The sequence below is a fragment of the Cornus florida genome, unplaced genomic scaffold (genome assembly GCF_030987335.1).
Source record: "Cornus florida cultivar Cherokee Brave unplaced genomic scaffold, ASM3098733v1 CherokeeBrave_3.0.0_Hap2_Chr09, whole genome shotgun sequence".
In the NCBI taxonomy this organism is placed as follows: Eukaryota; Viridiplantae; Streptophyta; class Magnoliopsida; order Cornales; family Cornaceae; genus Cornus; species Cornus florida.
This window is the reverse complement of record NW_026775579.1, coordinates 52047278-52191456: the sequence shown is the minus strand read 5'-3', so window position 1 is coordinate 52191456 and position 144179 is coordinate 52047278. Positions and strand designations below refer to the sequence as shown.

Genomic DNA, 144179 nt, shown 5'->3' with positions numbered 1-144179 from the left:
CATCTACAAAAGATATGTAATATGTATGGTGCACATGGTCCGATTTTGTTTGATTTTGAAGATTTTTAGAATCAAACTGCTTCCTACTGTTCCAGAAAATCTAAAATTGAACTAGACCATTTGGGCCATGGAACCAAACCAGTCCAAACCGTGAAAAAATGTTTTGGTTCGGTTCCACGATTTTAGTTAAATTTTATTTTCCTATTTTTTTCTCTTAAATTGTATATATAACAAAAATATCAATAAAAACATTTATATTCCCGAATACAAGACTAAAATAAAGAGAGAAAAAGAGAGAGAAAAGTGGGTGAAATAGTCCCAAAAGCTAAATCCTATAAATTAAAATAAGGTTGAATGTTGCTAAAACTGAAAAAGGATGACAAATCTGTGGTTGAAAATTAAGAAACTTGATTCGTTGTCATTGTCGGTTGTGCTTGAGGCACAAACACGCCGTGAGACTCAGAGATCTGTAAACTAAAAGTGAGAGAGAAGGGGAGAGAATGTGAGAAAGAGGATATCACCGATGACAGTGATGACCGAACTTCGAAGGTTGCTTGAAAGAGATTGATCAACAACTGCATCCCGCGGTGATGAGAACTAAGAAGTGAATGAGGCGACGTAAGCAAAGAAAAAAAATGAGATAGTGGAGAAATGTTGGCATGCACCAAAAAATTAAAATATTGGGAGAAGCAAAAGCAAATAAAAAGATATCAGATAATGATAAATGTTGGCTTCCGTTTGATCATTGTGCCGAAATCCCTTGCAAAGTTAAGAGTAGTATATAGGTATTGTTAGGATATGTTTGCCCCAGCATAGCAAATTCTTATTTGGATTGTAAAAGTCATGGTTCCTTATCTGAATATTATTATTAAGGGATTATACAATTGGTGAATGAAATGTATTATTTTTTCGATTCATTATGGAATTGATTGTGTCCACTTGATTACAAGATATAATTTATATATGTATGTAATGTCAATTAATACTAAGTTATAAATTAGTAATCATAAATGGTTCAAAGTCGGTAATTATGGATGGACATTTAATTAAGACTTGAACCGAGTTCACGATAAGTTGAGATATATTGCGAGAGCCGTCGTATGCAGTTGCTTTCTATCACAATCATGACTTTTGACTCTCAAGCATGAGAGAAGTATAGACTCTTTTATTAAATAATAATTATTTTGATTTGCTCGGCGGATACTTCGGGATCCTTAGATCGGCACTTTGGGTGGTTATGTAATTAATAGTTAGAGAGTTATATTCTCAATATTTGCATCAGTGATATTTGTATTTATTTTGTATTGATTATGGTTGATCACAAATTAAATTAGTAAGCCTTCGTATGTTTTAGACAAAATATTTTCTATATATTTATTTAGTAAATTATTATTTTTGTTAAACAAATATTTCATTGTGATCAAGTTAGAAATAATCAAAGGTAACAAAATAATTATATTAATTATGTTGTTGGATTGGTAGCTTTATTATCCGATAAATAATTATGCATAGAAGGGTCAAAGTACAACATTGACTTAGAGGTTATTTACTATTTAATTGGAGTGCAATTAATTTCTTTTAGTGGAGTAAAAATTAATTTATGAATTAATTGAATTGAGTCCATGGTTTAATGGACCATACCAATTATTAATTTATAGTAGTCAAGAAAATAGTAAGCCCACAGGATTCTCACCCATAACCCAAGTTGATATTGGAGTCCTATTAGAATTGAGATATTTGAATTAGAGATGGAGAAGGATTTATTTTTTTCTTTTCTTTTCTTTATTTTGCCTATATATACATGGGTCCATGTATATTTTAGGGGTGACTTTTAGAAGAAGAAAAAGAAATATATTTTCTCTCTCTAGTTTTTAGGGTTTGTTATCTCTTCTGAAGGAGGCTACCACAAGCCTTGACTCGAAGGTCATTCAGCGAGGCATATTGGTGATTCCTAAAGGGAAGATTACCATCAAGACGAAGGAGAAATGATCTTGCTAAGGGATCTATAATAAGTAAGAACATTCACTTTAGAGGAAAGATTAAAAAGTTTACTCAAATCTTTGATGTAAGTATTCAATCTCTTAATTGAATAATACATCATATTTTATTTTTGCATAAAACTTGTCTCTATGTGATGAATTAAGATCTATATATGAAAATCTCTCAAAAAGTTTTTAAAACTTGTACGTTTCTGAACAGGTATAGCTATATATATATATATATATATATATATATATATATATATATATATATATATATATATATATATATATAATATAACATATATTTATGTACATATTATAACGGTTCAGTCTGGGCTAGTCTGATCCTGTAGGACCCTAATTCGGGACCGAATTAAAAATTCACGGTTCTATTATTTTGAAACCGTGACCAGACTGAACTGCTATGGAACCGGCTAAGACCACCCGATTCGATCCGGTCCGGTTTGGTTTTTCAGGTTGACGGTTGCACACCCCTACTAATGTGTGTGTGTGTGTGTGTGTGTGTGTGTATATATTATTTTTAAGGATTTGATCGACTTTGCTTTACACAAATTTGAGGTGGGCATCGATTATTACATAAAAGGGTAAATTGCACTAACACCCTCAGGTTTGGATTAAAGACCGTTATGTGCAATTTAAATATTTTTTGGAAAATGACACCCCTCAAGTTTGGTAAAATAAAAAAAAACATCCCTAATCATGATATGTTTTCTTTTTCTTTTTTCTTTATTTTTGTGGAAGAAAAATGTGACATGTTGTGTAAGTAATGTTCTAGTAAACGCTAAGAAATAAAAAGATTAGCTTTTGTATGATTACTTAATATTTAAAATTAAAAATGATCTTTTAATATTTAATATATTAATTACTACATAATAATAAAAAATATATATATTAAAAAATCATATTTCTTACTTTTTAGATGGAAAGTCTCAGTGTTGTATTAGAAATTTGTTTAAGTATTAGATAACATAACTAATCCATCCATTTTAGCTAGGGCGTTAAACATGCACAAATTTTTTTGTCTTGTAATAATTTTATGTTATTTTAAAATTTTAATTTTATATTACTAGTTTGCCCCCTCTCCAATTAAAAATTCCTGGCTCCGCCCTAGTTATATGGTATTGGCGGCCACAGTGGTGGAGTTTTTTTTTTGGCTAAGGGTTATTTTGGTTAAATAAAAGGACTTATAAAGGTTAACATTGTACTTTAATAATTTAAATGGATCAATCTAGAAGTTAAAGGACAATTACGTACTCTTATCATAGATGGGACGTTATTGCTCAAGTTTGCAAACTTGGGGGGTAATTGGATCACACCCTCTCTAAGTTGTATATATTAGTCTTTATAGTAAACTTGAGGAGGTGTGCGTGCAAATTACCCTTCATAAAAATAACTCATAAACATTTATTAGATTGTGTGAAAATACAACATGCCTATCGGGTCCTACCAAATCCCTATTGGGACGAGTTTGTGAATTTCCTAATCGAGTTAGGGACGGGTTTTGAAAGAAAGTTTAAAACACACAAAGTTCTGAACCCACGCTGTTTAATAATTAATAAGAGTTAAGAGTATGTATATTTGTCACCTGTTTCTCCTTTTCATGGGAGTTTGTCTACGTTTTGTCAGAGTGACGTGTTAATGGATGTGTAGTCCATCTGTTTTGAACATTTATCTTTGCTTTGGCTTTCGATCGCTTCGGTCTTTCCTTTTAGTTTTTTTATTTTCTGATATTTCCTTTCTTTTCATCTTCCTTGAGCCATATATTGAATCTTGCTTTGTGCAATTATGCCTGTGGGGTTTCATCAACGGTTGTTGGAGTTTTGTTCAGTCCTCCATAGCAGACCCATCTTCAACTATATCGATGAACCCATATGTTCATGTGGTGGATTATGAAAAATCAAACTCCTTTGCTTCGAGTTCTGGTCGATCTTGCGTAGTGCGACGATTAGAACCTGTTCTTGGCTATGCTGACTTCATCTACGATTATTGTTCGCCAACGCCGAGGACATCTTCGGCGACTCATCTCTTGGCCACAGAGCACAAATTCCAAGATGCATCGAAAGCGTCCAGAATACGCGAGAAGGTTCATCCAAGTTGTGTGGGAAACCAAACCGGTAATTGGGCCTATGCCTCAAACCTAATGGAGAGGTCGTTGGGTAAATCCAATCAGGACCCAGTTTCTTATGAGCAAGAAATTACAGAGTCCATCCACCAACGTTTGGTTCAACCTCCTCAACCAAGTTATTGCCAAGACAGATCTCTGGTCCAAAGTAGCCCTGTTGTATGTAACTTGTGTGACTTAGGGCATCGTTGTGTGGCCTAACCCAATTATTGCTCTGGTATCTCTCCTTCTTCTTCAACGATGAATAATCAGTATGTCCTCCCCCAAATCATGAGGAGGTGCCCAGACAGAATGGATACGAGTCGTCCTACTATGGCCTCTCAGAGTTCCTTTGGCCCATGCTTAAGGATTCCAGTTTGGAACTGTCAAAGTGTGAAGAACTTTCTCACAGTTCGCCAACTGAAGAAGCTTATTTTGCGTCATTCTCTAGTGATGGTGGCCTTGTTAGAAACAAAAAATAGTAATCCTTTTATTGAATCTCTGCAGAATCAAATGGGCTTTACTCATAGTGTTGTGGTGGTCTGATAAGTTATCAGTTTAAATTATTGCTCAATCGGATTTTCATATTTCAAGTATTGTTATAGAAAATAGGATAAAATAGTGGGCTTTCTTGGTTGTTTATGCTAGTTATCAAGGTCGAATTCGGGCAGATCAATGGGCTTATTTAAATAATCTGCTGAAGGAGTGGTTCCTGCCATGGGTACTCGTTGGAGACTTTAATGATGTTTTGTGTAATTCAGAGAAGAAATGGGGTATTAGTAAGCCAATTTGGGTGATACAAAATTTTAGAAAGTTGTTAAATGATTGTAGTATTTGGGATATGGGTTTTGAACCGTATCTTTTCACCTAGAATAATTAACATAGTGGGTAGCCTAATATCCAGGGGCGATTGGATCGTGCTTTAATTTCAGCTGACTGGCGTCTGATGTTCCCTCGAGCTAAACTAATGTACTTGTTGGTTACAGGTTCTGACCATGGGGCTTTGTTGCTTGACCTTTATCCACAAATGCAACAAAAGGCTCGTCAATTTCACTTCAATGCTAGATGGGTAGTTGAGCAAGGGTGTTAAACGATTATATCTAAAGCTTGGAATTCTCGGATTCATGGCTCTAGGTTATTTTATTGGGCCTCCAAATTAAAGGCAAGCAAGTATAGGCTGATAGAGTGGGCTAAAAATCGAAATGGTAATGCTTGGGTAAAAATTACTGTAGTAGAGGAACAATTGAAAGGAGTGAGAGAGCGGTCTCAACCTTATTGTCACGACGCAGTGTTGGCGGCGGAGACTTACCTGAATAATTACTGGAAAGAAAAAGAATTATTTTGGAAACAAAGATCTCGAATTCAGTGGCTGAAGCTTGGGGATAGGAATTCTAAGTTTTTTCATGCTTCAACGTTACGTCACCGAGCACGAATCCATATCTTGGGGGTGGAGGATGAGCACGAAAGGTGGAAGGAAGATGAGGCAGAAATCCAAGTTATTTTTCAGAGTTATTTTCAATATATTTTCAACACAAAATCACCTTTAGGTATTACTCAATTTCTCCATCACATCCCAAAAGAATCTCCGATGATATGAACCAACAACTTCAATTGCCACTAACAGAAGAAGAAGTTCAGGCCCGGATGGTATGACACATTTGTTCTATCAAAAGTACTGGTCGTTGGTTAAAAATGATGTGTTTGCCACTATTTCTAGTTTTATGCATTCTGGCTTCATGCTGTCCAGTTTAAATCATACCGATCTTGTTCTTATTCCAAGAGTGGAATCACCCACGATGGTCTCACAATATTGGCCTATCTCATTATGTAATGTTGCATACAGGATTATTGCAAAGGTGCTTGCAAATCACTTGATATCGGTGCTTGCCTCTATTATTAGTGATTTGCAAAGTGCATTTGTTTATCAGCGCCATTTTATGGACAATATTCTTGTGACACATGAAATTATTCACTATTTGAAAAGTAAAAGGAATTGGCAGAATGCTTTTTTGGCTTTAAAATTAGATATGAGTAAGGCGTATGACCGCATTTGATGGCCATTCCTCCTGAAAATACTTGCTCGATTGGGTTTGAATCTGCACTGGATTCAAATTATCTCAACTTGTATTTCCTCTGTGTCCATCTCTTTTGTTTTAAATGGGCGCCCTGGGGTCTCTTTAAACTAACCCGAGGGTTGAGGCAAGGTGACCCTCTATTTCCTTACTTATTTTTCTTGTGTGTAGAGGGCTTTTCTCAGGCTATTCAAAGGGCAATTCAAGCAAATATCCTAACTGGAGTTTGAATTTGTAGAGGCGCCCCGCCGATCTCACATTTGTTTTTTTGTAGATGATTTAATTGTTTTTTGCAGGGCGACCTGTTCGGAAGTGATGAATCTCAAGAGAATCCTTCAAGTTTATGAGCGTGCTTCGGGCCAAGTTATTAATTTTTCAAAGTTAGCTATTTTGTTCTCCAAGAATGCTGATGCTGATGCTGATGCTGATTGATGAGCGCTGAAAAATGCGTATTTAAACCCCTTAAGCTTAGGTATTCTAGAACATTTATCTATCTTATTTTACTATTTTGTATTAATTTCGTGTTAATTCCATTTTCAGGTACTTATCCCCAAAATAAGCTAACTCAGCCAAATAAGAGCATAATTGAAACAATTCTGGGATGAATGAAAGAAAGGAGCAAAGTCGAGCAAAAGGAAACAAAGGGTGGAATTTCAGCAACTTCGATCGATCTCAAGAAAAGTTCAATCGATCCAACTTTCATCGATCTCAGCATTTCAAGATGGATCTAAGCCATGTTTGTCCCTGTTCAAAGATCTCAAAAGTTCGATCGATCCAACTTCTTTCTCCGATCGATCGAACATTCTTATCCTTATCCAAATGATTGATCTTATCCAGTTGCACCACCTTATCAACCACTTTTGTCATTTTCCCAAAATTATCTTCAAAATATCTCAGATTTGTTTTTATCCAAAAAGGCGCCGCCATTAAAGATCGATCCAGCCTAAGTTTGATAGATCTCAGCTATTTTCGATCGATCCAAGTTCAAGGTTCGAACGATTGAACTTCCTCTAGTGCGAAAAAGTTAAATTTCCAGCTCACAAAAAGTTTGTCCTTTATCTAATCATTGGGGAATATTTGCTGTACGACCCCAGCTCATTTTGGGTGTCATTTGACCAACCTATATAAGGATAAGGATTACTTTTTACATCAGATCATATTGTAATGCATCATATCATATCATACCTTGTAGAACTCTTAGGGAGGAAGAAAAGAAGAGGAGGAGGCTAGAGACACCATTGGAGATTCTTCATCAACCAAGGAGCAGATTTCTTCCATGGAGCTTGCCCTTGCGGGTTGGAGGACATCATCCATGAGTGGCTAGACATCCTCTTGGGGTTAGAGTTAGCCCTAAGCATGCTTTTTACTTCTTGATTTATGTATTTTTGTGGGGATTTGTATTGTGATTCATGTCTTGACACTTTTATATATATATATATCTTATTTATTCAATGATTTATGTGATTTAATGCTTCCAATTGATCATTTCATTCTATCCATATGTATATGTATGCTAGAATAGATGTTCATGTGTTTATCTCTATTTCTTGTGTTATTGATGCATATCTATGTGTATTGATACTATAGATCTAGAGATTGTCAAGACATAGTGCTTAATGTCATGTTCTTGTGGTTTATTTGATGGTTCATACTCATTGCTTGATGCATTGTGTCTCTCCCTTAGTTTAATTAGTTTAATTTCATGCCATTAGCTTAGTGGTAGTGTAGTTGTTAAATGGGAGGACAATCCATGCTTGTTGTTGATGTTTCATACTTATGAAAAGCAAGTAACATGTATCTCTAACCTTGTGGTGTGTTTGAATTGTGAGTTTAAAAAAAAGATTAATGGTTTAATTTGATATGTTGTGCTATTCATCATGTTGTTTAGACAATATATACTTAATTTGTCATCCATACTTGTTGAAACAACCACACACACACACACTTTGTTGCAATATATGCTCTTCCCCTCATTAATCATTCATTAAAGGTGTAGAAAAGATATGCTTGGTGGTGATCTCTAAATCCCAAGATCTCTCTCTCTTTTATTCTCTATATTGCATTATTGCTTACTTTAGTTTAATTTGCATTTAGTTTAATTCAACCAACCAACCACTATTTTGATCACTTGACCTACTAACCCTAATTTTGATTCCTCAACCTAGTACGACAACTCAATCCCTTGGGACAATCCCTACTCACCCTAGCTATATTTTTAGTGAAAGGTAGTAGTGACAATTTCTAAATGTAAAACTTGGCCACATAAGCATAAACTTTTGGAGGGCGATGACCGACACCACTAAGTTTTTGGCGCCGTTGCCGGGGATTGTTTGATTGGCAACGTCGTATTTGTGGAATCAATTAGGAATTAGTACTCTTTTGATCGTGTCTTTACTGTGTTTTTAATTTTTGTTACTTATTGTGTTTGTTCTTGATTGACTAGGAGCATTGAGCTAAGAAGGTAAGCAAAGGAGCATTTAAGCAAAGGAACGAAGTGTGTAAGGAAAAATGTTAAAATCTAAAAAATTGCTAAGCTAAGCTATAAATTTGGAGTTGAAGTGCTAAAGGACTTTTGTGAGCTTTTCTTTACTTATCTCTTAGTTAAATCGTCGGCCCGCGTGGAGGCTAGTATTTCAATTCTTAGATAAATCGAGAGCCCACGTGGAGGCAATTTACTTTTCTTGCATATTATTGTTAAAGCATGGGAGTATGAAAATTGTATGTGGAGGAAGGTTGTTGATTGTTGATTTGTTGTAAAGATGAAGTGTTTGTTGTTATTGCTTGTTGTGTTACATTGTGCATGCATGGTCGTAGATCATTGAGACCCACTCTTGTCCCTTTAAATTTTCATCTTGAATCCATTGTTCGAAACCCTAGGGGAAGAGGTAGTTCTAGTCAATCCATTGTAGCAATGGAAGGACACAATGAGGACCATGTGGAGGACCTTGATCATATAGACCAACAAGGTATCCTCTACCCCAATGTGCATTATGATAACATACAAGTACCATTAGACATGCCAAGGCCATATGTTCATCCACCACAACAACAAGGCTAAGTTCTATTGGGAATGCCAAGGCCAATCTATGCTCCACCACCTCCCATCATTCAAGGCAACCAAGGTGCCCATGTTGCGCCTCTAATTGCTAATCCTCCCCTTACTTTAAGAGATCACTATGTGCCTAATGAATATAATGCACCCACATGCATTCAATTGCCGCTATTTAGAGCACACCACTATGAAATTAAGCCACAAACCATTCAAATGCTTCCTAATTATCATGGACTTCCAAGTGAAGAACCTTACAAGTATTTGGATGAGTTTCTTGAAGTATGTTCCATCGTAAAATATACGGACATGCCGGAAGAAGTCTTAAGACTTAAACTTTTTCCATTCACCCTTAAAAACAAGGCAAAATATTGGTTTAACAATCTTAGGCCTTTTTCAATAACTTTTTGGGCGGAAATGCAACAAGAGTTCTTGAAGAAGTACTATCCGGTTTCTAAGACCAATGCCATGAGAACCTCAATTCGAGAATTTTCACATGGGGATGGAGAAACATTTCATGAGGCATGTGAATGCTTTAATGAATTGTTTAGGAAGTGTCCACATCATGACATGCCCAAATAATAATTAGTTCAATATTTCTTTGAGAGCTTATTGGACAATTACAAAGGCATGGTTGATGCTTCCATGGGTAGCTCTTACATCGATAGGCATGAGGATGAGGTATGGCGTCTTTATGAGAGCATGAGTGAAATTTTTTTGCATCGTACTTTATCTTCGAAGAATGGTAGAAATTCTAGTGGTAGGAAGAGTGTTGGCTTACATTAAGTAGACCACTCCAATGAAATTGCCGCCGAGATGAAATCATTATCTCAAAGGTTTGATCAATTTTTGATCAACCAAAACTCGGCGAAACAAGTATCTTCCTTCCCTAACCATTCTCATCATGCATCTAATGAGACATGTATGACTTGTTCAAGTGTTTTACATTCTACTTCCAATTGTCCCCATGGACATGTGCAAAGTGAGCATCATGAACAAGCAAATGCCATTTTTACTAATCAAGGGAACAATCCTTATGGAAATCATTACAATCCCAATTGGAGAAATCACCCGAATTTCTCTTGGAAAAACCAAGGGGAGGGCTCAAACCCTTCCCAAGGCGGTTTTCAAGGAAAGTATATTCCACCACCAATGCAAAGCCAAGATTTCTAAGGTTTTAGATCATCATATCAATCACAAGGAAACCAATTTTCAAATTCTCATTTTCCCAATCAACCATCACATTCCCAAGGAAATGTTAGAAGTCCCGCTTTTGAAGAGAAAGTTTTGACCGCTTTGGGCACTTCAGAGGCAAACACACAATTACTTCATTCTCATTCTCAATCTATTACAAAGCTAGAAACCCAAGTAGGGCAAATAGCTAGTACTTTGTGTGAAGACCCTGGTTTTTAGGCCAGCGTGTCCTGTGATGAACTGTAAAGATGATCCGATAACGGATCCGAATGCGAAAGCGAAAACAGAAAATAAGACTTTAAGAAGTCAAAGTGACCTTCCATGAGGTCGTGGAACTCAACAAGAACTGATGCGGAAGAAAAGATCAAAAATGTGACAAATAAGCCCCTAGGAGCAAAATAGTCATTTCTGAAAACTGTAGATTCGGGTGCCACCGAGCACACCGCTGGAAGGACTATGAAAAACTAATCAAGATGGACTCAAGAATCGCATGATTTGGAGTCCGGACAAAGGAGAAACGGCATGACGACGAAAAACGAACACTTAAAGCTATAAGGGCAAACTGGTAATTATTCAAAAATATTCGGGTGTAACCGAGTACACCGTTGGATAGACGATGAAAAATTAATCAAATTAAAAAAAAAAATCACTTGAATCGGAGTCCGGACGAAGGAGAAAAGGTCAAAAGAAGAATTGACGTCGCGGCGGCCCGACGAGGGGCCATGGCGCACACGGCGCCCATGCGCGATCCCACTGGCGCCCAAAGACATGGCTGGTGGTAGCCCTTGGCTGCTGCTACATTTTTTTTTTTTATCTGCCCAGAACTGAGGCTTGAAACGGAGGTCAAGACGAGTTTTTCTGGAAAAACACGAAGAAAAACCCCCCCTAAAATCGAGTTTTCTACCCGACAAAGCAGAGAGAATCGAAAAAAACTCACTGTGAAATCCCCAAAATGCCCCGAGATCAGAATTGAACAAGAGGGTCATAAAGCTGCTAAATCAAAACTGGAAGCTGAAACTTCACGAGGGATTTCCGGTACCAAGACGACATTTTCTAGAAAAACACGAAAAAGAAACCCCCCCTAAAATCACGTTTTCTAAGCGACCATATCGAAAGAAGAAAATAAAACTGAGGTGAAAGGTCCATAATGCCCCTAGATCAGAATATGCAAAAAAAAATACAAAATGAATTCACAAGAGGCTCAAAACACAAACGATGAGGTTTTGCCCGCAAAAGACTATGCACGCAAACGTAACTTACCTATTTAGACGCGCTACAATGGTCCATGGCTTAAAAATATAGCCGATACAAAATCCGACCCCCCAATGGGCAAAAAGGCAAAAATGGACTTGGAATGGAAAACATGGAATCCAAAAATGCAAAACGGGATCAAATGACCGTTTGGCCCTTGGCCACACTTCATACAAGATTAATAAGACCCTATAAAAGAATGAAAATGGAATTCCCACACCTGATGCAACCGTGGTGAAGCAATGACTTGCGATTTTTCAAGTTTTTCATAACATTTCATGAAGTTAAAAAGGTGCATAGAATACAATATACAAGTCATTGGCCTCCGGCCTCATCTCATACATATCAAATACATTAAAAGAAGTGTACTTAAGTACACATTACATACATGGAATCAAACATACATATTTTGACATATAAGTCTACAAAATGACATTTCATGCGAACATTTGCATGAAATGGAAACTTGAAAGCTACTCGACATCCAAGGAATGCTAGGCTTCACGAACCAAGTCTTCGTACCTGAAATATGCCCCAGTATCGTAGGGGTGAGTAACATAAAGATACTCGTAGGAGATGAGCATGCATCGACCTAGCATTTTACAAATTTATCACCTTAAGGTGAAATATGTTAAAGGGGTTCATGCCACCTAACGTCTATATCGAAATGAGACTCAAGGAGCATCCTAAACTACCTTAGAGTGTTTCTAGCATAAATCACATCATCCATGCATTTCAACAACATAGAAACATGTTATACAAAGCAACAAGAATCATGATATAAATACATGAATGAAACAAATCAAAGTTGGAGTAATCCGATTAATACAACGAGTTTATAGTTACCACGGATCACATTATCAATGTAATTGAACAAAGTCTAGAGGAATCCATACAACATGACAAAAGCATATTTGAATACAAGTTAACAAGAATTACATTATCAATGCAATTCAACAACAAAAGAGCATGTTAGACAATGCAACAAGGTATAAGTTCTCAAAACCATCAACTTAGAATCTGAGCACAAAATAACACTAGTGGGCCATGCCACCTAACATCTAAGTTCTAAATGAATCAATAGGATCATTCCTAAGCTATGTTAGAACGTCAAAACACAATTTTCAATATCGATGCAATTTAACCAACATTGGAACTTCCAATACAACGCATAAAGCATAATTTCGCAAAGTTAGCATCCTGTAATTTAAAATGGAACGACAAATAAGAAACAACATGTTACAACATCATCTAGTTATCAACTTGAAAATAAAATGCGAAATCAAACAAAGTGGATACTCGGACGTCACGCCGGATCAGATCGACAACATAGTTACTTTAGGGTTGCTAGCCCATGGGTAAACTCCCTATGTGCGCACTAGACCATATAGAGGGACTATCCCCCGTACTAGAACCACGTCCTAGCTATAGTTAAACAACGACATCCCCAAGTTTCCAAAATTAACAAGTTGTGCAACAACGCATATATCAACAGGAATATGCAAGATAATCAACTATCTACTAAGCACAACCAAATTTGGAAACCTATACAATACATGCTCTAAATCCACAACTAATATGATATGATGAATGTCAAATCTTCAGTGTGCGATTCGTTACACGCTATGCATAAAAGATGTTAAACACGAAGTGTGCAAATCATTACACAAGGTAGCAATATATTCAATAAGGAAAACAAATTATCACGAATACAAACATAGCAACTATGTTATCCAATATTCAAAACATAACCAAATGAATATTCAACAAGTCTAAGTCCATGATTTGAATATAGAAACCACTTCTAAAACACAACTAGATCATGGAGCAAATTGAAAGAATTTAAATAGATAAACACAATTAAATTCTCTAGATTCCGATTCAATTCCAAATAACCTCAATTTAATACATGTTAAAGGACATGGCATGGTCATCACCTATATCCATTCTAAAACTCAATTAGGTTGTTGGAACAACAAAGTAGAACTTTAATTAAATCATGCTAATTTAATTACCAAGGTTCTAAAACAACTTCTAATAGTCCCAAATTAATATATACTAGTAAACAAGTCATGACCAACACAAATATCAAGTTAAAACCTTAATTAAGCTAATGGGACCACAAAATAGATTTTAATTAATTCTTTTAATTAAAATCTCTTGATTTTCAAACTTAACCAAATGCTCTCAAATTAACCTATGTTGGAAAATATGCCAAGGACTAATGTAATATCACATTACAAGTTTATTTCATTCAATTTACGACCATGTGAATTAAACCTTCACTAAAGTTAAATATAAAACAAAAGTTGTAATTCTCATGCAATAAATCCTAATTTAATACATGTGAACAACTATACCAAAACTTAATTTTCTAGCATGCCACAATACAATTCCAAGTTGTATATCACCATGAGGATTAAATCTTAAACATGAAAATTAATTAAATAAAAGGTTTCAAAACCTAATCGAATATTCTAAATCAAATATATGTAAAACTATATGGCATGTAAATCAAGAATATCAAGTTGGAATTTAAATAGAGTGAATAGTGCACTCGGGGTAAATTAATTAATCAAATTAATTCATAATTACTAATTTTCAAAACACCTCCAATTACTTTAAAATTTAACTATGTTGGAGAGCATGCAAAGGCCTAATTTAATATGTTAACACATATTGATTTTAAGCTAGTTAAGGCCATGTGAATTAATCTTTCACCTAAGATAAATATTAAATAAAATCTTTAATACTTATTTAAATGTTCCAATTTTAAAACACGACAATGATATATCAAGGGGCAATATAAAATCATGCTACATGTTTAAACCAAGTCATGAGCAACCGGAAAAATTAGATCCCGTACAAGAAAAATAAATAATAAATTCTCTAGATTTTATATTTAATCATGCAAACAGGTATTATAAGCATCACAAGCATGCTATATAATAAGAATTTAAACCTAGAACATCCCCTACCTCAATTTGAGATGAAAATCTCAAGTGCCATCAAAATGGAACGGCTCCGAATCCGACGAAACTGCTAGGTTTTATCGGGGACAACGCTGTGAACATAACCCCCATGAAATCCCCATCAAAATCATAACTTGACCTCAAAACCAAACTCAAGAAATGGTCAAAACTGAATTCTAATATGGGGGAAAGGTAGAGCACGGCGAGGGGAACAATAAACGTTAAGGCCGAAGACTTTCCATCTAGGAAAAGTGAACTAAAAGAGGAGAGAGAAGATGGCAGTGCCCCTTGGGCTGCCATGTGAGCTCCAGGTCGTGCATGAAGAGGGGAGAAGATGAAAAATGAAATATCTCACCCCCTTTTTATAGAAATCTCAAAAAGTGCCCCGAACGGGCCCCGCTGGGTCTTAAAAAGTAAAATTTGAGCAGACGCGCTCAAATGGCAAAACTTTATGAACAAAAAAGATTCAAAATGATAAAATATGAACAACAGAAGAAACAGCGTCAGAAATCAAGTCCCGAGCAGAAAGTTATGCCCAAAACAAGTTTGGCTAAAATTGGGGCCAGAAATCCTGAAACTGGAAAACATCGACCAGGAGGAAATTCCAAGAGTACACAACTCGACAAAATGTGAAAATGAATCCCGTACGATGATCCAGGCTCAAAACAAGATATTTTGCAATAACTTTCATTAATTGCACAATGGCCCCTCCAAAAAGTGAAAACTGCACTTATGGCACAGAATGAAAATATCTTCCAAAAATATTTTCTTAAAAACCCCTAAATAAAATATCTTCAAAAGATATTTATGAAAAACACCCCAAGAAAAGAAAATAATTTCAAAGAACTTTGCATCCATGCCCCTATGGACACCGGGAGCAACCAGAGTACTTTCTTGCAAAAGTAAAGATACGTATTTCGTGGAAACCACTCAAGATGAAGGCACGTGAAGTCAAAAACCAACTCCGAGCATGAGAAGTGAGGTTGTGCCAACAATGTGACAAATGGGGAAAAGACAGAATAGGAAAAAAGACGAAACAGGGAAAAGGACGAAAGACGCATAGTGTCCGAAAAGTGAAAATGCAGAAATGACTCGGTTCTCAAAGGAAGTTGTCAATTCACATGAAAGAGTCTCAGAAACCAATTCTGAGCACTCGAGATGACACTAAGCGACACGAAACAGAGCCCAGAAAAGAAAATTAAACGAAAAAAATTCATTCGTAAAATTTCAAGAAAAAGGAAAGGGAGGCAAATGACCGGGTCGTTACAACCTACCCTCCTTAAAGGAATTTCGTCCCCGAAATTAGGAACATACCAGACAGAACAGAATAATGACCAAACAAAAGGTCAAATCAAAGGACAGCTCACAACGCACTGAAGGACAAATCCTGAAGTCTAAAGATCAACTGAAAGAATGCAAAACCATGAACTGAGACAACACCTCATACGAACTGGCACATTAACTCAACGTCAACCACCGAGAGAATCCCAAGAAAACATGTAATACCCCTAATTTTAAAAGGACAGTCTTGGAATTTAATTTAATTATTTATTGTATTTTTATTAAATTAATTGATTATTTGTTTGTTTTGATTAATAATTGATTATTTGTTTGTTTTGATTAATTAATTATTTGCTTATTTGATTTATTTTATTTTTAATTTAGTTAATTGTGTTTTTCTTTCATTAATCGTTTTAAATTGTGTTTTCTTTAATCAATTGCTTAAATTGTATTTTGGTTTTTTTCATTAATTTAAATGTATTTCTTAAGTTTAATTAATTACGTGCTTATGTGAATTCACTGTTTTGGTAATTAGGGTTTGATGTTTTACATCGTGTCTAGGATTGGAGCCGACATATAATTGGTTTAGGCTTTACTTTAGGGTTTGGTTTAGGATTTAAATTAGGGTTTCAATTAAAACCTATAAATACATATGTATGGGTTGCCAAGGGTTTTGTTAACCCTATTCACGTAAAAAAAGAATTGTGAGAGACAAAGAAACAGAGAGTGAGTCTGACTAATATACAGAGAGGCTCAAGGAGGAAGGAGTGGAGTGCTTTTGGGTTGAACCAAGAGCACCGGAGGTGGTGAACAGCAGCCTAGGACGTTGACGGGAAATCCAGAGACGTTGGTTTACAGTTTCAAAATCTGAAACTGCAGGCAAGTTCTGTTCTTCTCTTTCCTCTGTAATTTGTGTTCTGTGCATGCCTAGGTAGTCTCCAGGGATTTAATAAGGTTTAAAATGGATTAAATAGATGTTGTAACACGTCTTTTATGCATGAGTATTCAATATTTAATTTCATTGTAATAATTGGGTTTGAGTTTGCTTAAAGTTACTAGTCGAATTTCTGCTGCCGTTATATTTAAAAGATTCTGTTAAATCCATGTTGTGGATGTATAACCATGGTTTAGGATTTTGTCTGGGTCTAAGATTTAATCCTAGAACCAGTATTAAAACAGGGTTGGAGTTTACAGAATTAATCTGTTTTGAAATTGGTTAAATTTTCTAATTGAAAATTCTGTTGTCGTAGTTTTCAAACGGTGTGTTCAATTCATGTCGTGGTTGTATACCATGGAAATAGGGTTAATCTAGAACATTTAATGGAACCCTAGAACATGTATTAAATTATTTACAGAGGCTTGGGTATCGCCGGATGCGAGGAAGATGAAGTGGAAAAACGCAGAACGCGCCGGAAAGAGAGAGAGCAGGCTCTCAAATGATAGAGCCAGCTCCCTCACACAAAGAGCCGGCTCCAAGGAGCATGGAGCCGGCTCCATACTGAAAAGAGCAGGCTCCCTAAGTTAGGGAGCCGGCTCCGACATTTAAAAGAGCAGGCTCAAATTTTATGGAGCCTGCTCTCACCCAAATGCATACAAATTGGACTTTGGGCACTGTATAGACTGTTCAGATGATTACCACTTCGTATAAATTGTTTAATTGATGTCTTAGGACTATAATAGGCTTAATATATTATGGGAAACATTAATCCTTGATTAAGCATAAGAATGGAGCAAAATAAATCTAAGGAAAGCGGTAGATTGCAAACTGATTTTCTATTGTCGTTGGTTTCAAATATTGTGTTCAATACATGTTATGGTTGGATGTTAGAGGTTTATGATGTATCTAGGATTAAGATTAAACCTAGAACAAGGATTAAAAACATCACAGAGGGTGTAGGAAAACACCGGAGTTGAAGAAGATGAAGCCGGAACGGATAACGGCATGCAAGGGAGCAAGAGCAGGCTCCAAAAATGGAAAGAGCCAGCTCTAATATTCTTAGAGCAGGCTCTTGGCTGTTTAGAGCAGGCTCTTAGATCCATAGAGCCAGCTCAATCCATAAAAGAGCAGGCTCAATTTTTCTAGAGCCTGCTCTTGCCCAGAAATCTCAAACAGTATGATTTTTATGCGTTAATTGGATTGTACAGTGCATTAGGACTTCGTCTAACTTATTTTAAGTGTTGTATGGGCTGTTATAAACCTATAATAATATGGGAAAATAATAACTCAAAAATGGATTAAAGGATGGACTATATAAGTAAATAAGACTTAGGGGTTGCACACGATTGGACAAGTTTTATTGGCACTGAAACTTAACAAGGATTGTGTATATAATTTAATTATAAAAATATATCATATTTCCATAGTATTATAAGTATAGTGAATTAACTAAAAATTCCCTATGCTTACCTTGGGTTTAATTGATACTCAAATTTCTATTAACAGTATCAATTCGTGAACTATATTGGAAGATTTGCTAGGTTTATATACCTGAGCTTAGCAAGGTTGTTGTGTATGATTTAAATATACATATAAATCATAATTCTATAGTATTTGAAGTATAGGGAATTAACTGAATTTTCCTATGCTTACCTTGGGTGTAGTGGATACTTAAATTTCTATTAACTGTATCAATTCTTGGACTATGATGAAGAATGTGAATGCTTAAATTTATTGTAGCACTTTACATAATTGGAATTGGATTTTAGGCTGTACTGAATGCCTATTATTTATGTCTATGCATTAAGTTTATCTTGTGCATATTGTGGAATGTGATTGATGACTATTTAATAATGGTATGGTCAACTGTGTTAACTGGAGGATTGTATGTACCGGAATGGGACGGTGACATACTAGGTATGATTAGTTAAAACACTAATCCTACCTAATTTGGAATGAGTTGGATTAACCATAAAAAAAGTTAAGTCCTACTTATATGGATATATATATATATATATGAACCGGTATGGGACGGTATTATATTAGGGATGGCTTAGTTTAAAATACTAAGACCTACCTATATTGGGAATGGATTAGTTCAAAATATTAAGTCCTACCCAAATTGGATTAAGGTATGGATTAACCATAAAGGTTAAGTCCATCACCTACATGTGTCATATCAATTGTGAATTGAAAGACTTACTACGGTTTCAGGATGGAGTGTTTACATATATCAGACCACTACATAGATGACTGATATTTTGTATAGGGAGTACGGACTTTATATATTTATTTTATGTGCCATGGTATGAGCCTGAGTCTCAGGACCATGGTTAGGGTGCGTATATCGCCTAGGATGGATAACTGGACATAGGTGTTGTTCCCTGGTTGGTCTAGGTACTCATGCCCACCTTAGGGTGCGTATTTGCATGTTGCCTTCTATTCAGGCTGAGACAGACCTACTGGACTAGCGAGCGTCCTATAGTGTGTACTATGTACATATATGGATTTCTCTAGATATTGTTGAGTTTTCCTAGGATGTATCTGCGTTTCGGATTACTGTTTGGGTTGTAGTAGATCAGGACTTGCATGTGGGCTTGATCCACTCCTTTTTTTTTCCAGGTGTTCGTCAGTTCCAGGGTTAGAGCTTGGACGTGCAGAGTAGATACAAATATTCATTCCTCCGACTACATAGGAATCTTCTCTATATTAGCTTTGGACTTTATTTCAGTCATTTCAGTTTTGAATTGAGAATATTAATAAGGGGTCCACTGGATGGATTCTCGAGTTGTAAACTTATGGAGTTTTGGATTATCAGATTTGAATAATTTTATTTCAAGGTTTATTAATTTAGTTTCTTCCAGCTATTTAATTTTATTTCTTATTTCACTTTGTATTCCGTGTTCGATTTAAAATACTTAAATTGTTTGATATCCCTTGGGTTTGGACTCGGACCTGATCAACCCACGTCTCGGATCCGAGGGGTATCACAAAACAAAACATCAAACACAGTGAAAGAAGAGAGTGACAAGGCAGTACGAACAGTGACCAGAAACCGCCCACACTTACTCATAGCAAAGGTAGCATGACGGTATAAGGCACTAGTTCATAACATGCCCCAGAAGGGAACTTTTCGATACCAATGACATCAATGTCGAAAATGGTCATTACCAAAGGTACTACGGAAACCAGGCATCTGCGAGAGTTGGGGTAGCTAATCCCAAAACTCTGACAACAATGACACTGGCACCATTATGCTTAAGGCCTTAGATATAGAAGGCACGAAGAAAAAGGAAATGAAATGGTGTCTCCCTGGCCCACGTCTCAATCCACCAGACAAGGAAAAAAAAGTGAATCGCAGTCCTCTACGCTCGCATGAGCCTTACTCACATCAATCGACAGAACAGACAAGAAGGTTCCCAACATAGGTCCTTACAGAATGAATTTCTCCTATCTAAGGAAGAAACTCGTGAAACAAGAATGCATCCAAGGGATACGACAGATCCTAAGAGGCAATGCCAAAAACAGACATAAAAGGGGACAGCTAGCATGCATCATAACAATGGACTATCTACTTAAGGTGCCACATAAGCAAACAGACATGTTATCAAATCAAAACATGTTATCAAGATCATATATACACATAAAGTATACTTAACAAATAATAGATGTCTCAAAGCACCTAAGCATGTGAACATGTTATCATACAAGACATGTTATCAAGATATAAATGACACATCAAAGCAAAACAACGTGAGCATGATATGCACCCAAAACCCGTCGTCCAAGGTATTCGAACCCGGACGCTCTGATACCACCTGTGACGACCCTGGTTTTTAGGCCAGCGTGTCTTGTGATGAACCGTAAAGATGATCCGATAACGGATCCGAATGCGGAAGCGAAAACAGAAAACAAGACTCTAAGAAGTCAAAGTGACCTTCCATGAGGTCGTGGAACTCAACAAGAATTGATGCGGAAGCAAAAGATCAAAAATGTGACAAATAAGCCCCTAGGGGCAAAATAGTTATTTCTAAAAACTGTAGATTCGGGTGCCACCGAGCACACCACTGGAAGGATTATGAAAAATTAATCAAGATGGACTCAAGAATCGCAAGATTTGGAGTCCGAACAAAGGAGAAACGGCATGACGACGAAAAACGGACACTTAAAGCTATAAGGGCAAACTGGTAATTATTCAAAAATATTCGGGTATAACCGAGCACACCGTTGGATAGACGACAAAAAATTAATCAAGTTCAAAAAAAAAATCACTTGAATCGGAGTCTGGATGAAGGAGAAAAGCCCAAAAGAAGAATTGACGTCGCGGCGGCCCGACGAGGGGCCATGGCGCACACAGCGCCCATGCGCGATCCCACTGGCGCCCAAAGACATGGCTGGTGGCAGCCCTTGGCTGCTGCTACATTTTTTTTTGATTTACCCAGAACTGAGGCTTGAAACGGAGGTCAAGACGAGTTTTTCTGGAAAAACACAAAGAAGAAACCCCCCCTAAAATCGATTTTTCTACCCGATAAAAAGAACGGAATCGAAAAAAACTCACTGTAAAATCCCCAAAATGCCCCTAGATCAGAACTGAACAAGAGGGTCATAAAGCTGTTAAATCAAAACTGGAAGCTGAAAATTCACGAGGGATTTCCGGTACCAAGACGACATTTTCTGAAAAAACACGAAAAAGAAACCTCCCCTAAAATCACGTTTTCTAAGCGACCATATCGAAAGAAGAAAATAAAACTGAGGTGAAAGGTCCATAATGCCCCTAGATCAGAATATGCAAAAAAAAATGCGAAATGAATTCACAAGAGGCTCAAAACACAAACGATGAGGTTTTGCCCGCAAACGACTATGCACGCAAACGTAACTTACCTATTTAGACGCGCTACAATGGTCCATGGCTTAAAAATATAGCCGATACAAAATCCGACTCCCCAATGGGCAAAAAGGCAAAAATGGACTTGGAATGGAAAACATGGAATCCAAAAATGCAAAACGGGATCAAATGACCGTTTGGCCCTTGGCCACACTTCATACAAGATTAATAAGACCCTATAAAAGAATGAAAATGGAATTCCCACTTCTGATGCAACCGTGGTGAAGCAATGACTTGCGATTTTTCAAGTTTTTCATAACATTTCATGAAGTTAAAAAGTTGCATAGAATACAATATACATGTCATTGGCCTCCGGCCTCATCTCATACATATCAAATACATTGAAAGGAGTGTACTTAAGTACACATTACATACATGGAATCAAACATACATATTTTGACATATAAGTCTACAAAATGACATTTCATGCTAACATTTGCATGAAATGGAAACTTGAAAGCTACTCGACATCCAAGGAATGCTAGGCTTCACGAACCAAGTCTTCGTACCTGAAATATGCCCCAGTATCGTAGGGGTGAGTAACATAAAGATACTCATAGGAGATGAGCATGCATCAACCTAGCATTTTACAAATTTATCACCTTAAGGTGAAACATGTTAAAGGGGTTCATGCCACCTAACGCCTATATCGAAATGAGATTCAAGGAGCATCCTAAGCTACCTTAGAGTGTTTCTAGCATAAATCACATCATCCATGCATTTCAACAACATAGAAACATGTTATACAAAGCAACAAGAATCATGATATAAATACATGAATGAAACAAATCAAAGTTGGAGTAATCCGATTAATACAACGAGTTTATAGTTACCACGGATCACATTATCAATGTAATTGAACAAAGTCTAGAGGAATCCATACAACATGACAAAAGCATATTTGAATACAAGTTAACAAGAATTACATTATCAATGCAATTCAACAACAAAAGAGCATGTTATACAATGCAACAAGGTATAAGTTCTCAAAACCATCAACTTAGAATCTGAAGCACAAAATAACAGTAGTGGGTCATGCCACCTAACATCTAAGTTCTAAATGAATCAATAGGATCATTCCTAAGCTATATTAGAACGTCAAAACACAATTTTCAATATCGATGCAATTTAACCAATATTGGAACTTCCAATACAACGCATAAAGCATAATTTCGCAAAGTTAACATCCTGTAACTTAAAATGGAATAACAAATAAGAAACAACAAGTTACAACATCATCTAGTTATCAACTCGAAAATGAAATGCGAAATCAAACAAAGTGGATACTCGGACGTCACGCTGGATCAGACCGACAACATAGTTATTTTAGGGTTACTAGCCCATGGGTAACCTCCCTATGTGCGTACTAGACCATATAGAGGGACTATCCCCTGTACTAGAACCACGTCCTAGCCATAGTCAAACAACGACATCCCCAAGTTTCCAAAATCAACAAGTTGTGCAACAACGCATATATCAACAGGAATATGCAAGATAATCAACTATCTACTAAGCATAACCAAATTTGGAAACCTATACAATACATGCTCTAAATCCAAAACTAATACGATATGATGAATGTCGAATCTTCAGTGTGCGATTCGTTACACGTTATGCATGAAAGATGTTAAACACGAAGTGTGCAAATCATTACACAAGGCAACAATATATTCAAAAAGGAAAACATATTATCACGAATACAAACATAGCAACTATGTTATCCAATGTTCAAAACATAACCAAATGAATATACAACAAATCTAAGTCCATGATTTGAATATAAAAACCACTTCTAAAACACAACTACATCATGGAGCAAATTGAAAGAATTTAAATAGATAAACACAATTAAATTCTCTAGATTCCGATTCAATTCCAAATAACCTCAATTTAATACATGTTAAAGGATATGGCATGGTTATCACCTATATCCATTCTAAAACTCAATTAGGTTGTTGGAACAACAAAGTAGAACTTTAATTAAATCATGCTAATTTAATTACCAAGGTTCTAAAACAACTTCTAATAGTCCCAAATTAATATATACTAGTAAACAAGTCATGGCCAACACAAATATCAAGTTAAAACCTTAATTAAGCTAATGGGACCACAAAATAGATTTTAATTAATTCTTTTAATTAAAATCTCTTGATTTTCAAACTTAACCAAATGCTCTCAAATTAACCTATGTTGGAAAACATGCCAAGGACTAATGTAATATCACATTACAAGTTTATTTCATTCAATTTACGACCATGCGAATTAAACCTTCACTAAAGTTAAATATAAAACAAAAGTTGCAATTCTCATGCAATAAATCCTAATTTAATACATGTGAACAAACATACCAAAACTTAATTTTCTAGCATGCAACAATACAATTCCAAGTTGTATATCACCATAAGGATTAAATCTTAAATATGAAATTTAATTAAATAAAAGGTTTCAAAACCTAACCGAATATTCTAAATCAAATATATGTGAAACTATATGATATGTGAAACTATATGGCATGTAAATCAAGAATATGAAGTCAAAATTTAAATAGAGTGAATAGTGCACTCGGGGTAAATTAATTAATCAAATTAATTCATAATTACAAATTTTCAAAACACCTCCAATTACTTTAAAATTTAACTATGTTGGAGAGTATGCAAAGGCCTATTTTAATATGCTAACACATATTGATTTTAAGCTAGTTAAGACCGTGTGAATTAATCTTTCACCTAAGATAAATATTAAATAAAATCTTTAATACTTATTCAAATGTTCCAATTTTAATACACGACAATGAGCATATCAATGGGCAATATAAAATCATGCTACATGTTTAAACCAAGTCATGAGCAACCGGGAAAATTAGATCCCGTACAAGAAAAATAAATAATAAATTTTCCAGATTTTATATTTAATCATGCTAACAAGTATTATAAGCATCACAAGCATGCTATATAATAAGAATTTAAACCTAGAATATCCCCTACCTCAATTTGAGATGAAAATCTCAAATGCCATCAAAATGGAACGGCTCCGAATCCGAAGAAACTACTAGGTTTTGTCGGGGACAACGCCGTGAACATAACCCCCATAAAAGCCCCATCAAAATCATAACCTGACCTCAAAACCAAACTCAAGAAATGGTCAAAACTGAATTCTAATAAGGGGAAAAGGTAGAGCACGGCGAGGGGAACAACAAACGTTAAGGCCGAAGACTTTCCATCAAGGAAAAGTGAACCAAAAGAGGAGAGAGAAGATGGCAGCACCCCTTGGGCTGCCATGGGAGTTCCAGGTCGTGCATGAAGTGGGGAGAAGATGAAAAATGAAATATCTCACCCCCCTTTTTATAGAAATCTCAAAAAGTGCCCCGAACGGGCCCCGCTGATCCGAAAAAGTAAAATTTGAGCAGACGCGCTCAAATGGCAAAACTTTGTGAACAAAAAAGATTTAAAATGATAAAATATGAACAACGGAAGAAACGGCATCAAAAACTGAGTCCCGAACAGAAAGTTATGCCCAAAACAAGTTTGGCAAAAACCGGGACCAAAAACCCTGAAACTGGAAAACATCGACCAGGAGGAAATTCCAAGAGTACACAACTCGATGAAATGTGAAAATGAATCTCGTACGAGGATCCAGGCTCAAAACAACACATTTTGCAATAACTTTCATTAATTGCACAATGGCCCCTCCAAAAAGTGAAAATTGCACTTATGGCCCAGAATGAAAATATCTTCCAAAAATATTTTCTTAAAAACCCCTAAAATAAAATATCTTCAAAAGATATTTACGAAAAACACCCCAAGAAAAGAAAATAATTTCAAAGAACTTTGCATCCATGCCCCTATGGACACCGGGAGCAACCAGAGTACTTTCTTGCAAAAGTAAAGATACGTATTTTGTGGAAACCACTCAAGATGAAGGCACGTGAAGTCAAAAACCAACTCCGAGCATGAGAAGTGAGGTTGTGCCAACAATGTGACAAATGGGGAAAAGACAGAATAGGGAAAAAGACGAAACAGGGAAAAGGACGAAAGACGCATAGTGTCCGAAAAGTGAAAATGCAGAAATGACTCGGTTCTCAAAAGATGTTGTCAATTCACGTGAAAGAGTCTCAGAAACCAATTCTGAGCACTCGAGATGACACTAAGCGACACGAAATAGAGCTCAGAAAAGAAAATTAAACGAAAAAAATTCATTCGTAAAATTTCAAGAAAAAGGAAAGGGAGGCAAATGACCGGGTCGTTACACTTTGAATGCAAGAGAGAAAGGAAAAATGCCTTTGAATGCCCCACAAAAGCAACAATGTGTTGTAAAGACTCATTCCTAATCGGAAGGTCACACATTAGAGCATGTCAATGCGATGACTACCTTGCGAAGTGGAAGGATTGTGGACAACCAAGTGGGTGTGTCCAATGAAGAGAGTGAACCGGTACAACCACAAGTTGACACCCGTCCCGTTTCATATCAAATTTCTCCTTCATTGCATGTGCATGACCATATAAATGAGAATGTGTTGAAAAGTGAATTGCAAAGTGATTTTGAAAAGAAAGATTTACAAAATGATTTGAAAACTTCTTGTGTTGAAGAGATTTCAAAGAAAAATTCTGAAAAGGTTTTTGAACCAAAAGCTCCATTTCCGGATGCCTTAAAAAGATCCATTTCAAATGACAAACAAAAGGCCAAAATCAATGAAATCATGGACGTGTTTAGGCAAGTGAAAGTCAATCTTCCACTTTTAGATGCGATCAAGCAAATTTCGGCTTATGTTAAATTCTTGAAAGACTTGTGCACCCAAAAGAGGAAGAACAAAAGCCAAGCACCTAGAAAAGTGGTCTTAACCGGGCAAGTGAGTTCAATTTTGCAGCATAACACTTTCCCAAAGTTTAAGGACCCCGGTTCACCTACTACTTCATGCATCATTGGTGATCATATCATTAATCGGGCTCTTCTTGACCTATGGGCTAGTGTTAACCTTCTTCCATACTCGGTTTATGTCAAATTTGGCTTAGGAGACTTAAAACCAACATCGGTAGTTTTACAACTTGCCGACCAATCAATAAAAAAGCCTAGGGGTATCATTGAGGACGTATTGATTAAAATTGATAAATTCTTCTTTCCCGTTGATTTCGTTGTCATTGACACGGAACTGGTCCCAAATCCTAAGAGCCAAATTCCCGTTATCCTTAGCTGTCCTTTCTTGGCAACCGCGAATGCCAACATCAATTGTAGGATGGGGATAATGAAGATCTCATTTGGCCACATAAAGGTAAAGTTGAATATTTTCAATCCAACCCCCAATTCATTTGACAAGCATGAAAAGATTAATGTTGTAGAAAAATGTCATGACCTTAAAATTGAAAGAATTGAGTTTTTGTGTGAGACCAAGGTTTCTAAAAGTCCATCTTCAACCTTGAAACCAAAGAAAGTTGTTTCAAAATCCTGTTTTGAAAGGGCGTGGATGCCCAAATATTGCATTGACCAAGGACCGAAAACGTCTTTTAAGCTTAATCCAACAAGTTCCTTAAAGAACCATTTGTTGGATGGAGTTCAAAACACTTATCACCCCATTGAGGAGGGGATGCACTACAAGATGTTTGATCCGGGCTAAAAGAGCCCAACGTCTTGCTAGAGACGTTAAAGACAAGCAAGACATTTCGTAGGGTGTCAAAACCCTATTCCTCCCTCATTTCTATCTTTAATTTCATTTCTTGCGAAGTCTAAATACTTATTTTTGGTTCTTATGCATTGCTAGGAACTGTGACTAGGATTGTATGCACTTTTATGTTGAAATTGAGCATTTTGCATAAGTTCGATAGATCTCAAATGAGAGTTCGATCGATCGAACTTCAACCTACATCCAACACTTAGAAAATTTTCGACCTGCATCCACCTACATCCAAATCACCACTCTGTCCCATCATTCGAACTTGCTCTTAGATCGATCATAAGTCCCTAGATCGATTCAAACTTCAAGTTCGATCGATCTTAAGTTCCAACACTTAGAAAAATTTCTGAACCCAAAAACCTGCACATTTTCAGCTTTCTGTCAGATCGATCGAACATTTTGTTCAGATCGATCTCTGTTTCTCATCTCATTGCTTTGACTTTGTTTGACTTTTTAATTTTGAAATTCCAAAAATATATTTTTATTTTATTTTGTTTTATTTTATTTTATTTTCCAAAAAAAAAAAAAAAAAAGAAGAAAAATCTCAAAAAGATTTTATTTTATTTTAATTTTTCAAAAATCCAAAAAAATTTTATTTTTAATTTTTAATTTTTAGTTTTAATTTTTAATTTTTAATTTTTAATTTAAATTTAATCTAATTTTTTTAAAAAAATATTCAAAAATTTAAAAAAGTTTTCAAAGAGAGATCATTTCAGTTCGATCGATCGAACTGGTTCGGGGAAGTTTTTAAAAATGAAACCGAGGGTTTGAAGATCGATCTAACCCTCTCTTAAACCCTATCCCTTGTCGCCGCTGCACCCAATCTTCTCCATCTCCAGCGAGCTTCATCTCATCCCGAATCTCTCTCTCTCTCCTCTTGGATTTCGTATCTCACTCCTTCGAGTTTCCACTTCTCTCTCTCGGTTTTTAGGTGAGATCCGAATCCATCCTTTTGATTCAAGCATCCATTTGCTTCATACATGCTTTAAATGTTAGATCCATGCTCTTTTAATGTTGAAAATCTCCAGATGAAGTTTGAAGCTTTTTGTTTATATATGTATATATGTGTATATATGATTGTATATATGGTTGATTTTTTATTTGATTTTGGGAGTATGGGCCTTCTTAGGTGATTAGGATTGATGATTTGTGTGTTGATGGGCCCACGACCTTGTTCGTGAAGGCCCCGTGTCATCCACGTCACAGATTTGTGACTGTCCACGTTCTTCGCAGAGTTCGATCGATCGAACATATTTCTCAGATCGATCTGCTGAGATTGATTGAACTTAGTTTCTTAATTTCTCAGATCGATCATGAAAGATCGATCTCACATTTTTTTGTAAATGATCAAACTTCACAGATTTATATACACATTCCATGCATCTTATCTTGTGTCCATGCTATCTTATTCATGCCTAATGCTTGTGATTCTCCACATTAGATGCATTTTACACTTATACTGCTTAGCATATTCACATCTTGTCACTTCCATAGATTCATATCATTTATCTGTTTTGTCTATCTTACTTGACATACATGATTCTATTTTGTACTTTAAATTCTTTATTCTTGCACTAACTTCCCTTGTAAGTTTTTAATTATTTTATAGGCCATGGCTAAAGTCAAGACTGTAGCCTGCGAACACTATTACCGCCAAGACAGGCTGCGTTTCAATTACTAGGCCGGTCCATCTCATGCCCAGGACCCTATACAGGAGGAGCTGGATGAGCCCACACAGTCTCCCCATTCTAACAGCAGATTACATTCTGATGCTAGCGCATCTCCTTCACACGGTGATGTTGAGGCTGAGCATATACCATCCCCACCACAGCCAGCCCGAGAATTAGACCAGCCATTACGCAGATACTCACGCTTTCCAGTGGCGCATGAGTCAGTCTTTGATACAGATTTCTTTTCCCAGTCGGTGCTTACCCGATCCGCTTATGATGATATACTACGGAAGGGCCTTGCAGCCATTCTTGCCCCTGTCACATACCCGGTGTTAGGGCTGATCACGGATCGGATTGGTTCAGTTTTGGGTAAAATTGAAACCAATCCGGTCCTCACGGATTGGCTAAATCTAAAATCGAACCGATCCGTGGAGACTATCAATCCGAACCAAACCGAACCGTGAAATAACGATTGGTTTGGTTCGGTTCCCACGGATTGAGCTTTTGCAAATAGCCCAATATAATTATATTGTAGTTATGCCCAACCCAATATATGATTATATTTTACTATTTTAGTTATGACTCAACCAAACAATAAATCTGTCAAAACAGTGTGTTGTAACACATTTAATTTTTAAAAAAAATAGTAATAAAGTGAGTGATGGAGATTTGCAAGAATTTTTCAGATGTTATGGTAATAAATTAATAATATAGTTTCTTCTGAAGATGAGGGACGAAGAGAGAGTCGATAGGCTTATGTAGGGCTAAAATTTATAAGCAAATAATGAATAAAAATAAATAAATAGAAATAATATATTACACAATATATATATATATATATATATATATAAAATATAATTCACAGATCGGATCGGTTAACGGATTGGTTCGGTTTTTTCAACATTCAATCCGTTAACTGAACCGCTCATTGTGGATTGCTAATTTTTAAAACCATCACCAAACCATTAAATCAAAAAATCGAACTGAACCACACGGATCGGATTGGTTCGGATCGGTTTGATGGATTAGCGGATTATTTGAACACCCCTACCCGGTATACCCGAGGCTAGTACGGATGTTCTTCCAGAACCTCCAGCCTGCCCCGCGTAATATGGCGGAGCTGAGGACCTCCATTGATGGCCATCTGATTTCTATCACTGTGGACACCTTAGCCAGATCGTGCCATTATCCACATGACTGCCCTTCAGAGCTATAGGAGACATATCCCAGGCTATACAGGCCTTCATATGCAGATATGGCCGTTCTTCTCACAGGTCATTATGCCGATGGCAAGACTTTTGCCACCCGCACCTATTTGCCAGATGACTTGTGGTTCTTTGACTTAGTCTTGTTCCGCAACGTTTTCATGGCCCGCCATAAGATTCAACGGAGAGATGACTACCTGACAGTTCTGTACGCTCTCTATACAAGGCATTGGTTGTCTATCCCTATGCTCATTTGGAGCGTGATGAGGAAGCTCTATGATGAACACATTAGCAAGGAGAGGCCCAAAAGGGCTAAGTCTCTCCCATTTGGCCACCTCATCACCTAGATCTTGCTAGACCAGCGCTATACTTTCCATCCTCGAGAGCACCCTGAGAGAGGATCCTGTCACTTCCTGAAGAAGGATTGTGATAAGAGCTACAATGCTATTATCAAGAGATTACAGGAGGACGCAGCAGAGGCGGTAGAGGAGCTAAAGGCTGAGGATATAGGCATTGATTTAGAGCAGCCTGCCGAGGACGCAGAGCAGCACTCTCCAGTTGGGTCACCCATTTATGATGAGGAGCAGGCTCAAGATCATTATTCTTCCGATCCAGCACCTGAGGCTTCAGATCATATACCCAGTTTTAGAGAGCGTCTTCAGACTCTGCAGGACACAATGGTATTTATCCGTGCAGAGACTGTCACCCTCAGAGCTGACATTGCTACCCTCTGCACGGATGTCATGGCCGCATTTCGTGATCTATCCCGAGACATTCGCGGAGCACGCCCTGCCCGTCCTGCCTCATCCACCTGAGATTCCCAGTCCCTCTTCCTTATTATCTTTGATATTTGTCACTGTATACTATTTTTGCAGCCGGTCTGTCGGCTTTGATTTTATGATGTACCATGCACTTTATCCTGCTTTATATATATGCTTTCTTTATGGATGTCATATTCTTATATTCTTATATCTGTCTGTTTGACTCCATCAGGTGTATCTCAGTGATTTCAGTGAGAGAGAGTGCTGCCCAAAATTTTCAGGACCACCCTTATACCTCTCTCTATTTTCAGTTGCTATCCTATTTACACTTGTATGACCACTGTGCACTGTTATTATCCCTTTTGTTATCTGATGAGTTTATCCGAGTGCCAAATTTTAGGACCACAGTTAATCCCAAGTTTGGGGGGGGGGCTATGCCACCCACTTTGGATACTTCTGTCCCAGCCATTATTTACTATAATTGCACTGGTATACTCTTTCCTTTTGTTCTCTTTGCACATTGAGGACACTGTGCCATTTAAGTTTGGGGGTAATGGTGCTTTGCAGTGTTTGTTTTTAAATTCAAATTTTGAGTATGTCTTGTGTATTTGAGAGATTTTCTACGATTGGTCCATGACTAGCTATGATTTTGATCTTTTGAGGACTATATTGCTTAAAATTTAAAAATTGCTTGACTTGAGAGTCCAATACTTCTTGTATGCCTTGTAGATGCCATTTAGGAGTAAATTTTTTGAAAAATTGATATCTTGCTTACACTTGTGGTCCACATCATTTTAATTTTGTGATTGTTTTGAGATTCACTCTAGTATTCTACACTAGCACATGCGCACACTAGCATTCATATGTGGGGTACATGCTTTGCTGACTATTGAATTAGTTATATCCCAATTGAGCTAATAGTGCATTGAAAACTTTCATTCTTGATAAATGTGGATAACAACCCCTTTTCACTAAGTAGCCGGGATTCTAGCCTCATCAAGTACTGAACTTCTTGCGTCGAAAGATGGAGGGCCCAAACTCTAGGTTAATAATTAAATTCTGGAAAAAAAAAGAAAAAAAAAAAGTGAGGACTTCTCCCAAAAGGTGAGAAGTGGGAAATGATTAGATGGATGTTGTCTTAATTTGTAGCCTAGTTGATTTGAGCTTGTAAGTCCGTAAGGGTGTTTGAACACCTAGTGCCCTAAAGCCGTTTGGTTTGGGAGTCATTGACCTAACGCTCTACCTCATGGATCGTTAGAAAGCTTAATAGATCAACACATTGCACCATGCTTCCATCTTTGATCCTAAATTTTTAAAAAAAAAAAAAAAAAAAAAAATCGAGTGGAAAGAATAAGCGCACCTAGAACAATAAAACTTTAATAAAAGGGTCCACTTTTTGTCTTGATGATCGGTACTAGATTTGTGTGCTAGTTTGAGGGTAAGGATGTGATTAATTCTTTAGTTGGCTAAAATAGCAACATATTTGATGCCGATCCACTCAAAAAGGATTCTAGAGTTGTTTTGATTTGCATGATCATTGTCTTGATGTGTGGAAGATCATACTTGCTTGCTTGATGTTGAAATTTTGGGAGATTGTTTAGAAATGTTTGAAACATTGCATACTTGAGGTAGTTTTCTCCCAATACTTGCTCGTAATATTGGTACCTCTTTTGAAAGAATGAGCTTAATGTTTGTGGGTATCATTTTTGGAAACCCTCACGAGACTTCACTCGTCCACTAGGGGTAACCTAGGGGTTTAAAAGGCTTGTTGCATGTGCTAAATGTAATCGTGTTCCCTACGAAAGTGGCGTTATCCATTTATTGCTTTTTAGTTCATAGTTGTATAGTTGTTCATTTCATTCCTTTACTTTCTAGTTCATTGCTAGTAATATTTAAGTTTGGAGGTGTGATAAGCGCTGAAAAGTGCGTATTTAAACCCCTTAAGCTTAGGTATTCTAGAACCTTTACCAAACTTATTTTACCATTTTGTATTGATTTCGTGTTAATTCCATTTTCAGGTACTTATCCCCAAAATAAGCTAACTCAGCCAAATAAGAGCACAATTGAAGCAATTTTAGGATGAATCAAAGAAAGGAGCAAAGTATAGCAAAAGGAAACAAAGGGTGGAATTTCAGCAACTTCGATCGATCTTAAGAAAAGTTTGATCGATCCAACTTTTATCGATCTCAGCACTTCAAGATGGATCTGAGCCATGTTTGTCCCTGTTCAAAGATCTCAATCGATCCAGCCTAAGTTTGATAGATCTCAGCCATTTTCGATCGATCTAAGTTCAAGGTTCGAACGATCGAACTTCCTCCAGTGCGAAAAAGTTAAATTTTCAGCTCACAAAAATTTTGTCCTTTATCCAATCATTGGGGAATATTTACTGTACAACCCCAGCTCATTTTGGGTGTCATTTGACCTACCTATATAAGGATAAGGATTACTTTTTACATCAGATCATATTGTAATACATTATATCATATCATACCTTGTCGAACTTTAGGGAGGAAGAAAAGAAGAGGAGGAGGCTAGACATACCATTAAAGACTCTTCATCAACCAAGGAACAGATTTCTTCCATGGAGCTTGCCCTTGAGGGTTGGAGGACATCATCCATGAGTGGCTAGACATCCTCTTGGGGCTAGAGTTAGCCCTAAGCATGCTTTCTACTTCTTGATTTATGTATTTTTTAGGGGATTTGTATTGTAATTCATGTCTTGATACTTATATATATATATATCTTGTTTATTCAATGATTTATGTGGTTTAATACTTCCAATTGATCATTTCATTCTATCCATATGTCTATGTATGCTAGAATAGATGTTCATGTGTTTGTCTCTATTTCTTGTGTTATTGATGCATGTCTATGTGTATTGATGCTATAGATCTAGAGATTGTCTAGACATAGTGCTTAATGTCATGTTCTTGTGGTTTATTTGATAGTTCATACTCATTGCTTGATGGATTGTGCCTCTCCCTTAGTTTAATTAGTTTAATTTCATGTCATTAGCTTAGTTGTAGTGTAGTTATTAAATAGGAGGACAATCCATGCTTGTTGTTGATGTTCCATACTTATGAAAAGCAAGTAACATGTATCTCTAACCTTGTGATGTGTTTGGATTGTGAGCTTAAATAAAGGATTAATGGCTTAATTTGATATGTTGTGCTATTCACCATGTTGTTTAGATAATATATGCTTAATTTTTCATCCATGCTTGTTGAAACAACCACACACACACACACTTTGTTGCAATACATGCTTTTCCCCTCATTAATCATTCATTAAAGGTGTAGAAAAGCTATGCTTGGTGGTGATCTCTAAATCTCAAGATCTCTCTCTCTTTTATTCTCTCTATTGCATTATTGCTTACTTTAGTTTAATTTGCATTTAGTTTAATTCAACCAACCAACCACTATTTTGATCACTCGACCTACTAACCCTAATTTTGATTCCTCAACCTAGTACGACAACTCAATCCCTTGGGACGATCCCTACTCACCCTAGCTATATTTTTAGTGAAAGGTAGTAGTGGCAATTTCTAAATGTAAAACTTGGCCACATAAGCATAAACTTTTAGAGTGCGACGTCCGACACCACCACTGATGCTGATGCTGATGTGGCAGCAACTTTGTCAAATATTGGGAATTTCTGAGGAAGGGTTGCAAGCACCCTATTTGGGTTTGCCAGCTATTATAGGACAATCCAAGATGGATGTTTTCTAGTTTTTCTTACAAAAAGTTCAAGACAAGCTAGCTTTATGGAAAGTTAAAATTTTATCAAAATGAGAGAAAGAAGTTTTCCTCAAGGCGGTGTTTAGCGCGCTTCCGATATATGTGATGGCATGTTTTCGCATACCAAAAAATTTGTGTGAGGAGCTTATGAAAAGTTTTCGCATGTTTTAGTGGCGAAAGAAGCAGGAACATAGGGCAGTGCATTGGTCCAGATGGGATTGTCTTTGCAGGAGTAAACAAGAGGGAGGTTGGGTTTTTGAGATATGGAGGCGTATAACATGGCTTTGCTCTCCAAGCAAGCATGGAATTTTTAGGTGACAAAACGAGGGCTGGCGTTTCAATTATATAAAGCAAAATATTTTCTTGATGCCTCATTGGGAAATAATCCCTCATGCGGTTAGCGTAGCATTTGTTCTGCACAACCCATTATTAAAAAGGGTGTGATATGGCTGGTGGGCAATGGAAAAATGATTAATATATGGAAAGATGTTTGGATGCCAGAAACTTGCTCTCATTTGGCCCTTCAGGTTGAAAATCCATCTTTAAATTTGGTTGCGGATTTAATTAATGAGGCGAGTCATTCATGGAAAGTCTCCGTCCTTGCTCAATATTTGTCGTCAAATATTGTGGAGACTATTTTGTGAATTCCAATTAGTTTATGTGGGCGTGAAGAAGTCCAATATTGGCCATCAACAACATCCGGAGATTATTCTGTTAAAACAACATATCATATTGCTTTTAAGATGCTCTCACAGCTCTCTAGTCATGATAATGGTGTTTTGCAGTCGAATATTGATGCCCATTACTAGCAGTCACTTTGGGGATGTAATATTCCTTCAAACCTGAAGCATTTTTTGTGGTAATGTTAACGGGGAGTGTTGCCAACCAACGAGACACTTAGCAGGAGAGGTCTTTCCTTGGATCCAGTTTATCTATGTTGTTGTGGAGAAAATGTATCAGTTGAGCATCTCATGTTCCGTTGTCCTTTCGCTCTTCAAGTATGGAAGTTGTTACCTTTTCGATTTTATTTTGAATCCTTATCCGTTTCATCGTTTGCGACATGGTAGAGTTCTTTGGGGCATGGCACTGTAGGTGAGCCTGCTATATTGGACCTAAGAAGCTTGTTTGTTGTTTGTGCATGGGCCATCTGGAAGGCGAGAAATCGAGTGATTTTTTAATGGAAAATGCTCAAGCCCGCAATATGTGGTTCAGAAGGCAATGGCTGAATATTGGGAGTATATGGATGCTAATGTTAATAATCCAGAGATTATTGATGTAGCATTGATGAATGGGGTGGTTTTGGAAAATGATGTATGGATTCATCCTCCAACAAACATGGTAAAATGTAATGTTGACGCCTCTTTTTTGGCTTCCAAAGGTTTGGCAGGAGGTGGAGTCATTTTTAGAGACAACGATGGATCAATTTAAAAGTTGGTGATTCTTAAGCAGTTCCCCGCGGCAACACCGCTTATGGCGAAGGCTTGGGTGTTGTGGGCTGCAGTGGAGTGGGCTCAACGATTGAACTTTCACCGATTATGGTTTGAAAGTGATTCCCGTGTTGTGTGTGATGTGGTTAATGGTAGGCAGACTTGTCCTTTTGATATTTCATCCATTGTTTTTTATATTAAGTCTGTCTTCCAATGCTTTCCGAAAATGAAATTATCATTCGTTAGAAGGGAAGGGAATCGTTTGGCTCATGAAGCAGCTAAGCTTTCAATGTCTTTTCTCCCAGTGGATCAAGTTATTCAAGAGCTTCTGGTGCATTTGTTGCAGTTGGTAGGTATGGATTGCCCTCAGTTTTCTCTGTAGTTTGTTGTGTTGCATTGTTTTCTTGCCTTGTAAAAAAAAAAATAATACTAAAATAAAATAAAAAATATATATAAAAAATATTCTTTTATTATCTATAATTCTTCATTTTTCTCAATTTCTTATGCTAATTTTTAATTTTAAGAACTTTTTTGTTATTATGATAGTTAAAAAATTGATTCCTTTAAATATCTTTTATAAAATTTATCTTAAATTTGTTCAAGTTTGAATTTTTTTTTTATTATTTTTTTTTATTATTTTTTTTATAAAAAAAATATTTATTTTGGGCATCTTGAACTCGTCCCGGTTGACATCCCTAGGAATTGAGTGCAATTGGGAATTGGGTCTGTTTGGATACAAACGATGAAAATACTTAAAATTATTTAATGGTGTTAACAGTCACCCATATGCAAGATTATCTCCGCTCTACATAAAACAACCAAGACACAAAGTTGATTTGGGCTACAACAATCGCAGACCCAGAAGCTTACATTCACATTACATTCCCAATTAATTTGAATCTAGGATAAGAATCCATGAAATTAAGCTGATTCGGCAACCACAGATAAGATATACTCCTATATATATATATATATATTATTTATTTTTTCTAGTGAAGCTGACGTTTTTTTAAGAAAATAAAATGAATGCTGACGTGGCAAAATTATATATGCTAGGCTGTTGAAGGACATTTGTTATCGCAGGTCCCCGTTTCTTCCTCAAAGTTCTCTGTGTCTTCATTTCTCATCGTCTGTATGCTTTTTTTTTTTTTTGTTTTTCTCTGTCCTCTTTATATCCATTAGAAATTTTAAAGTAAGAAGCAGGTAAAAGATGGGTGGTAATACTCTTGTTTCTCTTGAAGATGATGATCATATTCACCATGAAAATAACATTTCAGGGTTTTTTGGGGAAGAAGATTTTCTTGATCATCACCATCATCATCATCACTCCTCCGATGCATCATCCATCTATTTTGATGATATTGAATCTGATGATAGCCCCGAATCATCCCATGATCCAGAGGAAAGGACCCAATACTGGGACTCACAAGAATCACTGCTCCAGGTACACACACACACACACATATATATATATATAAATTTCTGTATGTGTTTGTTTTTATTTATATATCCATATATCAGCTAGCTTCATCATTTGTATTAATTACAGAAACCTTTTCAAGTTTGTGAAAAAGGAAAAATACAACAAAGAGACTGCCATTTTTAAAAAAAAAAAAAAAATAAAAAATAGTAAAAAAAATTGGAACCCTTTTTGCAGTTTTAATTGATTACTTGAATTTCTGGGTAATATAACCAGAATTTTTTTTTTTTTTTTTCCCTCAAAAGAAAAGGCTATCCATCTCTACACACACGTGTGTGTTTTGGATTGTTTGGGTTGCAAAACATGGATTTGGTTTTTGATTGTGGGTTGTTTTTGACAATAAATATGAAATTGTTTTTGTTTGATGTTGAATTTGCTAAGAAGACAGAGTAGTACATACTCTTCAGATATAGTAAATGTAAGCGTAAGTTATGGTCTCTAGTCATTGTCTCTGTGCTAAATATCTCACAAACACACACACATATATGTTGTTCTTATTACCATAATTTACAGCATCAACATATATTTTGGTTCACAAGTACTAGTCCACATATCTGCTAAATTTTAGTTGTCCAACTAATTGTCTAACTCATTTTTAGTGTCATATATATATATATAGTGAGAGAGAGAAAGAGGGGTGATCTCAAAATGTTTATTATAATATAACCTACTTACTAATAATAGATTAAATTGTGTGACATTATGTTCTAAGTGTGCATTCAAAACATGGTGATAGATAGTGGATTTTTCTACATAGAAATAAATCCTAAATTATTTTCTCACGCAGTCACCTGAGCAAGAGATCATTTTTATATATATATTTGAAATGGAAAGGAACTATCCACCAAAATATTTTGAACAAAGTTAAGAGATAATCATTTGTAGTAGGTATTCATCCTTTTCATTCTTCTAGCTTAATTCTTAGTTCTATTATTTAGTCTTATAAAATGTCATTAATTTTTTTTTTTGTCCCTTAAAAATTGGCGCACTTCAAAACAAATTTGTTTATGTTTGGTCACTAAATTTTTTTTTTTTTTTTCTTTTAATAAATTGTAAAGCATTTAACAGGTGAATGAAGTACCTTTGCTTAATTATATAAATATATATGTATGTGTCTTTGTATATTTGTGAGTGTATATATAGAGAGGGAAGAGAGCTATATATTAAAATCATTAAATGTTCTACAGATGAAGGTTAGAGAATAATTAATTTCTCTATGGTAAGACATTTTTAAATGGTAGAGAGATTAAGGATCGATTTCCATATATAGATTTCAGTAGGAGGGGAAAAGTTTGGATTTGAAAAAAAAAAAAAATAATAATAATAATATATTAATATATATTCTTTTGTAAGTTTTCATAAACTTGATAAAATGCATAGCAAATATATACTCTTTTGTAAGTATCCTTGTGACTTATATTTGGCCAAATTTGTAGCAATGTGATTAGGTAGTGTCATGACTTCTAAAACAAGAGGAGTTAGGTAACACGTAATGTAGTTTAAATGATTTCTTTAATCATTTATTATTGGATGTATTGTAGTGGGACTTGGAATGATGATTCGGCTCACCTCAACAAATACGGCGAGCCTATCACGCTAATATTTAAATGTATAAATTTAGTTTTGTTTTTATTTTTATTTGGAGAAGTAAGTTAATTATTTCTGTACCTTCTATGGTAAATTTCTTCTTCATTTTTATTTAATTAAAAAATCTGATATTATTTGTGAATCAAATGAGTGGCACTCTCATTTTCCTCCTCTAAGTATCTGGCACTGTCATTTTCATCCTTTTGAGACGTTGTTTTTGAAAGTAATGTTGGTGCCCACAAAAATTGTGGACTCTAGGTGCTCTATAAATGCGTGGTTGTAATGCCTCACTCCATACTTTGATTTTTTTTCCAGCTTCAATGAATCTACTTTTTACAACCCTAATCTTTTAGTATATTTCAAAAGTTGGTTCCTTAAAGATTAATTAATTATAAATTCTTTTAAAATAAGGAAAAATTATATATTTTTTCAATTTATCTTTTTCTTTAGTTATTAATGAATTGTCAAAGCACATCTAGGATGAAATTTCATGATATATATATATATATATATATATATATATATTTTGTTTGTTGATGATATATTGTTTTAACGGTTGAAACTATAGAAAGAGTAAATGCTAAATTGGAAATTTGGAGTAAGCTCTAATTATTATTATTATTTTTTTAAAAAGAATAGAAATGATAACCAGTAACAAAATTGAATATATGTAGTGAAGTTTTAGTTAATCTAAAAATAAAAATAGGGCTGCAGTGAAAGTTGATGACCAAAATTAAACGTTTTCATTGTTTAGGCTCAATTATTCCTAATGAAGAAAAAAAATGAAAATGACTTTAATTGTAGAATCAAGATATGATGGGTTTGAACAGACGAGCTTTGATTTATTATTTTTTATTTTGGCGCTAAAGTCGGGGTTCATTTATTTTCAGGAAATCCTGGAGCATTATAGCTCAACTGGTTCAAAGTTGAGGCAAGAGCTTATCAGAATCATAGAGATGGTAAGAGAGATTGATTTCTGTGAATGTCCCAAGCTACACTCCCATGGTTGTGCTAAGTGTCTGCGCCGAAGAGTTGTTCATCTGCTGTGCAACAAAAGATTCAATGCCACTCTTTTTACTTCCAAATGGAAGCACTCTCAAAAACTTCCTGGAGGTAAAATTTCCCTATTGTGTGTGTCTGTGATACTATATATAAGATCATTTTTGCAAGTTAAAATCTTATATATCAGTACTGAAGACAAGTTAAAAAAGAAAAGAAAACTAAATTGAACATTACCTACTTTTGTCTCTGTAAATGATCAATTGAGTGGTATGGGAGGATGGGAGGGTTGAACTGTGTATAAATCTAATTTTTGTATAATTTTCATACATTTCTTTCATAGTTAAAACTAAAATGTGCCGAGGGAGTTAAAAAAAGATGTGATATCATGTTACTTAGAATAATGATAGACATTGCGACACCTGACTAGTCGAATGTCTCACATAGTAGTGGATCTCTGACCAGCTAGATGTGGTCCTCTCTACTATCTCTGTGAGACACCTGACAGTCAGGTATCGCAATGTTTTTTTTTTTTTTTTTTAAACCTAATTTATGCATTATTTTCATGCATAACATCTTTCATATCCAAAACTAACATGTGCCAAGAGAGTTAAAAGTAACAACTATCGAGAAAAAAATAATAATACGTTTAGAGTAATAATAAACATTGCGACACTAAACTAGTCGAGTGTCTCACATAGTGGTGGATCTCTTATCAGGTGGGGCCCTTCACCACCTTTGTGAGACACACCTAACAATAAGGAGTCACAACGTTTTAAAATTTTCTATACAATATGATTTAAGATTTATATAGTGACAATTGTATATGCCGAATAGTTAGAAAAAGACTTTGTTGAGTTGACTGCTATCACGAGCATCCAAACTTTTACCACTGCATCAAGTAATGACCCTAAATTCCTAATGCTATTTCAACCATCCTGCAGATCATTCACGGCCAAAACCTCCATTAACAGAACTAAATTTTAAGAAAATTTTGCAGTAATTGGACTCGTTGCTATTATAATTATTTTTCTTGCTGATATCTAAAATTGTATAGACTTCATCTTTCCAGGGACACATGAGTATATTGAAGTGATTGCAAGCACACAAGGGAGAAAAAAACAAGGTCCTATGTTGATTGAATTGGAATTCAAAGATCAATTCAAGATGGCAATAGCATGTGATGAGTACCACAGATTAATCGACCAGTTGCCGGAGATATTCATTGGCAAACCCGAGCACCTGGACGCCATTGTTCGCGTAGTCTGCGATGCAGCCAAGAGATCAGCAGCAGAGAAGGACATTCACATGGGTCCATGGAGAAAGAGGAGCTTCATGCAGATGAAATGGTCAGCTTCTAACAAGAGATTATTGTCTCATGAACAGTCTTCGAATGAACTTCCAATGACCTCCTCAGCAAGGCAAGTTCATGTACCTACTACTGTCAGATCCTTCTTTCAGTTTTCTACTGCCGTTGAAGTCGCCTAAAATAGTCATGAAAATGCTACAAATCTTGGTACAAAATTTTGCTACTCTCCTTTTGGGCTAATGTACCTATATAGTACTACCAATGTTTGAGCGAGTACCCTAATATTGCTTGTGGGAGTGTCATTAAATGACGATGGCAGAGGCAGGAACGATAGGTCGACCCTATAGTACTGCAGAGCTTTATTTTTATTTTTAGGATAATGAAGTACCAATTCACTCGTTAATCACTTTAAACTCTCGGATAGATGCAACTGCCCATTTTCGTTAGAATGTTGGTGTTGGCTTGTGGCTGATAACAATTATTGGAGCTATAATAGGAGACCTTTGAATGGTGGTAGAGTATGCATAATGCTCATGGAGTGCGTTTTGTATTTTTATATGAAGGTGTAGAGTACGAACTTATTATTATAATCTTCACAATTCTCAATTTAGAATTATTATAATTGTCAAATTAAAAAACCAATTAATTGACGAGCCAGTGACTTTGCGGTATCATACTCTTATTTTTTAAAAAGAGATAAAAGGTTCGAATTTCGGTGGAAGCATGTGTGTGTGAATACTAATTAAAAAAAAATTTGCACATATACAATAGAGACTTATAAATAAATTCGAGCATGGGGCTCAAAACAATGTGGAATGAAATTAAGTACTAAAATTTACTTTTGAATTTTTCTCCATTTCCTTTTGTTATTCTTTCCCATATTCACACAACATATATAGAGTATTACGTTCATATTTTCAAATCATTTCTTCTACCCTATATCATAATAATTAAATACTGAAATTTACTTTACATGATATTACTTTTAATTTCTACCAATATCTCAGTAGAAATATGAGAAGAGATGAAGTGGAATTATCATATTATCTATATGACATAACAATCTCAATATAATATTTATTTTTTTTACTATCTATATAGCTTGAAACTGGATAGAGTTTTACATATGAAGCATATGTGATATTTGTAAAGAAAAATTTGTATAGAAGTTGGTTCATATTCATAAAATATGAAAGGGCACTAATAAATTATGCATGAGTCATAAAATTATTATGCATGAACCATAAAAAAATGTTATTTTTGCATGACAATTTTTATTCTTGAGTGTTGCCATTTAGTTTTAAAAAATATATATTTAATATTTCAATAAAAACATGAGTATGTTACGAAAAATGAGCTACATTCTACATATGAATATAAATAATTGTTATTGAAAATACAAAATAAAAAGCATTTGGTAACTAAAATCTCCTCCTTAGTTTGTTTTAATTTAAATATGAATACAAATAATAATAATAATTATTAATAATCCATCATTTTACTATTTATTTGCTTAAAATTGATATAAATAATTGGCTATAAAGAGGATTTATCTAACACAACATTAATTTATTTTTTAATATTTGAAATTATGAGGGTAATTTTGGTAAGTAAATTATTATTATTATTATTATTGTTATTTTCTTTTCCTGCTATCCAAATTAAATTTTCATGAATTTTTTTCCACCAAACCAAATACATGCAGAAAACTATGAAAAAAAAAAAAAAAAAAAAAAAAAAAAATTGCATGCAGAAAACTTAATATTCTCTCCTTTCATTTCACTTTTAATTCAATCATAAAATTTCATATATTGGTAAGGCAGATTTACATTGCATGCCTTAATTGAGAAAAGCTGCTTCCAATCACTTTCCTATTACTTCTGTTCCCAACCACAAAACCATCTCTTCATCGACCCACAAATTTTGTGGACGTCGTACAAAGTTTCCTAAAGTGATTTCAGGGTTCAAATGTCTATATATATTGAAATGACTAACTTGCCCCTCTGTTTCGTGTGGTGGTGGTATTGGACATACACCACAATAATGTTGTTCATAGATCGTATTATTTCATGAAATGAATTTCATAGACCGCATTATATCGTGGATTGAATTGCATTTGATTGTCTTAGGAGTTAGGCCTCTATTGCTTGTGCTTTATAGTAATGTTCACACGAAAATATAGTATACATCTCAACCTGGAAATATAGAAATACTATGAATTGATTAAAATCTAAATTTGCAACTGAATTAAAAACTCGGACCCGATCCAACAAAAAGTTGACCTCATATTTGTTTTTAAATAAACGAGCAAATAAACAAGCCAAACTCAAACACTGTTTTTAAGTGACTATTCAAACCAGCATGGTCTGTTATTCAAAGCCAAGCTCAAACACTGTTTTTAAGTGACCATTCAAACCAGCATGGTCTGTTATTCAAAACAACTCACGACTCCACGTGTTAACTTGCAAACACGTCCTTGAACAAGTTTTGTAAACAGAGTCTTTAAAATTTGTGAGCATAATAGTAGTTAATTATAACTAGTTTATATTCATAACCAATTTCTTTTTATCAATCTTGATCTCAACTTTGTATTAAGCTTGAAATTGATTGGCGAAACAAGCCAAGCGACCATGGCAAGCAGCGTCTAAGTAAGATCAAGCACCACTGGATCAAGCACCACTGATGTCTCGTCTGTTTGAATAACGGAGGTAAGGTAAAACAGACAAATGCTTGGCTCTCTTTGAACGTGGCCTAAGTTGGTACAACGTCCAACTCCCCGAAAGAGTGTGCCCAAAAAGATTATAAAAAAAAAAACACTGTGAAAAGCCATCTCATTGCAAAAAACTTGAGCCCAGTTACAACAATGGGGAGTTTATTTATTTTTTTTTTGTCGGTAATTAACAATGGGAAGTTGAAATTTATATTCCAAGAGAATTCAAAGTGGCGTCTCAATGAGAATTTTTGTGTGTCTCTTCAAGGCTGTGCAATATTTATACGTAAAATTGAACTACAAAACAAGAGAACAGTAAAATATTTCCACGATTTGTTACAGTAGCTCCTGTTTCGTGATCTGTATGTTCCCTACACCAGCAATGTCCATCCAGCACTTACATTGAATATCTAATCTGTCCAACATTTCCAAACTTGTAACTCACCACGGTAGAAAATACCGGCTAGGAGATTAACTATCCAATATGTCTGAATCCCCGTACCTTTAAATTGCTTCCCAAACCGAGCAACAAAAGTAATTGTGGGGAACAAATGAGAAAATGGGTGGAAATGATACTCACACATAGTGATACAAACAAATGTGAAGAACCTTCTGATAATTTCGAGAGAAGAGCCAAAACTGATATGAAGAACCACCTTCTGATAACTCTCTAAGCTGAACGACCATGAAAAAAGTTTCCACTTCTAGAATCCTTGGAAGGAGAAGGAAAGAATCTTGAAGAGGCCATCTGGGTTATCAGCATGTACCTATCAAGAGATTGTGATAGACACGAGCAGTATCAAACGATGTATGGAAATGAAATTGTTTAATCCTTACTAGAATGTGGAACAAGCATGGCGGTTTCTCTAATTCCTAATATTAGGGTAAAAAAAAAAAAAAAAAAAAAAAGGAAGAGAAAGAGAGAGAGAAGTTAAAAAGGAGCCAGACTAAAGACAAAACATGCAGGGCCAAACTACTTAATACCGGTTATTAACGGGGAAATTGTAAAATTCATGACTATGAGTCACCCAAAGAGACCACTAATTTGAGCAAGATGCAAGAAACAGAAAGTAATCAGGAGTGTTGTGTGCTTATTGAATAGATGAAGAGAAAATTTAAAAATACAACTGAAAATGTCAAGTATTGTTGACCAGACAAAATTTTGAGACAATCGAGAAACATGTGCAAACAAGAGTATAATAAGAATGAAACTATTAATATGGATATGGTAAATGTAAGAAAATATGAGAAAATCCAATAAGAAATGACTGTAGTAATGTAGCCTTTCTTATCCAAAAATAAATAAATGACGCGTCTGCAATGGTTCTTAAATTAATAGACGCCGTGTTTTTAAGTCTCATTATGTATTCATACTCTTGATATCTGGACCAGAAAGAATTTCAAGTTGGTTGCAACTCTCTGTTGCAAGCTACAATACCGGAACTTATTCAAGCTATAAAGTGTCGTACTATTAAGGTTTATATAAAGCAGCATTGTGAATGCTGCATGCAACGGCTGAGATTACTTCTATATAAGGGCTAGGAATCTCATGAGCCCTTTAGCCTATGAAAATGGATTTAAGCACAACTAATTTGTTGAGGTATTTATTTAACATAGCATGTTTCCCAAGGGGTAGTTAGGGGACACATTAACCGCAGCTGTCTTAACAAGATAACCCATGCTTCAAGCTAAGCAAATAATACAAAAGTATCATGTATTGCAGCAATATAATCTTCCTAACACGGAGCAGGGCAGTAGAGGAAAACACAGCAACATACCCAATGGCCAGCATCTTCAAGGACATGCATATCAACTCCACCTCCCTCTTCAGAAGCTAGCTCCTCGGCAGCATGAATCCTCTGGAGATCTTCGAGGGCCCACCTGTGCAAGCTCCTTTCTGCTTTCAAAAAGTTCACATGAACTCCTCGAGGCACATCATCCACAATTTTCCTGCATGTAATCAGGAAGCACTAAATAAGGTCATTGGAGTTACTTAAGCAAAGTTAGTCTAGGTATTACCTCTTGCTATCCCCATAGGGTTGGGCAGGGATCAAGCCCTGCAAGCAACATGGGGATAAAGGGAGGCTTGGCCTAGCGAAAAAGTATTATGCCTTTTATTACTCTAAGGCTCCGTTTGTTTCAATGCAAAAATGTAAAACGTTTTCATGTAAAACTTGGCAAATTCCGACTCACAACTTGTGTTGCAACGTGTCAAAGTATCTTGTTTGAGTAAATCTATTGAAGACAATACACAACAGTTCGAAACACGGCGTAAAATCCGCATCCACAATCACATATCCAAGGCATAGATAAATTGACCTACGAGAGTCCTAAATTGACCTTTGGGAAGACTCAAATTTTGTTTTAATTGTGTTTTGAAAAATGGCTTTATCAAAATTAATGTTTTAACACATTTTTCAAAAATCACACTTTTTAAAATTGAATTTTGAACTAAACAACAGTGCGATGATCGATCGAACATCTTCCAGTAGCCATCAATCTAATGCTCAATTGATCGAGATTTTGCAAGTTGCTTTTAAAAACCAGTATGCCTCAATCAATGGGTCGATCGATCGAGGTTATAGTCCAATATTTATAACCTGACAGACATGTATTTTGGTAACTCTCTCAAAACACAATTTTAAATGAGTTCTACTTACTAAAACGTATGAGCTACCAATTTTACATGAGAAGGAGAATTCTAGAGTTTACTCAATCTAGGGTTTTCTTAGAAAAGATAACAAGTGATTTCAGTGTTGATCAAGCAGAAATTCAGCAATCCAATCCAATTCAACTGATCAATTATCATAGCAGTAAGGGCAAGCAATCACTAGAGAAATGAATTCCAAAGGATCGAAGTTTGTTGACTAGAGTAACAAACAGCGTAGAGTCTTTCTGAGAAAAGTTTGGCACCACCGTATATTTATCAAGAGGTAACTAGAGGTTTCGGGTGTGGGAACTGTTAACCTGGTTATAATATCTTTCTCATTTAGTGAATTTCAACTGCCTGGGCTAAGCCCAGTGGTTTTTCAGGTTTGGATTTTCCACTGTCTCTGCTATTCTCTAATTTACTTTCTATTGATGCTGATTGTGAGTATGATTGATGAGGAATTGAAAATTGACTGGTAGAAACTATAATTCAAATATCAATCATCACAACTAAATAAAAGAATTTCAAATAAGGATCAACGAGAATTTAAAAAGTTATTTAGGTGAAATATGATATCTATAAGACCTCTTCACTCCCCTGTAGGTCTATATCTAGTGAAGGCAATGGTGCGGGTTTGGGGTGGGTTCTCCCAAACTTTTTTTTTTAATTTTTTAATTTAATTTAATTTTTTTTATTATTATTTTTGTAAGTAAGAATATATTATAACTCGTTCAAAAGGGGAATGCATCCCAGAAGCTATACATGGGCTGAAGCCAAAGAAGAGGTCATAAGGACCCAAGGAGCCCCAAAAATCAACAATCTCCCCTATAGATTTACAATTTCTCCCCATCACCCAACTAAAAAGAGAACTAATAATAAGAAATTTAAAAGCCCCAATGGAAGATTCCTCCCCATCAAAAGATCTTCTATTCCGCTCTTTCCAAATGCACTACCAAACACAACAGGGGGCCGCCCTCCAAAAATCGCGAGCATGGCCTCCCACTAAGGCTTGAAGACTGAGGCATGACCCAATGGATTCCGAACAAACCAAAAATAAGAGTCCAACAATTGTGAGACATAGGGCAAAGCAGAGGAGGTGATCCACCCCATCCCTCTTACACATGCAACGCCGACTGACTATAACCTGTCTTCTCCTTCTCAGATTATCTACCCTCAAAATCTTGCCCCAAATTGCACTCCAGACAAATAAGGCTACTCTAAGAGGAGCCTTCGAGTGCCAAACCATCTTCTAAGGGAAATTAGAACCAGAGAAGCCGGAAAGATAGTAGAACAAGAAACAAACCTCAAACCTCCCTTGAGAAGAAAGCACCCAAAAGATGGAGTCAGGACCTCTGCCATCCATCTCCTGTCTATGCAATAGATCCAAAAGTCCACAAACATCATCCAATTCCCAATCTTGGAACTGTCGCCAAAATCAAACATCCCACGTAACCCTACCACTATCAAGCCAATAACAGTCAACAACCAAGGCAAGTCTATCAACGGCAATCCTGAAAGGCCTGGGAAAAGAACTGGATAGCGGACGATCACCACACCATAAGTCCTCCCAGAACCAGAACCGAATGTCCCTGCCATCCCCAGCTCTGAAACTGATGTGTTTAAAAAATTCATCCCAACCTTTTCGAATGAACTTCCAAACACCCACATCCCCAACCGATCTGATCGCACAAGAGGACCACCTGCCTCTCTCCTCCCCAAAACGGCACGAAACAACCCGTCTCCATAGCCGATGTCGATCACCATCGAATCTTCACAACCACTGACCTAGGATAGCCACATTGAAAGGGATCAACCTCCTAATGCCCAAACCACCCAAATGAATAGACCTACATATTTGCTCCAAACAAACAAGATGATACTTGAACTCCTCTCCCCATATGCCCCAAAGGAAGTTCCGTTGAATTCTTTCAATCCTTCCAGCAACAGAGGAAGGGATTTGAAATAGAGAGAGAAAGTATGTAGGAAGGCTCGATAACGTACTCTTAGAAAGATAGAACCAGATAAGGGTGATTTTCTCACCCTTAGAAAGATATTGCTTCTTCAATCTAACCAGTCTTCTCTCAAACCGCTCGATAATAGGGTCCCAATTGCCCACCCTCCTCGATGAAGCACCCAAAGGCAGAACCATATAAGAAATAGGAAAAGAACAAACCCCACACCCAAGGACCACAACAGGAGATGCAATATCCTGGACCTCCCCTACAAGGACAAGCGCACTCTTGCCTACATTAACTTTCAGACTAGACTGTTTGCTAGGAAGCACGGACACTCCAAAATGGGCGAAGAATCCGTGTCCGACACGTGTCGGACACGGACACGGACACGCCTCGGACACGCCCCGACACGTGTCGGACAAGCCAAAAAACGTGTCTGGAATTTTTTTTAATTTTCGGACACGGCTCAAACAGCTCGGACACGGCTCGGACACACTTTTCTGGATTTTTTTTTTAAAAAATTTTTAATGCTGATATGTTCTATTTTTTGTTTTGTACTACCCTAAAGATGCTGATATATATATATATATACTAACCTAAAGATGCCACAATTCGCCGTGTCCGTGTCCTAAAGATGCTGATATATATATATATATACTAACATATCAGTGTTATATATATATATATTCCAACCTAAACATATTAGTGTTTTTTTTTTTAAATTATTAATTGAAGATGCAAGAGTTCGTTTCTTCTTTCTCTCTCTCTCTCTAGAATTCTTCCAAAACATTCTCCCCTTCTTATCCACCTTACAATTATTATTATTAACGGATTACATTGGGCCTATATTCAAAAGTTTTCTTCCTTCTGGGCCTGATCTTTCAATGGGCTTGATCTTCCTCGGTAGATTCTCCAGGTTCGGCCCATTCCGGGGTACTTTGGCATGGGCCCTACTTCAATTGTTCGACCCGATCCCGTTCCAGCGAACTATATCCGGCCTATGCCACTTGCTGCATCCTCAACTGCCTCCATAATTACCCCTTATTGATTAGGAGGTAATTATTAGAGGCTGCTAATGATAACCTGACGGCTCGAGAAGATCGAGTGGGAGAATGGACGGTTAGATTTAGGGGTCGGCGTTTCGAGATTCAAAAAAACTCATCGCTTTCCTGACTCCTCCGCCCTTGGGCTCACCTTGTCTTTATAAGCTTCATAGATGTTCCATCGATCCTCTTTACCGTCTCCATCTCACTTTCTGTTATTCGAATCCTCTCCGGCGATCTCTTGCAAAAGATCCTCCTTCCAGTGGCCTTGCAGTACTTTTTGCCGTTCTCACTCTCTGAGGTTGGTTTCATTTGCATTTTTCTTTTGGAAGACTTCTTTCTCCTCCTCGAAATCTTCATTCATTCTCACCATGACAGTAGATCTAGACGTTCTTCGCATGAAACTTCACCTCCCTGACGATGTAGAAATTAGAAATTGCCCCCGAGAGGTGAATATTAGAACCGGTGCTGGCTTTCTTCCCGGCGAGGTCCTGTTTTCACTCCTCCATCTTAATCTCCTTAGGTTTCCTTTGCATCCCTTCTTTTGCTATGTTTTCAACAAGCTAAATCTTTCCCCTTTGCAAGTAAACCCAAATTTCCTTAGGATCTTGTCTGTTATGCTACTCCTGATTCGTGACAGAGGTCTGGATCTGGACCTCGTAGATCTTCTCCTCTGTTACAAGGTTAGCAAGATCAGAACTGATGAACCATTTTACCACTTTTTCCCCATTGAGAAGAGGTCCATCTGCACGGATAAAATCAAATCCGAGAAGGGTTGGAGGAAAAATATAATTGGGGTTAAGGGAGCCTGGTTCTCTCCAGCTGCGGAGGATTTCCCTATCCCGAGCACTTTTGGAGAGTGCTCTGTCTCTTTTTACAAGAAATATAAAAACCATAAGAGTGACTGTCCTTGCGAGATTTGCATTCCTCGTTTTTGTACTTTCTTGTGCCATTCCTTAGGCATTCCTTGTGATGATTTGAGCTACGGTGTGTGCAGGGATAAGGATAACTACCTGAAGCAGTACGTTCTGACCAACGTTCCCTCCTGCTCGGACCTCCTCACCTCAGACAATCTCCTCGATATCTCAGTCCTCGGCAAGACAATAAGCCAACTCCATATCCCTTCCTTCGGCAGGAAGAAAACTGCCCCCAGACTTGCTATCACCCCTGCATCAAATTCTTCACCAGCTTCAGCATCTTCCTCTGCTACCCTTTCTGATACCACTCCTTCCACCGATCCATCCGTGACGGCTGCTGACCCGGTCACTAACACAGCTACCGCCAGTCCGAACGTTACCCCTTCTGTCAGCAATCCTCCTGGTTCTACTACTGCTTCCGCACGGGAAAAGGCAAGAGGAAAAAGGCACCAACTTGATAGTGCCCTCAGCATCGATGATGTTCCTTTGTCTCAGAGGGTTAGGCCCTCTGGGCCGAATGTGATATCCCTAGCGAGACCTCCTCAGACTAGGCCCCCTACCCCTTCTGGGCATGCCTCCGCTTCAGGAACGGCGCCATGGAACCCTCGCTTCATTTGAACAGACGGATCGTCTGTTAAACCGACCGAGACCATGTTCAAAGATGGTCATATCGCAATGGCTTACTACAGGAGCATGTGGACTCCCAAGGACATTGAGGTAGCCAAAGGTCTGTCTCAGAGGGAAGTGTTCAGCCGATTTCCCTTATCCGCCATGGAGGTAACTTATGTCCCTTAGTCAATAAGTCTTTACACAGTCTTTACACTTATTTTCTTCTAACCATCTGCTCGGCTTAACCAGTTGTCCTGTATATCTCTACAGACCCTGTACGGGATGATGGCTATGCAGAAACAAGTTGAGCATGTGAATGCCAAGGTCCGTGCGCTTTCTGACAGCCTTAATGCAGCGAACAAGGAGAATGATGATTTGGCTGCTCAGAAGACCGGGTTGATGGTTCAGCTTGGTAAGATTGAAAAGGAGAGGGATTCGCTGAGGAAGGAGACTGACTCTCTTCAGGATGAGAGGAATGCATTGCAGCTCGAAAAGAGTGTCTGGCATACCGAGCGGGAATCCCTTAAGGCTGAAAAGGAAGAACTGCTACGCCTTCTGAGTGATGAGCAATCCGCTCGGATGGCCTTTGAGAAAAGGGCCTTGGACGAGCGCAACGCTTTACTCGATACCATCAGTAGGGTAAACGGTGGTATGCTAGCTCTGCATGCTCGGTTTTCTAGAGTTGGAGCCCTCAGATATGCTCAGGGGTTCCAAGAGGGTTATGCCGATCGTGTTCCGGATGAGGGTCAGACCGAATCTACCCCTGATAATGTTGACAAGGAACTGGATATTGACCCTCCTGGTGTTTATGCCGATCCAGACTCCACCGCTGCTGAGGGCATATTTGATGAATGCCAAGAGATTGCCTCTTCTCGGATCACTCCTACTCCTTCTGCTGCTCTGACTTTGGACATTCTTCCTCTGTCCACCTTGACTCCATCTGTTATTACTGCTGAAGATAACCCTCAGCAGAATGATTCTTCCAACGCTATTGAGGGTAGGACTCAACAGAACGATTCTGTCATTCACCTCGACTCTCCACCTCGTGAGGATGGTGATACCAACAATAATGAGGAGACAGCCCAGCATCATCAAGAGGCTGACGAGGCAAACGCCTCTTAGTTAGAACTCTTTTTTTTTTTTTTAATGTACTGACTTTTGTATATTCGCCATCTTTACACCTCATCTTTTTTGTAACTCTGTGAACTTTATTAATGAGATGGCCGACTTCTGATTAAGCTCTTTATGTAAACTCTTTTTTTTTTTTTTTTTTTTAGCAAGTGTTTGGCGTTCGGCTCATAGTGCCAGCTGCCACTTACTTTGCTCAGGCGCCTGGCGTTCGGCTAGAATGCCACTTGCCACTTGGCCCTCTTTTTTTTTTCTTAGCAAGTGTTTGGCGTTTGGCTTATAGTGCCAGCTGCCACTTACTTTGCTCAGGCGCCTGGCGCTCGGCTAAAATGCCACTTGCCACTTGGCCCTCTTTTTTTTTCTTAGCAAGTGTTTGGCGTTCAGCTCATAGTGCCAGCTGCCACTTACTTTGCTCAGGCGCCTGGCGCTCGGCTAGAATGTCACTTGCCACTTGGCCCTCTTTTTTTTTCTTAGCAAGTGTTTGGCGTTCGGCTCATAGTGCCAGCTGCCACTTACTTTGCTCAGGCGCCTGGCGCTCGGCTAGAATGCCACTTGGCCCTCTCTTTTTTTCTTAGCAAGTATTTGGCGTTCGGCTCATAGTGCCAGCTGCCACTTACTTTGCTCAGGCGCCTGGCGCCTGGCGCTCGGCTAGAATGCCACTTGCCACTTGGCCCTCTCTTCTTTCTTTTCTCAGCAAGTGTTTGGCGTTCGGCTCATAGTGCCAGCTGCCACTTACTTTGCTTAGGCGCCTGGCGCTCGGCTAGAATGCCACTTGCCACTTGGACCTCTCTTCTTTCTTTTCTTAGCAAGTGTTTGGCGTTCAGCTCATAGTGCCAGCTGCCACTTACTTTGCTCAACCTTTTAAAGAGGAGTATAATCTTTATAAATCTCAGAAACTTGTACATTCGACTGTGTTCAATTGAAAATGAACAAAATTCAGTATTAAATCTCAACTTTTTATTGATAATACCTCTTCAGAGAAGTAGCATTCCAAGGTAACCAGCCTTCCGGCCATGGTTTCTAAGGTATATGCCCCATTTCTTATGGCTTCTGCAATTCTGTATGGGCCTTCCCATGGTGGCATCATCTTTTTGACTATCCCCACCTTCTTTTTCATAACCAGATCACCTGGTCTAAAGTCTCCGTGCTTTACTTTCTTGTTATGGCTGTTCGCAAGCGTCTGCTGGTAAGATGCGAGCCTTACCGCTGCTGCATCTTTTTTTTCTTCCAGCAAATCAAGGTTAAACCTTAACATACTGTCATTATGCTCACGGTTCCATGCCAAGCTTCGAACAGTCGGAACTAAGTGCTCGACTGGTATAACTGCCTCGGTACCATACGCCATGGTGAATGGACTTTCTCCGGTCGGTCGTCTTGGGGTCGTTCTGTAGGCCCATAGGACGTTCGGCAGTTCATCTAACCACCTTCCTTTCTTTTCTTCTAGCTTCTTCTTGATACAAGTAAAGATTGTTCTATTTGTAATTTCCGCCTGTCCATTGGCCTGTGGGTAACTTACTGCCGCCAGCTTTTGATTAATTCCATATTCCTCCAACAGCTCTCTTACTTGCTTACTGTCAAGGTTGGTCCCATTATCCATGACGATTGACCTCGGAACACCAAACCGGCAAATAATATTACTCCAAATGAATCGTCTCACATGAGTTTGAGTAACGCTCGGATATGGCTCTGCTTCCACCCACTTAGTAAAGTAATCTGTAGCTAGCAGCACATACTTGTTCTGAGCTCTGGCAGTTGGTAAAGAACCAACTACATCCATCCCCCACTGTGCAAAAGGCCATGGTGTGGCCATACGTGCAAGTCTTCAGGTGGTTGGTGAATCAGTGGTCCGAACCTTTGACACTTATCGCACCTTCTGGACAATTCTTCCGAGTCTCGCGACATGTTTGGCCAGAAGTACCCTTGCGCCATTGCTTTGTGCGCTAAAGATCTCCCCCCCGAGTGGTTTCCACATACACCTTCATGAATAGCTCGTAGTATTTGCCGAGCCTCTATGGGGGTAACACACTTTAAGTACGGTCCGAAAAAAGATCTTCTGTACAACTGGTTATGCACTACGGCGTACTTCGCAGCATTCGCTTTGATTTTCCTAGCCTCATCTCTTTGCTCAGGCAGAGTACCATCTCGGATGTAAGTTATGATCGGATCAATCCAACTTGGCTCATATGGAATAACATTCACTTGCCAAGGATCTGAGCCTGAAGGTTCTTCGAAAATGGATGGCTGGTTTAATATTCCCACTGGAATCACCCTTGCCAATGTTTCTCCAGAACCCGAGGCACTACATGCTAGCCGGTCGGCATCTTCGTTATACTCTCTTGGAATTTGAATGAATTCAATTTTTTCAAAGTTCTTGGCCTCCCGCATAACAGTAGAACGATATGCTTCCATCGTTTCATCCTTGGTTTCATACTCACCCCTCACCTGCCGAACAATTAACTGTGAGTCACTAAAAACATTCAAATTCCTGACCTTAAGCTCCTTGGCAAGCTTAATTCCTGCCAGCAGCGCTTCATACTCTGCCTCATTGTTCGTGGCTCCGAATTCAAGCCGAAGCGCTTGGCTTAAGGCTGTACCTTCTGGCGTCTGCAGTTTGATCCCAATGACTGCACCCATCTGATTTGAGGATCCATCAACGAAGAGTTTCCATAAGCAACCACGAAGATCCTCCTCCACGTCCTCTGAATCACATTCTAGTAAAAAAATCTGCCACCGCTGGCCCTTTGACTGCTGTTCTAGGTTCGTATGTGATATCAAATGAGCTTAACTCTATGGCCCACTTCGTCATTCTTCCTGAGAGATCTGGTTTGTGCAGGATTATTCTGATAGGGAAAGTGGTTAGAACGATGATAGGATGGGATTCAAAATAATGCCTGAGCTTTCTTTTCGCATGCACTAGCGAGAGTATCACCCGCTCTGCCTTTGAATAACGTCTTTCGGCCTCAGTCATTGTCTTGCTAACATAGAACAATGGATATTGCTTCCCTTCTGCGTAGCGGATAAGAACGCCACTTGTCGCGATGCTGGATACTCCGAGATATAAAAACAGCTTTTCGCCCGATTCTGGAGCTGACAGTACCGGAAGGTTCTGCATATACTTTTTCAGAGCAGTTAACGCTAGGCGCTGTTCATCCCCCCAAACCTGCCTGCCGTGGCTTCGTATTGTGTCAAAAAATGGTTTGCATCGATCTGACAATTTAGAAATGAACCGGCTCAGTGCAGCAATCCGTCCCGTAAGTGTTTGCACTTCTTTGACTGTCGTCGGCTCGGCATTCTTAGTCAGAGCATCTGCTTGGGCAGGGCTTGCCTCGATGCCTCTGAGATTAACCACGTGCCCCAGGAATTAGCCTGAACTTACACCGAATGAGCACTTGGTTGGATTGAGCTTCATTCCATATCGCCTCAACACATCAAACACGTCTCGCAGATGCTTCACATGATCAGCTTTCTTCTTACTTTTTACCACCATGTCATCAATGTAAGCTTCCACTGTCTTCCCTATTTGTTCCTTAAAAATTTTGCTAATAAGTCTTCGGTAAGTTGTTCCGGCGTTCTTCAGTTCGAATGGCATAACTTTGTAGCAATACGTCCCGCGTTCGGTAACGAAAGAAGTTTGTTCTTCATCAGCGGGGTCCATGGGGATCTGATTATAACCTGAATAAGCATCCAAAAAGGTCAAGCATTCATATCCAGTAGTTGCATCCACCATCTGATCAATCTTTGGCAGCGGGAAGCTATCCTTCGAACAGGCTTTGTTTAAATTGGCAAAATCAATGCATACGCGCCATTTCCCATTTTTCTTCTGCACAACGACCACATTCGATAACCAGTCAGGGTAGTACACTTCTCTTACAAACCCCGCATCAAGCAGCTTGTCAACCTCCTCGGCAATAATTCGGTTGCGCTCAGGGGCAAACCATCGCTGCTTCTGCTTTACAGGTTTTGCATTGGGGTTAACGTTCAATAAGTGACAAGATACAGAAAGATCGATCCCTGGCATGTCTAGGTGACTCCATGCAAACACATCTGTGTTTTGAGACAAAAAATCAACTAATTCCTGCTTTTCTTCCTCAACGAGTCGTTCCCCCACTCTGGTTGTCCGTTCCGGTCAGAACTTATCGATCTGCACATCAAACAGGGGTTCTTCAGTCAAGCCTACTGGCTCCTTCTCCCCACTTTGCTTGGAGGGAGGCTCCTGTAATTGCTATCTCAGACTTGCTGAACGAATGGGAGCTTTCCCCTTTCCGGCATGTTTCAGTGTTACAGAATAACATTCTTTAGCTGCAACCTGGTCTCCATGAAAGTCAATCACTTTGGTTCCGTCTGGCCCCAGGCATCTCATTACCTGATGCAGAGTGGAAGGAACACCTTGAACTCTGTGGATCCACCCTCTGCCCATCAGAAGATTGTAAGAGGGATGAATTTCAACAACCACAAAGGTTTCCATCAAAACCCTCTCGGCAGCATGTACCGCTACCTCCACCGTACCGACGGGCTCCACTCGCTTTCCATCAAACCCTAGTAGTGGATTCCCGGTGGATTTTAGCCGATCTTGTTTGATCTCGAGCCGATCGAATGTATCTCTTGGCATGATGTTCGCACTACTTCCAGGGTCAATTAGAACTCTGCGCACCAAGCATTTGGCCACTGTCAAACTTACGACCAGCGGGTCCTCATGAGGGATCTGAACACGCAACAAGTCTGTTACGTCAAACTTTATCTGCGTTGATGCGCTCTGTTGGTGCAGAGTGTTTACACTGCCTATCCTTCTCTTCATCCGTGCCTGGCGAAGGCGTGTTCGAAGCAGTTCATCTGACTCCTCGGCAGGTTCTGGCCGACCGTGAATTGCATTGATTACTCGAACTGGTTGCGTGTTGTGAGAATTCGACTTCTGATTCTTCTTCACGTGCTCCATTGGTCGGTTCTGTTCCACCGCTGGTCCTTGAATATAACTTGCGAACTCCCCTCTGGCTATCAGCATCTCTACCTGTCTCCTTAGGTTCCTGCATTCGTTAGTCTGGTGGCCAAAATCAGAATGAAATGCACAGTGCTTAGACTGATCCCTCTGTTCGAGAGGTTGTCTGATTGGTAAAGGAGGTCGGAACTTATCTTTATTTTTTTGGTACAGCCTTGCTAGGGTAACTTTCAATGGAGTAACCAGCTCTTCCTCTCTGGGCCTCTTCTCAGATTTCCACGAGGAACGTTGCGGCTGAACCTGTTTTTGCCTGATCTTTGCTTTGGTCTTTTCTTCCGTGGATATGACGGATGTCTTCCGAGCGTTTGCCGCCTCTTCTTCTTCCAAGCGCACAAATCCATCGGCTCTTTCGTTAAGTTCATCCATAGTCTTCGGCGTGTTCACCACCAAGCTTGTGTGGAATGGGGTGCCACGGTTCATGGCCAGTATGAATACTTGAACTGCCGTTGAAGGGTGACATTCAATAACCATGCTCTTGGTAAGGTTAAACCTGGTTAGGAAAGCCTGAAGACGCTCATCAGCATGTTGCTTCATTGTGAATAGGCTCGAAATATCTTTCGTTGGACGCTTGTTTCCATAGTATTGGCTTATGAACCGATCACATAAGCTTCGGAAACTATCCATTGAACCCCTCGGCAGGTTCTTGAACCAATTCAGAGTTGGTCCGGCCAGACTCGTAGGAAAGCACTTACACATCAAAGAGTCATTCTCAGTGTTTAGAGCCATTTTCAACTGGATGTGATACACGTGATCGATCGGATCAGTCGTTCCGTCGAACAGAATGAAAACGGGCATGGAAAATTTCCTCGGACTCGGAGTATTCAGAATCTCATCGGTGACGGTGAATCAACCGTTCGAGCTGCTGAACGGAGTGCTTCATTTTCCCTCTGGAACCCCGCGGTTGCTCTCTGGTCTACTGATCTCCTCTCTGAGCTATGATAGTCGAACGTCGTCATGGAAGGCCGATAGGTCGGATCGAATGACCTGTCCTTAACAAAGTCTTTGGGCCATGGAGGCATAGCTTTGTGACGATTCAACTCTGTTGCTTCACCTCGGCTGAGCGTTTCTTGATGTGGATCAAAAGTCATTGCTTCGTTTCGCCTGATCTGCTCACGCCGTGGATCCATGTGAGTTGATCCTTCACGATCATCAATATGACGAAGATTTGGCGGCAAACCGTCTCGCCGGATTTCCTCGCGGTGAGGATCTACTAGATTGTTTCCAACCTCCTCACCGTGATGTGCTGCATCGGTACGTGCACCTTCTTCTCCTATCGGGAGTGGTCATGGAATTACTGGAGCTTCTAGACGCTGCATTTCAGTCCTTAGATCCGCATTTTCTCTCCGGAGAGCTTCGATCATGTTCATCAACTCATCAAGTTTCACTTGCTGGACGTTCTCAACCGTATTGGAGTTGTCACCCCTATCATGATTCCGGATCGAAGCAAAGGCATGAATTACGAACTCCGAAACAGATCTAAGCGTCACCGATGCAAACTCCGTTAGATCTGGGCTTAACTTCACCGAATCGTGATCACTGTTTGCTAGATCTGAACTTTTCTAGCTTTGAACTCACCGGATCTGACTGCAATTGAGCAAATCACAATTGCGTTATTCCGAAGCAAATACCTCAGAATCCACAATAAGCAAGAATTCTCTCTGAACAAACTACAATCTCACTGATCTAGATTCAACTTCCAGAAATCACACTGTGTACTCACAAACTCGATTGAACTAATATGGTACTGATCGGGCTTGAATTGATCTTCTTCCTCGTTTCCCACAGACGGCGCCAATTGAAGATACAAGAGTTCGTTTCTTCTTTCTCTCTCTCTCTAGAATTCTTCCAAAAAATTCCCCCCTTCTTATCCACCTGTAATGGTCTATTTATAGACCATTACAATTATTATTGTTAACTGATTACATTGGGCCTATATTCAAAAGTTTTCTTCCTTCTGGGCCTGATCTTCCAATAGGCTTGATCTTCCTCGGTGGATCCTCCAAGTTCGGCCCATTCCGGAGTGCTTTGGCATGGACCCTACGTCAATTGTTCGACTCGATCCCGTTCCAGCGAACTATATCCGGCCCATGCCACTTGCTGCATCCTCATTAATGCTGATATATATATATATATATATATATATATATATACACACACACTATTCGCCGTATCCGTGTCCTAATTTTTTTGGATTTGCCGTGTCGCCGTATCCGTGTCGTGTCGTATCCGTGTCCCGTATCCGTGTCCATGCTTCTTAGACTGTTTGAAAAAAAAAACTAGAACGCGTCTCAAATATTCTTGCCTACTACGCACCATTTAGCAAATCTTAGTCCCAACCCGAGCCGGGTTGCAAATCTCATTCCCATCCTTGCAGCGTGAAATCATGAATGACACTCACGCCCTGTTGCCGCCCTTTCCTGCCGTCAACCAAGATTAAGCGTGAAAAGTATGGAACAAGAGAAAGATCTATCTATATAGATGATACGTACACACGTAGGATATAAAACAAAAGACATTGTGTGTGTGTGTGTGTGTGTGTGTGTGTGTGTGTGTATATGAGTGAGAGAGAGAGAGAGAGAGAGAGAGACGAAGTTTGGTCTATCTTCGCCGAAAGCTTGCCAGAAAATATGAGGCACCAATGTAGCCGAGTGCGAACTAGAGAGACGACATCACTAGCCGAGAGAGAGAAGACAGAGAGATTCTTAGAGAAAGAATGGATGACAGAGAGAGAAAGGAGGAGGCAGCCGTCATCCTAATCTAACATGTGATGACATGTTAAAAACCCTATGGCAACACGAAAAAAAAAGCATATATATTAAAAGGGTATTTCTGGAAAATTAAAGATAAATAAGGGTGTCTACTTTTTACTTATCAAAAAAAAAAAAGAAAGATAAATAAGGGTGTCAGTGTCATTTTTTAAAATAACCAGGGCGGAATCGAGTTTTTTTTTAAAAAAGGCCAACACTTTTTGAGTTTATTCTAATAAGCCCAACTAACGTAGCGGAAACGATAAAGAACAGGGTTAAACCCTTGAACTCACAAAGAACACACCACAAGAGAGAAACTGAAATTATATTGATAATGATGATGTCTGTAGACTTTACATCTCTTGCCTTTATATAGGCAAGTCAAGAATAAAATAAAAAAAGAAAGCATGCGTGAAATAATATTAAAGGGGAAATATGAGATTTGATGAAGTAAAATCCTCCTTAAATCTTGCAATAGAGAATAATATCTTCTATTGCTGACAACTACACCAAATCTCTTTTTGACTTTTCCTTATTTATTTATTTATTTCCTTCTATTCTCCTTACCCTTTCAGTCTCCCTGATTTGCGATGATTCTTTTGACTTTTCCTTATTTATTTATTTCCTTCTATTCTCCTTACATTTTCAGCCTCCTTGATTTGCGATGATCCTGTATGCTCAGATAATCGTGAGCGAGCCGTTCTACATCAGTCTCCCCTGCGTAAAAAGAACTCGTCCCCGAGTTACCCGAATTTGGCGGATAATATTCATGTATGTCAGCCACATTGAAGGTAGAAGAAATGGCCATGTCAGTCGGTAAATCAATCACATAGGCGTTGTCGTTGATTTTCTTTAGAATCTGGTACAGACCATATTTCTTGGCCTACAGCTTGTTGTATATTCCCACTGGAAACCTCTCTTTTCTTAGATACACCATAATCAGGTCCCCTTCTTCAAATACTCTTTTCCTTCGTCTCTTGTCAACTGCCGCCTTGTATTTGGCGTAAGTTTCCTCTAGATGTTTCTTAACACTCTCTTGAATGGTCTTAATGTGCTCAGCCATTTTCTCTACAGCAACACTCTTTCCGGCAACTTCGGTAAGGATACCAAATCCAAAGCAACTTTTGGAGGACAACAATACACAACCGCAAACGGGGATTTGCCAGTGGACCTGTTAACCATGCAATTGTAAGCAAATTCTGCCTGGGCAAGAGCAAGATCCCACTGTTTTGGTTTCTCTCCTAAAAAATAGCGAATTAAATTTCTAAGGGTCCTATTCACTACCTCTATTTGGCCATCAGTCTAGGGGTGACTGGTGCTATTGAAATTAAGAGAGGTATCGAATCTCTTCCATAAAGTTTGCCAAAAGTGAGATAAAAACTTGGTGTCACGATCTGAGGTAATGGACTGTGGCACCCCATGTAAACCACCTCTTTAAAGCACAGATTGGCCATTTGGACTGCATCGTTCGTCTTCTTGCATGCAATAAAATGGGACATCTTGGAAAATCGATCGACTACCACAAAAACAGAGTTTGCTCTTCGCTGCGTCCTCGACAACCCTAGAACAAAATCCATGGATAAATCATCCCATGTAGCATTTGGAATAGGCAACGGTGTGTAAAGACCAGTATTATGAGATTGGCCTTTATTAGTTTGGTAGATTGAGCATCGTTCTCCACGCCATGCTTGAGTTGTGGCCAATAATACCGTTCTTCTACCAGCTCTCGCGTCTTATCACGCCCCAAATGTCTTCCTAATCCTCCTCCATGCAATTCACAAACCACTTGCTCCCGCAAAGAGCTCCGTGGAATACACAACTGATTGCCATTAAAGAGAAATCCTTCCTGCAGTGCAACCCTTTAAAGGATTGGCTCGTTTTACATGCTGCCCAAGCTTGGCCAAAATCTTCGTCGGCCTCATATAACTCCTTCAGGCATTCAAACCCTGTGATTTCAGCCCTCATAGTTACTAAGAAAGTTGCTCTCCGACTCAGTGCATCTGCAACTTTGTTCTGTTGGCCTAACTTGTGTTTTAGCGAGAAGGTGAAACGCGGGATATTTGTTAATGGATTTCAGTGCCTGGTGATCTGTAAACAGCACGAACTCTCGCTGGATAAGATAATGCTCCCATGTATGCAAAGCTTGCACCACCGCATAGAATTCCAACTCATAGGTAGTCCACTTCTTGCGTGCTTCACTCAGCTTCTCACTATAAAACACTACTGGCGTTCCTTCTTGTGATAGAACTGCTCCGATTCCCACTATTGAGGCATCACAATCTACCTGAAATAGCTTCTCAAAATCTGGAAGGACTAAGATTGGGGTTGTTGACAATTTTTCCTTAATTAAGGCAAAACTTATCTCAGCTTCCTCTCCCCATTGGAATTTTCCTTTCTTCATGCATTCTGTGATGGGAGCCATAATAATACTGAAGTTCTTGATGAACCTTCGATAGAATGTGGCTAAGCCATGGAAACTACGTACTTCTCCCACATTCTTCGGCGTAGGCCACTCCCGAATAGCCCTCACCTTCTCCTCATCTACCCGAATGCCATCACTACAAACCACATAGCCGAGGAATACTAGGTTTGGGGTCACAAAGCTACACTTCTTCAGATTTTGGGGTCACAAGGCTACACTTCTTCAGATTAATGAGCAGTTTATTCTTCTGCAAAGTTGTTAATACCTCTCTCAAGTGCAAAAGGTGTTCTGCCTCTGTTTGACTATAAATCAGAATATCGTCGAAATAAACAACTACAAATCGACCAATAAATGGTTTGAGTACCTGATTCATCACTCGCATGAAAGTCCTTGACGCGTTGGATAATCCAAATGGCATGACTTACCACTCATACAGTCCTTCTTTTGTCTTGAACGCCGTTTTCCACTCATCCCCAAGGCGGATTCTGATCTGATGGTATCCACTATTAAGGTCCACTTTGGTGAAGGCTTTCGATCCTGCCAACATATCCAATATATCATCCAACCGTGGAATGGGAAATCTGTACTTGACAGTGATTCTGTTAATTACGTGACTATTAACACACATTCTCCAACTGCCATCTTTCTTCGGTACTAACAAGGCCGGAACAGCACATGGGCTCATGCTTTCCTGAATCAACCCTTTCCGTAGTAACTCTTCCACTTGCTCTTGTAAGATCTGACTCTCTTGGGACTCATTCGGTAATGTGGTAGATTTGGCAGGCTCGCCTCGGGCACCAAGCAATGTGGTGGTGAATGTCCCTCATGGGAGAGAGATTATCAGGTAAGTCTTCCGGCACCAACTCACTAAACTCCTGCAGTAATAGCTGCACTATTGCTGGTACTGTAAAAGGAGGTTGTTTAACTACTTCCCCCTTGCACATAACAACAAAGATTTCAGGGTAGTTGTTACTTCGCCCATAAATTCCTCACTGTTGATCAATATAACTGAATTTCCTTTGGGAAATTCGGCTTCTTTCATCGGACCCAAAACAATCTTCTGACCATTGTATAGAATATACACATTGTCTCTACCAGAGTGAGTGGCATCGACATCAAATTGCCATGGTTTGCCCAATATCATATGGCATGCATCCATGTCGACTACATCACAATGCACCTCCTCTGCATATGCTTTCCTAATTGAGAATGGAACGATGCAGGTTTCAATTACTCGCGTTTCTTAGCCTTTCTTGATCCATCCAATTTTGTATGGATAGAGATGTTTCTCTGTTTTAAGCCCCAATTTTCAAACCATTGTTAAGGAAACAATGTTCTTACTACTGCCGCTATCAACAATAACGTCACATACCTTATGGTTGACAGTGCAACTTGTACAGAACACATTATGACGCTGCGGGTGCTCCTCCTTTGGCGTGAACATTAACCTCCTCACGACTAAAGAGTGGGACAACAACTCGCCATTGTCTCCTTCAGTCACCTCTTCTTCTTCAAAGGTAAGGAACTCACCTTCCTTACCCTCGCCTTCCTCATGCTCGACCAGATTTACTGTCCGTCGCTTGGGCCAATTGTTGGATTTATGGCCAGGTTCTTCACATCGAAAACACTTGCCCACACTTGGGTGTGCACAAGGATTTTCTCTCACAGTTGGGGTTCCCCTCCCAGCAGGGCCTATGGGTGCTGCAAGTTTGGCCTTTGTTGGACCATCTCCAATGCCTCACCATGTCATTGGAACAAGGGCTACCGCGGTCTGTTTACCCATGTTATGTGTAGGACGTGGGGTATTATACGAACCACGAGACCGATTCTTTGACTTCTCCAGTAACGATTCTGCTCTCTCTGCCGCCGTGACAATCTCAGACAGTTTGAATAACGGTTGTAGCGCCACTTTCTCTTCAATATCCCATAGTAACCCGCCTTTGAAACAGGTCACCATGCTAAATTCGGGTTCCACCAGGTTGTTACGGGATGACAACTGATAAAATTCTTCTGCATATTCAGCAATCGTTCTACTTCCCTTCGTGCAGGACTGATATTTCTGATAAAGAACCTGTTCGTAATCAAGGGGTAAAAATCGAGCTTTCATTAACTTCTTCATTTTAACCCATGTAAGTACCGGATCCTTACCCTCACGTGCACGGGTAGTTTACAATTGATCCCACTATGCTGATGCGCCGCCTTTCAACTTATAGGCCACGAGTTTGACTTGCTTCTCCTCCTGGATTTTCATATAGTCAGAGAAACGTTCAACTTCACTAATCTAGTCCAAGAATTCTTCAATACGAAGATGACCTTGAAAGGTGGGTATGTCAATCTTCATACGAAAATCCCTAGAATCATCAATTTCCCATCAACCTCGATTATCTCCAAATACCTGTACGGCTCGGTGGTTACCAACACCAACATTTTCCTCATAGGCTGGTTGCCTATTCGGTGGGTTTGGGTTGCGATTACCAGCAGGACATCCATGATTACCGTCGTTGGGCAGCCTGTTGTTCTCGCGGTTAAGTTCTACCGTTGTTAATCTCACCAATACTTGACGCATAGTTTCATGCATATCAAGCAAGGTCCGATTAACGTTGGTCTGGAGGCATTGCTTCCATCTCGTGAACCGGCCATCGAAAACAAAGGCGAATCTTGGATTCGGAATCCTGCTCTGATACCAACTAACGTAGCAGAAACGATAAAGAACAGGGTTAAACTCTTGAACTCACAAAGAACACACCACAAGAGAGAAACTGAAATTATATTGATAATGATGATATCTGTAGACTTACATCTCTTGCCTTTATATAAGCAAGGCAAAAATAAAATAAAAAAAGAAAGCATGCATGAAATAATATTAAAGGGGAAATCTGAGATTTGATGGAGTAGAATCCTCCTTAAATCTTGCAATGGAGAATAATATCTTCTATTGCTCGCAACTACACCAAATCTCCTTTTGACTTTTCCTTATTTATTTATTTATTTCCTTCTATTCTCCTTACCCTTTCAATCTCCTTGATTTGCAATGATTCTTTTGACTTTTCCTTATTTATTTATTTTCTTCTATTCTCCTTACCTTTTCAGCCTCCCTGATTTGCGATGATCATGTATGCTTAGATAATCGTGAGCGAGCTGTTCTACATCACCAACCCTCCCATATTCCAGTTTAATAACTTCCATACGCGTTCCATTGGGAGTGGGGTAGGGCGGGAGCCCACTGGGGTGGGCTAAACTGCCACCCCTTATCTATACAACCACTGCTTGCACTTAAACAAATTAGAGCAAGGGAAGCACCCATCAAAAAGATGTTTCAAAAAACATTTTTCCATGTTTGGCTTAGATCCTAAAAACATTTTTGGGAAAAAGATTTTCACTTCTGCATTTCATTACAACTCTAAAATATTTTCTTTCTTTTTTCTCAATTTCTTACCAGACCAACACCTTTTATATATAGAGAGGGGGGGGGTTTGACCTAATTGCAAACAAACCCGAGGTTTGCCATTTTTTTGCTAAGACCCCCTTTGTCAGATTTGGTTGTGATTTTACTCATATACCCCTATTATTATATTATTAAAAAAAATAAAAATATCTGACAATGTTAAATTACAAGTTTACCCATCTATGAAAACAATTTTTTTCTCCTCTTCTCTCTGGCGTCTCCACCAATTCTTTTACCCAGGCCACTCCTTCTACCACCGATCACCACCCTGAATATGTATGCACTGATTGGAGCTTGTTTGCACCGATGAAAGTACCAGAGAGATGGGAAAGAAGGCAGTGCTGATAGGTTGCAACTACCAGGGGATGAAGGCAGAGCTGAATGGATGCATCAACACGTGAAGAGGATGTACACATCTTGTGGACCAGTACGGCTTCTCAGAGAACGACATCACTGTCCTCATCGACACTGACGACTCCTACACACAGCCCACTGGTAGCAACATTCGCCATGCTCTCTCTGCTCTCATCCGATCGGCGGAGCCCGGGGAAATCTTATTCGTCCACTATAGCGACCACGGCACCCACCTCCCTGTTGAGACCGGGGAGGATGACTACACCGGCTATGACGAGTGCATCGTCCTAATCGACATGAACCTCTATCACAGGTTAGGTCATCTTCTTCTATTTTTATATAATTCACCTTTGAATTTTTTTCAATTATACATACACGCACATTATACGAATTGATGAAGCTTTTGAGTCTGCCACTGTCATCACTAAATTTCTTTGAATCGTCCTAGATCTGTCGCCCCTTCACTTTTTGATTTCGATTATAGGAGATCATTCATTTATATGCAATACTAAACCCTCAATTTTTTTTCTCTTTCTTGTATTCAGTCCAAGCTCTGATATATTAATGGAGCTTACTGGTATTTAGATGAAGCTCTGCTCATGTAGCCGTTTGAAGAGAAATCCACAGCCACCCAATTCTTATCCAACAAGAACCCATCTCAGCCATTAAATTCAAAGCAAATGGTGACCAAATACCTTGCAGCCATTAGATCAAGAGTGGTTTGTAAGCTACAAATTTTATCCTTTGGATCTATGAAGCTCACTGATGCGTCTTTGGTAACCATATGTGAATTAGATGTGTATATTGCTTTGGTATGTGATTTCCTCTCAACGGCAGTTGCAATGCTTGTGTGTGTAAAATCAATGAGCTATATATAATTTACATATATATGTATATATAAATTTCTTGAATGTATATATATATATATATATATGGGCAATAGAGGGAGAGGAAGAGAGAGAAGGGCATTTTTGTCCTTTAGAATAACTGTTTTAGTAATTTGATGACACTAAAAGGGTAATAGTCTTTTTTACTTAATTAATGGGCATTTTGGTCACTTTAACCATTTTTTCTGACAAAAATTACTGATTTTTGTACAGAGGGGGAGGTATTTGCAAAATGGAGCAAACCTCAGGGGCACACGTTGCAAAAAAATGGAAAACCTCAGGGGAGGTCATTGTAGTTTACCCCATACATAATACATATATATATATATATATATATATATATATACACAGAGAGAGAGAGAGAGAGAGAGAGAGAGAGCTGCCATCACATATACATGTATATACATAGAGAGTGACGATTAAATTCATCAATGATCCACAACAAGCTCAATCAACTCGCATGTTTTGTGGGGATATTGTTAGGATTTTAAATGAAAAAATTGTGTTTATTGAAAATCAGTGCTAGCTAAAGCATTGTCTCTAGTTGATTGTGGGATTTGAAGTTTTCATTACGCTGTTTTGACTATTGTTCTCTCTTTGCTAAACAGTGTAGGGTTCGTAAGAGAACAAATATGATTAGTCATATATACATTTATAGAGAGAGAGAGAGAGAGAGAGAGAGAGAGAGAGAAAAGCAATCAACATTTATGGAGAGGTGAAGAGAGGAGAGAGGAGAGAGTATAAATGTTGTTTTGATATATGTGTGTGTGTGTGTGTGTATATATATATATATATATATCTATAGGGAGAGAGAGAGAGAGAGACTAAAATTTCAGATTATGCTTCAATGTGTTTTAAAGATATAAAGTAAGATGGACATATAGAGAGAGATTCAAAAGTTTCATCAAATTGTATTATGAGAGATGTAGAGAAAGGGAGAGAACACGGTTGATTTGCTGATCCTTATCTTCGATTTTGAAAGAAAGGATTCATGACGAATTAGATAGAAATAGAGTAAAATGACTTATGGATTTCCGTACGCCGTTTTTCACTTTTTTGTAAGAAATCTTGTAGAATATTTTATTAGTAAAACATTTTCCCAATTTTTTGTGTAACCAACAACCAAAGCCTTTTCCCAACTACTTGGGGTCGGCTACATGAATCCTATTTTTCCATTTAGCTCTATCCAAGGCCATAGCCTTTCTTGTAACCAAACACTGCAACATTATAAAAAAATCTTTTCAAAAATTATTTCCATCGAAATAAAACGAATTGCGAATGTAAATATTATTAGAGTCATTCAACTGCAAATAAGCCAGTCTAGTTTCAGAAAAAAATTATTCCTATGGCTGATCTCGATTCGTAGAATACTTGAAGTCCATATGAGTACCTTCAATATCAGACAATTAAATGCAACTGCCATATGGTATGAAGTTATCCAATGAGAAGCAGACAAGAAACTACACAAACAGTTTCAAACCAAAAACTCATTGGATTTAACATCAATCAATGATAATAAGAAAGGGGCACATACCATAGATTTGTTTCTTCATAGGATTGATACATTTCAGCAATTCCCTTGAGGTCAAATGCCCATGAAAAGCTTGGTGATGATGCACCAGGGCTGGTCTGTCGAAGGTTAGTTACCACCCACTAGCACAAAAATAAACTAGAAATTTAAGACAAAGGGCAAGGAGAATAAGATTACGAGGCTAAAAAATAATAGTAGTTAATAATAATAATAATAGTAAATCTTGACTAAAGAAAAAAAAAAAAAGAGAGAAGGAAAAATTCAAAATTTAGATAAGTGAAAGTAAAAGAAAGTATAACAGCTATTACATATGGAACGCTGATACCGTGACAGTAAAACTCGAGGAGAAAGATTCCAAGAACCTCAAACTTACAGATTGCATTGACCAATGAAAGCAGAGTTCCTATGGTAAGATTTTTTTATTGTTGCATGGTTCTTAAGTCGTTGCCATTGAGAAATACTATTTGTTCCTTCATTGATTTTATAGTATTTCAATAACCATACATGTTACTAAATATTGAGAGACTGTAAAAATTGAAAAATGCCAATGTAACATATTCACAAGTCAAATTCCATAATAAATATTTACAAGACAGTGATATACGTATTTTACAATTATATTACATACTATATGATATAGCTGTACTCAATTAATTAAATACTCCATGCCAATGTAACAAATCATCATTGAGATAGATGAACTAATAGATGCAAACTTAGCTCTCGCCAATAACATTACTATCTTAAAATCTAGTTTAGAAATAATGAATTATACTACAATTGAGCAAAGAACGTGGAAAGAGTTAAGAGTTAAAATAAGTCTCCTAGCAGGAATCTTTTCAACTATAAGTCAATTGAATGTTTCGACTACAGAGTTGAGCACAATAACTAAGTTTAATATTAATTAGGTATATTAAAGTATGAAATGTATTTATGGTGTGTTCGGTTGCATGGAATTGGAGCCTTGGAATTGGAATTTTTGGAATTTGAGAAATGCTTTTCTCAAATTCCACAAATTCCAATTCCATGCAGGCGAACACACCCTTATAGAACAACTAGAAAGGGAAAAAACTAAAAGAATGGTGAAGTCCAGCATGAGATAGGAATGTCCTAAATTCAATTCCTGACTGCAAGCTGTCGCAGGATGTAGTGGCCATAACGTAGTGATAGACAGCCATTACAACAGCTGCATGTGTACTGGCTCCCACCAAGATGGAGGATAGTAACACGCATCAGAGATATATATATATATATATATATATATGTATATATATATATATATTTACTTAGCTAACAGGCCTCAGATTCTCCAATACATTACACCATTAACTCTGTAATACGTTCCACGAGTTAAAAGCCCTAACCCCTCTCCACATTTTTTTCTTCACTTGGCTTTCTCAATGCCAAAGGAGGACACAAAATTGCTTTATTTTGTGACCTTCTCAAACCAGCTGATATAGGAATGAGCTCTCTTTGTCAGACAAGCTGATATGGGAATGAGCTGTCTGTCTTTCTATCTATCATGAGAGAGGAGTAACCACCAAACTCACTTTGTACCCATCACTATCAGTTTACCTGCTTGCTGAAACCTCTCACCAACGCAAATTGAATGGTTTGATAGCCACTCAGCAGTTCACTATGCTTCCTATACCCCACTCTTGTCACTCTCTCAACCAATTCAGTGTTATTAAAGGCCCAAGGCGCTAGAGGTCCTTTGGAGCCTAGGTGCGATGCGCACGGTGAGGCGTGCACCTGAGTGATGTGAGGTGCACAATTGAAAATTTAAAATAAACATTCATATCTCACAAGTCATATCAATATTCTAAAAATTAATATCAAATATAAAAAAGTAAATACATCAACTAAACAAGCATCCAACAACCTTAAAACAGAGCGCAACTTTGTTTTCTTGAAAGGCAAAGCATAATTTGTTTTTTTGACTGGCAAAACAGAGCACAAAAAGAAATAAATCTGTTAACAACAAAAAAAAAAATTGCTAACAAGAAAAGAAAAAAAGATGCAGAGACGGAAGAAGTAGATGAAGGGAGATAAGTAGACGAGAAGAGAGAGAGAGTGTTGAAGAAAAAAAGGAGAAAAAACCGAGCCCCACCAAAAAAAAAAGACTAAGAGAGAAGAGAACTAGACAAAGATAGAGATGTAAACAAAGATACAAAGAGAGGAGTAGAGGAGAAGAGAGGAGAGAGAAGTAGAGGAGAAGAGAGAGAAGAAGAAAGAACTGACGTGGCTTCGTCATTCATCTTTGCAACTAGGGCTTCGTCGTTCGTCTCACGTCTCACTCTTTTTCTGTTCGGTTGACGCTTTGACTCTTGGGCTTTCTTATTTGTTTATTCGTTTGAATAAAAGTTTCTTCTCTCGAATGCTTCGGCTTTCTTATTTATTAAGTTGCCACAAGTACCATTTTTTGCTTAAGAAATAGAATAATCATAGCTTTTTTAAAAAAATCAGCGAGGCGCAGCCAAGGCGCGTGCCTAGTAAATATCAATGAGCTTGGGATGACAACAGACGCTAGACCTGAGCCTCGAGCCTAGGCGCGAGCCTAGGCACGCCTTTAACAACACTTACCCATTCACACAGAATATATTGGGCCGAAATGCATACATTCCCAGCTCGTCTATAATCGCTCTCTCTCTCTCTCTCTCTCTCTCTGGACACATTCTTTATTTCATCCATATTTAGTTATTTTTTAGATGTGGTTTTGTTCATTATTTTTTAAACTAGAATTAAATAGAGAAAAGAAATGGCAGAGTATATATATACAATTTAAATAGAAAGATAGTATATTTTTAGTTCACATACACAACCCAAACAAACTGAGAACTAACATAAGCTCAGAAAGTTATGAGAAAACTGAATTCAAGTTGAAGGTTGAGTAAGCTTGCGCTTTTGGCAAAGGCTATGGCTCCGTAGGTTGAACTTGACTTGCATCCAATTCAATCCAGCCAATCTGAGTTGCAGGCTCGGCAATGTATACAAAGTAGAAGCCAGATTGATCCAGAACTTATAGATTTTCCTTCGATCATAGAAGTATACAACAAAATGGAAAGAAATCGAGTTTTAGATGATTTATGTTGCAATGACGAAACTAGTTTCCCCATTATTAACAGCCACATATATTTGGAAAAAGATCAGTTTTATAAAGATGAAGCCCAAAATTTTAATTAAAAACTTATTTAGAGAGAATAATGCCATTATCTCACAGTGTACTGACAATAAGCCCCCAAAGCACCAGTTCTGTTGAATAGTCTGTATGACCATGTACTCTATTTGTAGCATCACTAGAGAACTAATATGCTGTAGCCAACCACTAATACCTCATACAAAAGTTCAATAAAGAGTGAAAGCAAGCAGGGCAAGCTACTGATATGGTGTCAAAGAGACTTAATTATTGTTCAACAGTTTTAGCATCAGTATTTAAAACTAAACCACTCAGATGAAAGATGAAAATGCCAATAGGTGTTTGAATTTGAGATATTACCTCTGCCACGTCATTCGAGAACCCTTGTTGAACAAGAGCATTCACGACATCCCGCTTAGAGGAGACCTTCCTTCAAGAAAGATTATAATTTTTTAAAATTTATTGAATAGTAAAAAAATAAATAAATAAATACCAAACTTGGAAATGAAAAGAAAAATAGAGGTATTTATAATAATGCAATTCACATGATGAGATCTAAAGAGACTATAATGGGGAGAGAGAGGAGGGGGGATTGATATTCACCGATGTTAAACATTTAGTTTTATGACCTATCAGTTGTACGGTACCAAAGTCCAATTCACCGATGTTAAACATCTAGTTTTATGACCTATCAGTTTTATGGTACCAAAGTCCATCTTCACTAAATGAGTAACACCCAGTTGATTTTCATGTTATGCTCTGAGTCCATAACACATTTTGCCACTGTCTGAAGCATTTTACTGAAATAAAATAGTTGGTATATCTCTCAGTATGGCTTAATCAATGGTAGACTCCGAAGAGAGAGAAAGCAGAGAAAAGGGACACCGGTCCTGCCTAACCTTAGCCTTATACTCCGAGAGTCTTTCTCTCTCTCTCTCTCTCTCCTCCTCTATTTTTTTATTTTTTTATTTTTTATAAGTAAATATGTATTAGAAAGCGTTCAAACAGGGAAAGCAGCCCACAAAGCTACACAAGGCCAAAAAGGGCCAAACTCACCCTCTCTATTTAAAATGATAGCTCAACATATCTTGTTTTCCAATAAACGCTGGCAGTTTTTTTCTGTTTTCTTTTAGGTAATAAGAAGCATCACCTATGAATTTTAACTTTACTAGCCACATTTTCTCTCTCTAAATTATGCTCTCTCTCTATATATATATAGACATATATCTTACTCTAATTGCTTCTAATACAAAATATTATTTTTACTGGTTTGTTTTATTTCGACCCCTTCAGTGCTTCACTGGCAATGACCACCTCTGGCTGTTAAGAGAGATGCCTTCCCAATATGCAACTGTTACATGTAAAAATGTAGAAGTATTTTTTTCTCTCTAAATTAATAAAGGTAATATATATAGAGATATACATATATATTATTTTTTTATCTTTTCCTTAAATAAAAATATTTGTGAATCTAAAAAGATTTTACTAACGGTAAATTAAATTTTCCACACTCGATAATTTTACAAATTTAAATTTTTTTATTTTTATTAGAATGCCAGCAGGTTTTAAATTTTTATTATGTGCGCTAGCGGGTAGGCTAATAAACACTAGCAGGTTTTAAAGGTTCAAGCCAAGTAATAATTTGTTCATACGCTTTCGGTTCTTGAATGTTCGGTTGAACATTGAGTCATTGTATACACAAATTTTTTTATTTATTTTTTATCCTGGCAATGGTTAGTAGTTAGTTGGGGGAGGGGGAATCGAACCTAGGATCAATAGGGGGGGGGGGCACTTTAGGCCTGGCCCTTTTACCACTGGGGCAACATTGCCACACCTCATGGCATACACAAATTAACCTACCTATGCATTGTTAGAAATTTTGTCACAATGGAAATTATTATAATAAAAATACATGCCTTTTCTTGTATTTAATACAATACTTAAAGTGTAGTTAGGTTCTTCTAAATCAGGTCAAATTATCTAGCCGGATCTGAATTCAAATTATCAAGACCGATATTGTGAATAGGTTTAATTGTCCAACACCCATCTCGACGGTATTTTTAAAAATGTGTGTGTGGGTTGACCCGCCCATCTAACACTAGACCCGGTTACGACCCGCTATTGGCAAGCTGATAATGGGACACTGACGGCTGACCCACCCATTCATGACCCGACCCAAACTCGCCCAATTGCCACCCCTACAAGTGTGTTAGTGTGAGTAAATTTACCTATCCAAAAATAAATAAAGAAATCTTATATTAGTAAATGCTTTATTCTAGCTACTTTAAGAACTTTAACTGTATCTTTCGATTCCCAAGACCTTGTGATATGCAATTTAGAAGAAATGGATATTAATTCATGAAAGGAATACCAATTAGACAACTATGGAAATGATAATTGAACTTCTTTCAAAACCTATGCTTCAAACAACGAATAGAGGTCCACTCAAAGTTAAATTAGAAAACAATAGTTCCCAGAGCACATACTACAATTAAAAATTTACAAAAGGAAATGAAGATGCCAGTAATTAAAATAAATATAAGAGTTGTAATTCTTGATTCAGTTTACTGATTCACCAAATTGCTACGTAACCAACCTCAATACAATCTCACATATACGTACAAATGCTAACTGTAACAGGTAGCAAATTAAGCTCAATACAATTTGAATCTAACCCAATGTCTGACACAAGGTTAATGTAATTTAAACTAACATAACCCAGGTGAGATGACCTATTGCCAAAGAAACCAGCCCACCAACTAAACCAATTACTAGGTCAGGTGCAAATACGTTAGAGCAACACAAGCGAACAAAATTGACCCACCTAAATTATTCATCTTCCAACATAGAGATAACGATTCCAAAGGACACTGAAGCTCAAACGGAACACAACCTCTAGAATCTTTTCTTAGGATCGATTAAGTAGCCCAATTCTAATATATATATATTTATTGATGATCCAAGACCATACATATTGATAGATAGAATTTGCTGAATAGATAGATCGATCAAAATAATCACGATATAACACTAGCAAAAGCCCACATGAATAAAAGATGTGGAGAAAAGGAGACAAACATAGGCTACACATTTACCTCCTTCGGTAACGAATTTAAAGAAGAGATCAGTTCTGCAGGATGATCATCTCCATCTCCACCAGCTCGAACTTTTCCAGGAGTAGAATCTAGAACCCAGACCTTCAGAAAGAAATACTGAGAGAACTAATAATATAGGAAATAAAGGAAAGCGAAATGAGAAAGACCACAATTTCAATGTAAATATCTGTCACTTGAAAATCAAGGTCTCTAATATTTTAGATCATAACCATTTTGCATGAATTGGTACCACTGTATAAGCAAACACAGATTAGCTTGAAGTCAATCCTCAAATATTTATTGTGCACTTTTCTATAAAATATGTACTTATAAAAAAGACATATATAATCATTAGTTTATCCTCATAATGTAGTCATTAACTTCCTTAAACTTCCCCAGTTTAGAGGCATTTGGTAATAGAACTCTCTCTCTCTCCCTCCCCCTCCCTCCCTTAGATCACAACATTTCACAGTTACGGCAGTTCTTACTTCATTACTATAATACTTCCACTAGCATTCGATAGCATTTATTATATGCTCGCTATGTTCTATGATGAAAGTCTTGTGTATGTGAATTAAACAGTCCCCTACCGGCTGACTATCTGGAAGTGACTTCTTAGTCTTATATCTGGAGTAGGTAGGGGAGCTTAGACTAACTCCTCAAGTTAAAAAGTACTTGTAGTTGTTATAATCTACGTTACACGGACTTGGGTATGTGTGTTTGGGTGAGGGTATATATCCACATGTCAGATGTGTCAATTTCCCACACACAAAGACACATGGACACTATAAAATATTTATATTATTTAATATTTTACTTATTTATAGGTAAAATAATGTATTTGTGTAACATAGTGCGCAATATTGGCATTTCACTCATCTTGAAGAAATAATATAATAAAATTGAATTATTGGACATGGTTTTTGGTGCATGTCAAACCAGAATTGTTGAGCATATATCCTTTACAAAAGTAAGTATTGGGTATCCCAAGGTACCTGGAAAAATAGTACCCCAGCCACATTTTGTAGTTCTATTATCAAGGGAAAGGGAAACAATATCATTAGTTGGGGGTACCATGTTAGAAGTTATCATGGGGTATTAAAAAAATCTCCCCTATACACCGAGCAATGTATGTCGGACACAGGTAATTCACCCATAGAGCATATATAGACTGAAGATATTGGGGGTAGGGTGTGGGGGAAATAGAGAAATATGCAAATCAAGAGGAACATGGCAGATAGAAAATCTTTTTGACACCTTCCAAAAAAGGGAAGATTGATGACGAACTTAAAATCATAAATACGTAGAAATTGCACAAGAAGATGTTGAAGATGAAGATGATGACATCATGTCAATTACACAAGAAGTCATCCAAAAATAGCCATTACAAAAGCCCCTTGCTTCCCTCATAACTTTAAACCGCATCGAAGATTAGGAATAGCTCAGTGATTTATAGAAATGTGCGAACTTACTCTGACAGGTCGTGCTAGTGGCTTTGAAGCCTGTTCCACCATGCTCAAGGCAACTGCATGATAAGTAGAGAGCAGATAAAAATGTTGGTCATTGTGGTAACAAGAAAACCATTTCGTATCTCCTGTAATCTGGAGGTAGGTAAATTACATGTGAATAACAGCTAAACATACCTTTTCCTCCAAAGCTATGACCGATTATAACTCGAGGTGTTAGTTTAAGCTGCCCAAACTACTCCAGACAAAGATGAAGAACAGAACTCGTCAAATAGATACACAGAGGGGAAAAAAATCACTTGTCAAATAGATGATTGTACTGAAATTATAAGAATACAAGAAATCACTACCATGCAGTCAGCTGGTGGTGGACTGTTCATTTGCACATAGGGGTGGCAAAATTTGACATGACCCATTGGCATGACTCAAACATAACAAGAAATTGGTAGGTTTGAGTTGACGTTAGTCGTGTTCGTGTCAAACCGAGTAACTCGTTTGAATGAACGGGTCATATTAGGGTTAAACTCAATTCATTTAGCCATGTTTGACCTATTTAATTAAATGTGTGCGTTCAATCAGATATTACCGGTGACTTGTTTCAACCCATATAATAAGTGATATGTTAAATAAATTTGGGCCTTGTATCAATTCTCTGGTACTATAATGAAACCCTATTAAGTTATTTATTGTGTGGTTTATTTAGACGAAATAAAAGATTTAGTCATTCAATAAATTTTCTTTCAGTATTATAATTTTAAAAAATATATATTAAACAAATTATTAAAAGGGCTTGGTGGAGTAGTAAATGGGTCTGGTTGAGTTACAGGTTACACAACCCATTTATTAAACAAGTTACACATGTTATATTGTAAGTACATGTTTAATAGACAAGTCATGTTTGTGTCAAAAGTTCTTTTTCTTTTCTTTCTTTCTTCTTTTTCTTTTTCTTTTTTTTTTTTTTTTTTTTTTTTTTTTTTGATAAGTGTGTTTATGTAAAGAGTTCTTGACACGAAAATAAAAGGATTGTGCTCAAGTTGACACAGTAGCATAAAACTCTCGTCTCGACATGACACAAGCGCAACCCGTTCATAAGAATTGTCACCCCTAGTTGTACATATAGAATACTTCCATTCTAGAAGGATCTAACCATATAATAAATGCTATATATGTAGTATTAAAATGTTGAAGTAACCAAGTAATAAGTACAATAACGAGCGTGCTAATATTTCATCATTTCAAGAAAAACGTATTAACTTTATAAATTAATATTACTGTGCAGACTACTATTATAATCCTCATCAAATCCCAGTAGTTAACATGTTTAGAATCATATTGCAAAAGCCAAATTCCACTTAGTTGCAATCAAAGGCTCATTAAGTATGTAGGATTTTAAACATGACCATAGCTTTATACCAAGCTCAGAAAAAGGTATTCTTAGTAGTCCTGAAGAATCGGCACATTTCATTAGTATTATTCATATAGAATTGACCGTGACCAAGCCCAAGGCTCAAGTACCAATAGCCTGTGAGATTTTTAACAGATACGATATGTTATATGGTACGTGAATTAGGTGTGGGTGAGCGTCTAGATGTTAGACCTCCCTCAATCCCAAATTTATACATGGACCTGGATTAAAATGTGTCTAAAATTTGGATAGGTAAACACATCTTGCACATTTAAGTACATAAAATGCAATATAATAGTATAATTTATGATGCTATTATTCTTTAAAAATATAATCAATCATGGTTTAACTTACAATAGAATATGGTGAAAATAAGGTGGATTGGAAACCTTTCTTTGCTATAAAATTTTTGAGCTTTTCTTTTTCTTCCATCACCACATGTAGAGAATCCAGATTTTCGATTTCAGTACGTGTGTTAGTCACATATCCCATACCCATATCCATGTTCTATCGTATCGACACAGAGAAGTTAAGCAGAATAGGATAGTCCATTTTACAGAGCTGATATGATCACTAGGAAGAACAACCAAATTAAAAGATTAAGAAGCTCTAATTTAGGTTTAAGTACACAGGTTCAACTGAGATGTTGAAACACTTCCATATAACTTTTTATATATGGAAGCAAGGCAAAAATTTCCAAGGATCAGAATGGGAAGCGTAGTAGTCAGGGCAGATTAATACGAAACCAACCTGAGACACTATTTTGGCCCAAATACAAGTTAAAAAAAAAAAAAAACTGAAAATCTGATGATTTAGATTTAGATGAGATGGGAAGAGTTTTATCTCCTCATCTGGTCGTTTTGAATTTCCTTATCTCTTTGTTTTGGAAATGGAGTCTTTCTTCTCCATTGTTGTAATATGAGGGTATGCCCTCAGTTTCTATTTGTACTTTACTCTTCTTCTTTCAATCAAAAATCCCATTCAGAAAAAAAAAAAAAAAAAAAAAAAAATGAAAGGAAGAAAAGAGTTTTATCTCCAGAAAAGAAGCTTGAAAGAAGAACAAACAGTTAAGGTCATGTTTCATTTAACTTTCAGCTCATTCAAAATCATTGAAGAAAGACACCCGGGTATATAAAGATAGCCAAAGCTCAAGAACCACTCACTAGTTTTAACACATCAAAAGCAGTTGTGGCAACAGTATGAGGTCCCCTCTTTTTTAGTGATGCTGAATCACCGTGGCACCGTAGGTCTACCAAGAGAAACTGTATCAACCAAGATAGAAGGTACAAGTAAGGTTCTGATTGTTGTAACAAATTACAATGCTTTATTCACTCCAATTCAAGTCATATAAAGTAGAAAGGAAACACAAACAGAACTGATTAAAAATAAGAGAAGAATACACAGAAGCTTTATAGAAAAAGAGAATCCAAACCCAATAACATGCTCCGGGCTATGTTACATGGACTCGGGTACGTCATACGTGTGTCGGACACGGGTATGTATCCATGTGTCGGACATGTCAAATTTCCAATCAGGACACACTAAATATGCATTTTATTAATTATTTTATTTTATTTTCTAGAGTAAAGTAATGTTTTTATCTAATAAAATGTTCAATACAGGCATTTAACTCATTTTAAAGTAATAATATAATATAATCTGAATGACTGGATGTGTGTTTTTTATGTACATGTCCAACCAAAAGTGTTGGACACGTATCCCATACCCATGTCCGAGCAATAGGTGTCCGACACGGGTACTTCACTACTTTTGAAGACTCCATGTAACATAGGCTCCGGGAACTTGATAAAATAGAATTAAGGCTACATTTGGTATGCTGGAATGAAATGGAATGCAAGTGGGAAAGGAATAGAATGGCCATTATCATTCTGTTTGGTTTCAAACATGAAATGATGCAGGAATAGAATGATTATTACCATTCCAGTGTTTGGTTAGACTATTTAAAACCTAAAATTGAATTAATTTTCTCCAAAAGACCCCTCTCAGTAACACCCACTTTTCAGAAAATTAGCCCAAAATGAAAGAGAGAGAGAGAGAGAGATAATTGCTTTGACTTGCTGATTGGAAAAAAAAAAAAAAAATTTGTTGCCCCAAGAGAGAGAGTGAAATACATATATAGAGCGAGAGAGGCGGTGGATAATGTTAATCAGGAATATGTACAGTTACTTGCGCCTTAACATATTATAGGTTGCTTTCTCAATCACCAACCTCATAGCAGTCTCCGCTTTATCAGAAAGAGAAAGACAGAATTAAAAAAACAAAAACCAATCAATCTTATCTCAAATAAAACCAATCAAAAGCCATAAATAATCAGTTCAGACCTCCAACAAATGAGAGATTTCAAGCTCAAGTAATAAAAAACTGAAACTTAGAAGAAATGGATTAACACATTTTCGTTCAATCAGATCCAAACCAATTGGTACAGGAGAAAAGAATGAGCACAGACTATCCTTTGATTTGGCTCTGCAAAGGCTCTAAACTTTCCAAAGCATTTCGATGATACATGTCAGCTATACATGTACAAAAGAGCGTGTGTGCTGAGAGTATATATGTAGCGAGTGTTCTCAAATCTCAGTGTGTTGAGGAGACAATGGAAAACAGAGATTAGACAGAGAAGACAGAGTCAAGCCTGAATGTCGAAGAGAAGATCTGGTTTTGGACAGTGCTTCGTCGCCAACCACCGTCAATGGCTGATTTGGGATGCAACAGTAGTGGGTTGAGTTCTGAGAGAGGGAAGTGTCGGGGACCATAATGTTGAAGAAGATGGTTTTTTTTTTTTTTTCATGGTTGGGAATGGAATGCCCATTCAACCTTTTGAGAAGTGGAATGGTTTTGTGGGAGTGACCAACTGTTGGAATGGTCGGAACGGTCAAGAATGTTCATACAAACTTTAAAATTCCTTACCAAACAAAAGAAAGGGAATAAAAACGTAGAATGGGCATTCCATTCCATTCTCAAGTACCAAACAATGTGCACACCGTTTTGAACTTGCCTGTGTGTTCTCATAGCATAACTCAGCAAACATAATAAAACATCATTCTTCAGTAAATTATGTATTTGATATAGGGGCTTGATGGATATAAATGGCAGCTTTAATTAAATATTAAGGAGTTGAAAGGATGCACCCTGTCCCAACCTTAATTGGCAGATGTTGGACGACAAGGGAGCCACTATGCAGCTTGCATAATTAAGTTATCAATTTGATTCTATATCATGTTTCTATCAGGAACATGTTCTGTTGGATCAGTTTTATATATGATTTATATGTATTGAAGTTAAGGATGTTTTTGGGAAATTTCAGATTTTTTGAACATGGTTTATACTGTACTGTAGTGATGGTTCAAGGATGAGCTCCTGTTAGTGATGCGTTATAAGTGATCTTTAAGAGCTTTGATACTGATTGCACTAGTCTAAGCTTCCAGAATGGATGTTTCATAAAGTTGGAGTCCCATATTACTAGAGTTAGGATTGAGTACCTTGAAGTCGGACCTAATATCTATACATAGGTATGTAACTCTTCCAATTTAATAGAAAACAATCTTTTGAGACACTTCTCAATAATTAGTCTTATGCAATTCCCCATATGGAACATAAACCAAAAAGAGATTCTACCCACTTCAATAATTATAGTCTTATGCAATTCCCCATATGGAACATAAACCAAAAAGAGATTCTACCCATGTCAGGATGCCTAATAAATTCCATGAGTGGTTACTAGCATCTTCTTCTACTCCTTTTGTTCCCATTAATTTCTGATATAATCCAAAGCCAAAACCAAACTTCGTTAAATCCCTTTCTACTCTTCAAAAAGTACGCCAAACCCCTCCCTCGTCCAACCATTCAACCCTAGGACAAAAAGGAAAAAGTACAAAATAATATTGTTACCGTTAACCCCGCGGGGTTGGCCTAGCGGGTGAGAACTCAGATCCTGGTGCCTCGTGAAGCATCAAGTCTTAGGTTCGAACCTTTGGGTAAACAATTTCCATGGGGGTACCCACGCGGGTTAAGTTGTAGGGACTTACCTGGTCTTGCTTGTGCACGTGGCTTGTGGGGTGTTGCGTGTGCCCTGAGGTGGACTAGTCTAACCCGTAAAGGTGTGGGGATACCACCTCTATGAAGAAAAAAAAATCTTGTTACCGTTACTTAAGCTTCGTGTTCATGGCTAAGAACTTCATCTTCCCTTGCCAAATTAAAGTCCCAAAGAATTTACCCCTTTCTCCCATATCTTCCCAAACCTTTAGCCACAAGACAAGTATAATAACTAAACTTAAAGACCCTCTTCGCATTATACTACATTTTGGCATCACAGATAGTAGAAGAATGTCTTTACTTGTCTTACATAGGGCCATTTCACGAAATTGAAATTTTGGCTGTATCTGTGCACAGAAGACTTTAAGTTGCTGAAAAATCTTCTACACAAATTTCAGTTCACATTGAATCAACAAAGTAACATTCTAAGCCAAGTTTCCTGGGTTAAAACTTAAAATGTTTTGAAGTGAATTATTTTTCAAGTGGAGACTTGCTGGGTAAGACTAAATGCTCTTAATTGAAACCACATTTAAGTTTCAATTTTCAATCAAACAGCACCTTATTTATTTATCTTTTCTGAACCATAACATGAAATGGAGATCTGATTACTTCTAGATCGTGCAGGTCTAGAGTTGGGACCAATTTGTCCATTAATATGGTCCAGTTATTGTGTCTTTTTTCTTCTTGGCAACATAAATAGTTAAAAATAAGCTCTGAAGTTGACAAGGGGAAACAAAATCATTGGACATCTCTACCGGTGAAGTCAAGTGTCAGAATACAAAGATTAGGAGAACATGCACACAAACCAAAGGACTAATGAAAGACTTCTAAAACTTAAAATCTTAAAATAAATTTTTTTGATAAATAAAATCTTAAAATAAATTAAATAAAAGAAAAAAGTAAAATTGGCACGAGGCATGGTCTCAATGCTAAAGTTGCTTGACACCAAGACCTCAGTGCGTTGTGCACAACGAGACAAACAACTCGATACTATAGTCTAATTTATATAATATATCTGAACATGCTTTATGAACTAATCAACCATAGCATAACACTAATTAGTTCTTAATTTTCTTTCTTTTACTTTTCTTAATTAACTGTGCATGGACATGTAAACACTATGGCGCATTACTGACTCCATAAACATTGCTTCTTTACAATATCCCAAAAAGACAAAATTCTAAAGGTTGACAGTCAGCGATTTTCATGAGAAATTGTGAAATCTTTGAATAAAACAATAATAAATGAGAATAAATACAGAGTTATCACACACAATAAAATGGGACCCAAAAAGAGAAGTGGAAAACCAGACAAACTCAAGTAAATTGGGGGATGGTGGTAGTGTATTCAGTACACCATGACAGAAACCCTTAACTCGTCGTATTAAAACCATTGGTCCAAAAATGTCTCGAGAAGCATTACCAAGCAGTTCGAAGGGTCATGCCCTGCAAGACGGCCCAGACCTTACCTATTTCTGTGGGGCAGTGATTTGTTTCTTGCCAACCACTTCATTTAATGATAGTAATTGGGCTAATGCCTTTGGTAGCGGTTGGGTCAAAATTCATTTTTCGAGATTCCTGTCAAGGGCATTTAATGACCTATCCCACGAGTCAGATCAAACACTCAAGTACTTGTGTGAGTTCTAATTCTCAGCTTCCAAACCAAATACCTTCTAAGTAGGGCTTAAATTGTAGAGGATCTGGAACGAATTGATGTGAATCGGATCTATATTTCAATATTAGGATCCTTGTCCTGATTCGGATCCAAATCGGATCCCAAACACACGATTCATATCCAGCCCATATAATTAATAGAGGATTCAAATAGAGTAAAATATACTTGATCCGGGTCTGATCATGGATAAAATCCAATTCATTTCAGAATTACCCAGATTCATATCCAGCCTGAATCCATGATGGAACTCTCAACGAACAACAATATTCGGCCCATATTTTAATTCAAATTCGAAATCAAGATCCAACTCCATTAAATGGACTTTGGATTGGATTGGATCTCGGGTCAAACCCTACTTCTAAGTGTCCCATAGATGGGTAACTAGTCCCTGCCTTAACGTGATACCCTTCGTCGCCTTCGTCACTCTTAATAGGACTTGAGATTACCAATGGGAAAGAACTCTTCGAGTTTGTATAAGTTGACTAGAGGTTTATTTGTGGGGATGAATATAAGACACGATTCATTCAAATAGAGGACTCACTGTAGTTCTGCAAGTGAATTAGCACTTTCGTTCAAATCTTGCCATGCTTTCAAATTCTTAAATTCACAAAAGTCAGTTTACAGATAACGGATTCATTTAATTTCATGGTTCTCTCCGTGTTTTGGACCTCTTCCACTCCACATTCATGCAACATAAGATTTTTTTTTTTTTTTTTCCTATTCGTAAACAGTCCACTGCAGCTTTTTGGTCTGCCCTCCATCTGCATTTGCTCTGTGCAATTATCTTTTCGCAATGCCAAAAGATTCAACCCATGGGAATCGAACCTACACCCTAGGTGGAAGATGGAACAGCCTCTAACCCTTCATTTGATTGCATTGATATTTGAAAATTAGATAAAATATATCAGTTGAATAACTCCTTAAGGTTTATTTGTGGGGAAAAGCTTCTCGAGACTTGTAGGAGTTGAAGTCGTGGGAAAGAGCTCGTCAAGGTTCGATATCTTTTGTCTTGATGACGTAGATTGTGCCACATGGATCATGTTTGATGTTAACCATTTGACTTCATGTGGTTCGTGTCGTGACATGGCATTTGCCACATGGGATTGAACCGGAAACAACAAAAAGATTGAGAAAATAGCATGCAAACCTTTATATAAAGGGAACACAACTTTTGAAACGGCCTCAATCCCATGAAAAGACTCGAAGTGATGCTTTGGTTTCCACAAAAACAGCTTGAATCTGTACCTATTGAAATTCAAGAATTGTTTGAAACTGACATTTCCCTTATTTACATTAATGGTGTGCAGAATACATAAAGGCATCAGTTATCCACAATGCCCCTATTCAAGTCCCATGCATAAGTGTGATTATTATTCATGCGGCATCCCAGGTGGCACATAACATGTCATGACGAAAACCAACATGAAGTCAAATGGTCAACATCTGAAAATGATCCGCATGGCACGAGCCACATCATGTGGAAAAAACCTAGTTGGAGCTCTTTCTTCCCCACAAATAAACTTCAAGTCAACTCATACAAACCTCGAAGTGCTCTTCCCACAAATAAACCTCAAGGAGTTCTTCCCTACAGATAAAGCTTTAGTTAACTTATACATACCTCAAGGAATCTTCTGCACAGATTAACCTCAAGTCAACTGACTCAACTCCTTCAAATCTTGAGTAGTTCTTCCTTGAAAAAATAAACCTCGAGTAAACACATACAAACTTTGAGAAGTTCTTTCGCACAGCTAAACCAAGAGTCAACTCAAATAAACCTCGAGGAGTTCTTTCCCCAAATAAACCTCAAAACCTACCAAGAGCCACGAAAGATAAGAGTAATTATCCTTCCTAGTTACATATGGGGCACCTAGAAGGTATTTGGTTTGGAAGCTGAGAATTAGAGCTTGTACAAGGACTTGAGTGTTTAACTTGACTCGAGGGTTGGGTGGTCACCACATACCATGACAAGAACCACGAAAAATGAACTTTGGCCTAACCACTACCAAAGGTTAAATGCTCAAACACTTGCACGCCAAACCACTATCCATTAAATGAAGTGGTTGGCGAGAAAACCACTGTCATATGGAGATGATAGGTAAGGTCTGGCAGGGAATTACCTTTCAAAGCGCTAGGTAATGCCCCCTCGAAATATTGACTAATGGTCAATAACCAACTCCCAGACAATATAAATAGGGTTGTCCTAGAGGCATTGAAGACAACTTAACCACCATTATTGAGCTTATTCGATGAGCTAAGGGTTTCTATCATGGTGTATTGTATACATTGTCATCCCCTTGAAATTCCTTGAGTTTGTATCCTTCACCTCGCCAGCTCATCTTTCCGGGTTCCATTTTATTTATTTATTTATTTTTGATAAGTAAAAGTTTATTAGAAATGCGCTCAAAAGGGGAACGCGTCCCTACTACACAAAACGAAGAATGAACCTAGGGACCAATAGAGTCCAAAAGATCTAAAAAGTTATCAGTCGAGGAGCAAACGCTTTCTCTTACATAACAGAAAAGAGAACGGAGAATATGGATTTTTAAATTAGCCAAAGACGATTCCTTGCCTTCAAAATTTCTGTTATTTCTCTCTCTCCATATACACCACCAAACACAATATGGAACAATCCTCCAATAGTCACGAACATGACCTTTAACTGGGTATCTTCTCAATGCATTAATTAGTTGTATGGAGGACTGGGGCATTACCCACTGAACGCCAAAAATACTGAAGATGAAATTCCAACAATCGTATGCCACAGGACAATGCATAAGAATGTGATCCACCGACTCACCATCAATTTTACAAAGACAACACCAATTAACAATAGTGTTACCTCTCTTTCTCAGATTATCCAACGTCAAAATCTTTCCCCATGTAGCTGTCCAAACAAAGAATGCGACTCTAAGTGGAGCCTTAGAGCGCTAAATAGTCTTCCATAGGAAGTCGTGACCAACGAAATTGGATTAACACAAGAACATGGATCTGACACCATATCTACCATGGGTGGAAAGGACCCACAAAATGTCGTCACAACCTCTGCCAACATCTTTCTGTTGATACAACAGTTCTAAAAAAGCGCAAGCTTCTTCCATTTCCCAATCTTGAAAAGAACGCCTAAAACGCACATCCCACATAACCCCACTGCTATCAAGCCGATAACAGTCAACTACGCAAGCGTGCTTATTTTCGGCAATACTGTAAAGTCTGGGAAAGGAATGAGACAACAACTGATTTCTACACCATAAATCTTCCCAAAATCGTACACACCTACCATCCCGAACCTTGAATCTAATGTGTGAAGAACAAACATCCCAACCCTTCCGAATGAATTTCCAAACGCCAACGCCTCTCGTGACAGTAATTGGACAAGAGGACCAGCCACCACTCTCTTCCCCAAAGCGACACGAGACAACCCTTCTCCACTGGCGATGCCTTTCCCTACCGAATCTCCATAACCACTTTCCCAATAAAGCTCTATTAAAAGGGACCAACTTTCGAATACCTAAACCGCCTAACTTCAGAGATTTGCAAACTTGCTCCCAATTAATGAGATGGTACTTGAACTCCTCTCCTCTTCCACCCCATAGAAAGTCCCTTTGAATTTTTTTAATCCTTTCAGCAACAGAGCATGGGATTTGAAACAAGGATAACAAATAAGTGGGAAGGGACGAGCGAGTACTCTTTATAAGAGTAACCTTTCCCCCTTTCGAAAGTTACTGTTTTTTCTATCCTACCAATCTCTTCTCATACCTATTAATCACCGGGTCCCAACTCCCCACCCTCCTAGAGGAAACTCCCAAAGGCAGTCCCAGATACGGAAGTGGAAAAGTACCCACTCCACACCCAAGAATTGTAGCTAAAGAGGAAATATCTAGAACATCCCCTATTTTATTGTGTATGTCTTTGTATTTATTGTTATTTATTACTATTCTATTCGACGAACATACAAAAATAAACTTGAATTTGAAACCCCTTCACCAAATTTATGATGTTATCATATGTGGTTACTGTTAACGAGAACTATGACCGTAATCTCGAACATTGAAAAGAAAGAACAAGCTCTCCCGATTCACCAAGAGCCTAGGAAAAGTGAACAGCAGGTGGTCCCATCCTAAACAGATGAGGTGGTATTCAGGCAATACTTGGCTAAACTAAAACAAAATACACAAATTGGTAACTACTTTATTGTAAATGAAGTTTCAGAACCTTTTACCTCAGCTTACCTTTCAGATGTCATGCCGACAATTTTACAACGATGAAGTCATAAAACGTAGATTCTCCAACAATGTAAAATGCAAGAAAAATATGAAGAGCTAAATGCTTGCAATCTACAGCCTGTGAACTATAACATTTTACATCTCAGTTATTGTATGAGGATATATTGGTTTTTCCCACCTTGATTAGAAAGGGAGAAAAACCAAAAGAAGAATAGGGGAAGAAAGAGAGAGAACTAAAAGAAGAGTATTCTGCCCCTATGGCCCCATTTGATTAGAAAGAGATAAAATTCAAAAGAAAAAGAACAGTTTTCTGCCCCTACTTTCTCAATTTTACGTTCTCTTACGTCTGAAAAGTTTTCACACTTCTAATTCACCTCTCAAAGCCAACAAGAAGAAGAAAAATTGCCACTACTAATATCAGTGCTTGGCAGGAAATTTTATTCTGAGAGGTTGATGTCTAATATGTCATCCACCACATATGGGCCGGATGAATTATATTGATGATCTTTAGTCATCTTATTATGACCTGGCTTGTTCTACTTATTGGAGAACTTACAACTCAACTCTCATCAAGTTGGGGGTTGGGATGTACTTAGAGAACTACTTAGTTTGGTGAGGAATGCACTGGAATTGTGTCTGACTGTTCTGGGGAGGGATGGGTAAGTAGGTTGGGTTATGTTGGCTTAGGGAAGGGGGGCATCAATCCTGGAAAGATCAATAAGAGTCAAATTCATCAGCTTCCCATTAAAACTACAATAAGATAAGAAATGATGTTTCAAAAAAGGGCAAAAGGGGGGGGGGAATTACAATCAGATTCCATATGCTTAATCTGCAGCATGTATTCATGAAATAACATCAAATGAAGAATAAATTTCAGAGGTTTACCTGCCATGTTGGAAATTCTTTTGCCAATCTTCGAGCAAAGGTTCCTGTTATGTTCAAGTGCTTGAAATTAAAATTTATGGGGGGTAAAAAATGCTTAAAAATTATTGAATGATATTGATGGAGAAAAACAGTATTCGCTCAAAATGTATAAAAGGCATGACAAGGATGCCTCCAAGGCCCACGTTATGGCTTGGCATCTGTTAGATGATGCTGCACACACCTGAGACACAGTGTAATTAAGCTTCATCATGTTGAGTCACATTTTATGCTTTCTTTATGCTTATATGCTGTTGATCCAGCCTTTTCATGCATCTGTTAGATGATGATGCACACACCTGAGACATTGTGTAATTAAGCTTCATCATGTTGAGTCACATTTTATGTTTTCTTTATGCTTATATGCTGTTGATCCAGTTTTTTATGTTTTTCTTGCTATGTTGAAGGTTTCAAGAGTATTTTCATAATTCTGTAATTTTTATGCATGGTCGCGTTGGTGGTCCATGAATATTATTTCAGGTCAATTTATGTTATTTCAGTTTCTGCAATTTTACGTTTGAAACCAGACCTTGTCAACTACTTTTTTTTAACCCTAAACACCCTATTCTGTAAAGACAGTGATTCCTTTAATCAAACAACTAGAGTTACTACTCCTGGTTTCTCATTTTCTTTTTAGTAGGCAACTATTCTGAAGTTTTACAAATCACAATGGAAGGACACCAAACAGGCCCCGGAACCCTTTTCTTTAGAATCCAAAAACCTAACCGAACCATTTCCCAACCAACACTAAACCTTTTTCCATCAAACCTTAAAATTAATAGCTATATTTGTACCAATAAGCTCTGAAGATCCCTGTTGAAGGATTTAATTATTAAGTTACACTCTCTCAAACAGCTTAAGCTTTTAGAGTAGATGGTTGTTGACATGGCATCAGGGCAGGTAACGTCTTGTGTTCAAACCTCACCATCACCCTGATACTTAAAATTGAAACAAGTGTTGGACCAAAAGAAGGCCACACGTGAGGAGGAGTGTTGAAAGATTCACTTATTAAAGTTACACCCTCTCTAACAGCTTCAGCTTTTAGAGTAGATGGTTGTTAATATGGTATCAGAGAAGGCAACATCTTGTTAACAATCCTAAATCAGACATTCTTAAGAAACAATTACTGTTCTGAATATATAATGCCAATATATTATTTCTCAAAAGTTAACCAATGATTAAATTATTGAAAGGAGAATCAAGAGAAATATCACAGCAGGGCAACAATGACAAGTTTCTCCAGCAAAATCATCCCCCCGCCCCCCCCCCCCCCCCCCCCCCCCCAAAAAAAAAAAAAAAAATTCCCTCTCCCACAAATAAAACCCATCCCGGTCAGAATTCATTGCATGCCTTATGCTACAGAAGGCAAGTGAAAGACTTGGGAAGCAGACACCCGAATAAATCTCACCTATAAAATTATAAAGCAACAACTAAAAAGTTGAAGAAACTAAATTCATAATGGATCCCAACGACAGGGAAAATCACCATTTTCTAAAATCAAAGTATTTTTGAAGTCATGTGAGAATGTGTGCAGTCAATGAATTAAGGTCACACAATAAAATTGAAAACTGCTATTTGCCAGGAATAGTTCAGAACAAAACTACCATTTTAATCAATTGATTTTTACAACATCCTGGGTTGAGAGTGGGGAGTGGGGAAGAAAGGCACACAATAATAGCATCACACAACTACATATCATGCAGCCTAGGTTTTTAACCAATTATAGTGGAGGAACGAAATTGCGATTCCGTTCAAATATTTAACAAAAGGGGAAAAAAATGAAACAGTGCCTACCCCAGTTCTTCCTGCTCCCTAGGATGCCATGTAAAAGAACAGCGGTTGGTGGTTCAGGTACTGACTTGTCCATAATATAACTCCATCTTACCTGTACACAAATTTTTTTAGATAACTGTGCCCAAGAAGAAACCAACAAGAAATAAAAAATGTGTTCAGCAGAAAATCATCTTTACACATCATCATGTCTTTTGCAAATTAACTAGAAACTTCCACAGATGACACTTTGCAGCGGGAACAAGACAATCAGATTTCACCTCAAGAATGTTTAAAAGCTTTGCTAGCTTCTTATAAATGCAAAACTTCCCCCTTTAAACATTGCTAAAAACTTAAGAACATGGACTAAACCCAAAATTTAGAATTTGAGTCATAGACTGATTTAATCATATATATATATATATATATATATATATAATATGTAACACAGACTAAACCCAAAGTTTTAGGATTTCAGTCAAAAGATTGACTCAATCACACACACACACATAACAATAAGCACTGCACTGAACCTGTGTATGTTCACATATAAACTCGCATAGTAACAGGCTAGGACCCTTCAATCAGATACACTTTTTTTAGTAGGCTTCAGGCTCAAAAAAGGCGCGCCTTGTATTTTTCAATCATTTATTCATATAAAAAACAAAAAAATTAAAAATTAAATAAAAAATATTATGTAATGACTACTAAATTAAAAGGTTCTATATCATATATTATATTGAAAAAATTATGAAATATTTGTTTAAACTTATGAAATATTTGAAAAAATTCATAAAATTATGGTTCACTACTTTAAGTTAGTGCTTGATTCTGAATATATATTAAAATATATGTTTAAATATGTATTATTATTACACACGTGCCTTATTTCGATCAAGCTCACGCCTTATACTGTGCCTTGCGCTCAAAAGGCCTTTGGCGCCTTGAGCCTTTAACAACTATGAATATAGCTAAAATTTAATATGTCTATAACTACATGAATTAGCTTTGCACGCTATCATTAGGTAGCATTCTACAATTACATAAAAGTTAGATGTAGCAACAATAACAACCAGCAAAGCCTTTTCCCAACTACTTGGGGTTGGCTACACAAATCCTATTTTTCTATTTTGCACTATCTGAAACCATGGCCTCGGTCAAGCCATATGTTTTCATATCTTTCTTTACTAACTCTACCCACGTTAACTTTGCTCTTCCTCTTCCCCTAACCCTCAATGTGCACTATGCCGCTCTCCCTAATTGGGGCACTTAAAGACATTCTGTGCACATGTCCAAACCACCATAACCAATTTTCTCTCATTTTATATCCAATTGGTGCTACTCGGACCATCTCACGAATGTGATCATTTCTAATTCCATCATTTCTACTCCTATCCCACATCCATATCAACATTCAGATTTCCGCTACGCACACTTAATTACATACATAAAAGTTAGATATGCAATATTATTGTAAATTTCTAGTCTGAGGTATCACAAGATTGGTTTTGAAAAATAATAAAGCAATATGTCATCATAATATTTTATTCAATTGTGTAAATGGTGAGAAAAGCACGGTCTTACCTGAACATAAAGCAACTCAGTTGCAGAGAACTTTGCTATATTTACCCAACATTTTCTTCAAACAAACACAATTTCACTATCTCATGTGTCTTAATTTACATTTATGGTTATGAGAAGATTGAGCTATTAGGGTCTGAACAAGTTCCACTAATTTTTACCCAAGTTCCAATGAAAACTGTACTAGAATCAATATTTACTCATTTTTTTGGTTTTTATTTATGACAACATGACATCATCTCACAACGTATATCCCATTCTTAAGTGATATATAAATCCCAGAAAATCAGCATGCAAAAGCCTGCCATACTTGTCGAATATGAAGAAATGGACTTTAACCACCACAGTAGTTTCTACAGTAACCAACCTTGTTCTATCACCTTGCCTGCTTGCCATGATATACGTTATATTTTATTGTATTTTTGGCAAAAAATGAAGACAACAAAAAAGAGACAAGAAACTATCAACCTACAGATTAAGATGTATAAAGTAGTAGGTAAGCTAAGGGAGAGTTGGTAATTTGATTCTAAAAGAATGTTTATGTAGAAAAAAATGTCCATCATTATTATGTAATTTAGGATGTGTTGGATTTCATCAATATGCTATAATATGAAAAGAGAAGTATATTAGGCACTATGTATCACATTATGTCATGTCAGAGATGGTAACTGTTAATATTAGGTTGTTTGAGTGACATCTCAAAATACTTAAATAGTTCCTACGAGTTAAGCTGGACCAGACAAAAAACCAAAATGTTTTAGAGAACCCTCCCAGATAATGAAACGACAATGATTTAATAAACTTAAAAACAATTAGTAGTTTGCTGCTAATATAATGTTTGTGCATGCAGATGATTCAATCCTAGGTAGTATTTACCTCTTTATGGAAGTAGTTATTAATATGAGGTCGTCTGAATGCCTTGTGAATATAAAGTTTCTATAAAGATGGTTAGGTTTGAATTTGATTTGACAAAGAACTCCAACAAGTTGTATAAGACCCTCCCAACAAATTTAATGTGAATAATGGTAACTTTTTACCTGTAGATCTATATGACAAGGAGATAACATAAATCCTACATCCAATAAAACTTGTATATTCGGAGACAAAATATTGGCATGGTACAGCAGAAGAAATTAACTTAAGAAGAACGTTTAGATCTGTAAGCAAGCACTAGATTACTTTAAAAAGTATGTCAAAAGAGCTAAGTCAATAGTTAGATTATAAGTGCAAACATTTAACGCTGTTTCAATATAGACTGACCATTATTACACCATAAGATGGCAAGTTCATGTCAATTATGATACAATGGTGCATTTGGATAAACGAACGGATTTAAAATCAAGAGCTTTGAGTTCAAAAAAGAGATTGGCTTATTAAACTGGGATTTAAAAACTTAAGGAAATACCAGATAAGAAGCACGGAATATATATTTTACTACAATACTTCTACAACCAAAATCCTTGCAGCATTGATTTCAAATAACTCTTTCAACTTGTTATTTGTAATCTACGCTCTCAAAATCGATCTTGCATATATTTAGAACGTAAATCTAAATTAATAAATTTAAATTTAAGTAATAATCCTTAAACAATTGAACCTGAATCCATTTATTTCAAATCCTTCAATCAAAATGGAACCAAAACTAACAACAAGCGAGAAAACCAACAGAAAAATATATATATATAGAATTGCTCTATCCCCAATACAATACCACATAGGAGCAGTTAACTTTAAGAAACTTAGGCACGTTAAACCTAGACAAACTACAGTCCCCATAATAAGAAAAATGAGGAATACAGAATACTTACAAGTGCTCCTTGAACAAGATCATAAGCCTGCATAACCACAAAGACATAAATCAACAGACCTAAACACCATTCAAATAAAATAAAGCTACATATGCCTTGCACCTTCACACTTTTTTCTTGTCAATTAAACTAATATTCAGTGGGCATATGTGTGAAAAAAAGCAGATCCATTACCAAGATATCGGAAGGCTTGATCACATCCTTCCCTCGTGCAAGCCTTTCATTTACTAACGTCATGAAGATACTTGGAGCTTTAGCTTCCCTCCTCGAATGACCAAGAGCTAACCGAGAGCTGCGGATTTTGCTATCCTACAAATATATATATACATAGGCAATAGAAAACATGGCAAGTTTCAAGTAAATAAAAGTTCTGATATATATATTTTTTTATAAGTAAGACTACATTAAAGGCGCTAAAAAAGGGAGCGCGCCCATAAAACAAACCATAGAAAAGAAGGAAGCTATACTCTCAAACTTTCTACAAAATCCATAAGATTCCCACAAATTTACAATTTCACCCACTTACCCAAAAGAATAAAGAACTCGGTATGGTATATTTGAGAGACCCAATAGGAGTTTCCTCCCCATCAAAAGACCAGATATTTCTCTCACACCACAATCCTCACCATAAACAAAGAGGTGTGGCCCTCCAAGGATCTCGGGCTTGGCTACCACTATACAACCTCTCCAAGCCTCAATTGTTTCCACCATGGAACCAGGAAGAACCCAATGAACACCAAAAATAGTAAGAAACATGGCCCAGACTTAATGCACCACACAGCAGTGCAAGAGGAGGTGGATCACCGACTCCTCATCCTTGTTGAACACCAACAGCAATTCACAATGACCTGCCGCCTTCTCCTTAAGTTATCCATCATCAATATCCTCCCAAGCGCTCTTGTCCAGAGACGCGCGCGCGCGCACACACACAAAAACCCTTAAAAGGGGCTTTCAATAGTTTGTTATTAGTTTGTTTAGTTTTATTATTATTGTTTAATGTTTTAAATAGTTTCTTTATTATTAGTTTGTTTTAATGTTTTAATATTGGTTTATTGTTTGTTGTGCTTTCTTATGTTAAGTAGTGGTCTAACGTGCTATAATCCTTATTGAAGATTTGGTGTTACTTGAGGAATCAATGGAGAAAAATCCTCCTTGTTTCCTATTTTCTAATTCTTTCCATTCTCATAATTTCTTCTCCTACATAATGGAGCCTCCACCATTGTATTGTATATGAATTGAGAAAGTATTATAAAAGTGAAGTAGCCCTCTGGACTCTTTGTGCCGTGGATGTAGGCCCTAGTGATTGAACCACATAATATCTGTGTGTTTTACTTGTTTTATTTATCTCTTCGCTTCCGTTTTATGCTTTACAACAATCCTACTCCGAGCCTCCCAGTTGTGCTAAAAGAAAGCCATAATAAATCCATCTAGGGTTTTCGGTTTCTGTTGCGTGGATTTGCTAATGAAAGTGCTGGAGAGTCAGAAGCAGTCTTATTTGGAGGTTGCTCGTTTACCTCGTCTGGACCTAAAAGGAGAGGTGGAACGGATTCCTTCCTCGAGGGATCATGTGTTCAGAGTGGACACTCGCAGTTCTTCCTCTCGAGAACGTGTTCTTAGGGCCTGTCTGGTTGGGAGATTCGATAGAGAGGTGGGGTCTTTGGAGGACATTGAAGATTGGGCTACGAAGATTTGGTTGATTTCGGGAGGAGTTAGGGTGAATTCTTTGCCGGACGGACTTCTGTTGTTCCGGTTCCCGTCGGTGTTGGAGGCCCATAAGGTGCTGGATTGGGGCAAGAAATCTTGGGGTGAGGCTCAACTCCTTATTGACCCCTGGTACTTTAGGGTTGGGTGTTCTGGTTTGAGATTGAGGCTCAATTTCCGGCGAGTCATTCTGTATGGTCTGCCGCTGCACCTTTGGTGTCAGAAGCTCTTCGTTGCCATTGGTGACGCATGTGGCGGGTTTAGAGATGTGGAGGCCTTCGAAATGAGTGATACGGAAAGAATTGTGATCACTGTGGCTGGGGGTGGTGTGATTCCGGCGAGTGTGGTTGTGGAGGATGGAAGATGGGCGTTCAGAATCTCGCTTTCTGAAGAGATCGATCCGATAATGGTCCCGCTGACTGGGACATGTTCCGGAGAAGGTAATTCGGGATCACCGGAGGCGTTGGCTTGCATCTCTCGTTCGGTTTACAGTCATGGAGGTGGGGATGGAGCTAAGCCGGTTTTCCATCAGAGGGAGATGCAGAGTAACCAGATCCAAGGTCAGGGACGTGTGAACAGCCACGCGCCCAAGGCACGTGGAATTGGGAAGGCTTCGTCTAGGACACGTGGTTGGAGGAGAAAGGATAACCGTTTTGAGTGGATGACAGCTACCCTCCCTCGTGACGAGTCACGTGCTACTCTTGATATTTTAAATTCATCTTCTTTTGGGCCGGGTGGTGTTGGGCCTAGATTTCGTGGGACTCATGCAGCGGGTTCAAAAGCCACTGGGAAGGATTCTTATGCGTGGGGTGGGCCTAGGTCATCCATTGGGCCGAGGCGGGTCATTAAGTCCGTTAAACGGGATGGACGATCTAAGCAATCTGGGCCTCTTTTTTCCTCTGGACCGGTTCAGGTGAAGACAAGAGTGGATAAAGGAAGGTTGGTTAAATGGGGCCCAAACAACCATCTCTCAATTTCCTTCCACAGTGGGCAGCCCATTGCATCCTTAGAAGCAGGTCAAAGTCATGGCATTCCAGAACTTGACTTGGTTTCGTCACAGAGAGTTTCGACCTCACGTGTTTGGTCGAGAAAGGAGAAGGCGAATTGGGTGAAGGTGAGTTCGAAGGTGTCAAAAGGGGCTAGGGCTAGCTCAAAGAATTTCCGGCATGGGTCGTGCTGTCAGAATCGACTATTGGGTAACAGATTTGAAATTCTTCAATCTGGTTTTTTGGGAGATGACGAGAAAGGCGAATGTGTCTCTATTAAGAAGGATGTTCCATCTCGGAGTTTGCCGATTATTCCCAGTAAGAAATGGACTAGGAAGGACAAACAGAAATGGGTGGCCCGTAAGGTGTCTCATTCGTGCCCAGGTATGTCGAGTTCCTTTCATGCCCGGAAACCTGCATCTTCTTCTATTTCTGCTTCTACTCCCTCTTGCGAGTTGAATAGTAAAGGGGGTAAGATTGTTGCTGGGAGGCATCATTTGCTTTCACCTGTTGTTGAGGCTGAATTGGTGGAAGGGATGATCTCTACGGTTGGCTCGGAGTTTGGGACTGTTGGGCCGTCAGAAAGGGATGGGACGGTTTGCTTGTCTGGTGACAGGGAGGTGGATAGACACTCTGTAGTGATCGCCGAGACTTGTTCGGAATTTTCCTCAGCCTCTAGGTTTGATTCTTCAGGGGAGGAGATGGGTAGGGAGGCTAAGCTCCGTTTGGGTGGATCGGAAGGGGTGTGTTCTTCTTTTAAGGGTGATACAGTGGCTTGTCTGAAGGATCCTGTGCCTGATGTGGTGACTGTTTGCGTGGGTAAAGATATCCGCATCTCCCTCAACGAGGAATCAGCTTCTCTTTTGGTGAAGGAGCTGCAGAAGCACAGATTCTCGATCGATGACCATTCTGTTGACTGTAACTCGGTCCCGGTCACACAGAGTGATGTGTTGGATTTTAGAGAGGACTGGTTATCATCTGTTGATGAAGCTGTGGAGGCCAAGGGAGGTATGGCTGATGGGAGCAGAATAGATCAGGGGAGTTCTCTGGATATGATTTTGTGGGAGGAGGAGGGTTTTGCTAATTTAGGGGTGGTGGACCCTTTGGCTGTAGTTCATCCAGAGGAGATGGGCAGCAAGGTGTGTAGGCAGGAAGGTGAGGACACTGGATTGGATTGGGTTAAGGCTAACATTGGGGCTACTTGTGATCTACTGGGGGTCTCATGTAAAGGAAAGCGTGATCAAGCCTTAGCAATCCTTCAGGCCACGGCAGAGGGGAAAGAAGGGGAGATGATTCAATTTTCCAGAAGGAGGAGTAGGAAGAAGAAGAACCTGACTCCGGGAAAAGGGGAAAGGGAGCTTAGAAATTTGTGCTGTGATGTGAATTATGATAGGGTGAGTGGGGGGGAGAAGGAGAGGGGTAATGCTAAGGGAGGAGGGAGGGGTAGGGGGGTGAAGGGGATGATTGTTTCCTCATGAAGTTTCGAATTTTATCTTGGAATGTCCGCGGTCTGAACGATCCGGGCAAGCGCAGGGTGGTGAAGATGCAGTGAGGAAATGGGGGGTGCACTTGGTGTGTCTTCAAGAAACAAAGATTGATTCTTTGTCTGATCGGGTGGTGAAAAGTCTGTGGGGCAACCGCTTTGTTGAATGGGAGACATTGGATGCTGCTGGGACTTCAGGAGGTGTTCTTATTATGTGGGATAGGAGATGGCTGACTAAAGTTGATGTTTGCAGAGGGAGATGTTCCTTATCTTGTGCTTTTGTGATGGAGGAGGATGGCTTCACTTGGGGTTTTTCTGGGGTGTATGGACCGGTTGATGATGTTGAGAAGGATGGTTTGTGGGAGGAGTTGAGTGGGGTGAAGGGGAGGTGGTCTCTTCCTTGGTGTATGGCAGGTGACTTTAATGTGGTTAGATCTCCGGTGGAGAGGTCTACAGTTGGCCCATGGACCCAGGCTATGATGCACTTTTCTGATCTTATTGATGGCCACCAGCTTATTGATCTCCCCCTTGAGGGAGCTTCCTTTACTTGGTCCAGCGGAAGGGAAGTTCCAACTCTCTCTTGCATTGATAGATTCTTGATTTCAGGTGAATGGGAGGAGAAATTCCCGGATGTTGTTCAGGCAGTTTTGGCTAGGGTGACGTCGGATCACATTCCTTTGGTTTTGGATTGTAGAGGTTTGAGACCTCGCAGTACTCCTTTCAGATTTGAGAACATGTGGCTTCGTGCGGTTAACTTCCAGGAACTTGTCCATTCTTGGTGGGAGGAGAATCTGGTGGTGGGTACTTCGAGCCATGTTCTTGCCGGAAAGCTTCGAATCTTGAAAACAAATCTTAAAAGGTGGAATAAGGAGGTATTTGGGAGCTTGGTGTGGAGGAAGAATAGGGCTTTGGCTGATATTGCGGAGATTGACCGATTGGAAGGGGAGGGTGCTATTCTGGAATCTCAACGCAGTAGAAGAGCAGCTTGCCAGGCAGAATGTGTGGAGATTGCTCTTTTGGAGGAAATCTCGTGGCGTCAGAAATCTCGGGCATTATGGCTCAAAGAGGGGGATCGTAATACGAAGTTTTTTCACAGAACTGCTAATGCTTATAGGAGGAGTAATCATATTGGGCGGATGTGTGTGGATGGTGCAGTTCTGTCTTCGGAGGAGGAGGTGCGAAGTGCTATTGTCTCTTTCTATCAAGGACTTTATTCTGAGCCTCTTCGTTGGAGACCTCGTCTAGATGATCTTCACTTCGATTCTATTTCTGCCTTGGAGAGAGATGGGCTGGAAAATCCTTTTTCGGAGGAGGAAGTGCTAAAGGCTTTAAAGAGTTGCAATGGTGATAAGGCTCCAGGTCCAGATGGTTTCATGATGAGATTTTTGCTGGAAAGCTGGGAGGTGGTCCGATATGAGGTTATGGGCACTTTTCATGAGTTTCATTCCACGGGGCGATTTGAGAAATCGCTTAATGCATCTTTTATTGCCCTTATTCCTAAAAAGGGTGGTGCTTCTAATATCAAGGATTTTAGACCCATTAGTCTGATCGGGTGCATTTACAAGATCATTGCTAAAGTCCTTGCCTTTAGATTGAGGGAGGTCCTGGATGGAGTTATCTCTGAGTCTCAGAATGCTTTCGTTGGGGGTAGACAGATTCTGGATTCTGCTCTTATTGCTAGCGAATGTGTGGATTCTAGACTTCGTAGTGGGACTCCTGGTGTTCTGTGCAAGCTGGATATTGAGAAAGCCTATGATCATGTTTGCTGGAATTTCCTGTTCTATCTGTTGGAGATGATGGGTTTTGGTAAGAGATGGAGGAAGTGGATTGTTTCTTGTGTTTCCACTGTCAGGTTTTCGGTGTTGGTGAATGGCTCTCCTTCGGGATTCTTTGGCAGTTCTCGTGGGTTGAGACAGGGGGACCCTCTCTCCCCTTTTCTTTTTATTATTGTTATGGAGGCCCTTAGCAGGCTGACGAGAAGGGCAGTGGATTTGGGTTTTCTTAGGGGTTTCAAGATTGGCCCTGAATCAGTTCAGCAGTTGGAGATCTCTCATTTACTTTTTGCGGATGACACTATTGTTTTTTGTGAGGCTGATATTTCCCAGTTGAGGTATCTGCGATGTGTCTTGGTTTGCTTCCAGGCTGTTTCTGGTTTGAAAGTTAACGTGGGAAAGAGTGTGATTGTTCCTGTGGGGGAAGTTCAGGAGGTGGACACTCTGGCTGCTGTTCTAGGATGTGGGACGCAACGCTTTCCCATCTCGTACTTGGGTTTGCCGCTGGGGGACTCGGCTAGGAGGGTGGGAAGTTGGAACCCGGTGATTGAGCGGGTCGAGAGAAGATTAGCGGGTTGGAAAAAACAATATCTGTCAAAGGGCGGTAAAGTTACGTTAGTGAAGGGCACTTTGTCAAGCCTTCCAACGTACTTTCTTTCGCTTTTTCGTATTCCAGCCTCTATTGTTGGAAGACTAGAAATGCTCCAACGTAATTTCCTTTGGGGGGGTCGCGGTGAAGAGTTCAAGTATCATCTTGTCAAATGGGAACAGGTTTGCAGGCCTATTCGGTTGGGAGGGCTTGGAATTAGGAGATTGGCCACTTTCAATTGTGCTTTTCTTGGTAAGTGGCTTTGGAGATTTGGTAAGGAAAGACATAGATTATGGAGAAAGGTTATCTCATGTCGCTTTGGGGAGGAGAGAGGAGGGTGGTCAGCTAGATCAGTCAGGTCTGTTGGCGGAGTGGGGGTGTGGAGGGCCATTGGTAAGGGGTGGGATGCCTTTTCCAAACATATTAGATTCAGAGTTCGGGATGGAAGAACTGTCCGGTTTTGGGAGGATCCATGGTGTGATGATAAGCCTTTGGCCCTTTTGTTTCCCAGGCTTTTTAGGATTGCTGTTGACAAACATGCAATGGTTGCTGACTATTATCGCCTTGATAGTGGAAGGTTGTCTTGGGATGTGCGTTTCCGGCGAGCTTTTCAGGATTGGGAGTTGGATGATGTCACTGGGTTTTTGGCTCTTCTTTACGGACAGGAGGTGGAGGGGTCTGGGGCAGATTCTTTGATTTGGGTGCCTTCTTCTCAGGGGATGTTCCAGGTCCGGTCCTTTTTTGTGTGCCTTTCTGGTTTTCATGGTACCTCATTCCCATGGAAGACGGTGTGGAGGTCTAAGGCGCCTCTTAGGGTGGCCTTTTTTGTGTGGACTGCTGCTTGGAGTAAGATTTTGACGTTGGACAACTTGAGGAAGAGAAGACATATCATTGTTAATAGGTGTTGTCTTTGCAAGATTAATGGGGAGTCGGTGGATCATCTTTTGTTGCACTGTCCTGTGGCTCATGATTGTTGGAGTTTGATGTTTGGCCTGTTTGGTATTCATTGGGTCATGCCTCGGACATCTTGGGAGTTGTTAGATATGTGGAGGGGCCAATGGTTGGGGGCTCAGGTCAGAGTTTTTTGGAGGGTGATCCCTTTTTGTATTTGGTGGAGCCTTTGGAGAGAGCGTAATGGAAGATCTTTTGAAGGAAAGGAATCCTCCATTGGGGTGTTAAAATTTTCTATCATTTGTAATTTGTTTTGTTGGGGTCAGGGGAGAGACTACTCCTCTCTTGAGGAGATTGTTGACTTTATGAGTTCTTTGAATTCATAGGCTCCGTTTTGTCTTTGTATAGTTTGGGTCGCGTTCCCCTTTTTGAACGCTTTTAATACAATTTACTTATCAAAAAAAAAAATAAGTCCATCTAGACCCGAAGCTTCATCACTATCACAACTCTTCAAGGCCATCTCTACCCCTTCCTTGCCAGACTCTCTAACCAATCCCTATCCTCTTCAAAGATTCTCTCAAACTCCAACCCATTGAGCAAGGGTCTCCAACAAGAGGATTACATATACAGTTGTTGATAGAATGAGACAATCCCACTCTTGATATCCTCTTATTTGCTTAACAAGTATCCATCAATGCAAAATCTGCCCATATGGTTCCCCAACCTGTGAGAATTCACGAATCGATGAAATAAACTTCGTATACCAATCCCCTTCCTTCAACCACAAGGCTCGAGACTTCTGATGCCAAAATATCTCCTCCAACAATGCAATCTCCCCATGCTCAACTTTGCACTCTTCTTTTTTGCAAACCTCCACATCATCTAATGCCTCCACTCCTTTTTGGGGATCCAACTCAGAGATCTCCATCAACAGCCTATTCTTTTGCCATTCCAAATTCTCAAACACCGCCTTCTTCCACTTTCTAATATCCCCCTTTCAACAGCTGGAGTGTACTAGCCAGTACGAAGCTTGGGCTTCCCCTTACTTCATAGCTTGCCCACCAATTCTGAACCCTCTCCTTGAAGTCCTCCACTCGAAGCCACATGTTCTCGAACCTGAAAAGGACTCATCTCCTCAAACCCCTGCAATCCAAGGAAACTAGAATGTGATCGAAAGCCGTTCTGGCCAAAGCCACTTGCGCTGCATCCAAAAACTTCTCCTCCAACCCCCACCCCCCCCCCCCCCCCCCCCCCCCACCCCCCTTCTTTTCTCTCCTCTCCGGGGGCGAAATCAAGAATATATCAAGTCGAGACAGAGTATTGATATCTCTGTCACTGGACCAAGTGAAGCAAGCTCCCTCCAATGGCAAATCAACCAACTGTTGTGCGTTAATGAACTTAGAGAATCTTTCATAGCTAATGGCCACCTTCCCATTTCAACCATAATTCTCACCACATTGAAGTCCCCACCCATGCACCATGAGACACTCCACCTCTTATTAGGTGAAGCAAATTCCCCCCACAATTATCTCCTCTTCATATCTGTAATAGGGTCGTACACCCCAGAGAATGTCGAACGAGTGTCATCCTCCTCCAAAGATAATAACACAGAGACGTCGACCTTCAAAACCCATCTCCTATCCCAAAGCATCAAAATCCCGCCCGACCTTCCAACCACATTGATCGCCTCCCATTCAACGAACCTCCCACACCAAAGGCTCCACACAACCCCATCCGAAATGCAAGCCAACTAAGATTCTTCGTAGACATACTACTTGAGCATCCCACTTACAAATACATACCTTCACCACCCTTTCACTTACCCAAGTCATTCATAACCTGAACATTCCGCAACACTATTCAAAGCTTCATAGGCGCACAATTTCTCTCCCTCCCCCAACCCCGCCCCCCCCCCCCCCCCCCCCCCCCCCTCTCTCTCTCCCAACTCCTTTCGTCATAGTTGACATATGAGATTAAATTTCAGAGCTCTATTTCCCTTCTCCTAATGAATTTTTTTTTCTTTTCATCATTTTCAAATCAATTCTCTACTGATTCTCAAATAGAGTGAAATAGATCTTTAGCCATCCCCTCCTCTCCTTCATAAGTAAGCCCGAGAGTTTTACTCAAATTGCCTATATTTTCCATCCATCCATCCATCCCCAACCACAACCCCAACAACTCATCATGGCACAGAGACAGATACGAGATATAGATACGCCACAATACAGATATAGCAATAGGACAAATTCATAAAATATATGATACGAATACAGCAAGGGCACGACAATATATATTATATTATTGTTGATAGGTATGTAAATTAATATATATATATCTACTTATAAATTTAAAATAATATACAATTCTTTATCAAGTCATATATATTGTTATTAACATTTCTTTAAAAAAATTATGACAGAAAAGTTGAGTTTAAAGTATATTTCATGCATCAATTTTTGGACTAAATTTGTCATGAAAATGTTCTCATTAAATCTCAATAATTCTTTTTTAAGAAATGCTAAGCTTTTCTTAACAATTATACCGTGATATTATACTTTAAAAAAATACACTTAAAGGTTACAGAATTGTTAAATATGTTTCTCAAAGTATTAAGGTAAACATTGGATATCTGAGAAGTATAGGATACGTGTTCAAAATAAAAACATTTATTTTCAAATTATGAATACATTTAGGAAGTATCTGACACTATCTGCGAATATCATGCCTCGACCCGGAAACGATACAGATACGTCCCCTTTATAGAATTTTGTGTTTTATAGGTAGGAACAATCACGTGGTCTTAAAACCATGGATGGGCCAAAATCATATTACTACATTCTTCAAAAATACATGTTTTAAACGGATGTGCTCTCAATGAATGCATTCCCAATCATTTTGCATCACTATATAAGAACTGAAATTTTATAAAACCAGAAGCATGCAAATGATCTATGGATAGACTGATCAATCTCCAAGTATATGCATCAGTGTTACCGTATCACATAACATGATCAAAAGAAGCGGTCGGACACTTTGAAACATGGGGAAAAGTTCATTTTTTTTATAACCCCATTAAAATGAGATAAGCCAAGTCTGGATGCTGCTATTATAGTGGTCTTTTACATTATATAACCATAATTAGTCGAACCCATATGACAATGCCAAAATTGCAAAACATCAACATTCTGGCCAAACCAAATAATTATAACATAACAGTGAACAAAATGAAAGATTCATGAATGTTAAGTTCATCAATTGTGATATAATACCTCAAATCGTCTCGCCGTTGTCTTGGTCAACCTCCGATTAAGCCGATCAGGGTGCCAAAACCTTGAGCTATTCCCGGCAATCGCAGCCGACACTTCTCCGTGCCGGCGCGCCGTAAAATTCGAAATCACGGACATTTCCATGGATCATGAAACACAAGTTTCTGCTTCCTAATTCTCGCAATCTAGAGACAATTCAAATCAACTAGGGATTGATAGGAATCAAGGAAAAGAATCTTTCGGTGATAGAATTTCAAGATTTGAGAGTGAGAAAGAAGTGTTGAAAGAGAGAATCTGAGAATGGGAGGCGGAGACACCGAAGCTATGTGCGTTTTAGACAGAGAGTAAGGAAAGGGGAGGCGAAGACACCGAAGCTTGGGCGTCGGCGCATGCCTTCTCTCTCCTCGCAGGACAGTTGCAGAAAAAGGTGTTTTGCGGTCGTAAATATTGAAATGGAAGTAAATGGTGACAAGAGAAGAATGGGCCCATGGGCTCCGATTGTGGTGGTTGCTTATTGGTGTTCGGCGGAGATTACACAGCTCTGCTCTAACTAAACAGCCAACACGACACGTGAGTTTGAACTGTTAAGTTGTTATGAGTTCTTTTTGAATCATACATTTTGAAAAGAAAAATACAAATTACTATCAAATAAGCAAATATTAAAATGGTGTAATTGTAAAACAACCAATTCAAAATAAAATAAATTTATATATGTTATACAATAATTTGTTTCTAACCCTTCCCTTCAAAAGATAAAAAATATATATTTATACTTAATCTAGGTTTATTTTATTATTATATTATTTTTGACCTTATGTGCAGGCTCTGTTAAGTCCAGTCCAAATAACCAAAATTTTAACTCATGGGTATAATCAATTGTCACATTTTTCAAAGTTATCTTACAAGATCTACTAAAATATGATATGATTTCTAATATTGATGAGACATAAAGGTTAAATTATTATTTTTCAAATGCTTGGTTGCATATAGAGTATTATTGCATTTGCTGAGAAAATTTTTTCAAAGTTGAAGTTGATCAAAACTTACCTATGATCGACGATGTCATAAGAGATATTGAATGTTGGAGAAACTTGATTGGAATACTTTAATTGATAATTTTACAGCTCAGAAGATAAGACAATCGCATTTACTTTGATATGAAGTTGAATTTTGATTTTTATTACTAAATTGTGTTGAATATTTATTGTAGTTTTTTTTTTTTTTTTTAATATTTATATACATTGGATGTGCTCTTTATAAAGCATCAAGAACAGATTTTGCTTTATGTGTTTTCAACATTAATATATTTTGTGTTTATCGTCTCATTCTAATGAAAATTTCGTACTCTGAATAGTTTTTTGGGCGTGTAAAACCTTATAAAGAATCTCGCATTTTAAAGTTAACCTAGGTTTCTCAAAATTTTGGGAATCTCAGGGCTAACCCTGAGAGAGGAGAGAAAGAGAGAGGCAGAGTAGCAAATAAAAAGAAATGTTATTTTACACTCCCTTTAAGTACCTATAAAGCTTACAAATCTTATTATTGGAATTTCATGCCATATATTCTCATTATAAATTTTAAAGTAGTTGTGGTGAAGTTGCATTGCACAAGGAAAAAAATGATGATGATTGTAGGTGCAAAATTTCTCTCTATTAAAATAAATAAAAAGAAAAATACAACTCACTCAGAACAAGCAATTATAATACTCAGAGATAAGCGTATTGTGACGGCCCAAGTTTTTCAACCTGGTGTGTTTGTGATGACCTAAAAGTTGACCCGATATCAGATCCGAAATGAGGAAGCAAAAGATAAAACCATAGTCCTTTGAGATATAAATCATCTCTAAGGCACCAATGTGACATTCCATGATGTCACGAAACTTAAGGAGAGCTAAAGAGGAAACTAGAGTCAAAACGGGATAAATCCGTCAATTAAGGGCAAAATAGTCAATTCACAAATAAAAGGAGAGAATTGACTCTAAACAAGTCAGACAAGGTGAATACAATCTAATCTAATCATTTCGTAACACTCCAAGAGGTTCTAAGAACTTTGGACAAGAATCCCACAAAATGTCATTTCCCGGTTTAAGCAAAAACTAATACTACCTCACTAAAATATGAATAACTCCCACTGTGATTGGAATCTAAGAATAGTATAGGTACCATTGGAAAGCTGACTCAAAATTCTTGAGTTTAGGCTCAAGAATCACCCCATTTGGATTAGAAATAAAGGAGTTATGACCTTTTGAAGTTGGAACTTCAGTGCTGGAACAAATCCTGGAAGGTAGGTGCATGAGGGCTATTTCGGTCGATCAAATAGAGTTTCAGTTGGCCGAAACTCACAGAAACTTTGCTGAAATTTTGTTTTTAAGGTGAGGTTGGTTCGGTAGACCGAATTGGGCCATCGATCGACCGAAATAGGCCATTGGTCGATCGAAATGGTCCTGAACAGTGAAAAAACCTACTGGAATTGAAGATTTACTGTGCATTGAAGCTTCCAAAAGCCATCGGTCGACCGAAATAATTACAATAACCTATGGCCTACTGTGAGACCATAGGTTTAACCTACTGTAAGACCTACTATATGCCCAATGTGTTAAGGTTTAACCCATGCTTCAAATCCCCTCATGAATTGGTTCAAAAATGAAGTTTAAAACTGATTTTTCAATAAGATTTAAGTATGTGAGCATGTCAACAACCTTGAAATGAATAAATGAATTAATTACAACAACCTATGGCCTTATACATGTTAATTATAAGGATTTCACATGCCAAACCTCCAAAGTTGGTTTAAATACATTTTTTTTTTTTGTAGTAAAAGTTGGTACCAAATGAACACAAGTGCTAAAGTAAACATACTTGACCCTTGGCCTCATTACATACATGCTTATAATGTCAAAAGTAAGTACTTATGTATCATTACATATCAAGGTACCTACATTAGCTTTTATAATACCATACACCCATGGTATACAAAATATGACGCCAAAAGTAAAGCATGCTAAACACTTGCATGTTAATATACAAAAATACTTTAAATTGCTCATAAGCTTCTAAGAATGATGAGCATCCAAGAACATAGTCTCCTTACCTGTAAAACAACCTAAACCACTAGGGTGAATAATCAAGTTACTCGTAGAAAGAAGCATATGCGTATATCCTAAAGTTTCAATATCATTGCAAGATCAATATAGACGAATACAAGGGAGCATTCCACTTAACGTCTATGTTCAAGGTGTTCTAAGGGATCATCTTAAGCTAACTTAAATGATTCTTTAATAACACATATCAACATCAATGTACTTAACAACATCAATTCGTCAATAACAAAAATTACAAGTTACAATTAAGCATTGATTGTCAACTTGGAATTGAATGCGAAATCAACTAGTTGAAGACTTGGGCATCACGTCTCGGGGTAAACCAAGATCAAAACGGTTATTCCGGGCATTAACCCGTTGGGAAGACCACCCTAGTGCACACTAACTCAGTTGGAGAGAACTCATACCTCCCGCACTAGAGCAAAACTCTAGCCATATCACTTGTAACAATATCCCAAGAGAATCCAAAATCATAATCAAGTTCAAAACTCATACACTATAATTAAAGCATATAAACTACCTTCCATACACAAGTATTTTGAAACCACACAAATCATATCTTAGGGTTCTAAGTCTAAAATGGCATACCAAATGACAAGTCCTTATCATGATATTATGCACAATACCATACCACTAACTTATCATTTTAAATCATACCTCAACAATAAGCTTTATACACTAGATTACAACATTATAGTAACAAGCTTCTAAAGTAATTACAATTACCAATATTAATCAACTAGAATGTAAGATTAACATCACAATAGTATAATAATTCAAATCAATAAGAGTTCTATACAACATTAATAATCATACTCAAGATACATACACAACATACATGCTTAAAATCAATAAACCCTAAGTCAATCATAAGGATTTCCTATAATATGCAAGACTATTATATTAAAAGCATGTACACAATATATATTAAACCCCAAAGGATTATAAAACACTTAGAATATAAACATACTACACCCCTACCTCAATAGAGAATTGAATCTCTATAATCCAAGTAACCAAACTTAAAAATGGAAAACAATTTTGGGGTTAATTAAGAGGAGAGTGAGAGGAAACTTTTGTCTCCCAAGGTTTTTGGTCTAGGGTGAGTAGAAGGAGGCCAAAATGAAGAAGAAAGCTATTAACCAAGCTTTTCTCCAATGTTGGCTAGGTTTAGGTTTATGAAGAACAAATGAAATGAAAATGATAGTGTAAAATGGTGAGTAGAAGGTCTAGAAATCCTCCACTCACTATGTGTTCTTTCACTACCTCTCACACACACACAATGCAAGACTAAATGGTAAGCCTACACTTGTCACAAATCAATGGCTCCTTCATAGGCTTAATCTTAAGCCTACACTTGTCAACCATCTAAGCCAACAAGTGCTCCAATCCTAGGCCAACAAGTGGGTAAATCTCCACCCTCCAAACGTCAATAGGTTATCATCCCAAGTCATCCCACCCCATTGCCAACAAGTGGCACATGAGAAAGTGACACTTGTCACATTTTTCAAAAATTGCAAAAAGGTTCTTTTTCAAAATATCTTCCAAATTAAATTGCAAAAAGGTCCCTAAGACGAAAAATAATTATTTTACATAATTACACTAAAACTCCAAAAATCAAGAATAATTACAATAAAGTATGCATCCATGCCCTTTACGAAAAAGTAAGCAACTACAATGTATTTTCTACAAAAGTAAAAATACAAATATCATGGAATTTAAATATCATGAATGCATGTAAAACCGGAATCAAATCCGAGTACAAAAAGTGAGGTTATGCAAGGAAAAATGATAAATGGGAAAAAGACGAAATAAGGAAAAGACAAAATAGGAAAAAGACGAAGAAAAAAAAATCACCAAAAAAGGAAAAAGGGAGGAAAATGACCAGGTCATTACACGTATAATGCTCGATGATTTTATTGGAGGTCCAGGCCTCTATTTATAAGAAACAAGGTGGTGGAATTATGATAGGATTCGCCTGGCTTGTCCTCCAATCTATTCTATACATGATATTATTTACAATTATAATTCTTTTCTTTTTACAATTCTTTCCATGCAAAACTTTCCTTGCACATAATTTGCTTTCTTTATTGAATCTTTTACCTAACAGGACTGGTCTACCTTTAATTGAGGTTAGGCTACATGTGGGTTGATCCAAATGACTTGGTAAATAGGCTTGGAGTTCAACCTTAGCGCCCTGGGCTGTTGACGTTTTCACTAGGCCTGAATGAGATTGTACGCATCTGGGCTTAGTAAATGGGCCGAATGGCCTCAGTCAACGATCTATATGGAAGAAAGACTTTGCCTGGGCTTGTTCCGGATTGGGCTCTCCCAACTTGGGCTTGATACCGTTCGGGCCTTGTTGTATATAATATAAATTTGTAGTGTGATGATGTGGACGATTCTTATTGGAGGGGGGATTTTTTCCCTCCACACTTTGCCTCCAATTCTCTCTTTAATTGGACGACGGCTCCTAATTAATAGGGAATTGAAGTTATACGGTTGCCAATTCTACAACAGGCAGTTCAAGATATGTCCATTGCCATTTTGACTAAAAGGCCTCTTCATGCTCGTTCCTAACTCTGCGACGTTTACTGTGCTAATTGCTTCAGTGTGATCTCAGGTTAGTTCCTTATTCATTTGTCTAATTTCTTTCACATAATGAGTTACTTATCCACTTACGAATGTATAGACCTTGTAGATTTGGATTCCACACCTTCTTTTTCTCCCAATCTCATTAGGATCCCTCCCATAGGGTTTCTGACCTCATTAAATTCACGAACGATTCAGCTGTTCAAATGGACGTCTCCCTTTCACAAGTTGAAGTATCCACTTCCGGGTTAGATTGTGTGTTTACTAAAGAGGAGAGAAAGTTGATTTTGTCTAATCGGCATATCAAGTTCTCTATTGAGTCAGTAATAGAGGATTTTGAGATTCTTGATGGGGTAGACGTTGTCGGATACGCAAAAGGGGCTGACTTCAGTTCCGGCGAAGGCGTAGGGGACAATGAATTGCTTCTATCAGTTGGGCACCTTAATGCTCTTCGGTTCCGTCTTCACCCCTTCTATCATTTAGTCTTCAATAAGTTAGGACTTGCCCCTCTCCAAGTAAACCCTAACTTTCTTCGAGTAGTCTCAGCACTTTTAGTAAGCCGAAGGTTGGAGAGTCTTGACTTAACTCTTGCTGACTTACTCATTACCTATACCATCACCAGGCAGGGGACTGAGCCAGGCCGTTTTTACTTCACTTCCCCTCTTCAGCAGAGGATATGTACGGACCTCCCTTCCTCCGAGAAGAAGTGGAAAAAGAGGATGATAGTTGTGAAGAGGAACTGGTTTGTGGATAAATAGAATACCCTCCCAATTCCTCGCAAATTTGGGAAGCTAGGTGTAGAATATCTTCCCTCATTCCATGAAAAGTGCTCTGGTTGTTTCGCATGTCAAGTTTTATTATTTCGTCATACTTATGAATTTCTTGGTCTTCTTTCAGCAACATTCCCCTCCTCCGCAGCTAAGAAGAGACTTGTTTTTCTCGAAGCACAAGTTTAGAGTGAGCCCCCTTCTGTTGAGGAATTACTCACTTCATCCGACCTTCAATAAATTATTTCCAGTGCCACAGCTGCAGACCTTATGGATTTGGCACTTCCATCTTTTGACAGCTTTCCCTTGATTGAGGAAGAAAAAAGCTGAAGCTCTGAAGAAGAAAGCTGCTGAAGAGCAACCTTTGCTAGTCATCAGACCGACTGAGCAGGAGAAGGAGGTAGATGAACCTTCTTTTAAGAAGATAAGGCCGAACCCTCCTTCCAGCAGCAAGGGCAAGAACATCCCCAAAAGTAAAAGGTAGAAGGCTTGGGAAACTGACCCGGATGAGGAAGTCCGAGCTTATGTTTAAGCTGAATCTGGAGAACCCTAGAGACCTGTCTTCTCAAGGGCTGACAAGTCAATTCTTCATTTTGAGGATTCAATAATCTCTGATCCCTTTGCTGCCTTGGCGGTTGCTCGAGGGATGTAGCTACCCAAGGATGAAGAAATCATTGGGCATCTGGGGTTGGATCAGCTACTACCATCTGCCTCAGTTGATGTTGTGAAGGTTTATTCTTTTCCCTTCACTTGTTTAATTCTTCAGATTTTTTTTCATTGCATATTTACTGATATTGTTATTGTTGATTATGTAGAGTCTGTACCAGACTATGGCACTGTGTACCACCGCTGAAGCTCAGTCTCTTTCCATTAAGAAATTGGAAAGAGACTTGGGCAATGCTGAGAAGAAGGCTTCGCATTTTGCGATAAATGCAAAGATTGCATATGATGCCAAGGATGTCTACAAGAATCGCTTGGCAACTTCTGAGGCTAAGGTAGAGGCTCTGGAAGCTGAGGTCCAGCGCTTGAATGATGTAATAGGCACCTGCATTACTGCTGGGAGACAAATGTAAGGACGCTACTCCACTCTTATGCATTTATCTAGTGCAAAGGCTTTTAGGTTCGGCTTCAACCAGGGCTCTGGTGACAAAGCAAAGGATCCAGAAGCCTTTGATGTTGACATGGAGGTGTCATTCCCTTATGATGAGGGTCCATAAGCCCAAGAAGTTGAGGTGCACTTTGTTGAGATGGTGAAGGCTCATCCAGAGGGTCATCCAGCTTCAAGTTTGCCAGCTCCTCCATCTTCTGAAAGTCTGAATGTAGTGGATGCCTTTGACTCTACTCCCTTTGATCCAAAAAGAAAGTAGAGTCGTGTAACTCCTTTTTTTTTCTTTTATTTCTTTTTTTTTTTTATTTTTTTTTTTTATTTTCCTTACTTTGAAGGAATGAATGTAGAGACAATATATTTTTGCTCCTGAAATGCAGTGACTACATTTATTCTGAAGTATCTTTCATGCTTGTGAATGCTTTTGATATTTACAATACGACACTCTAATGATATGCCCCTGTCCTCAAGGAGGAAGGCTCATTGCCTGAGGGCTTCGTACCTCTTTTGGACCGAAGCAAAAATAGGAAAGATGATAAGAAGGGAATCCCCTTAACCATTTAATTAATATTTGAGGATGGTTTCTCTATCTAGTATTCCAACCGTCAAGGGAACCCTTCTTGCCACTGATTCGTAAGGCATAGATATATCAATACTTGTTTACCTTGTATTATTTCGATGTGGGAAAAAACTTTCCACGAGTTATATACCATTAGTCCATTAAAAAGGATATGTGGGTGTGTTGCCATAGAGAACTTTTGCCCCCAGTTGGTCTTATACCTTATTGGCGTAGCCTCAGACTTAAATCGTCCGAGGTGGTATACTCTTTAGTTAGGAGCCTGAGAGAAATTGTATTGCACCGGACTCCTGTTGTCCGAAGCGATATGTTCCTCGGTCACGAGCTTGGAGGAGCTGTGTTGGCCGGATTCTTGAGGTCCGAAGCGATGTGTTCCTCGGCTATAAGCCTGAAAGAAACTGTTGTATGCCGGACTCTTGAGGTCCGAAGCGATGTGTTTGGTGGTCGTCGCGGCACCAACATTTAAACTTGTACTAAGAAAGTGAGTGTGCAATGTGGCCAAGTTTAAATTTATAAAAGCCACTGTTGACCTTAATGATTTCATCCAAGTACAATCTAAAGGTTTTGATGATAACAAACCATTAATAGTGTTTAAGGACTAATGTTTACATTAAGTGTTATAGATTATTCACATTCAAAGGATGACCTTAATGAAGCACGAAAGATCATTCCGAGTATTCCATTATTCAAGATCATATTAAGGAAAGCAATGGATACAAAGAAGACATGAAGTTGCAAAGAAGCAAATGTAAAGTTCATCCAAAGATAGCTTGGACTACAACAAGTAAGAAAGCAACTCAAAGAAAGGAAGAAGCAAGTCTACCTGAAAGCCTACATGATCATGGACAAAGCTTGAAGAAAATGGTAGATAGGATGGTGAGTGTTTAGGATTCAATGTCAAAGTATTTATGAATCCATTTGAAGCTCATCTCTATAGGACCATGCATATCATATCATCATTCATATGCTCCTATATCTATTGGCAATAGACTATGCAATTCATTCATATATTACACATGAAGTCATTGTTAAAGAGTGAGTTAGTTTAAGCTTGCATAAGCTTTGAAAGTGTTGCCCAAGAATTGACTCTAGAGGGGGGGTGAATAGAGTCAATGCCAAACAATGGACAATTTTCGCAATATATAGAAATACAATTTCTATTCAACAATTTAAGTAATTATGCAATAATCAAGATATGAGATCAAGATATGGAATAAGCAATTAAAGCATAATTATAAAAGAGAAAAGGGAAGAGAAATTGCAAACTACAACACGGCGATTTTTGCGAGGTTCGGAAACTCCTACTCCTCGGCTCAAGATCCCTCTTGAGACTTCCCAATCCAATATAGCTTCTCCTTGCGGGTGGAGAGCAAACCTTTACATGAAGCAAGACCTTGCTTCTTTTCCTTGCTAGGAGAACACCCTTCTCCTAGGCTTCTTTTGGGTCACACCAACCCTTACAAGTTTGTAAAAAAGATTGTAATTTGAAATACAAGATTGAATCTCTCTCAAGATAGATATACAAGTGCAAGCTCACAAGAAATATCTCTCAAAGATTGATGTACAAACTTTAGCTCTCAACTAGAGTATTTATGAATATAAGTGAAGCTCAAACTCTATAAATGATATGAATGAGAGAAGATGATATAAGTGAAGAATGTAAGCTTTTATAATCTCTCAAGTAAATAATAGAGCAAAAACTCTATGAAGATTAAAGCAAGAGCAAAAGCCCTTTTAATCTTTGCTAGAATCTCTCAAGATAGAATAAGAGTGAATGAGAGAGATGAGAAGATTAGAGAACAAAAGCTTTCGTGAAATATAATATTATGTCTCTCAAAATGGTGGTCTATTTGCTTCAGCAAAATGAGCCTTCCTTATATAGACAGCCGTAGCTTAATATGTCTGTTAGAAGTAGTTGGAAGACTTAAATGCAGAAAAGTGCCGTTGTAGATTCAAATATCTTAGAAGAGCCGGCTCTGCAAAAAATTGGAGGAGGCTCCAATAAATGGGAGGCGGCTCCAATAACTGGGAGGCGGCTCCAATTCACAAAATGCATTCTACGACACACAATTTGGCTATTAGAGTGCAAAGAGGCGGCTCCTATAATTGGGAGGCGGCTCCAATAAAAATGGGAGGCGGCTCCAATTGATAAAATGTGCTTGCTTTAGTTTTCATGGAGGCAACACCTTGTTTCGGATTTTGACAGAAAATGGCATGACTTCAAATGGACATAACTCAGTCCATAAAACTCCAAATGAGGTGAAATTTAAGTCTAAATTTATTGCCTTGAAGTCAGCTTTCTAAATCCACTGGCCTTGCTCAAAAATTCCAAACACAGAAGAAGTTATGGCTATTTAAGTGCAACCTGGTCAGAATTTTCGCAAAGCAGAATCATGTATTTTGTGAAGCTCATATCTCAGTCATTTTTAATCCAATTTAGGTGAAATTTGAGTCTAAACTTAAGGGCTCGAAGTCAGCTTTCTAATTCCACTGGCCTTATGTAAAAATTCCAACTACACAAATAGTTATAGCATTTTGAGTGCAAGCTGGTCTGGAAATTTTCTAGGCTGAAAATTGCTTCTTTTGAGATATTCATTTTTCTAGCACCTAGGACTTTGATGAATGATTCAATTTAGTTCAAGACCTATTTTTAAGAGTCTAGGGACATATAAGGATGATAAATATCAAGTTCATTGTGTCCTAGAGTCATTTACTAAATTATGGCAACAAAGGCTTTAAAGATGAAATATTAAGTTCAATGCCTTTTCCTTTTCTTTCTAGACACCAAAGTAAATCTTATGATTAATGTGCATGGTCCTAGCATTTCTAGCTTAGGTTGTGAGTTCTTTCAAAGCTTATACAAGCTTGAACTAACCCTTTCTTAGCAAAGACTTCATATGACAATATCTATGAATGAATTGCAAAGTCTATTACTAAGGATATAGGAATATGTGAATGATGATAATATGCATGATCCTATAGAGATGAGCTTTAAATGGATTCATAAATAGTTTGACATTGAATCTAAAACACTCACCATCCTATCTACCCCTTTTCTTCATGCATTGTCCATGATCGTTTAGGCTTGAGGTAGTATTGCTTTCTTTCTTCCTTTGAGTTACTTTCTTGCTCATTGAAGTCCAAGCTACCTTTGGACATTGCATTTTGTTCCTTGCAACTTCATGTCTTCATTGTATCCATTTCTTTCCTTTATGTGATCTTGAGTAATGGAATACTTTGAATGATCTTTGGTGCTTCATTGAGGTCATTCTTTGAATGTGAATAATCTATATAACACTCAATGTAAACATTAGTCCTTAAACACCATTAATGGTTTGTTATCATCAAAACACCTAGATTGTCATTGGATGAAATCCTTAAGGTCAACAATCTCCCCCTTTTTGATGATGACAAAACATTGATGTGTTCATAAGCAAATGGAGTAGCATTTGAAAAATGCTCCCCCTATCAAAGTGCATTCATTGAACATGGCATGCTTGATATATCATAAATCATTTTAGATCATTTAACACATCACATTTCTCTCCCCCTTTGGCATCTCAAAAAGGTGGGAGGTCAAAACATCTTCTTTTAGTATTGATCATTTAGCATAGAGAATTGACATGGTGACGTAATGATAATCAAGAATTGGCAATAGTAGTTGTTACTATAATATGTTTTAGGATGAAACATATAAGCAATTATATCATAAGAGGCCAATTTCATTGACAACATGAGTTCGAATCATCATTTAAGGTTCATGTCATATACAAAAGTATACATAATCAAACATGAAACAAAAATGAAGCATAAACTAGAATAAGCCTAAAGGCAAACAACCTTTTAGAGGCAAATTTTAGAACTCAAGACTACTTCTACCCTAATATATTTCTTCACATTTGATATCCTCAAGAAAGAGGGAAATATCATCAAAATCATGAAAGTTCATAGGAATGAATATAATGACCAATAAGTCATTTTAAGACATGTTTAACAAAATACAAGATAAGTCCTTTAAGCTTAGTATAACATGTAATGTTTATACATAAGAGATTATTGATAATCTCCCCCTATGAACATGCTCCCATCATATATTATTCAATGATTGTCCAACTAATGGAACAATGAAGCAATGTATTTCAAAATAAGTGCACAATAGCCTTTTCTTCTTCAAAACCCTCAACTTCACCTCTCAAGGGTAAGTTTGTAATTTAGCCTCTAGGACCACCCAAACACTGCTCCCCCAGTCTTCAATATGCCAAATACACTTGCTTATAAATTCAGAACAAATTATATAGCAAGGTATGATATATATTAAGCTCACAGCAGCACTATTAGAACCAAAAACCACAAATCTTAGTTTTATCAAGCACTGCCTTAGAAGACATAAACACTTCAACAACCAAGGACTCCCTTAGCTTGAAAATAATGAATTAACAAGGGCTTAACACTGCAGCTAATAAAATAATAACTCACAGCAGGTGCAATTTGCTACACCTGTAACTTTATGGTTTGAGGGGTAAAATAGTCAACTTCTCTTTTGTCAAAGGTTCCCTCAGCTTGACATAGATGAAATACACTTATACTGAAGCTTGGACATAATTTAGGATCAATGAATCAACAATTTATAGCACAAAAAGGGCAGCAAACAATAGCTTGCAGCAGGTGAATTTGCTGCACCTGTTTCCTTTAGGTTTTAGAGGGCAAATCTATAATTTCGTGGCTGGTCCCCTTGAATTTAGCTCCCACAGCTGAATTTCATCATATAACACTTGCTCACATCATTGCCTCTCAGATTATAGCAAGGTTTCATCACTATAAAGCCCAAAATCAGCATATATACCAGATTTTTGCTGCAGCACTGTTATAAGGGTATTTTTGGTTTTTTTTTTACCACTTCAAAATTTTGGATTATGGTTCTCTCAAGTGTATATTAACTATATATTCATGCTCAAATGAGTAGCACAACAATCACAGTAATATAATGCATTTTCAACATCCAAACCAGCCTTGCAAAACTGCTACAAGCTAAAACATGTGTGGTTCAAGGTACAAAACTAGTGTAGGTCACTCCTTAGTTCAAAACTCAACATTGATAGCCTTAAAACAACATTTTAATCATGCTTAGATGTTTAAAAATCATAGCATAGCAAGATTATGACAATATATACTCAGCTCCAGAAACTTAAACCAGAAAATGACCAAAGCTTGAGGTTTGAGATATAGAAATTAATACCAGCTGCAATATGTAGTCCTAAGCCCCTCCAACAGTTGTATATCACCAAGTTATGTGTGCTCAGACCTTGTTCAACCTTTAGAAGTGTCCACAGCAAAATTTGAATCACCTCAGCCTCTCTTTTCACAAGAAAATCAGCACCAATCAGCATTACTATTCATCTTCAAACTGTACACGCATGCTAGAGCTATACGCAGATCAAATTCATCTCTCTTGGCAGATTAAACACTCAGAAAAATATCTTTCTTTGGTCCCTCGAGTGTTCTTCATTTCAGCTCACTTTCAATTGAAATGCTCAAAACAAGATGAAGCCCCAAGTCAGTTTTGCTCTCTAGAATTTCAGGTGAGAACTCACATGATGAAGTGCCGAGAGTAATATAAAGAGATTTGTTGATTGGAGCCGGCTCAAGGAAAATTGGAGCCGGCTCTTTTGAGCTTTTGAGAGATCCTGAGACATAATGTTTGTATGCAGGTTTGGGGAGCCGGCTCATGAATTTTGTTGATCTGGCTCTAGAGATACCGAGAGTTAGGATTTGTGATTTTCTTGGATGCAGGTTGGAGAGGCGGCTCTTGAATGAGATGATCCGGCTCTTGTTTTCTATAGAGGCGGCTCTTATTTAGATTGGAGCCGGCTCTGCAGCTGCTACTTCACTGCATGACATTCTGCTCTGTGATCATTCCAATTTCTCTTCTGAGTAGACAGAATCTCTCCTCTTGGAGTGGTTTTGTGAAGATGTCAGCTAATTGCTTTTCAGTAGTCACAAATATAAGATCAATATTGCCCTTAGAAACATGATTCCTAAGAAAATGGTATCTAATTTCTATATGCTTTGTCCTTGAATGCTGAATAGGATTTTTAGAAATGCATATTACACTTGAATTATTACATTAGTCATCTAAGGTAGAACAAATTGTTATTTGAATAACTTATTCCCAAGACTAAATTGTCAAATAGATATATGAATTTTATTTTTATGATACTTAAGGAGTTTTAATCCTTAGAAGAATTCATGTTTACTCAACATGCTAAGTTAAATCATTTTGCATGCTAGTGGTAAACATCTTTGCGTAAATCATGAATGTTGATTCAAGGATAAAATTTAAGTGCAATCAACATATTTTCAGCAATGGTTTTGAAAGCTATAATATATGAAGATATTAAGTTTGTTTCAAAAGCCATCATTCTTTAGAAAACCACAAAGCCTTTTGAAAGGAGCTCTAGGAGCTTATTTTTAAACACATAGGCTAGAGATCATTTTAAACATGTAGTGCAATTTAAATCCGTGTGGTTTATTTTTAGAGACCTTTGAATTTAAAGTTACTTAAAAATGCATTTGATAAAAATCATTTCATGCAAAAACATATAGCATTTTTGTTCCTTTAATCATAGTTACATGTGCACAAAGTCATTCATTCAATTCCTTCTTCAAGGTTGAAGACTTGGAGAGATATTCTAGCCTAGTTGCCAATGATGACACACGTTAACTATCATGATGTGAATGAAAAGAAACATAGATAAAAGTTTACAACTTTAAGAGAGAATCAGATCTTTATCAAGCATATATAGAATGTTCTCCAATAAATGATCACTTGGATGGTGGCATTTCAACTCTTAGGAAGGCATTATAAGTTCTCATTCTTAATTTTTAATGAGATGGCTCTTCCAATGAGATTTGTTCCTTTAGGTATTCAAGATAGGACCTATATGATTTATCATTTCTCAAGACCATCTAAACCTTTTCAAGTTGAACAACCTCATTTCTATATGCATGGAAGTGACACAATTAAGTATAGATAAAACATTTAAGATCATAAAAGCATATAGATGACTTTTTATACATTGCCACTTTAATACATTTGATAAGGTTCACATGAAATAGCATTGATGGTCTACATTAGATAATGTATGCTTTCATTTGATGGCATATCTTCTAATAAATCTTTCACAAAGATTTGGCAAAGTTAATCTAAAGATCATTTGAAAGATGGAGAATCATTTTATGTTAGCATGTTCATAACTCATATGCCAAAACAAACTACTTTTATGCAAAATATCAATACATAGACATTTTTATATCTATTAGGAACAAGTAGCATATCAAGAGCATCATGCTTAAAATTTCATGATTGAATTCTTCATATAAAAGCATATTAATGAGAAAGGAATTAGTTACCCATGATACTAACTTCATTAGCTTGGTGGTAGTTTCTCAGAGTGATGCATCCTTTCCATTTTGTGATTGAGAAATTCTTGGCATGATATTTCTTTTGTGCTCTAGGCACCAACTTGAGAATCCACTTGTCCTTGCCCTTGAAGTTGTTCCCAAGAGTGATGCTTCCTTCATAATCCTTAAATGATGCCCTTAAGTAACCCTATAAGAAAGGGTTGCATATTCTTCTTTTGGTACCCAAAGTTTCTTGGGTCCATATGAGTTAGGCAATGGAACATAAGTTCCTTTTGGAACCCAAATCTTCTTTGACCTCAATTTCTTTCTATATAAACAATCATGAATCATATGTCCTAATCTTTTACAATAATTGCATTTAGAGGTTTGGGTACCACTCTTGACAAAATGATCATACAAAGGCCTTTTTATTCTTAACAAACATGCATCTTTAGTGTGAGGATCATATTGTATCTCATTTTTGAAAAAGACATCTCTTTGATTTCTAAGTATAGTACTCAAATTCTCTTTTTCTTTGGTAAGCTTTGCTAACATGTCATTTTGATCATGAATTATTTTCTTTAAAGACTCATTTTCGGGAATAAGATCAATTGATGAAGATTCTTTAGAAAATACACATTTCATTTCATTTTTCAATGACTCATTTTCAATTTTAATCTTTTCTAATTTTTGCACAAGATGATGATTTTCCTTTTTCAAAAAGTCATTTTCCATTTGAACTTTTTCATGTCTTTGAAGGAGATCATGGTTTTCCTTTTTAAAGGAAGCACATTTCACAAGCATGTTTTCTAACACACCTTGTAATTCTTTAAATGCATCAAGTAATTCATTGTGCTCATCCACTAACTCATTATAGGAAATATTTACATCAAAATCATCATGGTTAGAATTTACCTCATCTTTGTCGGCCATGAGACAAAGATTAACCACCTCTTTTATGCTACTTACTTCTTTGCTAGAAGCTTGGAGGTCTATACTCTTCTTTTGCATTGCTTCATTTTCTTCACTATAGGAATAAGAGTAAGTTCTACTAAGAAAGTTCAAATGATTAGTAATGTTAGTAGAACTAGAATGCATCTCACTACTTGATTCATTTTCATTTATGATGGAAGACACGTCTTTTTCAATAAGCATAGGCATATATGATTCCTTACCACGAATTGATCCTCCATATGCTAATTCAAGTGAGTTCCAAATTTCTTTAGCCGTTTTATAAAAGATAATTTTGTTGAACTCATTTTTGCTTAATGCACAATAAAGATAACATGTGGCTAAAGCATTACATTGAACTAATCTATGATCATTTTTATTCCATTCACTTTTTGATTTAGGATTTTCATTCCCTTCAATAACTTTGGTTGGGATATGATCACCAATTTCAATAACTTTCCATAAATCAATATCAATACTTTTTAGAAAGGCTTTCATTCTAATTTTCCAATAGATATAATCATTTCCATCAAAACAAGGAGGTTGATCATTGGATTGTCCTTTTAAGTGTGTGATACTACCATTGTTGGCCATGATCGTACTCTAAGACGATTAAGTCCTTTAAATAGAGTTAGGCTCCGATACCAATTGTTGCCCAAGAATTGACTCTAGAGGGGAGGTGAATAGAGTCAATGCCAAACAATGGACAATTTTCGCAATATATAGAAATACAATTTCTATTTAACAATTTAAGTAATTATGCAATAATCAAGATATGAGATCAAGAAATGGAATAAGCAATTAAAGCATAATTATAAAAGAGAAAAGGGAAGAGAAATTGCAGACTACAACACGGCGATTTTTGCGAGGTTCGGAAACTCCTACTCCTCGGCTCAAGATCCCTCTTGAGACTTCCCAATCCAATATAGCTTCTCCTTGCGGGTGGAGAGCAAACCTTTACATGAAGCAAGACCTTGCTTCTTTTCCTTGCTAGGAGAACACCCTTCTCCTAGGCTTCTTTTGGGTCACACCAACCCTTACAAGTTTGTAGAAAAGATTGTAATTTGAAATCCAAGATTGAATCTCTCTCAAGATAGATATACAAGTGCAAGTTCACAAGAAATATCTCTCAAAGATTGATGTACAAACTTTAGCTCTCAACTAGAGTATATATGAATATAAGTGAAGCTCAAACTCTATAAATGATATGAATGAGAGAAGATGATATAAGTGAAGAATGTAAGCTTTTATAATCTCTCAAGTAAATAATAGAGCAAAAACTCTATGAAGATTAAAGCAAGAGCAAAAGCCCTTTTAATCTTTGCTAGAATCTCTCAAGATAGAATAAGAGTGAATGAGAGAGATGAGAAGATTAGAGAACAAAAGCTTTCGTGAAATATAATATTATGTCTCTCAAAATGGTGGTCTATTTGCTTCAGCAAAATGAGCCTTCCTTATATAGACAGCCGTAGCTTAATATGTCTGTTAGAAGTAGTTGGAAGACTTAAATGCAGAAAAGTGCCGTTGTAGATTCAAATATCTTAGAAGAGCCGGCTCTACAAAAAATTGGAGGAGGCTCCAATAAATGGGAGGCGGCTCCAATAACTGGGAGGCGGCTCCAATTCACAAAATGCATTCTACGACACACAATTTGGCTACTGGAGTACAAAGAGGCGGCTCCTATAATTGGGAGGCGGCTCCAATAAAAATGGGAGGCGGCTCCAATTGATAAAATGTGCTTGCTTTAGTTTTCATGGAGGCAACACCTTGTTTTGGATTTTGACAGAAAATGACATGACTTCAAATGGACATAACTCAGTCCATGAAACTCCAAATGAGGTGAAATTTAAGTATAAATTTATTGCCTTGAAGTCAGCTTTCTAAATCCACTGGCCTTGCTCAAAAATTCCAAACACAGAAGAAGTTATGGCTATTTAAGTGCAACCTGGTCAGAATTTTCGCAAAGCAGAATCATGTATTTTGTGAAGCTCATATCTCAGTCATTTTTAATCCAATTTAGGTGAAATTTGAGTCTAAACTTAAGGGCTCGAAGTTAGCTTTCTAATTCCACTGGCCTTATGTAAAAATTCCAACTACACAAATAGTTATAGCATTTTGAGTGCAAGCTGGTCTGGAAATTTTCTAGGTTGAAAATTGCTTCTTTTGAGATATTCATTTTTCTAGCACCTAGGACTTTGATGAATGATTCAATTTAGTTCAAGACCTATTTCTAAGAGTCTAGGGACATATAAGGATGATAAATATCAAGTTCATTGTGTCCTAGAGTCATTTACTAAATTATGGCAACAAAGGCTTTAAAGATGAAATATTAAGTTCAATGCCTTTTCCTTTTCTTTCTAGACACCAAAGTAAATCTTATGATTAATGTGCATGGTCCTAGCATTTCTAGCTTAGGTTGTGAGTTCTTTCAAAGCTTATACAAGCTTGAACTAACCCTTTCTTAGCAAAGACTTCATATGACAATATCTATGAATGAATTGCAAAGTCTATTACTAAGGATATAGGAATATGTGAATGATGATAATATGCATGATCCTATAGAGATGAGCTTCAAATGGATTCATAAATAGTTTGACATTGAATCCAAAACACTCACCATCCTATCTACCCCTTTTCTTCATGCATTGTCCATGATCGTTTAGGCTTGAGGTAGTATTGCTTTCTTTCTTCCTTTGAGTTGCTTTCTTGCTCATTGAAGTCCAAGCTACCTTTGGACATTGCATTTTGTTCCTTGCAACTTCATGTCTTCATTGTATCCATTTCTTTCCTTTATGTGATCTTGAGTAATGGAATACTTTGAATGATCTTTGGTGCTTCATTGAGGTCATTCTTTGAATGTGAATAATCTATATAACACTCAATGTAAACATTAGTCCTTAAACACCATTAATGGTTTGTTATCATCAAAACACCTAGATTGTCATTGGATGAAATCCTTAAGGTCAACAGAAAGAACTCATCACTTGTACTAGAAATGCTAAGACCATGTACATCAATCATATAATTCATATTGGTCAATAATTAAGGCATGAGAAGTCTTTATTACCATGAGTTGGTAACGGACATTAGGACCCCAGAATGCGTGTCATGAAAAACTGTGTTTTTGGCTAAGTGTGAAAAATGAAATTTTGAAATAATGATTATTTCAAAATAATTTTTCCCGGTAATAACTCTTTATACTTAAACTAGCTTAAACTGATTTTATCAGAATTTTTGACCAAGTCTACATTGGTCTACATAAGGATTCAATTTTACTAAAATTGTCGGAAATCCAAATTTGTACTAAAACTGAATTTCTACATTTTGATTTAGTTGGATTTCAATTTTCTAGTATTTTTTATTGAATCCAAATGGGGGGTACTTTCATATTTACATTGTAAACTTAAGGTATGTGCAGATGTCCTGTGCACAGACTGTCACACCTGTTAACTTAGAACAATTCATGAGGCAGCAGGTCTATTTCGGTCTACCAAAATTCAGGACCATTATATTTCGGTCTACCGAAATAAGGAATCATGGCCAACCTGAACCATTTCGGTTTATCGAAACAGAGAAGGGTTTTACTTCGGTCTACCGAAACAGAGATACTGAGGATGATAACCAATCTTAAAACCATTTCAGACGACTGAAACACAAGGGTGTTTTATTTCAGTCGACCGAACCTTGCCCAGATCTGAATCTGAATGGCTATTTTGCCTTGAAGTCCATGCACAACAGCTATATTTTTGAATAGCTACATCAGAAATCTATAAATAGAGTTGGGGACTTCGGGATTTGTTGTTGCTACAATATAAAAACATCTTCTAGCATCCAAAGAGCTCTTGTTCATCATTCATATAATACTCTCTTATCCCATATCATTTATAGAGTATTGAGCTTCAATCTATTCATATATATACTCTAGAGTGAGCTGAAAGTTGTGATCTAATATTTGCAAATCAATCTTTGAGAGATATACTTGTATGTAACAAATTTGATCTTCAATTTGTAAGGGCTGATGTGGCCCAAGACAGAAGAAGCAAGCTAGCTTCAATTTGTGAGGGTTAGCGTGACCCAAAAGAAGACTAAGAGATGTTGTCTCTTAGCAAGGAGAAGCAAGGTGTTGCTTTATGTAAAGGTTTGCTCTCCACCCCTAAGGAGAAGCCATAGTGGATTGGGAAGTCTCAAGAGGGGTCTTGAGCCGAGGAGTAGGAGTTTCCGAACCTCGCTAAAATCGCCGTGTGAATGTTTGCAATCTCTCTTCCCTTATCTCCTTTATATTGATGCTATTAATTGCTTATGTTTATATCTTGATTATAGCATACTTGTTAGAAGGGTTTGGTAGAATTTGCAAATCAGAAAATTGGCCATTGTTTGTTAAAGACTCTATTCACCCCCCTCTAGAGTCTATACTTGGGCAACAACCACTACTACCTCCAACTAAAAATATAGCTAGGGTGAGTAGGGATCGTCCCAAGGGATTGTGGGCGTGTTTGCAATGGAAACAATATATAGGGTTAGTAGGTCAAGTGATCAAAAGATGATTTGTTTGGTTGATTAAACTACAATGTACTTGAAATTAAAGCAAGTAAAAGTAACAATTTAGAAAGTAGGGAAAAAGATATAGACACTAGCAATTATATATCGATGGGGAAATTGAATTGTAACTTGTGTGTGTATGTGACATTAATTGAAACTAGGCATGGATGGCAAATAAGTATATATTGTATAGCCAATCAAATGGAAAGCACAACCTATCAAATTAGACCAAAATCCATTCAAAAAAACCATAATTTATGCACACACAACTATCTATAAACATATACCCTTTGCATTCAAAAGTATGGAACACCAAGGAACAAGAATAGATTATCCACCTATCTATGAATCTAAAGCAACTACACTACATCTACATTAAAGACATGGAAATTAAACTAAGTAAGCTAAAGGTGTGGCACAATCCATTAAAAAACAAGTGTGAACCATCAAATAAATTATAAGAGTGTTTAATTAAGCACTATGTTTTGACCATCTCTAGATTAACTTCATCCATACACATAGACATGCATAAACTCCACTGAATCTAGAGAAAAACACATGAATCATCCATTCTAGCATACATAGACATATGGTTAGAAATAGATAATCAATTGAAAGCATTAATCCATACACATCAAGTAGAAACCACATGATATATATATAAATCCAAGATCAAAACATTTATTACAAGCAAATCCCCAAAAATATACAAAGCACTAAGTCTAGGAAGCAAACTTAGGGGCTACTCTAACCCCAAGTAGATGTCTAGCCACTCATTGAAGTAGTCATCCAACCCTCAAGGGCTATCTCCATGGTAGGAATGACCTACTTCTTGATGGAAACCCTAGAAGAATGGAAGAACTCCCAAAGATGTGTAAAAGCTCTCTAGTCTCTAGCCTCCTCTCCAAGATATGAGATATGTTATCAAGATATGAAGATATGTGTAAAAATGGCTGAAAATCCTTATATAGGAGGCTCAAGTGTCACACCCAATGGTCTGGATTCGTGCACTAGGGTCCTTGCAATGATTGCACCATGACCCAACTTTTAATGAGCTGGAATTTGTTTTATTTCGGACTTGAGGAGGTTCGATCAATCGAACTGTGGCGAGATCGATCGAACTTAGGTGAGATCCATCGAATGCTGTAGAGATCGATCATCCTTGGTGGCACCTTTTTGAATAAAGACAAATCTCTGAGATATTTTGAGATATTTTGGGAAAGAGACAAAAGTGGTACGTGGGGTGGTAGGTGTGGATAAGATCGAATAATTTTGATCGATCTGAGAAAGGTTAGATTGATCGAAGACGGTGAGATATTTTGGATAAGGACAATTGCTTGGATCTATCTTGATGAGGCCAGATCGATCTTACTTTGATCGATCGAAGGAATGTTGAGATCGATCGAACTTACTGTTTTTCCATACTTTGCTTCCACTTTGCTCCTTTCTTCCATTCAGCTTGAGATTGCTTCTTTTAAGCTTTTATTTGGTTGAATTAACTTATTTTTGGGACAAACACCTAAAAAGGGCAATAACATGAAATTAGTCTAAGACGGAAAAATAAGATAGATAAATGTTCTAGAATACCTAAGCTTAAGGGGTTTAAATGCGCATTTTTCAGCGCTCATCACACCCCCAAACTTAAATATTGCTAGTCCCTAGCAATGAACTACGAAGTAAAGGAATAAAATGAACGACTATACAACTATGAACTAGAAAGCAATAAATGGATAACGCCACTTTCGTAGGGAACACGATTGCATTTAGCATATGCAACAAGACTTTTAAACCCCTAGTGGACGAGTGAAGTCTCGTGAAGGTTTCCAGAAAAGATACCCATAAACATTAAGCCCATTCTCACTAAAGAGGCACCAATATTGCAAACAAGCATTGGGAGAAAACTACCTCAAGTATGCAATTTTTCAACCATTTCTAAGCAATCTCCCAAAATTTCAACATCAAGCAAGCAAGTATGGTCCTCCACACATCAAGAAAATGATCATGCAAATCAAAACAACTCTAAAATTCTTTTTTAGTGGATCGTTATCAAATATGTTGCTATCTTAGTCAACTAAAGAAATGATCATATCCTTACCCTCAAACTAGCACACAAATTTAGTACCGATCATCAAGACAAAGAGTGGATCTTTTATTAAAGCTTTATTGATTTATGTGCACTTATTCTTTTCACTCGATTTTTTTTTTTTTTTTTTATTATTATTATTTTTAATCCTAAGGATCAAAGATGGAAGCATGGTGCAATGTGTTGATCTATTAAGCTTTCTAGCGATCCATGAGATCGAGCGTTAGGTCAATGACTCCCAAACCGGATGGCTTTAGGGCACTAGGTGTTCAAACAGCCCTAAGGACTTATAAGCTCAAATCAACTGGGATACAAATCAAAACAATCTCTATCTAATCATTTTCCACTTCTCACCTTTTTGGGAGAAGTCCTTACTTTTTTATTTGCTTTTGCAATTTTTTTTTTTTTTTTGAATTCAATTATTAACCTAAAGTTTGGGCCTTCCACCTTTCGGCACGAGAAATTCAGTGCTTGATGAGGCTAGAATCCTGGTTACTCAATGAAAAGGGTTTGTTATCCACCTTTATCAAAATGAAAGCTTTCAATACACTACTAGTTCAATTGGGATATAACCAATTTAATAATCAATAAAGCATGTACCCCACAAATGAATGCTAGTGTACACTTGTGCTAATGTAGAATCCTAGAGTGAATCTCAAAACAAGCACAAAATTAAGATGATGTGGACCACAAGTGCAAGCAAGATATCAATCTATCGAAAAATTTACTCCTAAATGGCATCCATAATGCATACAAGGAGTATTGGATGATAAGCGCCGAATATTGCATATTCAAGTGCCCTTTCTTGCATTAGTTAAGTCTGTCAATGGAATAGAATGTACAGTTTTAATTCATTTTTGCACTTTTGTCTTATTTTAGGTCGGTCCCCTGAATTTGATCAAAGAAGCGGACTTGGCATCAATTGTGTTGAAATACGTGCGCCGTGTCGGGGAGTCATCTTTTGGACCGAAACTCTTCTGTTGGCGTTTCGTGAAGTTATGACTGAGTGTTCATCGTCAAAGTGCATCCACGGTCCAGCTTGAAGAAGGCTTGCAAGAAGCCTTGATAATGTTGCAAGGGCATGCTCCCGCGGGCACCCGCCGAACCCCTCGACTCTCTGGCCTCTTTCACGGAGCCTTGCTGAAGCGTCCGCCAAAGCCCGCGCAAGCCTCCGCGGGCGCCCGCCGGCACATCGCCGACGCCCGCCATTCACTTCAGTAGCATCCCCTCGAAGCCAAGCCTCCGCGGGCGCCCGCCAGCCTGTAGAAGGCAGTTCAACTGCTTCTGTTTTTCAGGATTTTTGTCCCCTTATCATTCTTTTGTGTGGTCCAGCTTCATGCAGAGGAAAAGGCTCGGGATTGGGAGTATGGGGAGTAGGTTTTGGAAGGATAAGAAGGGGGTATGGTCATACATATCTCATATCTCACATTTTGAAGAAGCTAGAGAGAAGGGGGAGAAGTTTTTTTTGTGTTCTTGGAGTGAAGGTGCAGTAATGGAATGTTCCTCTTTATTCTCTTTCTTCCTAGCATTAATGGGTAACTAAACCTTCATCTAGGGAGGTGATGAAACCCTCCTTTGTAAGCATGTTTAATTTTTGATTTATTTTGGGGAATGAAATGTATGTATGGCCAAGTTCCATAATCTAGAGCATAGTACAATTTGTAATGAATGTTTTTAATTTTAAATGATCATGTTGAATCAAATGTTCTTGTCTTAGAGTATTTATTCTCATGGTTGTAGGGCTAGTGTTTTCATAGTGACAATGGAAACAAGATTGTGGAATGGTTCTAATGGCATGGTTTTCGAGAAACTTGTTAATCCATAGCTTAAGACTTTCTTTTGATGGGTTAATCTTGCATCTTGATTCCATATGCTTTCACCATTTAATTAAGGGTTTGATAATCTCTAGCTTAGCAAGCATGTCTAAGGTTACACTATAGTCTAGGTAGCTCAAGCATGTGAAGTTTTGATAGGTTATTCTTACCTTGTGATTAAATGAATTTCTTGAAGATACTGTAATAACCATGTATTGCTATATTTCATGGTCATCTATGTACATTAATTCCCCAAATCAATCATTTATTTAGCATGTGTAAAGGGTAGGAGTGGAGTCACTTCCCTAGACCTCTCTATCTAGATCTTTGCTTTCTAACCTCCTTGTAATTTAATGTTTTATGCATTTTTCAATTCATAATCTTAAATGACAATCCAATAAATCCTCTATAAACCCCTTTATCATTCTAAAAGATGATTCTAGTTACTTAGGTTGCCATAAACTAGCAGTCCCAGTGGTTCGACTTACCCGACCAATAGCCCTATTTTATAATGATTTGTGCTATTGCAAAACGGGTTGATTTATAATTCCAATCGATCCGTCGATCAATTTTTGGCGCCGTTGCCGGGGACTTGCACACGGTTTAGCAACCGAAGTTCTAGGGTCAATTTTGGTTTGATTCTCAATATTGTGATTTGTTAATATTTCTTGTGCGGTTTTGACCATCTTGTTGTTGAAAGTTGTTTGTTAGATTCTAGGGACTTGATGCTTGCCGAGGGAATGCTAGCAAATTTGTAAGTCTAAAGGACTCTAGGTAAGTCTCTTAGCCTTTTAGTTTCAAAATTATTAATATTGTGTATATCTAATTTGGTAATAGTTAAGTGGTGAAGCCCTTGTTGAGGTTATTTTCTTGTTTATTTTTAATTGCAAAGCATCGGTCCTTGTTATGGCCATTTAATTTCTGTCTTGATAATTGAGGAGAACGGGAACTTCGTATGTGGAGTTAATGGTGATGATTTGGTGTGTTGATTGTGGGGTGTGTTGTTGATGTTTGGTCGTAGATCACTTTCTCTACCAACTCTAGAATCTCCAGTTGATATAAATTCTCTTGAAAGTACTCTTAGATGAACCCTTAGGGAATCTTCTAGCATAAGAGAGCTTGAAACTGAATTTAACACCATGGATGAAAATGTAGGAAATGTTGGAAACGAGGGAATAAATAATGATAGGGCCGAAATTCCAAATGTGGTTCCCATGACTCTTAGGGACCATTTCATCCCTACCACTTATGCTTCTCCCTCTTGCATAGTGATGCCAAATATTAAGGCCGCTCAATATGAAATCAAATCTAGCACCATCCAAATGCTTCCATCTTTTCATGGCTTTGAAAATGAGGACCCTTATAAGCACCTTGATGAATTCCTTGAAATATGCTCTACCATCAAGTTAAGGGACTTTCCTGATAATGCTCTCCAATTGCATCTCTTCCCATTCTCATTAAAAGAACGGGCAAAATATTGGTTGAACTCTCTTGCTGCCAATTCCATCACCACATGGGTCAACTGCAGCAAGAATTCCTAAAGAAATATTATCTAGTGAGTAAAACCAATTTAATGAGGCGTTCCATTCTTAGCTTTTCACAAAGCGAGGGGGAACAACTCCATGAGACTTGGGAGCGATTTCAAAACCTCTTAAGGAAATGTCCGCACCACCTAATTCCAAAATGGCAATAGGTGCAAGCTTTTTATGTTGGGTTAACCAACCCACATAGGTTCATGGTTGACTCATCTTGTGGAGGGATGTTCATGTCTAAAAGTGCGGATAAGGTATGGACCTTACTTGAAAATTTGAGTGAAAACTCCTTGCAGCATAACTCTCGTAGTGGTCCAACCTCAACCAATACAACGAACACCAACCCTTGTCAACCAAAAACACTGAGGGAGAAATCTTCCCAAGTGGATGCCATAGCTCATAAATTCTATCAATTGATGGCACCACATCTCTCCCCCTCTTTGTCTCAAAATTCGGCAAGTGCGGTTTCTGCGTCATGTACTAGTCCATTCTATCTTTCAGAAGATTGTCCTACACCGGAACAATTTCCTAATTCCAATCAAGAGCAAGTGAATGCAATGTTCTTAAGGCCTGGAAATAATTCATATTCCAATACTTACAACCCTGGATGGAGAGATCATCCAAATTTCTCGTGGAGGCAACAAGCCCCACAAAATTCAAATTTTCAAAATCAAAGGCAACAAAATCAGCCCTCTTCTCAATTTCAAAATAGGCAATTCCAGGCCTCCTCAGGCTATCGTCCTCCATATAATCCAAATGTCTCCAATCAACCCCATGTGTCCCCAACTGATGAGATCGTGGCTGCAAACAAGCAAATGATGGAATCATTGAATAAGCAAATAATGGACTCCAACAAGCAACTCTTGACATCTTTGCAACCCACTCTCCAAATGGTTCATTCTCATACTCAGTCCATAGCTAAGCTTGAGAATCAAATGGGCCAACTAGCTAACTCCATGAATCTATTGCTCCAAAAAGACAAGGGTAAGCTTCCCGCGCAACCATTTGAAAATCCTAAAGGGATGCATGTGATTGATGAATCCCCTCCTCTGAGTGGGCCAATTCATGAACAAATCCAAGCAATCACCACCCTTAGGAGTGGTCGTGTTGCTGACATCAAGGTTAATGGAAATAAGGATAAGAAAAATTCTCCTTCGACAAATCCAAATCCAAGTCCCAGCTCTTCTAATTCAAATCCTACTCATGAAAATCCCAAGCTTGTCACCCCAAGTGTGGAAACTTCTTATGAGCTCAAACAAGTAAAAATCAACTTGCCTCTCTTAGATGCTATAAAACAAATCCCTTTCTATGCAAAATTTCTCAAGGATTTGTGCACTCAAAAGCGCACTTCCAAAAATCATTTGCCAAAGAAAGTGAGATTAACTAAAAATGTGAGTGCAATCATTCAGCACAGTGCTCCTCCAAAGTATAAGGATCCGGGTGCCCCAAATATCTCGTGTGTCATTGGCGACAACAAGATAGAAAGGGCCCTCCTTGACCTAGGAGCTAGTGTAAATTTGATTCCATATTCAGTTTACTTACAGCTTGGGTTGGGAGATCTAAAGCCAACCTCCGTGGTCTTGCAGCTTGCCGATAGATCGGTCAAGCACCCATGAGGCATTCTTGAGGATGTCATTATCAAAGTGGACAAATTCTACTTTCCGGTAGACTTTGTGGTTCTTGACATGGACCCGGTCCATGACCCAAAGAAGCATATTCCCGTGATCCTCGGTAGGCCATTTTTAGCTACGGCTAACGCTTCAATTAATTGCCGAACCGGGGTGATGGATATCGCCTTTGAAAATATGCAAGTCAAACTCCACATCTTCCATGCAACTCAACATCCTTCCGATAAGGATGATTGCTTCCTTATCGATGTGGTAGATGAAGTGGTCGAAGAATTTCTCCCTTTCATTCTAAGCAAAGATCCTTTGGAAACTTGCATGTCTTATTTTGACTTCTCAAACTTTGATATTGACCAATCAATCCAAGAAGTCGATTCCTTGCTTGACAATAATGCTATCATGGATACTCCTCCATGGAAAATTCCAAAAGAACTGCTTCCTTAACTCTCTTCTACTCCTCCGGTCCCTTCTTTGGAGTCCTCTCCACAGCTTGAGCTAAAGCCGCTCCCGGCTCACCTCAAGTATGTGTTTCTTGGTGCTAATCAAACTCTTCCGGTCATTATTGCTTCTGACCTTTTAAAGGATCAAGAAACTAGCCTTTTAGCGATGTTACAAGAGCATAGAGAGGCTATTGGCTGGGCAGTGGCTGATTTGAAAGGAATTGACCCTTCTATTTGCATGCATCGGATCCATATGGAGGAGGACGCTAAACCTTCTAGAGAGGTGCAATGCCTGTTGAATCCCAACATGAAGGAAGTGGTCATGAAAGAAGTGATCAAGCTATTGGATGCAGGAATCATCTACCCTATCTCCGATAGCAAATGGGTGAGTCCCACTCAAGTTGTTCCTAAGAAATCCGGCCTCACCGTCATTGAAAATTCCGCGGGAGAGCTCGTGCCACAACGCACCACCACCGGTTGGCATATGTGCATTGAGTACTGGAAACTTAATTCTACCACTAGGAAGGATCATTTTCCACTCCCATTCATTGATCAAATCCTAGAGAGGTTAGCCGGCCAAAGCTTTTATTGTTTCCTTGATAGTTATTCCGGCTATAACAAAGTAGCAATTGATCCGCAAGATCAAGAGAAGACCACATTCACATGCCCCTTCGGAACCTTTGTTTATAGACGTATGCCTTTTAGGCTATGCAATACACCGGCCACGTTCCAAAGATGCATGATGTCTATATTTTCAGATATGGTTGAAAAATTCCTAGAGGTATTCATGGATGACTTCTCCGTCTTTGGATCCTCTTTTGACTCGTGTCTCCAAAATCTATCTCTTGTGCTTCAAAGGTGCAAGGAAACAAATCTCATTCTAAGTTGGGAGAAAAGTCATTTTATGGTCCAAGAAGGAATTGTTTTAGGACATGTCGTTTCAAAAAGGGGAATTAAGGTTGACAAAGCCAAAATAGAGTTAATCTCTAATCTCCCTCCTCCAAATTTGGTCCGCCAAATCCGTTCCTTCCTTGGACATGCCGGTTTCTATCGGCGCTTCATCAAAGATTTTAGCAAAATCTCTCGGCCTTTGTGTAATCTTCTTGTCAAGGACGTTCCATTCAATTTTGATGAAGCTCGTATGGAAGCTTTCGTGAAACTACGCATTCTTCTCTCATCCGCCCCAATCATGAAACCGCCTAATTGGTCTCTTCTATTTAAGATCATGTGTGATGCATCCGTTTATGCATTAGGCGCGGTTTTGGGCCAACGTGTGGAAAAACTTCTATACGTCATCTATTATGCTAGCAAGACTCTCTCCGATGCTCAGTTGAATTACACCACCACTGAGAAAGAATTGCTAGCTATGGTGTATGCCTTGGATAAATTCCGCTCTTATCTTCTCGGATCCAAGGTTATTGTCTTCTCGGATCATGCCGCTCTTCAGCATTTGCTCTCTAAAAAAGAGACCAAACCCGTCTAATTCGATGGATACTCTTACTTCAAGAGTTTGACATTGAAATCCGGGTCAAAAAAGGGACCGACAATGTTGTCGCAGACCGTCTCTCTCGTTTACTCATTGAAAAATCTTTTGAATTTGCTGCAGTTCGTGATTCCTTTGGATGAGCAACTTTTTCAGATTTCCCATTCTACTCTCCCTTGGTATGCGGATATTGTCAACTATTTAGCGATAGGCAAAATTCCATCCAATTGGTCCAAACAAGAGAAAGATCGGTTCTTCTCCTAAGTTAAGCATTTTTTTTGGGAAGATCTGGAGTTGTTCAAATATTGCCCGGATCAAATCATCCGGAAATGCATTCCCGACAATAAAACCACAAGTGTCCTAAATTTCTGTCACACTCTTGCTTGTGGGGGACACTTTAGTGCCAAAAAGACCGCCGACAAAGTCCTTCAAAATGGATTTTATTGGCCATCCTTGTTTCGGGATACATACAATTTCTGTAAATCTTGTGAGCGATATCAACAGCTCGGATCCATGTCCGGGAGAGACATGATGCCCCTCACTCCCATCTTAATCATAAAATTTTTTGATGTGTGGGGAATCGACTTCATGGGACCATTTCCATCTTCTTATGGCTACGAGTACATTCTTGTAGCGGTGGATTATGTTTCCAAGTAGGTGGAGGCCGAAGCTACCAAAACCAGTGATCATAAAGTAGTGATCAAATTCATTCAGTCCAACATTTTTAGTCGTTTTGGTACACCCCGGGCAATCATTAGTGACGGTGGAACTCATTTCCGAAACCGTTATCTTAAATCCGTCCTCTCTAAGTACTCCATCCTTCACAAGGTTACCACACCTTACCATCCTCAAACGAGTGGTCAAGTGGAAGTTTCCAATCGGGAGATTAAGCACATCTTGGAAAAAACGGTTCGACCGGACCGCAAAGATTGGTCATTAAGACTAAAAGATGCGTTTTGGGCTTACCGAACGGTGTACAAGACACCCATTGGCATGTCGCCATATCGGCTTGTCTTTGGAAAAGCTTGTCATCTCCCAGTTGAACTAGAGCACCGTGCTTATTGGGCCATAAAAAGGCTCAACTTTGATCTCAAACAAGCCGGCTCTACTCGTAAATTGCAACTCAATGAACTTGAGAAACTTCGAAATGATGCGTATGAAATTGCCAAAATCTATAAGGCAAAGACTAAAGCTTTTCATGACAAGTACATTGTCAAAAAGTCTTTTGCCCCTGGACAAAAAGTTTGGCTTTTCAATTCTAGATTGAGACTCTTTCCCGGTAAACTCCGTTCACGGTGGGATGGTTCATATGTCATCACAGCCGTCTTTCCTCATGGTGCAGTCAAACTCCAAGATCCTACCAATGGATCTCTCTTCAAAGTTAATGGCCAACGGCTTAAGCCTTACATTGATGGCATAATCCCTAGTCGAAAAGTTGAGAAAGTCCTATTGACGGACCCAATCTACGAGGATTAGTGCGCCATGTAATGCCTGGTTTGTCTAGCTATCGACAATAAATTTAGCATTCATGGGAAGCAATTCTTCCAATTTCCAAGCTTCCCTCCTTCAAGTTGCCTTGGCTAAGAATTTTTTAAAAATTCGCTAAGTATAGCCAAAATGTGACCTCTTGCAGAATTGCCTCGAATTGCATTCCAAAAGTCACGTGCGGTTTTCTTAGTCATTTTAGGGTCTCGGTGCCATTTTTGGAATTTTTCAAGGTCATTCCGGCAATTCTCTCGGCAAATCCAAAAATTACGGGAAGTTCGGACCTTAAACGTATCGCTTTTGCTTAATGAGCTCCGATTCTCGTTCTAAAGGTTCTATAATGTGTCTAGGGTCTATCGGAGTTTAACTTTCAAATTCGGTTGCTTTTGACCCTGGCCCGGCCTTGCAAGGCCATTTTAAGCTGCACAAGGTAGCTGTAGAGAGGTCCCGCAGGCGCCCGCGGCACCACCGCGAGCGCCCGCCAAATGAGGCAGTACTCAAATCAGGCCCTGCGGGCGCACGCCGCGCTCCCGCGAGCCCTCGCCAAGCCCCGCGGGCGCACGCCGCGCTCCCGTGAGCCCCCGCTAAGCCCCACAGGCGCCCGCTGCCTTCGCAGATAGGGTTTTAAATGAGCTTTCAAGCCTATTTTTCCCTCTTTTATTCTCTCTTTAACCTTTCTCCCTCTCTTTTCTCGCCCCGATCCCTCTCAAACACTCAAACCATCCTCCAATTTTCTCTAACCTCCTCCCTCATTCACCTAACCCACCATCTTCTAATCTTCCTCATTATCTTACATCATCATCAAGCATAAGCGACTTTGTTCTTCCACATTGGGTATGTCTCTCTTCTTGTTTTGTTTCTTTGCTTTTATGATCAATGGAGGATGGGATTAATGTGGTGAAGGTTGTAGAATTTGTTGGGGTTGTGCATGGTTGATTCTAGATACAAATTTTTGGAATTTTCACCTTTCTAACCTCATTTTGCTCTCTTCTAATTTCTGCTGCATACCAGGTGTTTGACAAAAGTCCTGAACCAATTTTCTTCATTCCAATGGCTCCTAAGGTTATTCCAAGCGTGCTAGGTCATCCGAGGGTCCTTCTAATGCTCCTCCAACCCCAAATTGGGCTGAATGGCCAATTGAAACCGAAGCTCGTTTCGACATTGCACCTACTTTCGAGAGCAATGTGGAAACCGCATGGTCCGTCAGCGAATTGAGGGCTCGTGGCCTTGCCTCTCTTTTCAAACCGCGTGCTCATTCTTACTTCCCGCGTGTGGTCCGTCTGTTCTATGCCAATATGGTCCATTCATGCGAGGAACCAGACAAAATCAAAACCACCATTGATGGCTATGATTATGAATTCGACCTCGATAACCTTGCTATGGCTATGGATTGTTCCTTGGTTTCACCTGTGAATGAGGCGAGCTTCCCCCTTTATGTTGACGGTCCCGATCAGCCTACCTTAGCGGACATTATGGGAGAAATTTGTCATGATCAATTCACCGGAAACAGAACCACAAGCACCAATAAATCTTTCTTACCATGCTGGCTATGGTTTCTCGATTCGGTCCTGGCCAAGAACGTCCTACCCGTGCCAGGCTATTTCGAGCAAAAGGGGGAATTTCTGAAAACCCTCTACTATGCTGAAAAGGAGTGTTGGTTTTGTGTCCCACAACTTGTCTGGGAACAATTGCTAAAAATCTACAAGGAATTAATCTTGGTTTGGTTGTGCACCACCACAACCTGGGCATTCCCATTTTTATACCTTATTACAAGGCTGCTCAAAAATATGGGGTTCCGAGCTCCCCGTGGTAAACAGAAAGAGAAAAATGTGTTGAACTTCAACCTTGGGGTCTGGAAGTCCAGTACAGCTCAACTTTAGACGTCTCGTCAGGCCCGCATTGGTGACGAGTTGGATTGTGGTGCTTCGGCCCCCCCTGTGGCTCCTGCCCCTCCTCCTCCTGATGCCCCCGCTTCTCCAGCTGCCCCTTTGTCCCACCGCTGGATGTCATGAGTCGTGCCGACTATCTCGCCTTGGATGCTCATCTTGATGCTTTTTCCTTGCGCTTTGATGCTATAGAGGGTGCCGTCCAGAAAGCTCAGGAGAATCAAGAGATTTTGCAGGCTATGCTCCAGTCTTTGCTTGACCGTGCACCTGGCCCACCTGGTGCCTCCTCCTCTACTCCAATGGTAGAGTGATTTTATTCTTCTTATTTCCCATTTTAGTAGTACTTTTTAGACTTATTTTGGGCCGCAATTGGCATTTGCTTTTCAGTTTTTCTTTGGCACTTATAACTGCATCACTTTTGCTATTTTGCATGGCTTATCATTTTAGTCAAATAAATTGCAGTTATTTTCATCGAATTTAGATTCATATGATTCTTGCCTTGTATAGATATCTTTTGACAGGTTTTTGAAACCAAGTTTGGGGGTATGCTCCGGGAATTTGTGAGCTGGCCTGTATTTGCACCACCGCTCCAATCCTATCAACTTGGTACTATTGTTCCTTTCCCTTTTTATTCATTCTCTTTGCTTGTCCTTTGTCTTCTCACATTGGGGATAATGTGACATTCAAGTTTGGGGGTGCTTGTGTATGCTATTACATTTTTGGTGCATGAGCATGTTTCTGCAATTTCGATATTCTTTGCTTATTTGATATTTTTGCCCATTTTTTATGCTCTTAAGTTAATAGAATCATTTTGTTTAAAGGGAACTTTTTGAAGGATAAAGCATGTGCTTAATACTTTGTGTATAGAAGCCAAGACAATTTTTTCTTTTTTTTTTTGAAAATAAAGAATTTTTTTTTTTTTTTTTTTTTGAATTATACATGTTGATTCATAGTCGGTTTGTATAAAAACTTCAATTAAATTTTTGCCGGATTTCATACTCTGTTATGCTTCACATTGCACATTTGCACACCGGAACCTAATTGTGAGGTATGCAACCCAAATTGACCCTGATCGAGACTCAGTGATCTGAATTAATGACCCTAATGAATGGATATCTTTGGCATATAAAAATAAAATAAATAAATAAATAAATAAATTTCAAACAATGACCAGTCGAAGTTCGTAGCCTTTCCAACTCGAATTATTAAGCCCTAAGAATGTTTCTACATTTAGCACCTTAAAGCCATCTGGCTTAGGAGTTGTTGGCCTAACACTTGTTACATGGGTTGGTTAGAAAGCTTAAAGAACTTAGACATTGCACGGTTGTTCAAAAATAAATAAAGATGGTTCATCGAAATTCGTAGCCTTTCCAATTCGAATTATTAAGCCTTAGGAGTGTCTTTACACTTAGCGCCCTAAAGCCATCTGGCTTGGGAGTTGTTGGCCCAACACTTGCTACATGGGTTGGTTAGAAAGCTTAATGAATTCTTGACATTGCACGACCATTGTAGGTGATCTTTTGTGTTGATTAATAAATTTGTCAACAAGCAACAAAAGTTGTTCAATTAATAAAGTTATGCCTTGGAGACCTCATTTAGAAGGAGATTTAAGGATGTGAAAATGTGTTCTTGAGATTGGAAAAAGAGGGTAAAAGCTACATATTAGGAAGCCGGCTCACTTTCACTGAAGTTGGAGTTCATGTTATTCAAGAGATGACAATTGAAGTGTTTTTATTGACCTTGATGATTGATGTATTTAAATTGAACTTGTTTTGCCATTTTGTGTTAAGGCTTCATATATGCAAGGTAGTCTGTCTAATGTTTATCTTCAAAATTTTCTGCGCTCCAAATCATAGTTGAGCTTCGTCGATATTTTTGTCTCATGATGGAATCATGTGTTAGCATTTCATTAGTCGTCATTTGCATTAAGCTCTTTGTCTTGTTTTGCTAAAAGACTAGCAAAATGTAAGTTTGGGGGTGTGATAAGCGCCGAATATTGTATATTCAAGCGCCCTTTCTTGCATTAGTTAAGTCTATCACTGGAATAGAATGTACAGTTTTAATTCATTTTTATACTTTTGTCTTCTTTTAGGTCGGTCTCCCTGAATTTGATCAAAGAAGCGGACTTGGCATCAATTGTGTTGAAATACGTGTGCCGTGTCGGGGAGTCATCTTTTGGACCGGACCTCTTCTGTTGGCGTTTCGTGAAGTTATGACCAAGTGTTCATCGTTAAAGTGCATCCACGGTCCAGCTTGAAGAAGGCTTACAAGAAGCCTTGATAATGTTGCAAGGGCATGCTCCCGCGGGCGCCCGCCGAACCCCTTGACTCTCTGGCCTCTTTTGCGGAACCTTGCTGAAGCACCCGCCGAAGCCCCCGCAAGCCTCCGCGGGTGCCCGCCATTCGCTCCAGTAGCATCCCCTAGAAACCAAGCCTCCGCGGGCGCCTGCCAGCCTGCAGAAGGTAGTTGAACTGCTCTTGTTTTTCAGCATTTTTTTCCCCTTATCATTCTTTTGTGTGGTCCAGCTTCATGCAGAGGAAAAGGCTCGGGATTGGGACTATGAGGAGTAGGTTTTGGAAGGATAAGAAGGGGGTATGGTCATACATATCTCATATCTTACATTTTGAAGAAGCTAGAGAGAAGGGGGAGAAGTTTTTTTGTGTTCTTGGAGTGAAGGTGCAGCAATGGAGTGTTCTTCGTCATTCTCTTTCTTCCTAGCATTAATGGGTAACTAAACCTTCATCTAGGGAGGTGATGAAACCCTCCCTTGTTAGCATGTTTAATTTTTGATTTATTTTGGGGAATGAAATATATGTATGGCCAAGTTCCATAATCTAGAGCATAGTACAATTTGTAATGAATGTTTTTAATTTTAAATGATCATGTTGAATCAACTGTTCTTGTTTTAGAGTATTTATTCTCATGGTTGTAGGGCTTGCGTTTTCGTAGTGACAATGGAAACAAGATTGTGGAATGGTTTTAATGGCATGGTTTTCGAGAAACTTGTTAATCCATAGCTTAAGACTTTCTTTTGATGGGTTAATCTTACATCTTGATTCCATGTGCTTTCACCATTTAATTAAGGGTTTGATAATCTCTAGCTTAGCAAGCATGTCTAAGGTTACACTATAGTCTAGGTAGCTCAAGCATATGAAGTTTTGATAGGTTATTCTTACCTTGTGATTAAATGAATTTCTTGAAGATATTGTAGTAACCATGTATTGTTATATTTCATGGTCATCTATGTACATTAATTCCCCAAATCAATCATTTATTTAGCATGTGTAAAGGGTAGGAGTGGAGTCACTTCCCTAGACCTCTCTATCTAGATCTTTGCTTTCTAACCTCCTTATAATTTAATGTTTTATGCATTTTTCAATTCATAATCTTAAACGACAATCCAACAAATCCTCTATAAACCCCTTTATCATTCTAAAAGATGATTCTAGTTACTTAGGTTGCCATAAACTAGCAGTCCCAGTGGTTCGACTTACCCGACCAATAGCCCTATTTTACAATGATTTGTGCTATTGCAAAACGGGTTGATTTATAATTCCAATCGATCTGTCGATCATTGGACTCTCAAGTCGAGCAATTTTTAAATTCTAAGCAATATAGTCCTCAAAAGATCAAAATTACAACTAGTTATGGACCAATCATCGAAAATCCCTCAAATACACAAGTCATGCTTAAAATTTTGAATTGAAAGTAAACACTGCAATTAACACCCATTACCCCCAAACTTAAATGGCACAATGTCCTCAATGTGAAAAGAGAACAAAAGGAAAGAGTATACCAGTTAAATTAAGGCAAAGAATGGCCGGGACACAAATATCCAAAGTGGGTGGTACAACCCCCCTAAACTTGGAATTGATTGCGGTCCTGAAAAGATGGCACTTGGATAAAACTCATCAGATAACAAAGGGATAATAACAGTGCACAGTGGACACGTAAGTGTAAATGGGATAGTAAATGAAGTAAAGAAAGAGGAATAAGGGTGGTCCTGAAAAAATTTGGACAACACTCTTTCTCACTGAAGTCACTGGGATGTACCTAATAAATGGAGTCAATCACAGATAAATGTATCAATATAAAATCTAGACATCCAAAAATATCATGCATAGAAAAAGTGAAATAATGTACAGCACATCACAGTATTAGGGCCAACAAACTGGCTGTAATATGATAACAGTAGCAATGTAATAGTATTGTATCACAGATATATCAAATGAGGAGAGTAAAGAGATAGAGAAATCAAGCAGAGGAGGTAGTGTGAGCAGAGCGTGATCCCCGGATATCTCTGGATATGTCACATAGCGTAGCTAAGACATCCGTACGGAGAGTAGAAATATTTGCTCTGAGGAAGACTACTGTATCCTCCAATGCCTGGATACGCTTTCCTAGGCCAGGTGTCAAAACTGGAGCGTCAGGGATAACTGGATCATGAAACTATGGTACATCTTGACCCTGCTCCTAGAAATGAACTGGCGACCTAACTGGAGAGTGATGCTGTAACTCCTCTGGAGATTGTTGCTCCAGGTCTATATCCATATGTGCTGCAGCCGCCGGTATGTCTACTGGATCGTCCGCTGCTGCTGCCATCTCTACCTCCTCAGCCTCTGCAGCCTCCTCTGCTGCTAAGATAGCGTCTTACTTTAAGCTCTTGATAAGAGCATTGTAGCTCTTGTTCCAGTCCTCTTGCTGTAGTGGCAAGCCCCTTACTCAAAACGCTCCTATGGGTGGAAAGAGTAGCTCTGGTCTCGGAGGATCTGAGTAATAAGATGAGTGAAGGGGAGATACTTAGCCCGCTTGGGCTTGGCCTTGCTGATATAATCTATATACAACTTCATTATGACACTCCAGTAGAGTGCAGAGTGGAGAACCAGTGCCCGGTATAGAATGCATAAAGAGCTGCTAGAAAGTCTGAACGTCTCTAGATCTTATGGCCCGCCGTAAATACATTTTGGTATAGGACCGAATCAAAAAACCAGAGATCATCGGGCAGATAAGTCCTGGTGGTGAAAGTCTCGCCATCTGCGTAATAGCCAGTAAGGGCAACGGTCATGTCTGCATCAGAAGACCTCCTGAGAATAGAATAATCAAGACCTGGAGGGCAGACATGTGGGCATCGAGAAGACGTGGCCAAAGTGTCTACTGTGATGCTGATAGGATGGCCATCAATAGTAGTTCATAGCTCTGATAGGTTACTCGGGGTCGGCCGGAGGTTCTGGAAGAACATCCGAACAAGCCACGGGTAAATATGATAAGTAACTGGCGCCAGAATGGTTGAAATGCCATGCCTCTAATATCGTCAAAAGCTGCTCGAGTCAAGACTGACAGGGAGAAGAAAGTTATGTCAAATACGAACTCATGTGACACTGAAAGGCATCTGAACTTCCAAATAGGTCTATCTCGGACTTGGCTAAGCTTTGCTGGTGGTGGAGAAGGAGAAGATATATGTTCAGCCTCATCAGAATGGGATGAATATGCAGAAGTGGTAGAAGTAAAGAGGTCAGACTGAGCCGGAGCTGGCTCCTCATACTGCTCTAACTGCTTAGGCTGCTTAGCCTGCTCAACCTGCTCTAAATCCTGGGTATGAGAAGGCTGTGCGGGCTCTTCTACTCGCTGTCGTACTCTCCTCTCATACTGTAGACGGGCAACTGTTTTAACTCGTGCCATGGCCTGCAAAATAGAAAAGAAACACTTGCAATAGAAGTTAGTAATAGATAATAGAGAATTGAAGCATAATATATAGAAACATGTGTGTCAAGTAAGATAGACAGCTCAGAATAAAGTACATGAATCTATGCAAGTGATGACACTGCCAAGTAAACAGTGACTAAGTGAAGCATGCTAAATAGTGTAAATATGGAATGCATCCAATGTAGAAAATAGGGGTGCACAAAAGAACCGGAACTGGAACCATGAGAACCGGAACCGTTTTTCACGGTTCTTACGGTTCCGGTTCCGGTCCCGGTTCCTAAATTTGGAACCGTTGACATACGGTTC

At 38.1% G+C, this 144179-nt stretch overlaps 2 protein-coding genes and 1 pseudogene across 3 annotated transcripts; 1 reads left to right on the top strand and 2 right to left on the bottom strand.

The window, feature by feature from the left end:
• Positions 1-9698: 9698 nt before the first annotated feature.
• LOC132275784 (small nucleolar RNA R71) lies at positions 9699-9797 on the bottom strand (annotated as a pseudogene).
• A 27478-nt stretch (positions 9798-37275) lies between these two features.
• LOC132273913 (uncharacterized) lies at positions 37276-42201 on the top strand. The gene is made up of 3 exons (XM_059775019.1): positions 37276-37654; positions 40168-40390; positions 41349-42201. The coding sequence occupies exons 1-3, from the start codon at positions 37421-37423 to the stop codon at positions 41762-41764; spliced, it is 873 nt and encodes a 290-aa protein (XP_059631002.1). The 5' UTR covers positions 37276-37420; the 3' UTR covers positions 41765-42201.
• Positions 42202-44587: 2386 nt separating this feature from the next.
• On the bottom strand, positions 44588-105360 carry LOC132273912 (abhydrolase domain-containing protein C22H12.03). Of its 2 annotated transcripts, none has more exons than XM_059775017.1 (13): positions 104797-105360; positions 94280-94414; positions 94106-94132; positions 90741-90831; positions 88911-88954; positions 79242-79340; positions 76851-76908; positions 76680-76732; positions 75208-75324; positions 72473-72538; positions 68980-69098; positions 46074-46245; positions 44588-45062 (listed from the first exon to the last, which is right to left on the bottom strand). In XM_059775017.1, exons 1-13 carry the CDS (start codon positions 104935-104937, stop codon positions 45000-45002), a joined length of 1185 nt encoding a protein of 394 aa, XP_059631000.1. In that variant the 5' UTR covers positions 104938-105360; the 3' UTR covers positions 44588-44999. The 2 variants fall into 2 exon arrangements, with proteins under 2 accessions (XP_059631000.1, XP_059631001.1); XM_059775018.1 differs by having other exon boundaries at positions 75208-75309; positions 104797-105359.
• Between the last annotated feature and the right edge of the window lie 38819 nt (positions 105361-144179).

Excerpts from the sequence above, each read along its gene's own strand:
- LOC132273912 (XM_059775017.1), bottom strand. The coding sequence starts at position 104,937 with ATGGAAATGTCCGTGATTTCGAATTTTACGGCGCGCCGGCACGGAGAA. Across the intron at positions 75,325-76,679 it reads CACTAGCACGACCTGTCAGA|TATTTCTTTCTGAAGGTCTG; the intron begins GTAAGTTCGCAC and ends TAGTTCTCTCAG. Across the intron at positions 45,063-46,073 it reads TTGAAGATGCTGGCCATTGG|GTACATGCTGATAACCCAGA; the intron begins GTATGTTGCTGT and ends ATCTCTTGATAG.
- LOC132273913 (XM_059775019.1), top strand. The coding sequence starts at position 37,421 with ATGGGTGGTAATACTCTTGTTTCTCTTGAAGATGATGATCATATTCAC. Across the intron at positions 37,655-40,167 it reads CACAAGAATCACTGCTCCAG|GAAATCCTGGAGCATTATAG; the intron begins GTACACACACAC and ends ATTTATTTTCAG. Across the intron at positions 40,391-41,348 it reads CTCTCAAAAACTTCCTGGAG|GGACACATGAGTATATTGAA; the intron begins GTAAAATTTCCC and ends TCATCTTTCCAG.